At 37.3% G+C, this 144,179-nt stretch overlaps 5 protein-coding genes and 2 pseudogenes across 9 annotated transcripts in view; 2 read left to right on the top strand and 5 right to left on the bottom strand.

Annotated features, from left to right (window-relative positions):
• Positions 1 to 8,879: 8,879 nt before the first annotated feature.
• Positions 8,880 to 11,428, bottom strand: LOC129353101 (E3 ubiquitin-protein ligase TRIM47-like). Its single transcript, XM_055022298.1, has 2 exons — positions 10,454 to 11,428; positions 8,880 to 10,416 (listed from the first exon to the last, which is right to left on the bottom strand). The coding sequence occupies exons 1-2, from the start codon at positions 11,398 to 11,400 to the stop codon at positions 9,645 to 9,647; spliced, it is 1,719 nt and encodes a 572-aa protein (XP_054878273.1). The 5' UTR covers positions 11,401 to 11,428; the 3' UTR covers positions 8,880 to 9,644.
• A 2,343-nt stretch (positions 11,429 to 13,771) lies between these two features.
• Positions 13,772 to 16,400, bottom strand: LOC129353102 (E3 ubiquitin/ISG15 ligase TRIM25-like; annotated as a pseudogene).
• Positions 16,401 to 20,612: 4,212 nt separating this feature from the next.
• LOC129353109 (E3 ubiquitin/ISG15 ligase TRIM25-like) lies at positions 20,613 to 26,173 on the bottom strand (annotated as a pseudogene).
• An 11,439-nt stretch (positions 26,174 to 37,612) lies between these two features.
• vipr2 (vasoactive intestinal peptide receptor 2) lies at positions 37,613 to 74,886 on the bottom strand. Its single transcript, XM_055022358.1, has 13 exons — positions 74,680 to 74,886; positions 61,136 to 61,241; positions 56,434 to 56,547; positions 53,795 to 53,886; positions 46,482 to 46,579; positions 44,692 to 44,824; positions 42,136 to 42,286; positions 41,126 to 41,186; positions 40,887 to 40,956; positions 40,137 to 40,228; positions 38,931 to 39,054; positions 38,818 to 38,859; positions 37,613 to 38,146 (listed from the first exon to the last, which is right to left on the bottom strand). The coding sequence occupies exons 1-13, from the start codon at positions 74,728 to 74,730 to the stop codon at positions 37,973 to 37,975; spliced, it is 1,308 nt and encodes a 435-aa protein (XP_054878333.1). The 5' UTR covers positions 74,731 to 74,886; the 3' UTR covers positions 37,613 to 37,972.
• A 2,298-nt stretch (positions 74,887 to 77,184) lies between these two features.
• esyt2a (extended synaptotagmin-like protein 2a) lies at positions 77,185 to 117,833 on the top strand. 4 transcript variants are annotated; one of them, XM_055022352.1, is made up of 25 exons: positions 77,185 to 77,416; positions 80,142 to 80,532; positions 92,204 to 92,245; positions 93,149 to 93,283; positions 93,994 to 94,070; positions 94,433 to 94,505; positions 96,196 to 96,285; positions 102,273 to 102,328; positions 104,183 to 104,303; positions 104,998 to 105,174; positions 105,375 to 105,457; positions 105,741 to 105,789; positions 106,386 to 106,475; positions 107,363 to 107,458; positions 108,247 to 108,348; positions 110,605 to 110,667; positions 111,241 to 111,315; positions 111,638 to 111,724; positions 111,806 to 111,955; positions 112,059 to 112,489; positions 113,722 to 113,820; positions 113,910 to 114,041; positions 114,128 to 114,233; positions 114,367 to 114,416; positions 115,504 to 117,833. In XM_055022352.1, exons 2-25 carry the CDS (start codon positions 80,149 to 80,151, stop codon positions 115,538 to 115,540), a joined length of 2,805 nt encoding a protein of 934 aa, XP_054878327.1. In that variant the 5' UTR covers positions 77,185 to 77,416; positions 80,142 to 80,148; the 3' UTR covers positions 115,541 to 117,833. The 4 variants fall into 4 exon arrangements, with proteins under 4 accessions (XP_054878327.1, XP_054878329.1, XP_054878328.1 ...); XM_055022354.1 differs by lacking the exon at positions 108,247 to 108,348; XM_055022353.1 differs by lacking the exon at positions 110,605 to 110,667.
• Positions 117,834 to 118,109: 276 nt separating this feature from the next.
• On the bottom strand, positions 118,110 to 123,573 carry LOC129353131 (properdin-like). Its single transcript, XM_055022357.1, has 11 exons — positions 123,389 to 123,573; positions 122,414 to 122,552; positions 121,751 to 121,914; positions 121,492 to 121,659; positions 121,012 to 121,209; positions 120,745 to 120,912; positions 120,477 to 120,668; positions 119,810 to 119,983; positions 119,320 to 119,520; positions 118,744 to 118,855; positions 118,110 to 118,650 (listed from the first exon to the last, which is right to left on the bottom strand). Exons 1-11 carry the CDS (start codon positions 123,567 to 123,569, stop codon positions 118,524 to 118,526), a joined length of 1,824 nt encoding a protein of 607 aa, XP_054878332.1. The 5' UTR covers positions 123,570 to 123,573; the 3' UTR covers positions 118,110 to 118,523.
• A 3,142-nt stretch (positions 123,574 to 126,715) lies between these two features.
• Positions 126,716 to 144,179, top strand: part of LOC129353128 (receptor-type tyrosine-protein phosphatase N2-like) — a 155,235-nt gene continuing 137,771 nt past the window's right edge. For both annotated transcript variants that reach the window (XM_055022351.1, XM_055022350.1), the window contains exons 1-2: positions 126,716 to 126,987; positions 136,716 to 136,766. In XM_055022351.1, coding sequence (XP_054878326.1) covers positions 126,897 to 126,987; positions 136,716 to 136,766 — 142 coding nt within the window. In that variant the 5' untranslated portion in view covers positions 126,716 to 126,896. The remainder of the gene's footprint in view (positions 126,988 to 136,715; positions 136,767 to 144,179) is intronic.

Genomic DNA, 144,179 nt, shown 5'->3' with positions numbered 1-144,179 from the left:
CATGGCAACCTTAAGTACAATGACAATAACAGGACAACATTTTGTTTTTGTTCATCAGTTTGTTATTATATCACTCTTATGTGCTTTTCACTAACATATTAATCTACCTTTTTCAAATCATTATAAAGTGATCTTCACACGCTGATCCTCTTGAAGCCTGCAAAAAATATATTTTATTAGTGCAATATAACATTTAGACTTTTCAAAAAAATAAAAAAATTAAGGCAAAACAGCCTTTGTATAGATTAACTACTGAAGCCTTATATTGTAAACACTGAACAGTTTTGCAATTATCCTAATTTCTTTGTTAACGTGACAGGACTAAGACAGTAGTATTACTCTTAAGAGAAGTTTAGAAAATCACTATAAATGTAACTAATAAAGCCTAAAACATTGTACATATAAAAAATTAGAGCTACAATTAAATATAAGTACATTTCACATAACTGCTAGCTAAATATTGCAAAATATCAAAAAGAATTTCTTCATCTTTCAATATTTGTTTCAGGCTTGGCCACTGATTGACATGATGGGTTTCAATTTACGGACCCACATGCAGTAACCACACGTTGGATAGGGATGAGTGAGTGATTTATTTACAACAGGACAAAATAAAATCTATTTCCCGGACATCAGCGGAAGGGTGAGGACCACTCGACCAGGTTGGCCTGAAACGAGAACTTAGTTATGACGGGCTTAGAATGAGTGATCGGAGGGGAAACAGGAACAGGCTTACTTCGGTGCGGGTCTTTCGAGGCGTGGGTGTGAGATGCCAGGTTCCTGAGAGAGGGTGTGCAGCGGTTCCGAAGGTAAATGCGAGGTGGGAATGGAAGAGAGCTGGAAGCTCGAAGGGTGGAGTGGAGGCAGTGGAATCGGCGGAGCGAGCAGGCAGGTATTCACTGGTGAGTTCTCGAATGAGGTGACAAAACCCCTAGGATCGAACAAACACAGAGACCAGGTGACTTCTAGTAGACACAGAAACCTTCTCAGAAAACTGTTCACAACAGGAGAGGCCAGAGTGACTACCGGTGTATGCAACCATCTAGCATACACCAGTAGAATCTTCAGTCAATCTAGCGTAGACTGCTGCTCCTCCACCTGTGCCAAGCTCCACGGGCTCCTCACAAAGATCCTCGCTGAAATAAGATGCGACACTCACATACACACACTCTCACACAGGAACCCTGACACTGATGACTACTCTAGACCAACACAATAGCGGCAGATTGAAATAAACTCTGACATAACAAAACGCTTTAAAGTGTCACACAACAATTAAAAAAAGAATTTAAAAATATGAACTACAATGCCTTCATCCTAATTACAAAAAACCTTTTAGGCCCAATATACTGAAACCACATGGGCCCCATATAGTGTTCCCATTTCTGTCCCATGCCAGTTAGCCCACGTTAATGCTGAATTGGGCCCATACATTTAACCCAATTGAGCCAACAATATGAGTCCCATTTCGGTTAACCTTTTGAGCCTCACGCAGTTGGCCCAGATAAAACCCATGCCCTCTTATCATTACCTATATAGCCCAAGCTAAACGATTCAATGCAGTTTTATTGAAAAAAACGACAATAATAATCTTGCATGGGTCCCAGCCAAACCAGCCTGAATCCATACATGAGACCCACCCATGCATGCTGATGTGACTGTGAGAAAGATTATTAAAAGCCCAAGTACATAGAATGAAAGCACAATAGTTACTCTTTTTAAATCATACAAATGGTTTTATTGTGTCCAGACACTTTGTAACAACCTCTGCTAGCAACATAGATTCTTCAGTGAACCGATTTCATTCTGCCTCGTTGGCGCTCAAATGAACCAATGGCAGCTCAACAAATAGAATGGCGGCACTATTTGAAAATGGTTTGAAATCGCTCTGCACTAAAATCTGCTTATTGGTGTGTAGCTGTGTGTGTTAGCAATATCAGAAAAAGTATCACCCTAAAGAAAAGCAAAAATAACAATAACAATTAAGTCTCTTTTGGGGTACTGTCGTCCGATTTGTTACGAGCAACAATTTTTTAAAAAGCGATTTAAAATCTCTCCCTAAAATTTGGTACTAGGTAAAACAGAAGAAATGTACTTACAGATTCTTTCGTAGATCAGCCAACAGGCAGACTCCGCGCCAACGGACTGATGAAGAGAACAGGCTTGATTTTGAAACCGCATATCCATCCGCGGGTCATTTTACGTTTTCCAAGAAACACAAGATTAATTTTTGAGAGTGCTACATCGATTTAACAAATGTAAAACCGATGTAGCAAAAGTTCTCAATGTAAATAAATACATTTCGTTGTCCTCCTTATTCAAATATGTTTTGGAACTATTTTCTTCAGTGGATGTGTAAAGTGCCTACCGGTACTTCAATTCACCAACCTTTATTGGCAACGGTGCCTCAGAGCAAACAATGAACAAAAAGGTAATTGGAACCAAATGAATCATTAACAGAAATGTTACGTTTTTTTATTTTTTATTTTTATTTATACTGATGACTTGGAAAATGTTTGCAAATATATGAAAAAACATGCTCAAAATTTTACTCTTGTCTCTCACTTGCTAATGAGTTTTGTTTATTTTCTAAACATTTTGTGATATTTTTCACAATGGTCTGATCTGAACTATTTGTCCAAATAAAAATTTAAATCTTGCTGCGAACAGGCTGCAGTAAACTCTATGGATGTCTAAACATCCAATTGATAAAAAATAATAATAAAAATAAAATAAAAAGTTATTATTATTAAAAATAAAACAAGGACTAAAGCTCAACCATGACCACTCTGTGCTTAATTTTGAGTAAGCACCAGAATATGAGTTTACGTATATATTTCAAACAGATTATTTCAAAAAAATGTTTTAAGACATTCAGACTGCAATAATAAAATGAAAAAAAAGTTAGGGGTTCAAAGTGTAGCAAGAGCAATACTGAACTGGCTTTTGCTTGACATACAGTGAAAAATTTGAAAGTGACAGGGTAACCACATTGTCGATTAAAATGTTCTACAATTTTGTCCCATTTAGACCATGAAAAAAAGTACTAGGGGCTACATTTTCCTGCCCAGGTCCAACCCATGTATGGTTAGCCCATGCTCATGTCATGTTAGTTTAATGTGGACAGCCCACATTGGGCTTCTCATGTGGGGCCCATGATACTGAAACCACATGGGCCCCAAATAGTGTTGCCCATTTCTGTCCCATTTCCAGTTAGCCCACATTGTTGCTGAATAGGGCCCATTCATTTAGCCCAAATGGGCCAGCCCATAGGGGTCCCATTTTAGTTAACCATATGTGTCCCATGAGGTTTGCCCAGATAAAACCCATGACCACTCATTACCCATATGGCCTACTACAAACCCAAGGGGGGCCCACTCATGCGTACTGGCTTGGAGACTGGACTGGACTGTTCTAGCATAAAATAATAACATGAAAAAATGTTAAGGGTTCAAAGTGTGGCTAGAGCAATACTGAACTGGTTTAAAAAAATAAAGCATTGTAGAATTATTTTTAATGTTTTAATATCCTGGTCCTCTGGAAGCCTAGTGTTTGTAAATGAGCCAGGCATAGATATCACACAGTGAACATGTTTTAGGTTCAAACATTAGGAAGACATGGATGTTCTGTTCTATCAGCAAAATATATCCTTGGGTGATCTCCAAGACGAGGTCACCTTCGTCCTGGAGACCTCGACAATGGTCAAGGTCACCAACCTTTACTATCATCGAGGTTTCCTACAAGGAAAAAATTAAATTCTACAATTTACCTTACATCAACTCCATTAGAGGCCAGCTGAGTAACAATTGCCTTGGCAAAGACTATAAAGCTGACATCTCGGGTAATTCTTTCCAAGTTTTGAGAATCTTGCTCTTGCAGCTTTTGCTTTGACATACAGTCAAAATTTTGAAAGTGACAGGTTAACTACAGGGGTTGGACAATGAAACTGAAACACCTGGTTTTAGACCACAATAACTTATTAGCGTGGTGTAGGGCCTCCTTTTGAGGCCAATACAGCATCAATTCGTCTTGGACAAGTATGGGGCCAAGGGAATGCCATGATATGGCAGCCCACACCATCAATGATCCACCCCCATGCTTCACTCTGGCATACAACACTCTGGCTGGAATGCATCTTGGGGCTTCTCCACACCGTAACTCTCCCGGATGTGGGGAAAACAGTAAAGGTAGACTCATCAGAGAACAATACATGTTTCACATTGTCCACAGCACAAGATTTTCGCTCCTTGCACCATTGAAACCGACGTTTGGCATTGATACGAGTGACCAAAAGTTTGGCTATAGCAGCCCGGCTGTGTATATTGACCATGTGGAGCTCCCGACGGACAGTTTTGGTGGAAACAGGAGAGTTGAGGTGCACATTTAATTCTACCGTGATTTGGGCACCGTGGTTTTATGTTTTTGGGATACAATCCAGGTTAGCACCCAAACATCTCTTTAAGACAGCTTCATCTTGCATCCACAGTTAATCCTGTTAGATGTGGTTCGTCATTCTTGGTGGTATGCTGACATTACCCTGGATACTGTGGCTCTTGATAATCACAAAGACTTGCTGTCTTGGTGAACAATTTGCCCCCTTTTGAACTCCAGTATGTCCCAAATAATGTTATGTGCATTGCAATATTTTGAGCAAAACTGTGCTCTTACCCTGCTAATTGGACATTCACACTCTGCTCTTACTGTTGCAATGTGCAATTCATGAAGATTGGCCACCAGGCTAGTCCAATTCAGGCATGAAACCTCCCACACTAAAATGAGAGGTGTTTCAGTTTCATTGTCCAACCCCTGTACATTGTTCTACAATTTTGTCTCATTTAGCCCACTTAAAAAAGGACTGGGGTCTATAAAACACCCAGGTCCAGGGACTGACCACTGAACCCCACAGTGGGTTCAGGTCCCCCACATGGTCTCCCCATGTTCCCATGAGAGCACATGCTGATGTCATGTGGGTTCAGTGTGGTCAGCCCACATGGTCTCCCCATGTTGGGCCCATGATACTGAAACCACATGGGCCCCACATTTTTTTGCCCAGTTCTATCCCATTCCCAGTTAGCCCACTTAAAAAAGGACTGGGGCCTACATATCCACACCCAGGTCTAACCATATATGGTCAGCCCATGCTGATGTCATGTGGGTTCAATGTGGTCTGCCCACATGGGCTTCCCATGTTGGGCCCATGATACTGAAACCACATGGGCCCCATATACTGTTGCCCAGTACTATCCCATTCCCAGATAGCCCACTTAAAAAAGGACTGGGGCCTACATATCCACACCCAGGTCTAACCCATATATGGTCAGCCCATGCTGATGTCATGTGGGTTCAATGTGGTCTGCCCACATGGGCTTCCCATGTTGGGCCCATGATACTGAAACCACATGGGCCCCATATACTGTTGCCCAGTACTATCCCATTCCCAGATAGCCCACTTAAAAAAGGACTGGGGCCCACATATCCACACCCAGGTCTAACCCATATATGGTCAGCCCATGCTGATGTCATGTGGGTTCAATGTGGTCAGCCCACATGGTCTCCCCATGTTGGGCCCATGATACTGAAACCACATGGGCCCCATATACTATTGCCCAGTACTATCCCATTCCCAGATAGCCCACTTAAAAAAGGACTGGGGCCCACATATCCACACCCAGGTCTAACCCATATATGGTCAGCCCATGCTGATGTCATGTGGGTTCACTGTGGTCTGCCCACATGGGCTTCCCATGTTGGGCCCATGATACTGAAACCACATGGGCCCCATATACTGTTGCCCAGTACTATCCCATTCCCAGATAGCCCACTTAAAAAGGACTGGGGCCTACATATCCACACCCAGGTCTAACCCATATATGGTCAGCCCATGCTGATGTCATGTGGGTTCAATGTGGTCTGCCCACATGGTCTCCCCATGTTGGGCCCATGATACTGAAACCACATGGGCCCCACATAGTTTTGCCCAGTTCTATCCCATTCCAGTTAGCCCACTTAAAAAAGGACTGGGGCCTACATATCCACACCCAGGTCTAACCCATATATGGTCAGCCCATGCTGATGTCATGTGGGTTCAGTGTGGTCAGCCCACATGGTCTCCCCATGTTGGGCCCATGATACTGAAACCACATGGGCCCCACATAGTTTTGCCCAGTTCTATCCATTCCCAGTTAGCCCACTTAAAAAAGGACTGGGGCCTACATATCCACACCCAGGTCTAACCCATATATGGTCAGCCCATGCTGATGTCATGTGGGTTCAATGTGGTCTGCCCACATGGGCTTCCCATGTTGGGCCCATGATACTGAAACCACATGGGCCCCACATACTGTTACCCAGTACTATCCCATTCCCAGATAGCCCACTTAAAAAAGGACAGGGGCCCACATATCCACACCCAGGTCTAACCCATATATGGTCAGCCCATGTTGATGTCATGTGGGTTCAATGTGGTCAGCCCACATGGGCTTCCCATGTTGGGCCCATGATACTAGAACCACATGGGCCCCACATACTGTTGCCCAGTACTATCCCATTCCCAGAGAGCCCACTTAAAAAAGGACTGGGGCCCACATATCCACACCCAGGTCTAACCCATATATGGTCAGCCCATGCTGATGTCATGTGGGTTCAATGTGGTCTGCCCACATGGGCTTCCCATGTTGGGCCCATGATACTGAAACCACATGGGCCCCATATACTGTTGCCCAGTACTATCCCATTCCCAGATAGCCCACTTAAAAAAGGACTGGGGCCTACATATCCACACCCAGGTCTAACCCATATATGGTCAGCCCATGCTGATGTCATGTGGGTTCAATGTGGTCAGCCCACATGGGCTTCCCATGTTGGGCCCATGATACTAGAACCACATGGGCCCCACATACTGTTGCCCAGTACTATCCCATTCCCAGATAGCCCACTTAAAAAAGGACTGGGGCCCACATATCCACACCCAGGTCTAACCCATATATGGTCAGCCCATGCTGATGTCATGTGGGTTCAATGTGGTCAGCCCACATGGGCTTCCCATGTTGGGCCCATGATACTGAAACCACATGGGCCCCATATAGTGTTGCCCAGTACTATCCCATTCCCAGATAGCCCACCTAGTTGCTGAATAGGGCCCATGCATTTAGCCCATATGGGCCAGCCCATATGGGTCTCATTTTAGGTTAACCATATGTGTCCCATGCAGTTCGCCCAGATAAAACCCATGCCCACTCATTACCCATGTAGCCCACATCAAACACAAGTGGGGCCCACTCATGCGTGCTGGCTGGGACGTTTCACAACATTCATAACATCACAAGTAGATAAATGATAAACAAAAAACTTAAATCAATTATAAATTGACAGAAAATACCAAATAAATAATATGAATAAAAGCCAACACAGGCAGAGAACCAACTTTGTACATCACTCTGAACTCACCATCGCCGGTGCAGCATCACGCTTCTCTTCTTCAGAGCTGATGTGAAGATGGACAGAGCAAAGTTCATGAAAATGTTGGCAGAAAACAAGACTTGAGAATGGGGTGGAGCTCCAGCTTCCAGCAGAATAACATATTCATCTGTTAGAATGGTCTAGTCAAAGCCCAGACCTAAACTCAATATAAAATCTGTGGCAATATCTGGAAAAAATGGTTGAGCTCAGTCAGATTAGAAAAATGTCTGAATAATTTTTCTTCTGCTTCACAATCGTGCACCACTTTGTGTTTGTCTGTTGATTTAAATTCTAATGAAATATTTTATTGGTTGTGGTTGTAATGTGAGAAAATATGGAAAAGTTCAGAATATAAAAACTTTTGCATGCACATGACATCCGGTGAACATGTGACTGCAGGTAAAACAACTTCAACTCTTCTGGAAAGTTTTTTTTTTTAAAAATGTGTTGATCATTATTTCAGAAGTGCATCTGTGAGGTCAGACACTGATGTTGGACAAGAAGGCATGACGCACAGTTTCTGCTGTATTTCATCCCAAAACTGTTCTACCAAGTTGAAGTCTGGACTCTGTAACCTGATCAAGTTCCTCCTCATTAAACTCCTGAACTGGACAGTTTCTAAAATGTTCCCAGAACTCTGAGAAATAAACCTCATTTATTTGAACTTTGAACAGTTTTTAACACTTCTAACAATATAACACACAGCTTATTTGCTGAGCTTTGCACAGTTTTATAACTTTTTAATGAATGTTTGACCAAAGCGAGAGGCTTTTATCACCTGAAATGATCTGAATTAGATCCAGCAACTCATAGGACATGCCTTGACCTTTGTCTGCATCCCATAAATTTAAATATAAGAAACTGGTGCAGATGTTAAAATTTAACTAACTGAGATTAAAGAAGAAAACAAATAAATTATGAAACATGAGGAACAAAAAGCTTCAATCAAAACTTGGTTCAAACTTTACAACCACAGCAATGAGCAGTGGAGAAACAGGACAGCTATTAAATCATAAAATCCACAATAAAATAATATCTGTTCTCTCATGCCTGTCAGCACTCAAAAAATTAGTTTTAACAGGATCAGAGAACTGCTTTCACTTTTTTAAAGAGGAAAATCATTTATTATTTTATTAAACTCAATAAAATCTCCTGCAGAAACTGTCAGTAGTTTGAATTCCCATAAAACTGAAATTTATTTTCCAGGTTCACTGATTGTTTTTAGCAAAACTTCACATAAACCGAGGATGTTCAATGTTTGTAGATCTAGAAAACAACATGGTGGAGAGGTTTTTAAAATGGCCGCCATGAAGCAGGAAAATCTGTAAACTGAGATGAAGAAATTATTGAAGGAGTTGAAGATATTAGAATAAATTAAACCCCCAAATGAAGAAATTACACATAATATTTTTCTCCCCAACTTCCATGTTCACTCTTTATTTTGGTTCACATCTGTGCAAATTACAACAACATGGTGTCACACAGAGAACTGGTATCTGAAGAACAGAACAGTTATCAGAGATTATATGTCACAAAATGATTCATTTGGCAGAAGCTGCTCTATCGGTTTAAAGCTAAACAGTCAACTTATGATTTAAGAAACAAAAATACAAGTTAATCAAAATATCATCATCGCCTCAGTTTTCTAAGCTTGCAGAAAAAATCCAGTGAAAAGGAATCAAATATTTTATTAACACTTATTATTTAATTCTCAACAATTACTCAAACCAGTTATAAAATATTAAGGACAATGTAATTTTGATCTGAACAGCCTTAAATCAGACGTTGACAAACCAACTTAGTAAATGCTTAATATAAAAGAAGCAAACACTAGAGGCCACCCAGAGAACCACAGTCTGCTTTTGTGGAGAGAAGATATGAGATTATAATATAGAGTTGAAATACAATATATACATCATACAAATGTAGTTGAGTGTCTGTCGTACACAATACTCTGTTTTAGATAAAAACTAGACTGAGGCCCATCTGGAGGTTTTAATGCTTAGTAATTCTAACACCAGCAGTTGAATAAACCAGATAATAGAAGAACATTTATGAAAAATGCAAGAAATACAAACCATGACAGTGATGTGTCAAACTATGCATTTCTTCTTTGAGTTGCTGCAAAATAGGATATCATTTCTCTGCAGGTATCAGGCTTTCCTGATACATTAAAACTCAGGGAGCTATTTGAACCGATGTACGCTAGTGAGGCCAATGGTCCTCGTATGAGTCAGACTCATAAAAATGTTCCGTCTGAGTTGACAGAACTCAGCAGAGTCTCCAGTTTCATACAGTCGTATCCCAGCCAGCAGCGGCTGAGTGAATCTGGTCTGGACTCTGTGGATCAGAGTCATGGTTTCAGGGACGCTGTAAAAGGACAGAGTACCTGCTCTGTGATCCAAGAACACTCCTATTCTAGATGAACGAGGAGCCGAGATCAGAGTCATAGTTTTGTTGTGTCTGAATACATACATGAGTTTGCAGCAATCCAGAGCCCAGGAGTTTTCATTTTGTCCAAATTCATTTATTCTGCCTGCTCTCCACATATCTTTATATGCTACAGCCACTGTGAATCTACCAGAGCCCTGCACCTCCCAGTAAGAACATTGACTCAGAGAGCCTTTGCTCAACACTTGGAAGCAATCTTTAAACCAATCATTATCGTCTTTAAATTGTTCTGTATCCTTTTTTACTGCTCGGTTTCTTGTGACAGACAAATATTTGTTTGCTGTCTGTGAGTCCAGTGTTAGATCTTGTGAAAACTTCAGTAGTTTATTTCTGTCCACCAGCCCCTCTGTGGGAGTTGATGATGATGAAGCCTCTGAATTGATCTCCTTCAGGGAAATCTCCATCGACCTGTTGGTCACAATTTCCTTAACTATAGTCTCAGCCTCTGAGGCGGCTGCTTTTACATCATCGAGGAGCCATATTTTTGTGAAAAGCAGAAATTCTTCTGCAGTTTGAAAAAATAAGAGGCATATTTGGGACCAGTTGGAAGGAGCGTCTTGGTTCTGGGATGTAATTATTCAGAAACTGGATGTCGTCCTCTGTGTCTATGAGCTGCTTCAGTTCAGTGTTTGTCTTCTTCAGCTCAGTGATCTTCTGCTCCAACTCCTTCTGTATCTTTTCAGCTTCACGAACTTCAGTTTCCTGTTTTGACCTGATGTAATTCTCAACATCAGATACTTTTCTCTGGATCTGACAGATCAGATCGATAAAGATCTTCTCACATGCTTCAACTGATTTATCAGCAGAGCGATTAATGAACACAACTTTCTCCTTTTGCTCTTTCACATCTTTCTCTCTGTCCTGGATTCTCTGCTGGATGTTTCCTCGTCTCTCCTCCAGCTCTCTCTGCCTCTCAGTCCTTTCTGCTGCAGCTGACACTGTGTCGTGGCCTTTATGTTCATCCACAGAGCAGAGATAACAGATACATTTCTTATCCTTGCGGCAGAAGATATCAATCACCTTACCATGCTTAGAGCAGATGTTCTCATGGAGGTTCTTGTTCGGCTCCACCAGCTTGTGTTTCTTTAAAGGAGCCACATCATAATGAGGCTGAAGGTGTTTCTCACAGTAAGAGGCCAGACAGTCTAAACAGGACTTCATGGCTTTCAGTTTTCTCCCAGTGCAGAAATCACAGGCCACATCTTCAGGTCCAGCATAGCGGTGATCAGCAGGAGCAGCTTGGAGTCCAGTCTTCTTCAGCTGCTCCACTAAAGCTGCTAGCATGGTGCTCTTCTTTAAAACAGGCCTCGGTGTGAATGTCTCCCTACATTGAGGGCAGCTGTGGATTCCTCCCTGCTCACCTTCATCCCAGAAGCTTTTAATACAGTTCATGCAGTAACTGTGTCCACAGGGAATCGTCACCGGATCCTTCAGTAGATCCAAACAGATCGAACAGGAAAAAGTTTCTCGGTCCGGCTGATTCTGCTCCATTTCTGCTCTCAGTCACAGCGACTGTGTGAGTTTCATTTCCTGAAAACTGAAACTAGTTTCAGCTCTCGTGTACTTATCATGTCAGTGCAGAGAGGCTGCAGCCAATCAGCTTCAGTAAATATTGTCTCCACCTAGATTCAAAGATCAAATTTGATGGGGGGATAGGAAGTAGCTGCACTGTTTCAATGCAATAACCTGTTTTACTAAAGTTTAACAGAAAAGTCCTGTAGGAACAAGTAGCTGGGATTCACCAAACCTCAACAACACAACTTAGTTATTCAAACAAGAAGCCTGTTTGTAGAGGAGCAGTTAAATCAGGTCAGGTTAAAGCAATCCTTCCAAAGTTTCACCCAAAGTCCATCTTAAGATGATCACACTGAACAACTTATACTTGGTGAAAAAAGATGATGGATATGAATTAACTCTACAGTTCATGAGAAGTATACTGACTAAAGTAAAATGATTGCACAACAGTATTATCAAGGAGAAAGGTTGTATAATAACTTCTGTTGTAAAATATTTTAAATAACACTGAGGGTGTTTCAATCTGTGGAAGTGCATTCGTGGGGTCAGACAATGATTTTGGACGAGAAGGCCTGGCTTTCACGCTCTGCTGTAATTCATCCGAAGCTGTTCCATCATATTAAATCAGGACACTCTGCAACAACCTATAAAATGTGTTATGTGTAATTCATTTAGAGAGCAAATGTTTGTTTTTGTTTTTTATTCTTGTTTTTTGACATTTGGTTTAACATTATTCAGGCAGGGGAACTGTGGCTAAAAATGTCATTTTATTTTCTTAAATCTCTGTTGGTTAAATTCATGAGTTGAACAATTATATTGTTTCTGGAATGTGAACTTACCTTTCCAGGTGTGTTTCACCAACAGGATGCAGCAGCAAAGGATGAAAACAATTTCTGCTACAAATAAAAAATCAGGTGCTGATTAAAAGCTCCTGGAGTGAACCATGGCGATTAGGAGGGGTAACACTCTGAGGAGTTGAGATAGATTTATTTATTCTTTGATTGAATTTGTTGAATTGTGATGTTTTGCATGAATGTAAATATTTATTGGTATAATTTTTTGTTTTGGTGTTAGGTTTGTGTAAATAATGTTTATTTAATGTTATTTTTTTATTTCATCTTTTCTTGGTCTGTCCAGTGAAATTCCTCAGGGAGTAGTTCCCAGTAGTACCCAGTAGTCCCCAGTAGTTCCCAGTAGTTCCCAGTAGTTCCCAGTAGTTCCCAGTAGTACCCAGTAGTTCCCAGTAGTACCCAGTAGTACCCAGTAGTACCCAGTAGTACAAGGAGAACATCCAAACTCCATGTAGAAAGACCTGAACATCCTTCTTCCCTTCATCAATAAAACTTTAGATCTATATCTTTGTGGTTTGGTCCTTGCTAGTGAAATTATAAAGGTTGTTAAAATTGCAGTGAGCTGCATACGTTTCCACATCCCTTGACACATTATATAATGTCATGGACACAAATTTTAGTTTTTGTTGGGTTCAGGCAACAAAGTACAATATAATTATGAAGAGAAAGGAAAATGAATTATAGCTTTCAATTTCTGCTACCAATAAAACTCTGAAAAGTGTGGCGTACATTTCTAACCACCCTGTTTGTATTCACTCCTGCAGTTTATTGCTCTGAGAAGAAACTTTCTGACTAAAGAGAGTGAACCTGGTTGTTCTGTTTCTGGCCTCACAGGTTCGTTAGAGAAGATTAGAGAACAAACAGCATCATGAAGGAGCACAGCAGACGATCAGGGAGAAAACGGAGCAGAAGTTTAATGCAGGTTAAATTGTTTGACTTGCATTCAGTGAAGCTCCATGTTCATCTGGCTTCTCTTTCTCAGCAGAGACATTCTGCTGGAACTTTGGCATCCATCTTCACATTTCTCAGCTTCTCTTTTCAACTCTTTCTGAACTCAATTATGTCAAACACAAACTTTTACCAAGAAAAAAATGGTCTAGTTTATAAAGAAAGTGTCTTGATAAACTTAAAATGAGAGAAAACTAAGTTACAAATACATTTTCATAAATAGGAGCTTGTTTTAATGAAACAATTCCTCAAAATAGATGAAGAAGCTTTAGTTCCCCTGGCAGATTATTTCACTTATAATAGGGGGAAAATGTTTTGTTTTAAGTAAAATAATCTGCCAATGGAATTACAAAACGTTAAATATCAAAACTAGTCAAAATAAAATAAATTGAGATATTATGTTAATGTTTTTTTTTAACTGAGAAAGTATTATTACAGCAAAAAAATAATACAAAAATTAGAAGCTTATACTAAATATTTACACAGAAGACAATTTCAAATTTACAATGAACACAAATGCAAACATTATCACACTGATAAGAATTTTATTCAAAAGGGTTAAAACAACTTTATACAGTACAATGATTCAGCAAAGCTAATAATTATGAAAATGACAACAACTTCAGCAACAACTGACTAATTACCACAGCTGTCCTGTAGGGGGCAGCGTCCCATCACCAATAGGATAAACAGTGAAGCAACATGACAGTTTCTGCTCCTAAAAATCAACAAGACATGAAATCAGCTACAATGAGACAATATCTGTTCTCTTATGTGTGACTCAACAAAATGTGTTCAAACATCATCAAAGGATTAGTTTCACTTTTTCAACCTGAAGAATCTTTTGTCATTTTATTTAGTTTTTGCTGCTATGATAATTTAAAATAAATTTTCTTTTAAGAATATGCATTTAAGAAACTAATCAATTACTTTAATAAAATAAAACTGTGTTGCACACTATAATCATACACATTAAGGTCTTAGTTTATTCTATTTAAGTTGACAGAATTCAGCAGTGTCATCATACATGTGGAGGAAAACTCCAGCATGTAGCGGCTGAGTGAATCTGGTCTGGACTCTGTGGATCAGAGTCATGGTTTCAGAGACGCTGTAGAAGGACAGAATACCTGCTGTGTGATCCAGGTACACTCCTATTGTGGAAGAATCAGGGGCAAATATGGAAGTTTTACTATTGTTGTGCAAAAAATCATAATTGTCTATCTTCAATGAGCTTAAAGCCATGCTATTTTGGGAACACTCTAATGCCCAAGATCTGTCATTATGTCCAAATTTACACTGATTCCCACTCCCTACTCTTCTGATGGTCTTGTAAGCGACTGCTATAGTAGTATTTCTGTCTGTCCACTCCACCTCCCAGTAACAACGTCCAGTCAGACTCTCTTTACTCAGAACTTGTTGACATCCAGTAAATCTGTCTGGGTGACTAGGATAAGGCTGATATCTACAGGGTTTTGTCACTTTCCTTTTCCCCTTTGACAGAACCAGGCCTGTGTGAACTGTGTTTGGATCCAGAGTGATTTTACATGAATATCTCAAGAATCCAGCCCTTGTCGTTGGTTCTGGTCCTGGTTCTGGTTCTGACAGTAGAACATCCACCTCAGTGACCATCAGTGAGATGTTTGTCCATGAGTCTCTCAGGACGTCCTGTAGTTTGTCTCTGAGCTCTGACACAGCTGCTGCCACGTCCTCAAAGTGTCTCAGAGGACGGATGTTGATGCTGGATGAGTGTGTGGACTCACTGAGTGCTGGCAGTGAGGGGTAGTTGAGGAGAAACTGGATGTGATCCTCTGTGTGTGAGAGCTGCTCCAGCTCAGCGTCTTTCCTCTTCAGCTCAGTGATCTCCTGCTGCAGCTTCTCCTCAACATCTTTGACTCGACTCACTTCAGTTTCCTGCTGGGATCTGATCTGCTGCTTCACCTCAGAGCTTCTTTTCTGGAGGAGACGGATCAGCTCAGTGAAGATCTCCTCACTGTCCTCCACTGTTTTATCAGCAGAGTGATTGATGGCCTCCACCTCCTGTTGAAGCAGCTTCACATCTTTCTCTCTGTCCTGGATTCTCTGCTGGATGTTTCTTCGTCTCTCCTCCAGCTCTCTCTGCCTTTAAGCTCTTCCTGCTGCAGCTGACACTGTGTCATAACAAGACCAGATGTTCCCCTGGATATTTCTGGATGGCTCCACCAGCTGGTGATTCTTTAACTGAGCCACATCGTAATGAGGCTGAAGGTGTTCCTCACAATAAGAGGCCTGACAGAATAAACAGGACTTGATGGCTCTCTGTTTTCCAGTGCAGAAATCACAGGCCACATCTTCAGATCCAGTATAACAGTGATCAGCAGGAGCAGCTTGGAGTCCAGTCTTCTTCAGTTGCTCCATTAAAGATGTTAACACAATGTTCTTCTTTAATGCAGGCCGTGGAAAGAATGTCTCCCTGCACTGAGGGCAGCTGTGTGTTCCTCTCATATCCTCTTCATCCCAGTGAGTCATAATACAGTTCATACAGTAACTGTGCCCACAGGGAATCGTCACTGGATCCTTCAGTCGATCCAGGCAGATCGAACAGGAGAAATCTTTCTCTTGGTCTTGGATTCTCTCCTCCAGCTCTCTCTGCCTCTCAGTCCTTTCAGCTGCAGCCGACACTGTCTCATCATGAGACCAGATGTTCTCGGATATCTTGTGTTTCTTTAAAGGAGGATCATCAAAATGATAATGAACATGTGCGCTACAGTAAAATACCTCACAGGTGAAACAGAAGTTGATGGCTTTCAGTTTTCTTCCAGTGCACAAATCACAGGCCACATGTTCAGGGCCAGCATGGCAGGGATCATCTTTAGCAGCTTGGATGCTGATCTTCTTCAGCTGCTCCACTAAAGCTAGCGGTGCTGTAGTTTTCTCCGAGGCACCACTGGGGTTAAAGGTTTTCCGGCATAGAGGACAGCTGTTGGTTCCTCTCTCCTCCTCTTCATCCCAGTGAGTTTCAATGCAGTTAATGCAGAAGTTGTGTCCACAGGGAATCTTCACCGGAAAATTCATTAGATCAAAACAGAAATCACAGTAAAGGTCTCCGTCATCAATCCAAGCTCCTTGAGTTCTTTTCTGTGCCATTTCAAATGTCAAAACAAGAAGCTGTGAGGTTTATGGCTAAGAAACAAAAATCCGTCTGTGCTCACAAGTTCTGCAGGGACAACAGAGTCTGTCATTCTTAAATACTCTCAGAGTGGGCGGGAATATGGAAATACTTATGTCAACTTTCAGGTGAGTTAATCACACCTCATATTCGAACGCTTCGTGGTAACGCCCATTTCTCGTGTTTGACTTTGCATGAAAGAGAGAAATAAACATGAGACTTGAGGCCTGAGGGGATGAAAGAAGAGAGAGCAACATGATGCTATGGCAACATACAAAAACTTAACATGATGCAGGGTCTGGCTTTAAATGAAGGTCCAATAATAAAAAAAATAATAATCTAATCACACAACAAGTTGAGACTGTCTGCGTTAAGATGGCTGGACAATCAGAAGTTTACATTTGTTCATCACTGTTTTAATATAAATTGTTTGAATGTGGAGAAGCAGACTCTTACAGGCCAACTGTCAAGGATTGATGTGGTGGAGGTGGTGAGGCAGACACTGGAGGCCCAGGTAAAGTGAATAGTGTAATTTAATTTAAGAAATGTCCAGAAAACACAGTCAGCAAGCGTAGTCCGCGGCCAGGCAGCACGGCTGAGCAGAAGCCAGGGCTCACACCGGTACCAACTGGTCTAACAGGCAGAAAAACACAAACAAGCGACAACTTACGACTCAGGACACAGAAAACTCAAATAAACACAACAGAAACACACGAAACATGACACCAACATTTCTCTCAAAGCTATGGGATCATCATTTAGATATTCCCAGATTGTTTCAAACACGGCGGCCTTACTGCATGTTAATTTATGACTTAATAAAGTAGAATTATATAACTTTAATTTGACAGCAAATTGTAATAATTTTGTTATTTTTATGTTTTATTCTTGCTTTATTTATTGGTCTCTTTCTCTGCTCAAACTCATATTGTTTTGTCTTCATTTATTTATGAAACAAATAAATGACGTTCTCAAATTTAATAATTTAATTCTCAAATTATAAGAAGGATTTTTTTTTTACCTGATATCTTTACAAACCCCCAATATGACAGATTTAGAATGAACAAATTCCCATTTCTCTGCTGGTAGTTATGCATTTTATCACATTTTAAAAGTGACATGTTATGCAAAATTCATATTTGGCACGTTTTTGCACTTCCATTTGGATTTCTACTGGTTTTAAATACAGCCCCACCGCTTTAAAAAAATAAATAAATAAATTACCTGCTGTTATTTGAAAATCAGTTCAAGTTTTTGGTGTCTCAGAACAATCTGTTTAAAAATTTTGAAATGCCCCTCGGAGACATTTAAAGTTATTTGAATTTGAAACCTCCAGAATGTAATGTCACATTTGGTTTCTCATTTATTTATCTTTAGTTCTTGGTCTTTACTTCAATATAAATTTCTGTGCTGATTTTCATGTCATTAACTTCACATCCGGTGCAGTGTATGGTTCTGTCACGTTGGTGCAACATGGTTTGAATCTTTCAAGGAGTTTCAGTCTTCTCTCTATGCATGCATGGACTTGTGGCATATACTTCCTACAGCCCAAAAAACATGACTGTTAAGAAAACTGTTCCCTGGAATTGTCCTTCAGGGTGTGTCTGCGTGTGTCTGCTTGTTTGAGCTTGGTTTCTGTAGGTTGTTTTTAGATTAACTGGCAACCTGTGCAATTAATCTCCCAATCTCTCATTGGGCAACTGCTGGAAATATCCATCAGACCCTGCAGGCATTGAGACGATTGATAGATGAATGAGTTGTAGTGGTTTCATTCCTAAAATAGAAACTAGTTTAAGTTTCACTCATTTCTTTTTAAATTTGTGCAGAAATAATGACAACTGCCCTTCCTATGTTTTACTGTAGGCTGGCTACATCCATCTTGGACCTGCTGAACAGAAGGGGAACAAAGAAATATGTTTACAGAGTAAAGTTGTAGGAAGTCAGAAAAAAGAGAAAGTATTGTGAAGGTAAACTAGGTGAATATAAACATAATAAAACTGTACGAAATAAGTTTGTCTTCAGAGTTGTGAATTTTGTCTAAAGAAAATGTGGTTTCATAATTCACTTCATGAAAGCAAAAAACATATCAGGTTTGTTTCTAGAAACAGTTTCAGTTCATCAGAAGCGAAACTAGTTTTTGCCCAGGTGTGCAGATTACCTGATAGTGAAACATTTGTGGTAACGGCCATTTCTCATGTTTGACTTTGATCGCATGAAAGCGAGAGAAAACAGGATGAACTGGGAGAACTCATCTTCCTCCTGGGAACAGGACGGGACGTCAAGGAAACATTTTAAAACTGAACATGAAACATGATCTGTGTTTGATAAGAAATCTAATGAAAAACAGCAAACAGAACCAAACCATAAAACAAGCTGAAAATCACAAACATTACAGAACATGTTCATTTTATAAAGACTAAACAATCAGATGTTTAAATTTGCTCATAAATAAATCAATAAATGTAGATTAAGGAGACTCTCAAAGGCCAACATGTTCTCAGAAAGAATACAAAGGATCATCATTTGGATTTTCCTCGTTACTCCAAACATTATGATATTATGTCCATTTATGACTTAAAAACTAATAATAAATAATCTCAAATATTTCTGGCAGGTAATTCTTACTTTTGAGTTATTTTTGCATTTCTTTTTTTAGTTTTAAAATATAAAAAATAAAAATCTTAGTGTGATTTAATGTCAGATAATCATAAAAAATTAACTTTGTGGACCAAAGAACAGAGAATATAACAAATGTCTGATGATGGTGATATTATAGTTCTACTACTGCACGAAAGGAACAATGTGGCACTTACTGACATCTGGTGGTGAATTTGGAGATTGCAGTCATCTCGAACTTTGCCCAATAATTATTTATTTCCACTGTTTTGCTGTGATCTCGTTGAGCATTTTTTAAGCTCTTAAACAATACACTTACTGTTCTATAAATAAAACAGGCAATATTTATGCAAGGTTTGTTTCTAGAAACAATTTCAGTTCATCAGAAAAGAAACTTATTATTATTGACTGCTTTATCAACTATTTAATCATTATTAATTTAACGTTTTGATGTAAATTTATAATCTTGTAATCTCACCACTTTTTCAGAAGATGAGTGAATTTGTGATACATTTTCTACATTAATCTGACAACAACCTGAGGTCTTGCTGCAGCTAAAACATTTTATTCCTGTAAAAAATACGGGGCTGAAAACCATAATTGAAAAAATATTTTTTTTTATTAGTCATCCAATCTTCCTCTTATCTTACACTTTTTTCTTATTTTGAAATAAATTTGACCAGAAACTTAAATTTTTGCATCTCATCATGAGATTAAACAGATTGTAGAAATATTTCTTAGAGTGATTACAAGTCAGTTGATAAGTGATTGTTTCTTTTTCCTCTGTATTATATGTATTTTTTTTACAAATGAGGGGAAAAAATCATAAAATAAGAAGTACATATTTCTGTTGATATTTTTAACTCTAGAAATTTGTCAACCTTTCAAGATTGTACAAAATAAACAACTTAAGACGAACAAATGGACTTTTGAATCCACAAATTGAATCTTCTGTATGAATTTAACACAAAATATACAAATGTAAACATAATTAAACACCCAAGAATTTGATTTAAAGTGATGAAAACACTATATTCAAGCATATTCAATCTACATAACTACGTAACTTTGACCTGTAAACACAAACATCTCATGCAGTAAAACAACATTCCTGTAGGGGGCAGCGTCCAAGAGCCACTTTATTCTATTGATGCTTTAATATTTTATGATTTCCATCTGGGTATTGTTCTTATTATATTTTACCTGTCAAGGGACAACAGATGAAAATATTTTCTTTAACTGTTGTTGATGTTTATTATGCATGTTTGGTTCAAATAATAAAAAACCTTCAATCTTTCATGGTTACTTTTAAAATGTAGAGCTTATTGAGCAGCAGATTTAACAATATTACTCGTGTTATGACATGGATTGGTTCGGTTTAGTATATTTTGTCTGCTTCCATTGTAAAAGTAGCATAAACATCTGACTTTACCGCCTGTTCACTTCCTCCTCTGTGCTGAGCAATGATACTGCTGAGAGTCTTATTTTCTAACTGAAATGAATTAAATAAAACCCACTTCAAAATCTAAGTGATGGTTTGTTGAAAAAAACAAAACTTTAAAAAGTAGAGATGAGTAGAAAATGTGGAAACAGTAAAAGTACATAAAAAATGTTTTTTATTATTCAGAGCAAACTATTAAAAACTAATTATGAACAATGTTATTCAATTCATTCAGAATATGATGAACATATGATGTAACAACACAATTTTCCAGTAGGTGGCAGTGTAACCATCTGACTAGAGAATCATTAAGACAGACCAGAACAGGTTCGGTAAAAACACATTATAATGAGACATAACATTAAAATAGGTTTGGGTTCAAACTTTACAATCATCTCTAACAGAACCTATCAGTGAATCAACAGGACATTAAATCAACTCAAAGCAACAAGTCAGAAAAAACTGTTATTCTTTTTACCATCTGGAATTCCAGCAAATAATATTGACACATTAAATATCAACAACAAAAAAAGTGGTGAAAATTTGAAAGTAGATTTTTTTTGGGGGGTGGGGAGGCATAGACATAAATGAATGTTTTACCAAAAAAAATGCAAAAAGAGTGAAAGTAAATTAATTGAACTTTAACTGAATTTTGTTTATTTAAGTTTGGAAAACTCTGCAGAGTCCCCAGTTTTAGAGCTAATGCAAAACCCAGCATGTAGCGGCTGAGTGAATCTGGTCTGGACTCTGTGGATCAGAGTCATGGATCCAGAGACTCTGTAGAAGGACAGAATACCTGCTGTGTGATCCAGGTACACTCCCACTCTGGAGGACTTTGGACCTGAGATGGAGGTTGAGATGTTGTTATGCCAGAATGTATACTTGTTTTGGTCAAAGTCTAAAGCCCAAGATTTATCATTAATTCCAAACATACTGTCATCTCCTTCCCTGCTGATGTTCTTGTATGCAACAGCTACATAAACTCTCCCTCCTCTCTCCACCTCCCAGTAACAACGTCCAGTCAGACTCTCTCTGCTCAGGACCTGACAGTAATCAGTGAATCTGTCTGGATGACTTGGATAAGACTGATGTTCATCCGTCACAGTTGCCTTTCTATTTCCCTCTGATAGTAACAGATAATCATTAGCTGTATCTGGATCCAGTGTGATTTCACGTGAATATCTTAAGAAATCAGCTCTGCTCTTTGGTTCTGGTTCTGACAGCAGAACATCCACCTCAGTGACCATCAGTGAGATGTTTGTCCATGAGTCTCTCAGGACGTCCTGTAGTTTGTCTCTGAGCTCTGACACAGCTGCTGCCACGTCCTCAAAGTGTCTCAGAGGACGGATGTTGATGCTGGATGAGTGTGTGGACTCACTGAGTGCTGGCAGTGAGGGGTAGTTGAGGAGAAACTGGTTGTGATCCTCTGTGTGTGAGAGCTGCTCCAGCTCAGCGTCTTTCCTCTTCAGCTCAGTGATCTCCTGCTGCAGCTTCTCTCAACATCTTTGACTCGACTCACTTCAGTTTCCTGCTGGGATCTGATCTGCTGCTTCACATCAGAGCTTCTTTTCTGGAGGAGACGGATCAGCTGGGTGAAGATCTCCTCACTGTCCTCCACTGTTTTATCAGCAGAGTGATTGATGGCCTCCACCTCCTGTTGAAGCAGCTTCACATCTTTCTCTCTGTCCTGGATTCTCTGCTGGATGTTTCCTCTCTCTCCTCCAGCTCTCTCTGCCTCTCAGTCCTTTCTGCTGCAGCTGACACTGTGTCGTGGCCTTGATGTTCATCCACAGAGCAGATGTTCTCCTGCAGGTTCTTGTTCGGCTCCACCAGCTTGTGTTTCTTAAAAGTAGCTGAATCATAATGAGGCTGAATGTGTCTCTCACAGTAAGAGGCCAGACAGACTAAACAGGACTTGATGGCTTTCAGTTTCCTCCCAGTGCAGAAATCACAGGCCACATCTTCAGGTCCAGCATAACAGTGGTCAGCAGGAACAGCTTGGAGTCCAGTCTTCTTCAGCTGCTCCACTAAAGCTGCTAGAATGGTGTTTTTACACAGGTCAGGTCTTGGTTTAAAGGTCCTTCTGCACTGAGGGCAGCCATATATTCCTCTCTGAGCCTCTTGATCCCAGTGAGTCTTAATGCAGGTGAAACAGTAGCTGTGTCCACAGGAAGTTGTCACTGGATCCGTCAGTAGATCCAGGCAGATCGAACACGAGAATGTCTCCTGGTCCATAAGACATTGATCCATTTCTCCAGTCAAAGTGACTGTGAGTTTCACTTTGTGAGAATATATTCTAGGCTTTTGTTTTATTAAAGAATGTTGTCTGTCAGGTCTGGAACCTGCGCATTTGCTACCCCAGCTCTCAGTTCTAGGAAACGATGAATGTGGAATGACTGGTTCTGCCTGAAAGCAGGAAGAAAAAAGGTCTGAAAGAACAAATAGTGTAAAGGAAAAACTGATTTTCTATCTGTATTTTCTTCTACCATAAACTATTAATTAGGAAAAAGTGTTCATTTAATTTCAATTCATGACAGCTATTACTTGTGTGACGTGATGTTTGAGATCAGGATAAATGTGAAAAAAATATTCAACGGTTTGAAACTCAAAACTCCCAAAAGGTAAAAATTGGAACAAATAATTAAAATTCAACTGAAAGAACAGGGTAACCATGGAGGACTGACAAACAACTCAACAATCTGTCAAAGAACCGGGGATTGCTACAAGAGCGGTTAGAAAGTAAGAAATGATCCACCAGAACTATCAGGAGAAAATGGTTGAACAAAATAATATGAGCTAAACATTATTACAACACAAGAAAACACACTAAATACTCAGAATCACATAATAGCAGCACAATACTAAAACCAAAGTGTTAAAAAAAAAACCCAAACTGTTCCAACCGATGCCTCTAAACGGTCTCCAGAAAAATATATGAAACATGAAGGAAGTAATTACAGGTTATAAAACTTTTAGTGATCTTAACTTTTCTCTCCTATTCAGCTTCAACGAATTTTTATGATAAATTCCTTGTGATAAATATTTTAGAGATATGATGTCGTTCTTGTGGAAGATTTCCTTATTGATTCTCTCTTTGCAAAACGTCTGTAAGATGCATCATAAAACTCTCCGATAAAGAAGGTAGCAGCTTCGGAGTCTGGGAGGAAATTTAAGGTAATTCAGTTTATGAAAGCAGAACCTATGAAAAGTTAATACTAAAGATTTATTGTATCAGTTTAATGTTCATAGTAAATCTAATGCACCCACTGACATTTTCACAGTCATCTTCTGTTTACGTATTTGTTTTTCTTTCAGTCACATCATCAAAACAAATCCATTCTTCTTTTCCAGTCCTTTACTTTCGGTTTTGTCCAAACACACAGAGCTCAGCGGATATGGGGAAATATTTCTGCCATAATTTGAGAGCAAACATTTTCAGTCTGAAAGCAGGTCTGCGTTCAGACACTTTCATTTTGAAAGCAGGATTATACATCTTTCTTCTCAAAACTTGTAATGTTTGTACCCTATGGGGGAATTTTTATGCCATAATGCGAGAGCACAGATTTTCAGCCTGAAAAGTTCCCCATAGTGAGAGGAGGATTTTCTCCCTGTGCTGCGTTCATTTAAAACCAGTTCAACCAGAAGCCTGAAGCTGTTTACCTCAAATTAACTCAGAGAAATAAACTGGTTTATTTCAATAATATGTTACTGATGTTTTTATCAAATTGGAAATAAAAGTGACAACAAACTCATTGAAGCAGTAAAGATACGTAGAAATTTATTCTCAAGTTTTAGATTATAAAAATCAACAACATATGAAAACAACTCAACAGAATCTGATCAAAACAGGACCGACTCAAAGAGCTGCTTTCACTTATTCAACTACTTATAATGATGATAAACTATTTCAGCAAAAAAGGTCAAAGGTAAAAGATGAACCAGCAGGAATGAATAAAAAAGTCAGAAAATAAAGAGTCTGAATCTAGAGTTCATTCTTTCTGAGCCTGCAGAACTCAGCTCTGTGTCCACTGTAATAAAACCTAAAGCCAGCATGAAGCGGCTCAGTGAATCTGGTCTGGACTCTGTGGATCAGAGTCATGGTTTCAGAGACTCTGTAGAAGGACAGGATACCTGCTTTGTGATCCAGGTACACTCCCACTCTGGAGGAAACTGGACCTGAGATGAAGGTGTCTTTGTTGTTGTGCCAAAAGGTAAAACCATTTTGAGAACAATCTAAAGCCCAAGATCTGACATTACGTGCAAAATTACACTCACAGCCCTTTCCTGCCCTGATGATATTCTTGTATGAAACTGCGATGTAAACATGTGTATTGCTCCACTCCACCTCCCAGTAACAACGTCCAGTCAGACTCTCTCTGCTCAGGACCTGACAGTAATCAGTGAATCTTTCTGGATGACTTGGATAAGACTGAGACTCATCCATCACAGTCGCCTTCCTGTTGTTTTCTGATAGCATCAGGTATTGTTGTGCCGTGTTTGGATCCAGAGTGATTTTACATGAATATCTTAAGAAATCAGCTCTGCTCTTTGGTTCTGGTTCTGACAGTAGAACATCCACCTCAGTGACCATCAGTGAGATGTTTGTCCATGAGTCTCTCAGGACGTCCTGTAGTTTGTCTCTGAGCTCTGACACAGCTGCTGCCCGTCCTCAAAGTGTCTCAGAGGACGGATGTTGATGCTGGATGAGTGTGACTCACTGAGTGCTGGCAGTGAGGGGTAGTTGAGGAGAAACTGGTTGTGATCCTCTGTGTGTGAGAGCTGCTCCAGCTCAGCGTCTTTCCTCTTCAGCTCAGTGATCTCCTGCTGCAGCTCTCCTCAACATCTTTGACTCGACTCACTTCAGTTTCCTGCTGGGATCTGATCTGCTGCTTCACATCAGAGCTTCTTTCCTGGAGGAGACGGATCAGCTCAGTGAAGATCTCCTCACTGTCCTCCACTGTTTTATCAGCAGAGTGATTGATGGCCTCCACCTCCTGCTGAAGCAGCTTCACATCTTTCTCTCTGTCCTGGATTCTCTGCTGGATGTTTCCTCGTCTCTCCTCCAGCTCTCTCTGCCTCTCAGCTCTTCCTGCTGCAGCTGACACTGTGTCGTGGCCTTTATGTTCATCCAGTAAACAGAAAGCACAGATGCACTTCTGATCAGTGCGGCAGAACATCTTCATCACCTCATCATGCTTAGAGCAGATGTTCTCCTGGAGGTTCTTGTTCGGCTCCACCAGCTTGTGATTCTTTAGTCCAGGGACATCAAGGTGATATTGGAGGTGATTCTCACAATAAGAGGCCAGACAGACTAAACAGGACTTGATGGCTTTCAGTTTTCTTCCAGTGCAGAAATCACAGGCCACATCTTCAGGTCCAGCATAGCGGTGATCAGCAGGAGCAGCTTGGGGTCCAGTCTTCTTCAGCTGCTCCACTAAAGCTACCAACAAGATGTTCTTCCCAAGATCAGGTCTCGGTGTGAATGTCTTCCTGCACTGAGGGCAGCTGTAGATTCCTCTGTGATCCTCTTGGTCCCAGAGATTTTTGATGCAGTTCAGACAGTAGCTGTGTCCACAGGGAATCGTCACCGGATCCCTGAATAGATCCAGACAGATCGAACAGGAGAAGCTTTCTCTGCCCAGCTCAACTTTCTGCTCCATTTGATCTCTCAGTTATACTGACTATTTCAAAATCTCTTGTGCTTTTAGTCCTCAAGCTTCAAGGGGAAGTAATTAAATAAATATGAGAACAAAGAGCAGCTGCTGAGTTATCAAGGCTTTACAGTTTTCACCCATCGGAGTTTAACCTTTATTGCCTCATACAAGGAAAAGTCTGTTAAACATTAACGTGATTCCACATGAAAGCCTCAATTTATTCAGTCAGTTTTTTTATTTTTAGGGAAAAATTTATTCATGGAAAATTCTATGAATTATCGGAAATAAAATGTTCCTCAAAGTCCACCAAGAGTTCGTCTTGAACCCTAAAATTTAGTCCATTACAATCAAATAAAATATTAATAGTTTGTGTAAAGCAACCAATCTTTAATGGCTATTGCAATATTCAGGTTTAAACTTTAATCTGATAAGGAATTAAAGTTAAACAACAAAGTACAATAAAGGCGTTGTGTAATCAGAATGTGCAACTAATAGTGAAACCAAACATGTCATCTTAAGTTGAGACACTCCTGGTTTATTTAAACCTTTGGACTGAAGCTGTAACTCCTCTAAATACCTGTCTGGATCTTTCAGTCCGAATCTTCACTCTGTTTCATGATATACTGTTCAATCAGATGCTACTAAGAGCTGTACATAAAGATAGATTACTTTTTCTCTCTATTTGACAGTAAATAAGATTATTTAGGATTATCAAAATAATTTCTATTTGCTTAAACTTTTGGCCAAGATATGGAAATATTAAAAACAAACAAACTGCCTCTCATGTGACATCATGGAAAAATCTAAAGAAATCAATCAGGAGGAGAGTTTTGAGAGGAGAGTCAGGTTTGTCCTTTAGTATCGAATTCATCCGTTGTTTAAAGTGTCATAATTCTCCATATGTGGAGGTAATAGATTACAAACTTTACCGTTTCTCCTGTTTGTTCCAGGAGGAATCAGACAAAATCCCAGAAAACTGGGTAGAAAACCAAGAGTTAAAAAGTTTATTCTACCAAATAAATGTTGTGACTGCAAGAAATAATCTGAACTTATTCTGGTATCTACAGAAAATACATTATTTTGGTAAAAAAATATGATTTGAAGTCAGCCATTCTGAATCCCTTTAAAGCTGCAGATACAAAACTTATACATTTTTTGTGACATTTACATAAATATCTATTTATTCTCTCAAAGCCTATTGGTTTACCTGTAAACACACCTGACCGTTTTATTGAACCTGAGTGCAGAGTGATAACACACATTAACGGTGTGTGAGATGCAACATGAGTTCATTTACTCTTATGCAGGATTTTGGATTTATTTACTGGCAGCTTCCCTTGGTTATTGTCTTTTCTTAGGAGGTATTTCATTAATTCAGCTGTAATAAATATTTACCTGTGGATAGATTTGAGACCAAAGCCGTCTAGCTTTTCTTGACAAAGTTGAAAAAGTTTCATTATTGATGTAACTGCACAACTAAACAATTATTTTGTTTCTGCAAGATCTCATTCTCTCATGAAACAAGTTGAGAAAAGGTTGTTATTCACCGTGATGCCACCAGGTGGCGACAGAGCAACATAGAAATGAATCATCTCAGGTTTCTAATTGTTTCTTTATTCAAGGAGTAAAATAAATACATTTTCTTTATTATGATCGACTTGATGAAAGTTTTCCTTACATTCTGTAACACTCTTTTGTTTCAGATACAACATTCAAAGATTAAAAACATGGATTCATATTTTATAGTATTTTTCTAAAATAATTACCTAAGTCATGTTTATGGTAAAAAAAAAAAAAAAAAAAAAAAGATGATTTAGGCAAAAAGAAAAAAAAACTGACTTGGGCCTTTATTTTCATGAAGGTGGCTTTATTTGATATATTGTTGCTGAAATGTGCAAAAAAACAAACTGTAAGAAAATTATGTAAAACTATTGAACTCTTGAAGAGGCCAAAACAAAGTCTCACTGAAACTTACACCTGGTCAAACTCAAGGTCAAATACTGGATATTATATGTCCTTATTTATTTAGTTTAGCTTTGTGACCCTCCAACATTGCTGCACAATCTTCCCATCAGCAGGTCACACAAAGAGCCGCTGTTCATGACCTGCAACCTTTAATTAGCAAACGGGTCCGGTTCCCAGATCATGGCGGACCGGGTCAGCGACCTAAACGGTCCCAGTTTGTTCACCGATCAGTAAACATGAATAAAGTGACGACAGCGGAGTCAGGCTGCGACGCATCGTTAGCTCCAGCTCAACATGAGCTTCTGCTTTTTGACCCGGAAACATTTAACTCTTCATGTTTAAACGTTACATGAAGGTCCAGCAGCAGGAGGCAGAAAATAAAAACTAACAGCAGGAAATAATTTACCATTTCATTTTTTAACCTTATGAATTGGATTTCTAAGCTGATTAATTGTTGCATTAATGGTTCTGAAATCTTTCCACCAGAATTTCTCTTCAGAATTTGGTGAATTCAAAGTATTTACATATTTTCTGTTTGACTTGTCGCGTCTTCTTGAACTTGAACTGAGCAAAATAAACAAATATAAAGTCATAATATTTCTTATTGAAAATGTGTCTGGTTAAAATGTTTCACATGTTTTGGGGCAGACAGAAAAATAATAAAGTTTAATCAATTATTGCAAAAGGTGCCATTTTAAAACAAAAAAAACCTGTAAAATATTACTAATTATTAGGATATTAGTGAAGGTGAAATGTCTGCTTCTGTATAAGTGCAGTCGTTTCATAATATTATAGATTTTAGGTGACATCATCACTTTATGTCCCAGTTTTTAAAGCTCAGCAGTTCAGATGACTTGAAGGCAGAAGAGTCGCCTTATTACTGAATGTAACAGAAATGTTTTATTTCCAGGAGACAAGAGGAGATGAGAAGAAAATTATTTTATTTTTGGAAAAGCTCGGGGGAGGGACTCCCGGTTGGACTGTCATTCCACCGTTTCCTTCATGGTGTTCATGTTCAAACTGTAGGTCAGCAGAGAAATGTCTGCAAAGCAGAACGACCCAGAAGCCTTCACTCATTCACAAACTTATTAATCACAAATTCCTTCTTTATTGATTCTGAAGGAACCATAAATAAGAAGGAAAGTTCATTATTTCTGTGAAAAAAGACTTATGAGACAGAGAGGCGATTCTGTTTTGTTCTTAACTTCCTGACTCGAATCAGGAGAAGAAGAGATGATTTATTGTCTGGCAGCGACGGCGAAAGGCGGCGATATCCTGAGGACGACGGCGACTCTGAGCTCAACATTCAGGGACTTCTCTGCCATTACAAAGAGAATTTAATAACTAGATTTAATGACATTTGATGCTGTTTCTGCCCCCCAGCAGTTAAATGACAACTTTCAGAAATAATATCAACTTTTAAATGTCGCATATCTAATTTTAAGGGAGTCTCAAAATGCACTGAAGTTTATTATTCAGCACACATTGCAACTTTTAAATGAAAAGTTGTGAGCTGGAGTTGCAGAAATGTAAAAAGAAATTGGCAAAAACTTTGCAATAATGTCGATTGATCCTTACAAGTTTGCAAATTAGAATACATGCACTGCAAAAACTAAATATTTTTGATTGGTTTCTAGTGTAAATATCTTCGTAAACTTGAAATAAAACAAAATTAACCAAGTAGTAACTGTTCAGCAAGATATAGGAACTTGTTTTAAGTAAATTATTTCTTAATTCTGACAAAAAAGTATTTATTTCTATGATTATTTCACTTATAACATGAAAAAATGTCTCGCTATAAGTTAAACAATCTGCCAGAGGAGAAAGTACATTTTCATCAGTATTAAGTAATTATTTTCTTAGAACAAGCTCCTGTATTGTGCTGAACATTTAGTTAACTTTTTCCAAACGTACTAAGATATTTTTACTATAATCCAATCAAAAATATTTAGTGAGATTTTGTGTTTTTGCAGTTTGAAGTCACAGTAAGTCGATTAGTGAAGCTAGCTAACCTCGGCTAGCTAACCTCGGCTAGCTAACCTTGGCTTGCTAACCTCGGCTAGCTAACCTCGGCTAGCTAACCTCGGCTAGCTAACCTCAGCTAGCTAACCTCGGCTAGCTAACCTCGGCTAGCTAACCTCGGCTAGCTAACCTCGGCTAGCTAACCTCGGCTAGCTAACCTCGGCTAGCTAACCTCGGCTAGCTAACCTCAGCTAGCTAACCTTGGCTCAGAGGTTATTGTGGTAATAACATGATGTTTCCATGGTAACCACATTATTAATTATGCACTTACAGGATCTGATCTCTGTTTGTAACTTAAACTATTCCAAAGTTTTGGATGTATTTTCCGTTTGAGCATCGACATCTTTCGGTTGCGGAGCAGTGAATCTATTGAGCTCCATGTAAATTTGATTCGCTTTAAAAAGGCTGAGCTTCCCCGAAGGAAAGGAAGGAAGTTGCACTTTTGTTGGCAACTTAAGGTCAACGAGAGCTGAGAGGAATTCGATTTGACTCTCATTTGAATTGATTTTATTCTCAGCCCTCTCCAAGGTGACTAGGTAGCGCGTCGGCGCCGACCGCCTGCGACAGATTGATGGCTGCAGGTTCTGACGGCTGAACAGGACTGACAGATCCTGACATCCTCTGGGTGTTGATGCAAAGCCATGCTCTGCTGGTGACCTTTGAACTGCAGAACGCCCAGGACAGGATGTCCGTCCTACCAAACCCTGACAAGTCGCCTCAAAGTTCTCACTGAATGAATTTAAAGCACTTTTCATGTGTTCATTGTATGGATATTTTCTTTTATTTATTAAAATTTTGCAAAAACAAAATCTTACAAGGTGTTTTTGGTTTCTGGTGCAAATATGTTCCAAATGAGATAACTTATAAGTAACTTTTCAGTAAGAAATAGAAGCTTGTTTTAAATAAATAATTCCTGAATAGTTCTGGTTTTATTGCCACTAAAAACATGGACAGAATATTTTGTTATACTTGAACTAATCTGTCAATGGAAGTTGTTTTTTTTGTCAATTTTAAGAAATTATTAACTGAAAACAAACTTCTTACTGAAAAGATGCTTGTAAGTTACCTTGACTTATTAAACTGTACATTTTAGCTTTTTAAGTTTCAACTCCAGTTTGTCATTAATTCTGTATTTAATGGATCAACTGTGAACAACAGTTTAATTTCCTGACACCATTTGGAAAACAGACACTTTTTGAACTGATTAAGTCAAATAAGTCACTGATTCCTTTCAAACTAACAACCAAATTTAAAAACAAACCGTGTGACATTTAATGCAACACATTATGGAAACGTAGTGAAGTAAAAGTTTAAAGTACCAACAATTAAATCCATCAGAATGACGAAAGTGCAGATAAATGAAAAGTGTACTGAAGTTCTTTCTGCTCACAAATCACTGCAAACCCAGGAACCATCAGACCCAGAAAATTAAATAAATTTACTGTAAAACGAAGCAGAAACTTCTGGAAACGTCTCGATGTTCTTGTGTTTGTCCTGGTTATGAACCTGCAGCAGCTCTTTCCTCCAGACAATAACGGCTCTGAAAATGATTTATGACGTTTATTTATTTCACCATCATCAGAACCTTTAGGTGAACAGAGTGACTCAGATTTATGTCTCATTCAAACAGAGGCAACAACGAAGCAACAAGGAAAAATCCAAAGTACTTTAATTGCAGTTTATCAGTCAGATCAACTACATTTAATAATCAATCAGTTCTACCCATTGGGAACTAATAGGTTCTTAATTGCTTCACACAAACATAATCAAATCAATAGTTTCTACTGAAAGTTGAAGTTCTTAAAATGAATCAATTACATTAATTGCTACTTTATTGTAGTTTTGTTTAAGCATCATTAAATAAATCAATTGCAACTATTAGAAATGCCTGTCAAAATAATATGAGAATGAAATCATAACACTTTAATTCAAGACTAAAGTGTATGAGAATAAAGTATAAAATATAGTAGAATAAAGTTAGAACATGAGAATAAAGTTATATTACAAGATAATTGTAATTTTCTGACTTTATTCTCGTAAAATATTTTATTCTTCCAAGGCCCAAGCACTCCTCCATGTGATAATGTTATTCCTTTAATTAATAATAATTTATTTTTACTCACATTGTATGATTCTGACAAAAAAAAAAAAACTTTAGTGAAAAAAATCTGAAAATGACAAAAAAAAGTGTTTTCCTCTTTTTATTCTTTTCAGTTTATATTCAAACGAAGGCGTTTCGTTTTCTCCAAGTAATTTCTGGTAATTTCTGGGTTTGGACGATTCAAAGACGATTCTGCTGTTCATGAACAACCAATGACACAAAGCCAAAAGTTCAGACATCGCCTTTACGTGAACGCCGCTCTCCAGCACTTCCTCTCCTTCCCAATTAGCAGCGTCTTTGCCTGCAGTGTCTCTGTCAAGTCCAATCAAGGCAGCCGTCTTCCCGGAGATGACTGAGCATCCAGCGCGCCGCCTCCGGGCCCGGCTGCCAGGATGCAGGAGCGAGCGCAAACCAAGGACACCAAAGAGGTGGGAGACGGAGAAAATGGAGCGAAAATGAGAAACCAGAACAATTATCTCCAACTCTGCTGCGGAGAAGCTCAGAGAAAAAGATTTGAGGGAATTTTACGTTTTAAAGTTTGGGATGGAAAACTGAAGTTGATTTCAATGACAAGAAAAAGGCAGAAATATGTCATTAAATACAGAAAATGTGTAATTTTCATTAAAATATGTATATTTATTTACTTGGCTAATGGTTACTGTATTACTCTTTATTAAAGCCTGGCTCAAGGGCGTTTTAGCACTACTCCATCTCACTTTATTAATAAACTGTATTTATAGTGTAATGGATTTTAAATAAGTGAGTCATTGCCTTAAGGTTCAGCATGACGAGATGCAGAGTTGAGTTTTACTTCAGAGGAAAAAAGAAAAAGAGCTGAAATTTGGATAATTCAGTGCAGAAGTTTAGTAACTAAAATGTCAAGATATTTTCCACTAGTATTGTTTATTTGCACTCAGTGAATTCTTAGTTATTATCAGTGAAGGTTTGTGACATGGGGGATATGGGTGGTTGCTCAGGGCTACATTGGAAGAGGGGCGGATAAATCGTTTTTAAACCAAAACAAGCTTTATATTGCTTTCATGCATATGCAGTTAATAGGGATTTGGTATTATGTGTTATATTAACACAAATTTAACATCACAGTAATCTTGTGTATAAAAATAATACCTGGGAAGATGGGATAAAACTGCAAAAAAATTATTTTCTCACACAGATAAAGTTGTTGAAATGCTATTCTTTAATATGGATAATACAAAGAAATCAGTATAAACACCATTTCCAATAAACAAATAATAAGCTACTTAAGTTAAAATTTCCAAAATAACCCAAAAAAACATGAAAAAGCTACATTCACACAGTACATTGCTTAGAAAGACATCCGCTATCATATTTAGCATGACATTCAATGTGTCTCAATACAAGTACATTGGTTCAAAGTGGAGCCAACGATCAATAATATACATTAAATATTAACAAAGTGCATTCTACTTGGCAGTGTGTTTAACAACTTGTGGAAGAAACACAAAGTGAAACGTGAGATTTTTGGTAACACTTTTCTTAAGACATACAGCTTCATGTCGGAACAAGTCGATTTTTTTGTGTTTCCTTAAATCTGTGCAAAAACAAAATGTTTTTACACATGTGGTATGTTTTTTTATGTAAAAGAAAGCCTGAGCAAAAACATCTGAAAAAGTTAAAATACATAATTATTGAATATTAACAGTTGAAGTTAATCTGTTATGTAAGTTATTTGGGGTTCCACCAGGTTCTGTACTTGGCTGCTAGTTATTGTAAATGTGGCTGAAAGTAAAATATTCTCTGTTATATTTATAGCTATGTAGATAAAACTAAGTTCTATTTGTAAAATCAACTTTTTAAAACAATTTTAGGGAAAAGGATTTATGTTCAACTTTTTCCCGAATCAGCTGGGATGAGTTTGAGATTTCACTCCTGTGACGACTTTAAGGCACATTGAGATCTTGGACCAACTTATTATAAATGTTTTTTGTGTCTAATAAAGAACTAAATACAGAAAGAGCACTAATAAAAGTTATTGGCACTCACTTAAAACATTAAGCTCACAACAATAATATGAAATAAAAGAAATAATTCCAGAAAGCTGGTTGTCACTCTGTATGCCTTAAGCCAAGCGTCGGTTTTTGTTTATTTTATAGCAACAATGTAATGCAATACTTAATATAGCAAAAGCTGATTAATTTTCCTCTCATTTTGAAAATAAATATACAACAGAGTATTTAGCAATTCACAACAACAATTTAGTAGAAGCAAAAAAATGACGGTGGCAAATATTAAAAGTATCTGATAACAGCAGAGTGTTTAATAAACATTTTTCCACCTCAATTATGAGCTTTGAAGAGTTTCTAATAAATTTCAGGTTCAGGATTTACACACAGTTGAACCCAAAATTATACCAATTCCTGTCAGAATCAGGGTTGAACTTTAAAATGAAACAACAGGTTCCACTGGCAGATTATTTCCAAAAATGTTATAATGGAAGCAGAACTTTTTCACCAAAATTAAAAAAAATATTTAGTTGAAACCAGTTCTTGTATCTTGCTGAAAAGTTACTTGTTTGGTCCAGTTTCTGGTGCACCAGAAACTGGACCAAAACTAAACGGTAATATTTTGGGTTTTTGCAGTGAGACTGCAGATATTACCGTAGTTTCTGTTGTAGTGCCAAATGGTTTCCACTGAGCATTGTAATATATATTACGGTATCTTTGCTCTTGGACTCCTAACATGGTTTTCCTGCAGTCGTCAATCATCAGATCTCTGATCATTTCCACACACAGTGGGAGTCAGAAAAATAATTTTACATCTAAATCTGCCAAGAGTATGAATAATTTTAGGTTGTTTAATTTTAAAGTCTTGAAATCAGATTACAAAGAAAAATTTGTTGTTTTAAAATACTAAACACTGGAGAGAAATCATATTACTGTTATTTAAAAACCGTGAAACATCGACACTTTTAAGAAATAAGTCAAGCTAAAAGTGAAAATAATGAGTCTGTCGGAAGAAATATGAGCTTTTTTAGGCCAAATCAGTCATTTGAATCACAAAAACGTCTCAGAAACATTTGTTAAATTGAGATTTTTGTTGAAACGTCAATATGAAAATTAACGGGAAACTTAGAGATATTTCTGTTGCAGTTAGTAACACAGATATAAATCAGCAGAAAAATGTTCTGATAAATTCATTTCCTGAGACAAGAAGAACAAAACAACCTGCTGGATGAAAATAAAGTCATTTAATTGTTTTCATTTATTAAAGAAGTTTACTGTTAATAACTTACTGTTGTAGTTTCAAAATGTTTAAAGAAATGTGAATGTTTGCTTTCTAAAAGTCCTTTTATACAAGAAAAGGTGGCAGTGAGTGTGAATAAATATCTACAGAAAGATAAAGAACATTAAAACAATCTAGATTCACATGAAACTGTTCTTGGAGAGTTTTAGTTGAATTTCTCTCATGCAGTTTGCAGAAAATGTCTCAAGTTCATCTCTTCTGTGAGCAAAAACTGAAACAATGTGAAAAACCTGCAGTTTAACCGTGAGCACTGTGCTAAATATCAGTTATTACACGCTTTCATGAGCTCTCGCTCTATAATTAAAAACATGATCGCTGCTTCACCGCAGCAGCGAACACAAACCCAGAGCCGTCAAAGCAGAGAGCAAAGCGTTCAGAACATGCACAGCTTTTCAACAAAAGCAGCGTCAGAAAGGTACATTAAAATTATACCATTTTCCAGATTCTGAATTGGTACAAACTGCACTGTAATCATCAGTGCAACATGAAAAAGCTCAGACAACCTGAGCTGCAGAGCTGACCTGGGTCAAACGTGTGTTCATGACGACCTGCAGGACAGTTTACAGTTTACTGGGTTCAATTCAAAACTTTTAAAGATGCTGCTCATTTTCCTGCTCAAGTGAAAAAACAGATTTACTGAGTTCAGACAAAAACAAATTCATCTTTCCGTTAAAACTAATACTGCGCTGAAGGATTTGAACAAAAACACCTGAATTTTCCTCTTTTGCCTGTTTTCTAAAAGTTTCCTGATGTTTTTGAGGCATTTTGACATTTTTTGCAAATGTTTCTAGAGGGTAAAATGACCATTGTTTTGCATTTTGATGAGCTCAAAAGCATTTCAGCAGGAATCTACTTCACACCTTCAGTTTAATTTGGGTTTTATGTTTAACACAAACTTACAGAGAAACAAATTAAATACAAATATTGTTAACCTCATAGCATAATAATTTGAGATATGGGCATAAAATCCATCACTATACGCTGAAACATTATCATTCCTAATTCTCTGTGTCTTCTGGCTATCAGAATCAAAAAAATATAATTTTCCCATATTTTAACTTTTTTTTAAATGTCAAAATTATGATATGCTAACGATAAAACTCGAGTCAAATTCAAAATATTTGTATTTCCAAAATGCAGAAAGTGAAATAATCGGCTGATAAAACAAGGAGTTTTTCTCATTATTAAGAAATTATTGACTTACATCAAGCTCTTAAATCTTGCTGAACAGTTTCTTGTACATTAGTTTTTTTTCCAAGTGTACCAAAATATTTGCACTAGAAATACAGACAAAAAACAAACTTAAGGTTTTATGTTTTTGCAGCGTAACCTCTGAGGATCTCATGCAAAAATCGATACAAAAGAGATTAATAAGTCCATAAAAATGACATAATCTGCCCACAAAGCCTCTTAAAAGCAGCAAATAGAAAATGTAAGGACCAACCAGTTTGATTTCTGACTCATTAACCAAACATGCACCTTTAACATGCAGCTACATTCACTGCTTATACACATTATTTCCTAAGAGTCATGTTATGCTTGGTGCCTCTGATTTACAAAAGATATTCACTCTGGTCGCTAATGCTACCGTCTTGTTTTCTTCAGACGTTGCTATAATGATTGTTTTTGTTTTTTGATTTTGAGATTAGTGTCTAGAAACATACATCTAGACTCTAACTTTCCCTCTGCAGACCAAACAGCTTTTGTCTGAACAAAGTACCGACTTTGTTCAGCAAAACTGGTGGCTTCATGCACATTAAGATGACGAAAAGGTCAACCAAAAAAGCTGCTCAGGTGTATTTAATGAGAAACGTTCATTTGAAACCTCCAGCAGAATTAGTCGAAATGTAAAACTCTCACAGCTCAGACTGTCAGGAAACTCCTGCAGATATTTCTAAAGCTGAAACCAAAGCTTGCTAAAAATAAATTACAAAAATATGCAGGTTAATTCCATGCAAAATCTATTCAAAGATTTTACTCAAGTAAGAGCAAAAAGTAGCCGTCCAAGAAAATTACTCAAAAAAAAAAGTATTTGGTACAAAGTGCCGAGTAACCGATCAAATTATCATCATCAGACGGAGCAAAATATAAAGTTAAGTGGAAATTTTGATATTTTAAGAATGAGAATGACAATAATTCATATAAGTAACAAAAAATATCAAAATCAGGCAAAAGAAAATGTTTCCAAATCAGCTGCTTTTTAAAAAAACTTTAATAAAATCTGCAGGTGCATCTGGTGACTTTCTGGTTAAAACATGTTTTCCTTCAGTGGGCAGAAAATCCAGAAATGTTATTGTTTTTTTGGTAGTAAAAATAAAATTACTCAAGCAAAAGTAAAGTCTAGAGTATATTAATAAGTCAAAAAAGCTCCTCCAGTAAATGTAAGTGAGTAACTGTAACTGTAACTCTGCTGTGGTTCTTCCTGTCAGGGTGAATTTGTGAAACGGTTTGACCCAGGTCAACGCCGGGGCTGCGTATGTTTCTCTCTGTGCTGCTTTGCGTGAAACGCCCGGCCCGGACTCACAGGACCGTGGTCTCGGACTGCAGGATGGACTGGGCTCTGGAGCTGCGCTGGAACTGCATCATCTGCTCCGACCCGTTCCTGGAGGCGCAGTTGTTGTTGAAGTGACGAGCTCTGCTCAGGTGGCAGTTCAGACACATGCTGCGCCACTTCCTCTTCAGCTCCCCCTGAACCTGAGAGAAACACGAATTAAACTCCAAGGACTGCTGCTGCAAATGATCACAAAAATGTTGGTATGTTTCCACCAAATGCTCTAAAACTTGCAAAGTTCCAACATGGTGGGCGAGTTTGGTCCAAACTGGCCCAAACCAGAGGAGCAGCCAAAACACAGAGCATCACTACTTCAGCAAAACTCAAGTATACAGGAAAGGATTGGGCCACAAAAACTAAAACAAAACAGTAATTCTGACTTCAATCTGAGAATTTTGACTTTTTTCTAATATTTTTTGTTTTAATCTTATGAGAAAAAAAAAGTCAGAATACAGAGATTAAAATCAGAATCGGGAAAAAAAAGTTAAACTTGAGAAAAAAAAGAGTTAAAATTCTGATAGAACAAACTCAACATCAACAATAATAATTTAGTAAAACTCAAGTAATGAGTAATTGATCAAAACAGATCTAAAAAGTTACTGAAGTAAATGTAACTAGTTACTAAACTTCTCTGGTTCTGATCTCAACCCAGCTAAACTACAAACAGACAGAAGAAGAAGCTGCTATAGCTGCAAATATCAGGCCAACATTCATCCTACGGATAAATAGTGAGATGTTTGTAACAAGAGAACAACTTTTGGATTTAAAGGTTAAAACATTTCTGGCCTTTTCTTGGTGATTTATTAGAACTCACCTCACTGTTCAGGAAACAGTACAGGATGGCCACAACCAAACCCTGGAAGAACAACTGTATTCAGTAAAAAGATGCAAATTATTATAACTATTAATAGAAAGTAGCAAACACACCTGGAAGGACCCGAGAGCCAGGTCAAAGAATATCTTATAGTTTTCAGAGATGGATTCGTCGATGAAGACGACGTAGTGGATCCCGAACAGAGGGATGAGGAGCAGCGTGGATTTGGCCAGCCGCCTGGCAAAGAGGAAAAAAACATGATCATCTCACAATGTGTTCAAATCCCAGCCTGGGATTTTACTTTTGTTTACAGATTCCCACTGCTTGCATGAACTTTATGACTCCTCTGGTTTCTCCAAAATTACAAAAAAACATTCATGTTTGGTCAACTGACCACTCACTGCGTAGATTGTCTTAATAGATACGCTGCAAAACAGAAAATATTACCACATTTTTTTCGTTTTAGTGCAAAGGTCTTACTCCACTTAAAATAAAATAAAATAATCTAACAAGTAACTTTTCAGGAAGACATAGGACCATGTTTTAAAGTCCATAAATCCTTAATATTGATGAAAAAGATTTTTTTTCATTGAGAGACTGATACAGATTGTATGAAATTAATAATAAAAAAGAAATTTATTTTGTTCAAAAAGGAGAAGAATCAACATGATACAAAGATAACAGAAGATCTGACAATTATTAAAGAGAAAATGAGAGGTGAGTGATTATCCTGATAGCAGCTCAGCGAGAAAAGAACAAGAATAAACAGATGATGACATTTCATAAGCAAATAACTGATTACATATAACCACAAAGAGATAAAAACTTATTCAAAACATGAAACAAATAAGATTCCCACAGATTTGGTAAAGTTTCTCTAAGGTTTAGTCAGATTTTCAGGTCTAAATGAGGGATAATAATCAAGGTTTTTCCAGCTTTTTATCTTCTACCTTTTATTACTTTATCAGTTCAACAGATTTCAGGATGAAGGTGCTTGAAGATTCAAAACATCGTTTCTAGTTGGGAAGCTTCATCAGACGGTAGGAAAAGATCATCAGACGGTAGGAAAAGATGCAACTCAGCGAAAACAGAGATTTCATCCTGTTTTATAAAGGCTGCATCACGAGACGCTGCCTGGGTCAGTTAGTGTCAGGAAACACTCAGCTTTTCTGACAGCTGGAGAATCCAAAATGCACAACAAAACTCTGCTGATCTGTTTTTCAGCTGAATTCACTCCGACTGACTGACACATATTGTCAGCTCCGATCAGCGATTATTAGCATAAATCTACATAAAAGCAGACTCTCTGTGTGGGTTACCTGTACTGTGATTGGTCGTTGCCGCCGATGTCAGGACATCGCAGCTTCTGAACCAAGATCCGAATGATGTTGATGAACTGGAGGAAGTTGACCTGGAGGCAGAAGAAGAACATCAGGAAATAATAAACAACCTAAAGCAGAAATATGAAGTTTCTGAATGATTTAAGCAGAATTGGGGAGCAAGTTGTTACATTTACTCAGTTACATTTACTTGAGTAGTAAAATACTCCTAAAACTATTTTTAGGAGTATTTTTATTGGCTCTTCTTTTTACTTTTACTAGAGTAATTTCATTATAAAGTATCTCTGCTCTTACTTAAGTAAAATTTCTGGATTTTAAAATGCAAAACTGCATTAAACAGCTGCAGCATGTTTAATGGCTCCGTTTCTTCAGAGTAACTTCTCTCTGCAGAGACCTTTAAAGGTTGGGAGAGCTGCCTGTGGGACGCCGGTCAGCGGGAGGAAAACCAGCAGGAAGTCCGGTGATTTTAATGCCCACAGACGAGGATTTCTCAAACCTGAAACCACAGCTACTGCTGGAACATTGCTCACTGGTGCATGCTAATTGGACAGCTTTTTCAGGCTTAGCACTTATTTTTCTTTAATTCATACTTGGAAAAAACATTTGTTTATGTTTAAATTTCCAGAAAAAAAAAGAAACATTTGGACACCTCCAATAAGTTGTACATTTACGTCTAGCCTCATAAATTTACTAATTATTAAAATGAAGCGATAATAAACATCAGCCTACCAAAATGGAGACTACGATTGGGCCGTTGATCACCCAGTTGGGAATGGGGTTGTCGTTCCTTTCCCAGCATCTGAAAGGAACGTCAGTGGAAAACAAATCTTTTACGTGTGAAGTGATAAAAAGCCAAATTAAAATCTGGACTTTAATTTGTTCGAAATAGTAAATTTTAAATCTTTTCTTGCATCTTATGTTGGAGTGATGATGTGGTTTATGGAGCGATGGGTGAAAGAGGGACTCACCCCGTGTCTTCCAGGTAAATCCTGGTCATTACCCACACAGAGACGAACACAGTGGGGATCCCTGAATAAAAGACATTTCTATATAAACCACAAAGAACAACTGTGAAAATGAAAAATCAGAACTCTGCTACTTTACTTGTTTTCTCAAATATTCTTCTTATTATTGTTTCGTAGTCTTAAAGAATTTAAATTTATTTTTCATAATTTCATAGTGTCTCCTGAGACTCTCTTGTTTTGGACATATAATAAACTTTCTGATGCATGGAAAAGTGCAACAATTGATGCACCACTTAGTCCAAACTAAATATTGGAAAAGAAAATTGCCTTTTTTTGTAGCGATTTCCATAAGACAATAAAATATTCTGAGATTTCCCAAAACCTATAGATACTTTTGAACTATATAGTCTATTTTTCCAAATGATAACAACAAATTCAACCCTAGAAGTACAAATTAAATCAGATTTAATTCAAAAATATTTTATTTCTCCCAAGAATATGGGATTAAATATCAACAATGTCACATTTGGAAGAAAATGGAGAAGCTTATAAACATCTGGACTGTAAAAATAGAAATCATGAGAAAAGAACATTATGTGGACACAATCAGGGAAGTTAAAGTTTGGGTATGAATGGCTCTATCATGGGACCATGACCTGGAATATAGAGCCAAAGTTTTTACAACGAGGCTTACAGTAATCAGAGTGAATGTTTAGGAAAAGTGGTTACAAAGCCCTGATGTTAGTTTTATAGAAATTGTGCGGTTTGAGCTGAAAAACCTTAAGAAAAACATTTCTTAAAGTTCTGTCAGGAACAAGAAATCCCACAAATTATTGGGAGAAGCTCGTTGTACCAAACAGAAAGAAAACTTAAACGTAAAGTGAAATTATTATTCTGGAACAGAAGAACAACAGAAAAACTTTGATCTAATTTAATGTCAAATATTAAAAAATGCCTCTTTTGTTTTATTATGCAAATGATTTCTTAAATCTGCCATTCTTGGGGTTACCTACCCCAGCCGATAAACATGTAAATGATGAAGTGTTGGTTCTCAGAGAAGATGACCACCAGCAGCGTGTGCAGGTAGAGGCCCTCCACCAGCAGCCAGAAGAAGTTAGCCATGATGAAGTAATGGAAGAACACCAAACTGGCTTTACATCCCACCTGAAGGAAACACACGGATCAGCAAATCAACATTTCATTTGGTCTCTAATATGTGCAGAAACACACTCACTTCAAATGGTGGGACTGTTTATCTGAGATAGAAAAAAGGACTAAATTTCCACCAAAATATTCAAACATATTAAGAATAATTACAGAAAATTTCCAGAAAGAGGGAAATTTTCTGAGTTTCAAAAGTTGAAAATGTTCAACTTTTCTAAATTTCCAAAAGCCACAAATTCTTGACTTTCCAAATTCACACATTTACACATTCTTTCAAGAATGTGTAGTTTAGTTTAATCTCAGAAACTAATTTTCAAAATTTCTACTTTTTTCTAAAACATTTCTGACAAATTCCTAACAATTTTTTAAGTTTTTAATTCAAACATTGTCAAGTTTTTTCTAGAAAATTTCTGTTATTAATCTCAAAATTTCAACGTTTTTTGGCAGAACTTTTCTCTTTTTTTTCTACCTAAATGCCATAATACTGTGTCGTAATGGGGAGGTGGAGAAAAAGATTTCAAATGAAAATATGCTCATTTGCATCCAGCGCCTCTTAGTCTTTACTCTGTTGAAGCATCTTTTGTTAACATGAACTGCAGCGAAATCTTTTTGCAGAACTCCATAAAACTTATTTCCATTGTTGGTCTTTTTGAATCTCTTTCTAACCAGAACAACAGAATTAATTCATCTGTTTGTGATGCTCTTGGCTGCATTTAAAAATTGGGTCACTGGGAGGATAAACTTCATTTAGCAGCACAAAATGTCACAAGCAGTTTGAAGTTCAGAGTCCCTGCAGTTATAACAGAACATTTCCCCAATGTCAGATGCAAGGCAGGTAGAGGACAAACATGAGTAAAGTCAGATTGAGGGCAAAATAAAAGAAACTTTTATTGGTTTAGAGCTTCAGAAACTCTGAGGATTTACAATAAAATGCAATGAAGTTTCACAACATGAAGAGCAGTGATAAGAAATCCTGTTTGGTCTAAAGTTGTTTCTGAAAACTTGTTTAAATATTGAGTGAAATTACATAAATAAAATATAAATAGTCCAACACATTAGGAAAATAAATCTTTGAAACTCCAACAGTAAAACCTGGAAACATTTCATTGTTAAAAAAACTCAAAACCAATTCCTGAAATTATGTAAAGATGGAAAAATGTCAAATGTTTTGGCAGGTTATATTACATAAATAGCGTGTGCCTCATTAAAACAAAGAAATAAATGAATAAATACATAAAAGAATTCACTGAACATAATTTAATAAAATGTATTATTTCTTCTGGGCTGCAGTGTAATAAATAAAAGAATATATCACCATTTCTACTATCAGTAACATGAACTTAAACCTAATTATATCATTTAATCCTCATATTTTGTCATTTTATTCCAGCTTATTTCTGGATCAAACAGTCTCATAACCAACTGATTTGCATATAAGTTTATTTCTTTTAGTACTCAAGTATTCTCATAAATTGAAGGCTAAATAAACAAAATATTATTCATTTTGTACAACATTGTGGGAAAAAAGTTATTTCCAAGACTGTTCAGGTAGAAACTCTTGATTTAATAATAAAGATAAAATGATAAGAAGATACAAAAATATTTAAATATTTTAAGATTATAAGCAGAAAACAGTAACACTTCATTTGACTGACATAACATCTGTTATGAACATGAAAGAGTCTTCATTAATGTTTATGTCATGAAGAGTCACTTGGTAAATAAGTGCAAAGTTCACTTTTTTAAAGGACTTTTAAAGCAAGTTTGCTTTTTAAGTGGCATCACTTACCAAATAATGCAACACTTTTAATGCAATTTTTAATGTAACGTTTTGAAAACAAACAAAAAGAAGAAATTCTCCATATTAATCTAAGCTAGAAATATTCTCTAATTGAGTAAGAGCTTTACTGAATGTGGGTTGTTCTCCTCTCATTTGCATATGACCTTTTTTCCTGGGTCAAAGCAGAAGTTATTGACCCGGGTTTAAGTAATTGTGCATTCGGGCTGGACGTGACTGAACAGAAAGCGGCAGAAAATGAACCCAACAAACACGCAGACCACAGATTTATGCTCCCTTCACATTCAAACACTGGATGTTTGAGTTTCAGTTGGTTTGCAGCAGTTTCACCAGAACCACGATGGAGATGCAGCATTCAGCTTCTATGCACCGCTAATCTGGAACAAACTTCCAGAAAACTAAAAAGATGTCGAAACACTGAGTTTCTTTAAATCAAGACTAAAACTCCACCTATTTAGAGTTGCCTTTGATTAGTAGTAAATGATGACAAAATGTGATGTTTCATAACTGTACTATTGCTTATGGAGGAAAGCACTTTGAACTGCTTCTTTGCTGGTATAATTGGTGACTCGTGGTTTTTCTGGCTGAGGAGAAGTTGTGGCCTCACCAGGGACGGCTGGTTGGAGCACTGCGAGCTTCGGTTGAAGAGGATGGCGTCTTTGACGAGGACGGCCACGGCTCTCAGGATGAAGGAGATGAAGAGGTTGAGGTGGATGTAGTTCCTGGTGCAGTGGAGCCTCCTGTGCAGATGTTGCATATAATACAGATAAAAGAGGCAAATAAGTAAAATATTCATTCATTATTAATTATTTGTTTTGGGTATTTAAAATATCTTCTGGTTTCTGAATGTTTGCTAGAAATCAAAGTTATTGAGCTTGAAAATGGTTTCAAAATGTCTTCCAGGAGAATTTATCGTCCAGCAAAACGTGTTGTTTGAATTATTTTAAAGCATTAACAAAGATTGAAAACATTTGATCGATATACTTTCCAATTATAATCTTAGGAGGTGCAACATTTTTCTCTTAGTCGTAAAAAACTTGCTCTACCTTCTTTGCAATGGTGATTATTTTGTTTTCTCAAAAATGTCATTAATGCAATCAAAACTTTTGAGCTGAAATCAATCATTAGATTTTTCATGACCTGCAGAAACAAACACTTTTAACTTGAGAAATGAGAAAGCTGTGAAATGCAAATGTGATCCATTAGTCACAGAATCATCGCTTGCTAATTTAAATCCAATTAAACTCACTGGAAACTCTTCCTCAGGCTCTATTGATGTGTTCAGCTGAAGCACAGAGGGACAAAGAAATGCGCAAAGACTTTGGTGGCTTAAAATTAAATATTTCAAACATAAAATGTGGCTTCAGTGTTTGATGGCAATCAAAAACTTTCAAATGATTTTTAAAGCAAATTCAACCAAAGGAAAGAAAAAAAGGGAACAAAAACATTTAATTTTTATGACAAGTCCAAGACTTTGAATAAAACATAACAGATAAGAACTGAGACAGGAAATTATAACCTAAAAGCATTTAGAGGGAGCTGAATACAAAAGTGTCTGAATTATTCTGGGGTCCTGATTACGAGTTTGAAGATGCTTAGCATGAGGTAATTACTACAAGTTTGATCACCTGCTGTCTGTGCAACCTGGAGAAGTTCAACTAAAGTTTGAAGAACCATTTAAAAAAGTTAAAAAACAAGTGAAAAGGGTCAAATATTATTAATGTGTCGTCAGTTTTCCCAGCTGGAAAGTTTAAAAAACTTTTTATACTAAAACTAAAACTTTAGTGATTTGCAGTTTCTCATATTAAAGCTTCACCAAGTTTAAATCTGTACTGTGTGTTAAAATGTAAGTATTTATGGGAGGTTGCTCACTATTTTGTCATTTGTGAGGTCAAGTACTGATGTTGGATGAGATTATCCAACTCACAGTTTTCACTCTGACTCATTCAAAATGGTTTCTATCAGATTTAGGACAAGATTTTGTAGCAAGTCAGTGAAATTCTTCTAACTGACATGTAGAAGGAGAGCAAACCTGAGACAAACACAGTGTCATAATGGCAGCGGTAGTGAAACTCAATGAGTTGAGACATTTTTTGGGTCATTTTTGAGGCAAAGACGGCAGGAAAGAAAATTCCCCATTGAGTTATGCATCAGGTTTGTTGGGTGATTCGCCAGGAACAAAAGAGAAATCAGCATTAAAACCCAAGTCTTTAGCAGCCAGAAGAAGAACGAAGAGTCAACGCTGCGTCAGAAGCATTTGCACGTACAAAATGAGTGAATAAATACAATTTATGAAAATCAGCCTTCAAAGAAAATACTAAAAAATAAACATTAAATAGTGCAGTTACTGCAGCACATAGAGCAGCTGAATGTCTCTGTTGAAGTATTTGGTCTTACCGGAAGAGACAGAGGATGGCGCTGCCAGTCGTCAGGGCGATCAGAGACAAACTGTGACCCAGTGTGTACAACGTCTGAACGACCACATAGAAGACCAGCTGCAGGCAGAAAACACTTTAAATCATTTTCAAGCGGTTTCATGAGCTCTCCGCCCCGTAAGGAAGCTATGAAGCTTTTATCTGACATTGAATGTTTTATTTCTGAACAAGAACATTTTATTTACACCATGATGCTTTAATCAAAACAATGTAAAGTAGTTAAATTCAAGATAATCAAATATTATACGGAAACACAGAGACAGTGCTCTAAGTTAAAAATCACAGTATGTATTACACACATTGTGACAGTAAAAAATCAGTTTTCTGTGTTAGCTGGAGTTCACCAACTAGAAAAGGTGATTTAATAATATATATTCCCATCATTTGCTTCAAGTTACATAAACTGAACTTTAGCTTCAGATTTAACAGGATGCTGCCGGGTCAAACAATAAAGACAGAGTTATGAGGCCACTAATCGTTCGGTCATCCTGCTGGATCAACTGGTTTAAACCAAGAGCAGCAACAGAAGCTTAAAGTCTCACTGACAGCAGCGTTATTAGATCACAACTCCCTATTTCTGTTGAGCTGGCCTGCTCTCAGCTCGGTGATTTCAGCTAAAATTAAGAGAAGAGAGCAGGACAAGGTGACATGAAGTGAGAGAAAGAGAGAGAGAGGAGAGCACAATGGGCAATTCAGCCGTGCCATTTGTGACACAAAACGAGCAAACAGGAGGAAGCAAACAGGAGGACAACAACAAAAAAAAAAAGAGCAGAAAACCGGAGCAGAGCGGAGAGCAGAAGGTGGATTTCACGGCTGACATGAAAAAAAACAAAATATGATCACAAAGGCAGAAAAGTCAACATACACTTCCTCACAATTAATGACAAATTAAAGAGCTGGTGGTTATTTAAATATACAAACAATCAAAACATGGGAATAAAATGTGATATTTTAGCTAGTTTTAACTGAATCAAAACTCATTTTCTCATTAATCTAAAAACTTCACAGTCCAAAGGTTGATTTCTCTCCCAGTCCAGACAAACAAAAGTCAGGCTACAAATGTTACATGATTGGAAAATAGAAACACACTTCAGCATTTTTAAGAAAAATTCTCTGTAGGAAGAGAAAGAAAAACAAAATCCCTGTAACAGGATGGAGATCATTTTCTCCTATGTTAAAGTCTCAACAAAAAATCTGAAAGGGAAAATGGATCTAAAACACTATTAATGGCACTTTTAGTGTCGTTATGATGTTAATATTCAGTGCAATTATTCCACACAACCTGAATTCAAAAGAATTTGAATTCTGGTTTATTAGTCATATTATTAGTCATAGGAAACAAGTTATTTATATGGTTATTAGATGTGCAATCGAAGGTACATTTATACTTCCAAAAGTTACAAATTTCTTGAAGTTGGCCTCATATACACTTATAAAATAACTTACCACAAAACACATTACAGGAATAGATTTCAAACAGCTTTAAAAGATAGAAAACTATACTTATATTGTGTTATATCTGTGTGGTTTCCATATTACTTGTTGCTTAACATATTGAAGTGAAAGTCCTTTTGTAAAGTGTTTTTCATTATAATATAGTGAATTTTTATCTATTTTTAATTTATTTTTTGAAGTAATTTATTTTGTTATGTGATTTATGTATGTTACGTATCTTTAGCTTAAGCTGAATGTGTGAACCCCAGAAAAAGTAGATTTAGGGAACCTTAACTACCGAGGATCCAAATAACAGAAAGAAACATTTGGAAACAGCTCAACAACTCGATATCTTTCCGATAAAGATAGCTGGTTCTGTTCTAGAAACTCTGGAGACGATGGAGCAAAGAAGGATTCTTCATAAAAATATAGAAAAAAAACCTAACCCTGAGCACCGGCTTCATAAAACTGCTTTAGAACCACTGTAACACTGACTGCTACAGGAGATCCTTCCTGCCATCAGCATTTACAACAACTCCTTGAAGGAAATTGTATAATTATAGCAACAGTTAGTTAATTTTCCTCTGGGATCAATAAAGTATTTTTAAATTTAATTAGGAGCCACTGCAGAAGAGAAGCCTGTTGCAGACCGATCTAGAGTCTAAATTAGCATGAAAATCAATTTGAAACAGGGGATTATTTCTAATATAAATCTTTAAATCAGGTTCAGTTGGACTAATATGCGCCTGGACAACCCGGTATGTGTTTCCATTTGGTTTTCCTGTGACGGACGGTGGGCAGTGGACACCATGAAGACAGAAATAATCTCCTGACATCCCTGGTGATCCTCAAGGCGCCGCAGTGACAAACGTTATCCAGAGCAGCTGCCAATCCAGATGACAAACGGATCTCTGCATCCGCTGCGACAGCAGCAGAGTCACTTATTCAACAAAAACATGGGACGCAAATATTTAACACGTCTTAAATACCAAAACAAACAAGTAGAAATGTTTTTTAAAAAATCCTTCAGTTGGAAAATATTGACGTTCTGATGCTGAGTGAAGTTTTTTCCCTTATTTAACAAAATAGATCATATAAAATATACAAAAATAATAGAAATTACCATTTTCCAGACATTATATGTTAAATAGTAATCTAATAACACCTAAAATAGGAATATAAGTGAATGAACAGGGGAACAAAACTACAATAAAATAATTAAAACCAAAATAAAAATAAAACCTGGGTTTTATAGCAAATTAACCTCCTATTATTGAGAAAAGTTTGACTAACGGCTGTAAAAAGATTCACAAAATAATTATTTTAAATCCTTTCTCAATTGCAAACATTTTTGTTAAACATTTTTGAATTACTCAAATTTAATTGCATATTTAGGTAACAAAGCAGTTCAAAGTGTTTTGTCATAAAAACACAAAAATATAGTCATAAAAACACAAAAATATAGTCATAAAAAAACACCACCCAGTGAAAACCAGCAAGAAACATTTTGATGATGAGCGTCATAAAAACCATCAATACACATCAAATATTGCTCCTTATTGAAATGACAAATTTTCCAGATAAATAGTAAATTTGAAGAGACTTGGATTTCAACAAGCATTGCATTTCTTTACAATCTCACTTTAAAATCATTTTCTGATGATTTAAAATATAATAATAATTAATTGACATTCAGTGTGTAAAGAAATGTAAAATTGAAGCAGGAAGGGTTTCCTTTCAGTTCCTTATACCTTTCTCTGCATACATGTTTTTAATATCAGCCAGTATGAGCTGCACACACACATTCTGGCCCATTTAGTCACAAATTAACCCTAACAAGCATAAAACCAGGGAACTGGGAGACAAACCAGCAGCAATGCCCCCTGCTGAGGCATGAACTGGTTTTTCAAACATGTCCAAAGTCTCAGTAATAAAAACGACCCGTTTTCTCTTTTAAGTGATTTCCTTGAAGGTTTTATTGGATGTAAATGTTTGTCGCTGCAGCAGCTCTGTGCATCCTGTGAGCTGAAGAGCCTCATTAACTCGACTGTGTTGGAGGGTGAAAGGAAACTCGAAAAGAACGCCGATTACCATTCAGGCTTTGTTAGCGCTAAACGTTTTTATTCAAAACAGCCTCGGATTGGTACTAGAAACATCTTGATGTGAAAATGACTATCATACCTGCATGGAGAGAAAAAATACAGAAACAGTTGAGTGGAGCATGGAAGCCTCAATCTGCAACATTTAATCCGACATTTTTACTCTTCTTCTGTTAGAGGCGGAGCCAATGACGTCATCATCATCAGTTATGTTAGAAAAGACATCTGATTACCAGAGTTGGGCTTTTCTGGTGAAAATGTTCACTTACTAAGAAAATTACCATCAGAGGAAGAGCATATAGTGAGTTACAGGCAGTGATCCAATCGCCCAACAGCCACTCAAAACATGACCAATGGAAACATGACCAATGAAAACATGACCAATGAAAACATGACCAATGGAAACATGACCAATGAAAACATGACCAATGGAAACATGACCAATGAAAACATGACCAATGAAAACATGACCAATGAAAACATGACCAATGAAAACATGACCAATGGAAACATGACCAATGAAAACATGACCAATGAAAACATGACCAATGGAAACATGACCAATGGAAACATGACCAATGAAAACATGACCAATGGAAACATGACCAATGAAAACATGACCAATGAAAACATTACGTCTCCTTGGACAATATGACCATGACTGGCGTCTCCATCCATCCATCCATCCATCCATCCATCCATCCATCCATCCATCCATCCATCCATCCATCCATCCATCCATCCATCCATCCATCCATCCATCCATCCATCCATCCATCCATCCATCCATCCATCCATCCATCAGCCATTTAGTTATTAATCTATTCAACATCCATCCATTCATTCATCCAACTCTCCAGGCATCCATTTGTCTATCAATACTATTTATCAGCCTGTCATCCTTCCATCCATCCATTGGTTCATCATCATCATCATCATCATCATCATCATCATCATCATCATCTATCTGTTCTCTATTGATCTGTTCATCATCCATCTCAGATTCTGTATTTGACTCCTGAGTGGAATTTGTTTCTTCATTTTACTTTAGAAATGGACTTGAATCCAGTCTGTGATCAGAACATGATGAGAGAAACACACATTTCATATTCACTGTGTTTTGCAGTTTCTGTCCAGGAAAACCTGAACTGGACGGTTCTGGATGTTCAGAAAAATAAATCCTGACCATGTTTGTCCTGCTACTTTTCCTTTATGTTCAGTCATTTTCACACACAAAAGAAAACTCATATTTTGGCATTTTGAAAGCTTTTTCATATTTTCCTGTGGGATATTTATACATTCTGTGATTGTTGTCCTGTCTTCCTTTGTCCTGAGAGACGGTCCAATTCTCTCTGCCAGAAGCTTGTCATTGTTCAGCATGTTGTTGTGGCTGATTGGTTGAGTGTCAACAGTGAAGCTGAACCCAGAGAGACCGGCTGGAAGTTAGAGGAGCACAATGGACGATTCAGAGGGAGAATGAGACCCTGACTGAGCCAAACACAAGGAGGCCAAACACTGTTCATATCACAAATCCTGCTGAAGGGTCCAAACGTTTGAGAGGGGAAAAAATAGATCACGGAGCCACCTCAAAAACAAGTGGTTTTAAAAAAAGCTAGAGATGAAAACGCTTCCTGATCATTTCTATGTGCAATGTGCACAGATGGACACTAGGTGGTGCTACAGTACCTTCATCCCCTGAAGGAAAAAAGTGCCCTTTGAAAATACCTTCATAAAGGTTTATCATTTGTGCCCCAATAAACCATTTCTGGATTTAAGACACACAAAAAAAGAATCTGAAATTTGTAGAGGAAATAAAACAAAGTACAAAATTGTAAAAAAAAAAGTTAAAGTGTAAAATGAAGCACTGAGATCATATTTAAACTCTTTAAACTCGTATCTCTGAAGGAGTTATGGCTGCAACTAAAACTCTGACAAATTCAGCTACAACTCAATCCAAGATGGAGGAATTGAAGGAATCTACACCTGTTTGCACAAACAAGAAGCTTAACTTTGGTTCCTCAAGTTCACAGCATAAATTTATTACTAAATCTGAATTGAATTTTCAGTTGTAAAATGCACTGAGGTGACATTTATTTTGAATTGGCCTTAAATAAATAAACTGCAATGAACTAACTTGCATGTATTTTTGACTTGTCAGGTTATAAAACCTCCTCCACTGAATTCATTGAGGTTAAACTTTTATTTTTAGCCTTCATGTAGGTTGTGTCTCTTCGCCAGCCTTACTGAAGCAGATGAACACATCAGAACCCAATTTAAAAGGTTAAATATGTGATTATATGAGCAAGCACTTCCTTTGAACCAAATGAAATTGGACAAACTCAATTTATTTGAAATCTTGATAACAGCAGGTCCACCGCTGTCACAGCCTACACATTTAAACATCTGAACTGATCATGTCCAGTGTTTTACTGTGCTGATAAATGATCAGATGTTCCCTTTAATTCAGACACAGGTCCGAATTTCTGAAGATGGTGGGAGGAAGATGAAGTTTGAAAGCAGCACTGAAATGTCTGCAGAGCCTTAATTAGGAAGAAACATAAAAAGTCTGCAGCCGTTTTGATGGGAGGCTGTGAGAAATCTCTGAACGGTTAGCTGGAACAAAAACAACCAAAGATCCAAACAATAGAGACATTTTGATACCACAGGCGAAGAAAACTACAGCCTCTGTGGTGCTTTTGTTATTTTAATTTCATTTAAATTCATTTTGATGCAACTTTCAACTGTTTTTCTGATCTTATACACATGTTGGAGACAGATATGGTGTAAATAAAGATGAATAAAGCGCCACCTCCTTAACTCTGTGCTGCATTAAATATATAATTAAGGTTCAATCATTGTGAAGTACACTGTAAATTGCAACATTGTATTTATTTGAAAATAAATAGAATAAATATAACTTGATTTTGGTTGAAGTTAAACAAAGTCCAGCAAATTTAAAGAAGATTTAAACATTTATTCTACGCTCTTTAAATAAGTTGAAGGCCTTAGCTCAGTTTAGTTTATATGACCTGGAGATCGGCCAGGAACGTATCCCACAATTCATTGCTCCACCAGCAGATGCAATAACTAAACTACAATTTTTGTCAAAAAATAATTGTTTTAAGACATTTAAGGGTCAAAGAAAGAATGAGCTTCTTTCAGAGATGTGCAGCCCTTATTGGCTATTTTCTATTTTGCAGTGTTGTGTCAAATTTCTAAAGCATAGCATTATATAAGTTCTTTTTCTTGTTATTTTTCAAATCAGTAACTTTGTTATTTCTGAAGAAAATTTCAGAAAAGAATATAAAACAAGTTATAATAGGTTTTCTTTAAATGCAGACTCAATTAGTAAGAAACTACATTTCCCTCATTATTTACTACAATCTAATGCAGATTATTATAGATTATTAAAACAGTTCTGCTCCATCACCCTGTGAGTGTCTGACAGCATGAAATGAACAACTTATCAATTTGCTGCATGACTTAAAGCAAATGGTTTTATATACTGATGCAGAAACCAAACTCCACATCTCACTCAACGGTCGTGCATATTGACCTCTGAACGATCCGGCCTCCTGCCACTAACCGGTGCTAATTAACAGCCAAGCCTGCAGGCCTTGTCGATTTGAGGCCACTAATGGTCCAGACGATGCTGCAGCTTCCTGTCAGTATCACAGGCACGATCCGTCTGAGATTGGTGGGAATTTAAAAACAGAGTAAACCCAAAGGGAAGGGGCGCTACCTTCTCCTGGCGCGTGTCCAGCCCACACACGCTGCTGATGTTCGGGAAAACCTCCGACCAGCCGGCCGCTGTGCAGTTCCTGCTGATGTTACCTGGGCAGAAAAGATGGAAACAAATCACAACGAGTCCCCCAAAAATATTTCTACTAGCAGGAAAGACGATCTGGCTGCACAACTGCTTCAATGTAGAAAGAACGGGAAACTGAAGTGGTGCCTTCAGTGTGCAAAGGAAAGTGAGAGGTAAACATAATCTGCACTAAAAAACACAAAATCTGACCAAGTCTAGTTTCTAGTGTAAATATGCTTTAACACTTCAAATGAGAGAAAATTGTATTTATTCAGAAGTAACTTTATAGAAAAATAAAAAAGTTTATTTTAAGTCAATAATTTCTTCATATTGAAGTTTTAGTTCCACTAGCAGATTAATTCATTTATTAGATGGAAAAATGTCTTTATATAAGTAAAATAAACTGTCAGTGGAACCAGTACTTTATTATCAATCTTAAAACAAACTCCTATAACTTGCTGAAAAGTTTTAAGTTTTGTCTAAATTCAAGTGTATAGAAACTGGACAGAAATGCTTTGTTTGTTTTTGCAGTGTTGAGTTTATTATCTGACATCTTGACCCCCCGTCCCCAAAATCCTACGAATCATGAATGCTAGTGTTAGTTAGCATGACGTTTAAACGTTTGTGTACTGTTGAGTTTTTCTCTGCCATTCAAACCTTTAGCAGCGCGTTCATACAAGTCATTGACAGCGCTAAGCCCCTCCTCCTGCCTTTGACTGCATTTCTTCAGACGTCAATAGCAGCTCGGGGAAGATATGGAGGAGATGAATCTTTTCACAGATTATCTGTCTCATATGACACGGTGACGTAAAAAAACATTTTTTTTATAAAATTTTGGCAATTTTATGGTCAACTAAAAAAAAACTTCTAGGGTATCATTGTGACAAAATGTTGCAGAAAGCTCAAGATCAGCTTAAGATCAAATACCAAGAATGTAAATTTGTTATAATCCAGTTAGATATTAATGGTCATTGCGTTGAAGCTCAATGTACTGCGACTTTAATCTGGTGTGAATCAGGTCAGTGGAACGTTTAGTGATAAGAAGATTCAACATTTCCACCAAAAGTCTGGATTTTCTCTCCCAGTCTCTCACTAAAAACATGTTTTGTGAGATTTTTATGCAGCAGCATCACAGCAAACGGGAATCTGAGAAACTACAGGATAAAGAAATCCGACGATGACCTGGGGGCATGTAAAGCTTAGAAAAGAAACATTCTTTAACACTTTAATACTGCCAGAACAACTTCCCTGAGGCCAAGTATAAAGCACAGCGAATGTCTCAAGTTGTGGAAAATTACCGGTAACCATCCCGTCTTGTTGCTGCAGCAGATAAGCAGCTTAATTGCGTTTGTAAATAAGTGCCATGTTCAGTAAACTGTGAAGTGCTGAGGGACATTTTCACTGCCAAAATCAGTGCGGTGCACCGCGAGTTCAGCTCCCTTTAGAGATGCCCAGAATGCACTGCAAGAAGCTCAAAGCATCACTGGCTTGCCGAGTGGAAGCAAACACACGTCTGCCCTTACTGTGCCCCTAACAAACACTCTGCACCGTTATCCTGCAGGCTAAACCCAGCCCAAGCTCCCAGATTATGTCCGTGAGAGAAACGCTTGCAGAATATTGCAGTTCTCAGGAACCTCAGGGCAGGAGCAGGTCAGGAGTGATTAAAAAAAGTTTGGTTTGAAGTTCGGATGAATAGAGCAGGGAAATATAGAAAGATGCAAGGCAAAAGCTAAATTCTTGAATAAAAATTACCTACAAAATACAACACAGAATGAAAAAGGTCTGTAACTCCAGGGAGCCTCCTTTAGATATTAAGTGTTATTAAATGTTAGTGCAAGCATCAAACATTTCAATAAAGTAAAAACGCTGTGACTTTGACGGGGAGGAAATGTCCCACAGAGAGAAGTGTCGGTACGCCGCCGGGCGCTTAATAACGTTCAGTCATCAATTTGGAAATCGGAGCAGAAACCCAAACTGTCGTGCGGTCACCGGCAGGGAAATGTGCTGTGGAGTTAGGAGGGAACCCAGGAGCCGCAGAGTCACTCAGACGAGACGATAAGTGAGGGTGAATCTCGGGACATGAAGGACAGAACGTCTGCTGAACGAAAACCGTCTTCTGACTCGCTGTCTGCATTTAGAAATGCTCTAAACCAGATGCATTCATTAAATAAAAAGTCTCTGGAGGATTGCAGCAATCTAGACACAATTGCATCATGTTTTAAAGATGATACAAAATGTACTTTTTTGTTTTTATTTAATGTTTTTTTGCGCTCTTAGAATGTTATGTTACTTTGACAACTTACTTTTTCAGAAATGTATCACCATGTGAAACACACAGATGTTTGAAAGCCTTTATGTTTGTTAATTATGTCTTGTTTTTTTAAAAAGCCAGACATTTGAAATTAGGATATTTCATCATATCAATAAAAAAACATTTTAAAACCAGAAATGTGGGTTTAATGACATGTATGTTCAACACCTGCTTAAAGATTATTTCCAAAAGACAAAATAAAAGTAGAAAAAGGATCTATTATTTTTTTCACTAGTTAACGATTTGTTAAATTATTGCTCACCATTTCTGCTGAATAATAACTTGAGGGCTCGAGGACAGGGGATGGTGACTGTCTCTCCAAATTCAGCTCGGTCCCAACAGGCAATTTTGTCCCAGGCTCCTCTGCATCCCGACTCTGTCCAAAACAAACAGAACCCTTATGTAAAATATTCAACTCAACACAGTTTATTAACAGGAGCTGAATTGAAACACTATTTGCAAACCGTTTTCTTCCAGGTGTTGCAAACAGATGCAAAATTATTAAATTCTTCATCTTTGAAAAGAAATAGTAGAGCCTCCTGCACAACCAACAAGAATGGAGCAAGTGGTTTCTTTTTCAGTAGCCATTGCACAGCTCATACAGTGATAAAACCAGCTGACCAAATGTGCTGGAACTTCTTCTTGCTAGTTAGCAGTGTAGTGTGAATTTAAAGATATTTTCCAGACACCAAAAAATGTAAAACTTATTTGCTTAGAAGAAGATGAGACCCAAATGTAAGTACAAACATTTGCAAAATGTGAATTTTGCATAAAAGATTCCCAGTAATCGCTTCTAGTTAACACTGTATACTGCATTATGCAAAATTTGTCTCAAAAATTTCCACACAAGTGGAGAATCGGCTCAAATGGGCCAAAAATTGCACATTGTACGCCAAAACAAACAGACTGCAAGATGCTAAAATGAGTCTAAAAACCAAAATAAACAAATGAAAAAGGGAAACACAGTCATGCCTGAAGAATTAAAAAATAAGAAAAAGATTGCACAATTTTTATTTGTTGAAGAAAAGGTGAAACCATCTGTAAGACAAAATGAAAACTGGAGCGGAAGTGGACGACACAACATGACAAAGACCCAAATCATTCCAGTAAATCCAAAAACAACCGACTGAAAATCAACAAATAGAAAGATCTGGGAGCTCTGGCTAGTAGAAAGGTTTCAGTTTTTTAAGACCAACTTTTTCTGAAAAGTGTTTAGATAATTTTGTTTTATGCATTAAAACAACAACAATGTTGTTGAGAAAACTTTATCCATTTTTCTCTGGATAACATTTTCAGTAGCCATCTTTTTTAAGATGGCTACTTTTTAAAAATCTTTTTTAGAGATAAAATAAATGGACGTTTGCACATTTCTACATAAAAACTGAATAATTAAAAAGTGGCCCTATTTTTTTAACTCGACACTAAGACCAAAGAAGAAAATGTCTTTGTTCGCATTTGTCTGTGGATCTTTTTCAAGCTGACTAGTTCGAACAGAGAGAAACTTGACCCTGAGTAAACATGAGGGTAGCACCGACCCTGCAGAAAGACAACAAATAAACTCTGGACAGAAATAGCTCCTCCAGCTCTCAGTGTGAGTCCTAATGGGTGCAACGCTGCTGATGGCAAACAGTCAACTGGGCTTTTCACTGACAGATGAGCGGAGACAGAATGTGTCTCTGCTCTGCTCCACAACATCTCTGATAAAGATCCTTTGCAAAGAGCCGTAAAAATGCTACAAAACAAGCCCAAAATAGAGACAGAAGCAAAGTTGCAGCCCAAACGGGATGTGACATTTTCATGTTGCTCAGCTGAAGATCATATCTAAAATCCAAAGCATTGCTGTTTTGTCAGAAAATATTAAAGACACTGCCAGATCCTGTGCAGAGTACGGAGGTCAAAATGTGTAGCGTTGAAATCTAAACTAGTTCAGCAGATCTTTCCAGAGACATTTCTTTACAGCAAAACCTCTCAATTGTTTTCATTTAAGCTCAAGACCAAAATATGTTTATAAAAATCTTTCTGCTGATTTTTCTCCAAGTCTGATCAATCAACACATTTATCTGCTGCGATGATCCAAGAACTGCTTCTTCTACTCTGGTGATATATTTCCAGGCTTTATTGCCAGAAGGTCCGAATGTGTTTTCAGTGAAATATCAACTCCTGTCACATCCACAAAGTGTATCATTTATGATCTGCTCCTTTGCATAATATATTGTATTTATATTAGAAACAATCTGTCAATGCAGAGGATGTAGGTTTTCCTGGAGTCGCTGTCTGCATTTAAATTATCCTTAAAATTGTGCAAACTGGAATTACAAAAATTAATTCTCCTAATGGAAACATTTTGTGCTAGAAAAAATGTGGTTTTTCAGCCATATCAGAATTACTATGTTTTGCAACATAAGTGGAATATTGACAAAGTTTTCCTGATATTTGTAATCGAAACAAATGTTACATTATAATCTCAAGCAGAAGGTTCAAGTTCTTGAACAGAAAAAGGTTAAATAATTGATAGCCATATGAATCAGGAAGCTGAGTCACCTACTAACTGTGTCAGCCAAGTCGAGCATTCGGCATGCTGAGTTGGGTGAATCTTCATCAGATTATGGATTAAATAATGTTACAATGGGGTTACTGATGCAACATTTACATATTAGCACTTTCTATTAACATAATTTATGTTTTGGTGTTCAAAAGAAAATTAGTGCCTTAACTGAAGATGTGATTTTTATGTGTTTGATTTCACATGAAAATTACACACTATTGCAAAGACCGAGTGCAAGAAAACTTTTTTTTTACTATTTCATAAATTTAAACACAAGTATTTATGGCAAAAAGAAAGAAAATCCAACAGCTGAGATTAAAACCATGAGTGAGGCAAAGTCATTGCACTGACTTTATTTAATTTCGCAAAAATATTTATATCTGAGCCTTAAAAGTAGCTAAAGGAGAAGTTGCAACCTGGGAACTCACTCAACTTCTGATCTGAATGTTTCGGTGCTAGGAAAGGGTCAAAATGGCTGAAACTGGAAGAGTTTGAACCTCTGTGCTTGTTTGTCTAAACCTGAACAAAAACACAAAACTATTTGAGGTCACATTTCATTTCAGAGTTATTTACAGATTCAAGTTTTGATCCAGTCCAATTTGAAATAAGTCCATTTTCTGTATGTACTTTTATTTATTCTGAGAACATGACCGGCACGTCCATCTTCTGTTCTTTAACAAAGAAAACTTTAGTTGTACACTTTAAATGAAAAGATCAATTTAGGTGAAATAATATATTTATACATTTTCATTTAAGCTCACCAATCAAGCTGTAAACTCTGGTTTTTGTTGAAACTTTTTAACCAGCATTTAACTCCTTCCTTTTACACATTTTCAAATATTTACAGTAAGTTTATGTCTTTTCTCCTCTCTCTGTTTTCCCCATTCTGAATTTTCTCTCTGGCTGATTGGCTCTTATTTTGCTGTACAGATATTCCTCTATTCCTCCAGAGGTTTTAAGACACAGGGCTCATTTGTTCCAGCCTACCACTTCTGACCACACAACAGCTCCCTGCGGACATCTAATGCAGCAGCAGCAGCAGCAGCAGCAGCAGCAGCAGCAGCAGCAGCAGCAGCAGCAGCAGCAGCAGCAGCAGCAGCAGCAGCAGGCTATTCTCTCTGAGGCTGCAACAAATATAAATGTTTCATTAAGTGGAAAAAAAACAACTAAATTTAGATTCCATACTCTCCCAGAGTTTTTATAGCAGTGGATAAATGGGTAGAAAGAATGTGAAAGTAGAAGTGGAGAAGTGGAGGGTAAGAGAGGACAAAAGAGGGAGAGAGAGGAAAGAGTGTGAGCGTACTCGTCCCGGGGGCAAAACAGCTCCAACACCAATCCAAAATCATCGGTGCATGAAAAAAAAAACTCAGACTAAGTGATCCATCCTTTCAGACACACATCAGGGGCAAGACCCAAGGTTTTAAGGAACAACTCTTAAAAAAGCCAAATGTAAGAAGAAGTCACTTTAACAAGCTGAATCATACAACTGTACTCCCTAAACTTCCTTTAAATATGGATTTTTGCTGCAGGCAAACTTTGATCTATTTTTACCGCTAAGTCCAAGTGCTTCCGACATGTTGGTGAGGTGTGTGTCAATGAGAAACACTCCTCACACAGCAGAGTTAGCTGTACCTCCATCTGATAAAACTACCAGACAGGACGGGATGAAGCTCAGGAGCCACATCTTCCAGAGAAACCGAGAATCTAATCAGCTGCATCTATAGAAAATTCTTTCCTGCTCAATCTTTCTGAATCGTTTCCAAAATGTTTTCAAAATGTTATTTTTTCTACTTTGCAACTCTGGCTGCAGACATGCAAGGTCCAGAAGCAGGAGTTAATAAACAGCATTCACTGTGAAGAGGTGTGTCTGACTGCTATTCTTCAGATCTACTAATGTGGATTTTTCGCACACATCTTGGAACTAATGATCAATGCAAAACCACCCACCAAGAAGCATTTCATCTTTATTGCAAATGCCACCTTTTTTTTGCAAAACAGCAAAAAGAAACCCATCTCCATCACAGGGTTCTGTTCCGATAGAAACATAACAAGCGTTGCCATCATCCAAATTTGGGCAAACGTAGAGGAAATATCATGCATCCCTAATCCAGTTTAGTTCAGGTATGATTTGCTTGTAATCCATTTTTAGTCGATTAAATTGTTCAAAGAAGACCTGATCTGAACTTTTAGTTTGTTTATGTGTTCTGAATCTAGCAGGAAAGATAGAAAACCACCAGATTCAACAACATCTGAAAGAAAAAGCTCTAAATTTAAGACCAGATATTTTAAAGCAGCTTTGATGTTATTCCATGCAGATGCTCTGCTTGCACTGCTGAAGGAAACTCACTACAACATGTTGAGCATGTGCAAAGTCTGTAGCTCATTAACAAAGTGACTGATGTTTATAAAAGATGCTAACCTTTATCGTCGCCAGCAGCCTCCTCTTCCTGCAGCTTCCTCACACAGTCCAGCCGATCTTTTTCCACCTCCAGCAAGAAGTTACATGTTGGATTTCGGGCGACAACCTGAGTGGAATAAAAGAAGGATTCAGTAAATCAGCTCAAGCTGCCAAATCTCAAGTTTTACCTCAAAATAAAGCTGTGGATTTTATCAAGAGAAAGTGAGGATATCTGAAGAAGAACAAACATAACGACTGAGACCAGAAAAGACTGAAATAAAGTTTATTTATTTGTGTTATTTATTTGCATAGCACATTTCTGCAACAAGGGAGATCAAAGTTCTTTACATCATACAGTCATCAATTGTGAAATAAGCAGTAAACTTTACATTTTACCAAATGCCATCATCAAAATCTTCAATGCACATCAGCCCATTTTGGTCAAAAGCAACAAACCAGGTGCTCAATAAATAAAGTTTTATTAATTTTAGATTGATAAATCACACAAGTATAGAAAAAACACATTTGCAGTAAAGTAGAAACAATTTAAACCCAAAAAAGAGAGATTTATACATACTTCCAAAGAATAAGCTTCATCTTTTCTGTTTATCCTTTTGATTGTTTTAAACCACAGATTAGGCATAAATTATTTAGATGTAGAAAATATTAAACAATATTCTAGAAGCATCCAAAAATGGTAAATATGCCATCATTTTGTAAAACGTCCCGTTGTGATTCCAGCTGCACTCCAAACTCATGTAAAGGACACAGGTTTCCTGCAGGAGGAAATCTTCTTAAGTTTCTGGCAATGATAGGAGAAACAACCTGTAAGATTTAATCGCTCTCAGCTGGATTAATCCTTCTGGAAAAGGATTTATGTTTAAGCTCTCCAATCCCTGCAGCCTTTCCTTGAAGAGGAGGGCTACTGTCTCTTCTCATTAGTTGCTTGAAATGATCCAGAGTTAATCTGCTGACCAGATTTATTTACTGACCAAACTGGTCAGATTTGTGGACGTTGCGTTTAATTTGATATAAAAACTTCAAACAACCACTTGACCCTTAAAAAGTAGTTTTGTAAAATGGGTTCAAAGGTCAGTTTTGAGGGTTTCAAATTTGGGTTTATGTTGCATTTATTGATTAATAAGTTTAAATAAATTTATAAATGATGGAGAAAGTTTTGAGGATTTTTTTCAGACTTGCAGTAGCTGCACATCTTGAATGTTTTCTATGTTTTAACATGCTACGCCTTTAAAAGTTTAATCCCCATTATCACACATTGTGTAATAATTTAACATCTCCTTTATTTTAACACTCCTAAATAATATCCAGAACAACCAATTACTCTTTGTGATCACCTAATTAGTACTTAGAGTCCATCTGTGTGAAATTGAATCTGAGTATAAATCCAGATGTTCAGTGAAGGCCTCAGAGCTTCATTACAGAAGCAACATCGTTAACCTCCTCTTGTCTAATAAATGTTTTTATTTCTCTCTCAACTGAAATCAGAGAGTGAGAGAAATCTGTCGGCTGGAAACTTTGTTTACTGTCAAATTAAAATCATGAAGGGCAAGACAACCTATTTGCCTTTTAATAACCAAAGCTTGGTCTTATTTTTTATTATCATTTGACCATTTACTAAAAAGAAGTAAATGTATTTAATTACGTTATTGAACTTTGCTAAATGTTAGAGGTGTTCTCAAAGAGCGAGAGAGAAGGATAAAACTAAACAAATTCAGTTTGTTGTTACCAAAAGTAGCCAAAAAGGTATGAGGGCCACAACGTGTGACTTTATTACTAGAATAAAGTCATAAAATTACAACTTTATTCTGGTAATAAAGCATCCATTGAGCATCCAGCCAACATCCAGCCGCATCCATTCAGCATTCATTCAGCATCCAGTTAGCTTCCAATCAGCATCCAGCCAGCTTCCAATCAGCATCCAGCCAGCATCCAGTTAGCAACCAATCAGCATCCAGTCAGCTTTCCTTCAACATGTACATGTGGCAGCATCTGTTTGCACGAGATGGACGAACAGATTCTGATTCATCTTTTGAAAGATGAATCATCCAGCTTTCTCTCAAAGGTCCAGATCAGCCTCACATCGAACCAGAGCAGCTGAGCTGAAGGCGACTGAATGAGAAGATGACTGAAGCTAGATGATTAAAAGCTCCAAGTTACTCTTGATGCTGACAAACTGCCGTTCTGCTTTGTGTGGATGAAAAGTTGCATCCTTCTTCAGTTCAGTGCTCTCTGAGTCTTTCAGAGTTTGGCACTGACCAATGTTTTTCTGACCACCTGTCTGTTTGATCGTAACACTTTTATAGTTGGGCACTTCAATCTAGGACGGGTCTGCATCTTGTTTCACCTGGAAGAAAAGTTTCAGGATAAGTATTTTAGTTTCACAACATAATTTTTAGATTCAAAATTTCTGACTTTAAACTTAGAATTCTGACTTGTTTTTTTTTTTTTTTCAGAATCTGACTTTTCAATGTAATTGAACAAAAGAAATTATAATAATGACGTGAAGGCTTATGCAAAGTCCTGAAATTTGTGATGGAAAAAGATAAATGCTTTCATGGCAGTAGAACCTGATGACTTTATTTCTGAAGTCAGGTGCAGCTGTGTTCAGAGAAGCAGGACAAATTCAACAGATGTTCAGGATGTTGACGTCTTTATCTAACTTAACTTACCAACGTAAGGGAATATTACTGCTGAGCTGAACTTTTCTGCTGATATTCCTGCTGCGGCTCTCCGCTGTGACTTGCCTGCCCTGGATTTCTGAAAGGTCATCTGTCAATCAAACATGTAGGCAGCGTATCTTCTGCTTGTTTTGATTATAATGGACCTTTATTGTGCTGCTGCCCATCTGTTTCCTCACTAAACAGCAGATGAAGCAGAAGCTGCAAAGCACAACCAGACACACATTTCCAGCTGTGGATTGGCTCCTGGGAAACAAGCTGGATGAAAAGCAGACGGAATCAGAAGTTTGTGACAGAAGCCAAAAATCTGCTCTTCATTTAAAGGTGAGAGCAGAAGAAGACGACGCGGCTTGGATCTGATTCACTCAGAGGAAATCTGTTCAAGTCATTTGGCGTTTAGTGGCGTCTCCTGCCGACATGTCTCCCTCTCTCTCTTTCTCCTTTCAACTTTCTCTCATCTCAATATACTCTGCCCTGTTTTCAGATTTCCCTCGTTGAAGAGGGAAGCTTCTCCGGCTCCTCATTCCGACACCTGTGAGGAGACTGCATCGCTTCGGAGCAAAGTGTTTGTCACAGAATGCTTTTTTTGGCCAGGGACGACTCAGGAGGTGAAAAATACATCTTAATCTCAAAGGATGGATTCTCCAGACACAGTTTCTAAAAACATATAGTGAGCTTTATGCTGATAGAGCCACAAATATATGAACAAATGGACAAAAATCTATTAATATTTGGAGGTGATTCTAGTTTGTAAGTAATAACTGAGGGTACCAGAGGTTTACGGTGCTGTTATCAATTGATTTCTGATCTAGCTTTCATTGAAAATATTTTAATGTACTTTAAATAAGATAAATCTAGCTTACACATAATTTTTCAGCAAAATAAAAGAGCCTATTTTTAAGTCAATAACCCTTAATATGAATGGAAACATGCTGGTTCCAAAGACAGATTATAAGTGAAATAATCTTACAGTAGAACCAGTACTTTTTTTAAATCAGTAATGAGGGATTATTTACTTTAAACAAGCTCCTATGTCTTGCTCAAACATTATTTCTAAGCCAGTTTTGTCTTTAACTGAACCAAAGATTCTTGGTAAAGTTTTATGTTTGTGGTGAAGCCTTCCAACAAAGATCCTCTCTGAAAGAGAGCACACACTCCCACAAAAAGCACACATCAGAATCTTGACAATATGTCTGATTTGAATTGATTCCATTTAACTTAGTTAATTAAAATCGAAAAGGTTTGCTAAAGATAAACAATTATCAAATGTTAGATAATAATCTCATTACATTTATCTTTTCTTTTTGTATTTTAGATGTGTTTACTTACTTTAACCCTTTGTTCAATATTTACAGTAAATGTTATTTACTTTGGTTTCAGCTGCCAAACGGTGAACTGGATCAGGACACAGTTTATTTTCAAAAGGTTTGAGCTTTAAAATCTTTTGGACTGTATAAAAATAAGGAGCTTTTCAACAAATCAGTATTTTAATTTGAATGTTCAATAATAAAGTGGTTTTTTGCAACTTAACACCTGAAAATAGTTCAAATATTCTGTCAAAAAAGCAGAAAAACTCATTTACAATACAGAATATTTAGGAATAAATTAATCTACATCCCAAATTTTCCCCTACCAGCTTTACAAATGTTTTTTTTTCTTCTACTGCTTCAATCAACATTGATGCGCAACAATTCCTGGCATCCATCACACAAGTGCTGTTGGGTAAAAACTGGCAGAGCTCCTGTTGAACTGAAGAAGGGATTGCAGCAGAGCAACAAACAGGTCCAGGCAACAAAAGAAGAAGAAGAAGAAGAAGCGGGTCTGTAAAGCCTCCAAGGCGACATTCAGTGCATAAACCTTCAGGGTGAGTTACTGACTAATTACAAAACAAATGAAGTCTGAAGGTGGACCAAGAAGTAGCAACAGATGCACACCAGACTCCTGCTGGTTTCATCTTATTAAAGGAGCAGTCCCCAACTTTCTTCTAGAAAACCAAATAAAATGATCATCAAAAATCTTCTAAAGCCAAATTTCTTTCACTGGAAATTAATGAATATCAAAAAGCTGCAAGTTCAAATTGGTTTTAGTTCTACCAGCAGAAAAACTACAAAGGGGAATGAAAACAATCCTTCATGTTGTCAGGTTTTAATAAGCACTGAAAGCAGAAGTTAATGTCTGTTGTTATACCCAGAATGGCAGAAGGTTGATGATGTTCATCCAATCAAATGAACAACAAGTTGAGTTGGGAGGAATTTATTTCTGATACTTTCAAATTTACAGGCTGTGGTTTTTCTTCCATTGGAATATTAGAGCATCCTAAATGATGTGGTTATTCTTTTCATTGCTCTGCAGGACAAAATAAAGCAATTAAACAATGAATAATAAAAAGGGAAGATTTATGATGACTCTGGACAAGTAAATGTGGAGCAGCTTAACGACTTCATATTCTGATCAGGAGAAAGTGAAGTTTTTCTTCTCATATTAGTTCACTGGAGTATAATCTAAAGAAATCTGAAAAAACGCTTCTAATCGCATTAATAATAATGTTGAAATAATGTTTGCCACTCACGCTGATGCGTAGCGTAGCTTTTCGACTTAAACAAACCTTTTCAAATAGACATGAAAAATGTTAGTCTCTTGTATTTAAGCATTTTGAAATCAAATCCAGCTTTTAAGATGCTTTTTCTGGGTAAAAAAAAAAAGGTCAATTCTAACCAAATTTAAAAGGCATGAAAAACATTTCAATTTTTGCCACTATTTTAAAATATGTCTGGTTTTTGTTTTTTCTTTTCAAAAAAAGTGTTAGTGTTTTGTGATGTAAGGAGGGATCCAGAAAGTAAGAAGTAGGTTCAAGGCTTCACATTATCAGAGGAAACGCAACACTTGTTCCTATGGTGATGAAAAAGTTGCTCCATTAACTCCAACGAAAAGCCAACTTTGATCCTCTGTCTTCGAGGGATCACTAACAATCTCTCTCTTGTTTTTGTGAAGTGAATAAATCCTTCTTTTCATCCTGACTAAAACGCTATCCAAACAGCCTCAAGAGGCAGCGCTCCATACGACACGAATAAAAAAACTATTGTGTTTGAAGCCCTGAAGCAAGTCGACAGTTTTTATCAGCTGCGCTGTTTGAAGCCTGTTAGGAGGCAGAGCTCAGTGTTCCTGATTGCTCAGATAGTCCAGAGTCCCTTCGTCTCACAGCAGCCACAGGCACTGATGATTCAGATATGTTTGGTAGAGTTTAGATTAATAAGAAGTCAGTAAGAAGTCATTATCCTTCTCAGTGTGCAGCAGCCACTCTACACTGCAAAAACACAAAATATTACCAAGTACCTTTGTCTGGTTTCTGGTGCAATTATCTCAGTGAACTTGAAATAAGTAACTTTTTAGCAGGATATAGAAGATTGTTTTAAGTAAGTGAAATAATCTGCCGTTAAGTTTTTAGCAACATCAATTATTTACTGAAAACAAGCTCCTGTATCTCAGTGAAAGGTTACGTGTAAGTTAGCTTTGTCTCATTTGAAGTGCACTAAGATATTTGGACAAAAATCAAGAGAAAAATACTCTGTGTTTTTGCAGTGTGGGTCAAAGGTCATTGGTAGGGAAGACTGCTGCTCATTCGTTCCTCCAGCTGGTCCTTTCCGGAAACGGGCCAGAGTTCCTGACCCTCAGGCCAGAGTTGCCCCACATCTAAAATGATATAAATAAGCAAACGTCCACAGAAATGACTGTTGACCTCTGATGGGGCCCTGAAGCGTGACCCCTCCCTGAGTTCACCATCTGCTGCAGGGATGCACGTTACTCAGAGAATGCAGTCATCATCTTCATCACTGCAAAATTACACTTTTCCTCTTTTTCTGTTCTTTCTTCCTCTGCACGAAATGAATTTGGTCTGCATTTTATTGAATGACCTCAGAAACAGTTTATTTTGCATCAATTTAGTTCAACATAATCCAGTTAATCTCAATATCTGTTCATTGGAATTGGAGGTGAAATAAACATGCAACCAGATACAAAAAGATGCCTTGAACTTTTCTCCTCTAATTAAGTTGCAGTGTAGTTGTCTGCATCCCTCCACCTTCTTCAATTTGACATGATATTGGTGTCAATCAACTCTATACTATACTTGTGCAGATGCAGCTACTTTAGTTTTGAAGCTATTAGTGAACATTATTTTGTTTGATTTCATATATGAGGACATCTGAAAACATTTCTTACCTTTAAAATGATGCATTGTACTTCATTTTAAAGATAAAGTGGAAGAAACAAATACATGGCTGGTCAAACGTTAGTCATAAATCTTTCCAGATTGGAGGAAAGTGGCTGGGTTGATTCAAATCTGTACCAACTCAGTTTGTTGCTGATATATTTCCACAGCAGAGGAAGAAGCTGCAGTCTTTACATCTGAACCCCTGCAGTGAATCAGCGGTGACTCAGTCCAACGAACCGCCATCCAGCCCCACTTACCCATTTACACAAGCTGCAACAGAAACACACAACTCCAACACACACCTAGGATGGGACTTACTTCATGAGAATGGACAGATTCATTTTCTGAAAAAGCTGGTTTGGATGTCCACTTTTTAAATCTTCAACCTTTAAAAGTGCTTTTCATCTTGTTTTTATTTGCTGTAAACAGGAAATTAATATGCCAAAAGCTGCAGTATGTAACTTTTATGACAAAAAAGTTTCATACTTTTTTTTGTAAGACAGACAGTCTATGAAAAAAACAGAGCTCCTGTGCAAAACATGTAAAATTAGGTTTTTGTAAACGTTACATACTGCAGGTTTTATGGAAATGATTTTATCTTCGGCTCTTTAAGCATTTTTGTGGCTTTTTCTTTGAATTATTTCCTTAAAACCTGGGATAAAATTTAGATCAAGTTTTAAATACTTGTCCTTCACATTTATATGTGATTAACAGAAACAATACAAATAAAAAATGTTTTCTCATTGTTTTCTATATAAAAAAGTACAAGCAAAATATCAACCAAGAGTAAAACCCTGGCTAATCTAGCATTCAAAGCACGCTTCCTGTGACTGTACTGGGTCAGATCTACTTCCTGCCGTCCAGAGAAGGAAACTAAAACGGCGAGGTTGCTGGAAACATGTTCACACCTGAGTCCCTGCTGTCCTCCAGCACTCTGAGGATCCAGAGAAACGCCGAGCAGCAGATCATCATCTCTTCCAGAAGAAATCCCACCTGAGTCGCGTATGTGTTTTAATTGCAACTGATTGACTGTTCTGGGACACCAGCCTTTCCTTAAAAAAATAAAAACTAAGTCACTTTCTACTCGTACTTTTAGGATAACCTCAGCATCCATGAATTGATTGGAAAAAAGCCCATATCAAATAAGTTTTTCAATTAAATTTTCCATTACACCACAGAGTTTGGCATTTGCCTCCTGTGCTCATAATGAGATCTGTTGCCATTTCTCTTGTCAGACTTAGTTCTAGAGAAATGCCAACCCGGCTGTCGCAGTTAGACTTATGTGCTATATCAAATTTAAAGGGTAATGACTTCATTTTGCAGCAGATATTCAATCTGAAACAAATACTATCTGACAGTGAAATTCAGCTCTGCATTCTGTTGTAAATGGCACTTTAATTTACCTCAGAGATACTGCAACCCTAGAAAACCACCGTAGTACAACTGTTGGCCCATTATCTGTGTTTTTCTGCATGGTGTTCACACATTCATGCATGTCTCTTTCAGTTCTCTTCTGTTTTGTGTTTATTTTGTTTATTATAGTGAGAGGGAACAGTGCAAAACATTTCAGCTTGATTTAATGAAAGGTCTTACATGACTGGAAGGTGTGTGTGACTCCTAGTTTCATTCTAAAGGCAGAAGCACAAGTCACATTAATCAACTGACTGATTCCTCTGTTAATTGCATGCATTTGATCGTATTATCCAGACAAACTGCCAGGCAGAAAGTAAAATCAATCAGAGTGACTAATTATTTGGGATGCTGCTACGTCTCCAAGCGCCGGTATGTTTGTTTCTTACAGCTGTTGCCTTCTGCTCAACTCTTTCTCTTAATAAATATAATTTTCTTATCCAGACTAAACTGTCACTAGTACAGAGATGGTATCTGCCATTCAGGATGTGCTGCAAAGAAAATGCTGACATTTCAGCAGCATCTTTACTTCATTAAGTCCTGCGTTTTCCTGTGAGGTCAACACAGATACACCTCCTTCCCACCGAGATGATGCTTCCTCATGGTTTCTCTGTTTATTTGCTTTTGTTGGATTGACATGACTGCACTGATTCAGTTTTAGCCAAAAGCTCAATAAGAAACCTTTGACTGTTTTATAATCACACAACCCAATTAACAGTAAAATCTCTGTTTCTTTCTCTTTCCATTGCTTTTAAAGGTTTGAAATTTGGCCTTTGTCTCTTTAAAACTCCCTGGTCTTTCTGAAATTCCAACTTCAGCAACTCATCAAGCATAACTCCTCTATTAACCCTCTAACGACATTTTTACCAGCTTTGCACTGAGAAGTTCGTACAAGGGGCTCAGTAGATGTTTGCTAATTTCTGCTGGCTAGTCTGAAGGAGCTGTGCAGAGGGAGGGCTGGTCTGGTAAGTAGAAACTTGGAAACAGCAGCTCTGAGGAGGAGCTGTGCCTTGAAGGAGGGGCTATGTCCAACCAGGCGCTTTGCACAGCTGGATGGTTGCGATGGAGATTAAAGGATTTCTCAAACAGACAATAAAGGTTTGCAAAAAACCTCCAGGTTTGATTTTGATGAGAGAATAACACGACAACATCATTTAAAGCTAAAAAAAAAGTTCATTTTAAGTTGTTCAGAATCAGCAAATATTAAAATCCAAACAAGTTTGCACAAACACAATATTTTTGAATTACGGTAATTAACAATTAATTTGGTTTAATTTTCAGGTCTTAGGAAAAAGAAAAATGTAAAACATTTAAATGCAGAGGGGAAAAACCTTGTTCTCCAGTGGAATGAGCCCAATTAGTTCTTCAAATTACAAATGTGACTGAATGCAGCCTTTCCTCTTGTATTAATATAAGAAATAACACTCATTTTTCTTATAAATTACTAATAAATTACAAACGTTCTTAAGTTTCTGCAGTTTTACCAACTCTGAGGACTCAGAAGCTGATTTAAAGCAGCATCAAAGCCATAATTGTGTATGCACCTCAGACATGCTGGTGATGATGAAAATAAAAACGCAGTGCAGTTAAAGAGGATTACCATAGAAACAGCTGAGGGTGACTGCCTGGATCCTATTTCTGTCACAAGATCTGATGATATGTGGTTTAAATCAGACTTTGATTGGTGGTTGAGTTCGACATGAGTAAACAATCTGTGTTAAAGGAGCAGTATTGTACATTTTCCAGGCACATAGTGCAGATTTATGGCACAATCAAGTAATTATGTTACCTTCTTCGTTCTCGAGCGGCAGATAAATTAGACTAATTACTAAAACTTTGGTAAAAAACTAAATGTGGAAGATTAAACTCAATACTCATAATGTTTTCAGTTCTTTTCAGGTTAATAAAGTCTTCGCCCAGATCCACCTTTAGACTTTTTAAATAGTCTCCTGTGACATTTTCACATAGTTTCAGTTTGCTTCAATTTAAAATCTTATTAAAAACACACATCGAGCAACAAATCCTGACATTTAAGTGGCTTTTAGAAGTGAATATTTGGCATTTTGGGCTGATTCAATGAAAAAAGAAAAAAAGAAAGAAAGAATAGGCTGATGTAGGTGTGTAAAACATCAAGCAAAAGACATTTTGTGTGTCTGACATCAGTTTTATCCATGAGGACGATTGACTCAATTTCAACCGAAAATAGGAGATGTTTTTTTGAGTGTGGATAATCTCTATTATTCCTTTTACTTTTAAATTATTATTTTAAGTTATTTTAAGAAAACGTCCAGAAAGACATACACAGCTGAAGTTAACTGGAAATTTTTAAAACTTTTGTGTTTTCTTCTGCCAATCATGCAGACAACCATTGGTTGTAAGCTGATGGAAATGTTTATTCTTTGTCTTACTCACATTAGACCCGCCACTTCTTCACCTGATGCAATCTTTTGTGTCCCATCTGTGTGCAAGATGATTAATTTTCCCTGCAGGTTTACATGCCGCTCCTTAAATTTGTAAAACTGGAGTGGAAGCATAGCTATAATACAGTATAGCTATAGTTACTGCGAGTTGAGTCGAAGTGTTTTGGGATGATTGTAGAACCCAAACCTTAACCTTTTAAGGAGCTAAAACAGGAAAGGTTTATTCGGGTTTAATGTCAGACACACAAAAAAGTTCAACATCTTCCATACGGGGTATGTAAACATGTGGTTTAAACTGAGTCTAGCAACTTCAGACTTCAGATCTCTGGATTAAGTTATGTCTAAAACCTTAGCATTCCTTCCTACTTAGTGTGAGCTTTCATCAACAGCGGGTGAATATCTTAAAGATGAGGATTATCTAGAAATATTCAAACCTCACTGTAAATCAGCTGGTCTGTTTTAAAGATCTACACAGTTGTTTAAGCTGCACAAATGAATCTATAGATCATGGGACTTTTCCTGTCTGGGGCTGATGACAAAAAACTGACACTGCAGGAACAAGAAGCCTCCGCCGTCTGAGACAGCACATCATCGGTATTAAATACTGGGGGATCCGAGCACGAAAACACGGCAACTTCTCCTTCTGACTATCAAGTTAATCACAGCGTTATGCCTGGAAAAGGCATTCTGGGATCACTGAAGAGCTCCAGCTCAACGCACTTTAATCTTCTTAAGCTACATCTTCAAACAACTCAATTTTATAAGATTCTGTAATCACAATTGTAGTGTTGAAATTGGTTTATTTTGCAAAACTGCAGTGGAGACACTTTGTTCACATCACACGAGTCACGAGACCAACAACTGGATGTTGTTCCTGGCATAAACCATGAAGAAGACAGGAAGTATTCAGAGGATGATGGTGCAGCTTGACTTTAATGATTTATCAGACGAGCAAATTTATTCACATGGTGTTTTAATTGTGGTTCTTATTTAATGGAAACACTGCGATCGTAACATTTAGTTGTTGTTTTTTTCAACAATATTGACAAAGACTTATGCACATTTGCAATGGAAATGCGACCAGCCTCAAAATTTTTTACCGTTTCCATTAATAGTGTGATTTTGGACATGGCCACAAAAGCATCTCACGCCAACGTTTTATCAAAAAATATGATTTTTTATTTTTTTCAAAATTTCAGGGTTTATTTTTGAAAAATCAAATTGCAACTATTATATAGTCAATGTAAATGCAGCTAATGTATCTGGTTAATTTATAAGATTAAGGCAGAGAAATGTAGAACAGCCAAAAGCAAAATTTAAAGCTGCTAAATTAATTTCTTTGCCCTTGAGCATGATGAAAAATTGATCCGTTTAAACTACTAAATAAACAAAATAGTAATCGAGTAAGTAAGAAGATGAACCACAGAACAGTTTGTGTCTCGGCTGCCATTTCTTTGTGTGTTTGAGGTGGCAGAGTGCTGGGATTTACACGATCAAACACTCATTTGTTTGGGGTGACGAGAACATTTTACACCCCAGCCTGCATTTAAAGTGACGAGACCGGCGGGCAGACAGAAACCACTTCCACTGTTGGTCCTGCGAGGCGGATCAGTGCTCAGAGAGGGCTGATAACGTGTGACGTTCAGAAAAAAAATAACAAAAAATACTGGGGTTACAGCTGCAGGAGGCCTCAGAAAGAACAGCCAAACAGTGTGAGACTAATTCTACAAATTAACTCAATTAATCAAGACGCAGACGCCTCTGCTGCAGCAGCAAAAAAAACAGTAGTGCCTGCAGTAAATGAAAAACATGTAGGCTTTTTTTATTTATTAGTGGCTAAATTATTAAAATATAATTTTCTCTATAAATTAGTGACTTGATTATTAATCAAAATCAGAATGAAAAGATGTCACCTTACCTCATCTCACCTTATCTCATTTACAAAGTAAAAAGAATTTTGGAATTGTGAAATGAACTAGTAAGCGATCGTCACATTGATTTGTTTATTGATTTGTTTATCCTTACTAAATATTTAAGTATCTGTTGACCCCATTTATGTTGGAATACAGCAAAAATATGCTCTCAGGACCAACTATCTATAACATGTTATTAGTTCTATCTTAAATTAATTCAAAACAGTCAACTGGGTGTACCACAGGGTGCCATATTAAGTTCTTCTGATTGTGTATCAGAAAACTAAATTGAAGCAGCTGATATTAGTAAAAAGAGTTTTTTTCAGCCACTTTGTTCTGATAAGGTGATGACTGCCTATTTTCACTACTAAACTAGATGTATTTGCAGTAATTCTGTCTTACCTTTCCACCAGTAGAACAACTTGTTACTAAGCAAATCAGCTGGATTTAAAATGATGCTGTTGCACAAAACACCTGCATAAGATTTTTATGTTATAGTACATATTTATTTTATAAAACAGACCTTTAGATGTGTTAAAATATTTTTAACAACCCAGTTAAGGTTATTAAAATGTGTTTAAAACTGAAACTTAAATTCAGTAGTATTCAAATATCTGTTAGGAAAATGTCTATTTTATTTCATTGAAATTTTTTCTGGATGAACAGAAGGATCATCATTTTCCTTTTTGCTTAAATTAGTAATATAGTGTGCATTCAATTTGAAAATAATTTTATTGCACTGCAAATAAATGTATGTACACTATTTGGTTGATGTTTTATTCCAGATCCACAAACTGGACAATCAGGACTAACATATTTATTTGAGCTCATATTTAGGAAAATCCCACATTTTTTACCAACTTCCTTGCTGTGCAAGAGTTTCGAAGATGAAGTTTATTTTCAGAAAACTCACCATGAGCGGACACATCCAGAGAAAAAAGGTGAGGAGGCTCAAACTTCTCATGATCAGTCCTCAGGTAGACAGAAACCAGTCAGATGTCCTAACAGGAGAAATTCAGGCTTTGATCACTTCATTTGAACTCCATTGCAGAGCGTTTGTTAAATCATTGTTAATTCCAGAAATGGTGCAGAAGAGAAGCGCAAAAGCACAGGTTGTGATGTTCTGTATCCACACGAGTCGCTTCCACTGAGCTGAATGAGCAGAGAGATCACTAACCCACAGCTGACTCCTGCTGTCAAGCTGGCAGTACAGGATGCTCCATTTCTCCCTCTGACTTTCAAAATAAAAACCAAAGAGACATGATTAGTTGTGATATTGCGGAATATTTATTTTAGATCTAAAAACAATACAGTAAAAACACTGATGGCTGTTTAGTTTTTATACATTTTAATAAAATATTGCAACATTGTACAGTGAAATGTTAACATAAAGAGGAAAACAGGACAAAATAAAGAGGAGGAAATTATTATACCCAGATTATGTTTTGGTCATACAGTGTTAAATACGTCATTTACGATGAGAAAACATCCTACAGGAAACTGTGATTTTTGTTTTCAAGTAGACAGTGAAATTTTTTTTACTGTTTTGCTCTAAATCTGACAAAACTCTCCTTTCATGATAACATTTAAGTCCTGTGATGAATGCATTTAATGTCAACTTACAATTTTTAATGAATTTAAAAAGAATGTAACGCTTTTAAAAGATTTTTAAAAATGTTATCTCAACATATTGCTTTGTGGGTATGTACGGTCTGGATAGTGATGAAAAGTTTCCACAACTTCCTGCAGACTTTCTTCACAACTATCAAGAAGTTTCTGAAGATCTGGACAACCTTTCAAGAATTCCCAGTTACTCCCAGTAACGTTCCAGGATTTATTTTTTTAGTAGTTTCTTTTTCAGATTGCAGAATCAGGACAGGTTGTTTTCTGCCACTAGGTCCTCTCTATTTTATTTAAATCCTCACATAAATACTGTCCTCATAACGTAGCTACAGTGGTAAAGTCAACTGAGGATCCTGCGTTTTGTAGCAGGAAAGCTCACCAAATATACTTAGAGGTCAGTTTCAGTGTGAGCTGATAAAACATGCAGTGTGATCCCAAACACTTCAAGTTGGGGTGTCTGGAATTAGAAGAGAACAGAAATATACCCTTACAGGAACATCCCCCTCCTTCTCTGTAAATACTCTCTGTGTTCATGGTTTCCATCTGGACGCAGAGTGAGGACCAAGTGGCACAGATTCACACAAAGCCAGGCCGTCGCTGGCCCCGTTGCAACGACGGCTTGAAATACGCTGGCACAGGAATGCTAACCAGCCGTCAGTTGTCTCCTGGTGTTTATGGCTTGTGTATAAAACAGATTTAAACATCGCAGCTTCTTTAACAAAACGTACCATCCAGATTGAGACAGAGGAGGAAAAATGTCACCAGGTTGTTTTTGTCTGTCTTCTCATTTTTTTTTATTATCACCATCTAATTTCTTGCTTTAATCAACAATAAAAGCTTAAAAGTACAAATAACCTGATTAAGTGACAACTAAAGATAGATCTTTTATTATAACAATGACAGTAATAAAATGGATCTTAAGAGAGGTTCTTTATAAAGTGATTATGAAGCTGTGATATTGACTGCATTTTTACCACAGCTGAGCTGGCAGAGAGATTAGGCCACAGACAGAGAGGTTTCAGTATATAAGCACTTCTCTGACATCTAGTGGAAAATTATTTCTGTTCAAGCTCTGTTGACAATGATTGCATCTGTAAAAATAGAAGACACAATCAAACAATAAACTTTAGCAAAGGCCAGCGAAGTCCGATCAGGACTTTTATTTTTAATTAGTCTCTTTTAAAAGACACATTTTTATGCATTTATGCATTATGATTAGTTAAGAGTTGATATGCTTCAATGTTATTTCCATTTTATTTTGACTATTTTCAATGTCCTTGCTTTGTTTTACATTAATGTATTTTTTTATTAGCAGAACTTTGACAAACTTGTTGCTTTTATAAATTGATTTGGATTTTGGGATTTAATTAGGGAAGCATTACTGCCAACAAATGAAAATCTTCTAAACTTTTTTATGTACAATATTTGTCTTTAAAATAACTTGTGTGCATTAGCTTTAATTTCAAATTAAAGGACACTTTGCTTTCTGGCACCCAAATGCGCTTTTAATAGATTAATTACAATTAAATGTGGAATGATGATCAAAAAACATTTATTGGAGACCATGTTAGGTCTATACCCTTACAGGAATAGGCTTTTTCTCTTTTGATTACAATTTTTTACACAGTTTAATGTAAATTAGGGGAAACTAACCTTTATTTCAGACTTAGAATTGTGTTTCTGTATGCTGTTTTTACGCCTGCCTCGCTGAACTGAACGTTCCACCATGAACGGATGAAAATGAGCCGAGTCGCTGGGATATAGTGACCGTTATTTCCCGCCACAAGATGGCGCCAGGGTCTGTTGCAGCTGGGTCTGTTTGAAGCTCCCTCCTGGTCGGTGACCTGTTTTCTCGCGATGACAGCTTCCTGCGGATTTGCTGAGACGGACGGCTCTCCTTAACAGACTGGAGGATGAACAGAGGAGGCGAGAGGGCTGTCGGAGTTTAACATGCAGAGGAAGCAGCTGCTCGATTGAATTTTCTCTGTTTTTGTTTCGGCTAGAACGAGTGCTGCTAGAGGATATAGGTAAGTGCGCTGTTTGCTCAGTTTTAGCCGTTGAGGAACAAGTTGTTTTTTTTTACTGTACGTAACACCGGTGAAGTGCCTTCATACGTGTCACTGTGTCGTCAACCGGACTCGGTTCAAAAACTGCCCCATTTAAGATGCGTCATATCAAACATCAAATATAGATGCACCAAAAGTGGTTTGTTGATAAAAAATGATTAATTGTTATATTTTATTTGATTCGGCTTTGACATACCCTAAAAAAACATTAAGTATGTAGGTTAAATCTCTGCTTTCATAACAGATTTCAGTATTCATTGCAGTGAGTCATGGCAGAGGAATGAAGTGAGAGACTTTTCAAAGCTAAAATATTAAACAAACCAAAAGAGTTGGGAATTTATTATTGAAACCGAATTTGACCGAATGGCCTGAGTAGCTTTCCTGCAAGTAATTGCACTATTAATATTCTTTTTAATACTTTTTAGATGGCATGACAGCAGGTGAAGTTGACTTTTAATGAAAACATACTGTGGAATAATTAATTAGCTAAGCACAAGATTGTTTTTATTTATTTATAGTAGCATTTGTTAAAGGATGGTACCAAGTGATATAGTTTCTTTCTGTTCAATGACAGTGAAATGCCATGCAGGATTGCAGGACTTCACAAAATATGTCTCCTTTTAAGTGCACTGAAAAGATGCAGATTTTTATATATGTATATATATAAATAAATCTGTAGATGACATCACACAAGGAATAAGAATCCAGCAGATCATCTGGTGTTTGAAAGCTGAAAGCATTTGAATTGCAAAGACTCCACCTTTTAAGATTTAGGCAGAGTCTGGACTCATTTTAGCTCCATTTGTCTGTCTCTGGTCGTTTTCCACTGAAGTAATGGGTGGAGTGGAAGATCTGCAGGAAATATCATTGAAACTTGTAAATCACCTTTGTGGGATGTACTAGCTAGTGCATTTGACTTTTATAGCTGACTGGCTCAAAGTAGTTGATGAAGTCAGCCCTGTTCTTCTTTAGAACTATATCCATGTGTGCTATTGTTGCTAAAATATTTATTTTACAAGTAAACACTATGTGGGAGACATTTAGTGAAAACATGTAACAACAAAAAAGTTACAATTGGGCATACTCAAAAGAACTGTGATCAATTTCCTTATACCTAATGTGGCGTCGCCACAGGCATGTGCAAAAGAAAGCTTGTTTTAATAACAATTTACTACAAAATAGCAAAACAGCATTTTATGGGCATCAAACTGTATTTAAAGAAAGTTTGATTTTAAAGAAAAGTCTGGATAATTGCTTCAAATGAGTTGAAGTAGTTGACAATTTTAGGATGTAGAGTTTCTAGATGGCAATTGCTGCCATAGATTTACAGCAGTGGTATTTATAAGGCTTTTTAATTTATACATAGCAAAGGTGACTTTTCACATTCCAACCTTTTATGACAGTGCTATTAATCTAAATCTCAACAAGCTATATTCATCAAGGTTTGGCATATAAAAACAATGTTTGAATTCATTGTCGCATCTGATGTTTATTTTTATTTAACCGGATTATCACCATGTAACTCTTTAGGTCAAACCTATTAAAAACACAAAAACCTGAACAGCAAATTTATGTGTTGAACATGTGAGACGGTTTGTTTCAATGCTGTGAATGTAGATAACTGGGCCATTAGCAGATCTCTGTGGAGCCTGACTGCATGCTGGACGTAAATCAGGTTTGTTTTAGGTGTGTTGGACAGAGACGCAGCGAAATGTTGAAAGATGTACAAAAGTTGTAATTGTCCCAGTCCTGCAGTTTTGCAGTTAACGTAATAATCTAAAGTGATTGTGATTGATCTATACTTTCTTTGCCATTAAATAATTTTTATCATTAATTTAAAGAAGCAATAAAACAGATAAATGTTAATTTTAAAATAAAACATTACATTTGTTTAGTATAATAACTACACTTCAGAGGGAGGAAGCTTGTTGCTTATTTTTTTGAAATCCATGCGATTATTTAATTACTTTCATCCATACTGTTTTTTTTATTTTTTTTAAATCAGTTATGAGCCACAGTGGCAAAACTTTAAACTGCTGCAGTGCAAGATGCTCAACATGTTGTTGCTGGGTAACCAAAGAGTGAGTGTCAGTTGAAGCCACCAATCGAGCTCAGCTGGCTGTAAGAGGTTGTCTTTCCTCTGCCTACATCGCCCAGGATGCTGTGCGGTTCAGTGAATTTCTTAATTATTCTCTCAGATGTTTTATCTACTGGTATTCATCTATTGCCATATCTATTATATTTGATTTACTTTCCAGCTCTACCCATCAGTAGAAAATACCTTTCCAGTTATTTTTGAAGCAGCTTAAAAAATCTTCTTGACTGTTGACAGTTGAGCTTTGTACCTGCTGCAATAACAATGTCTGGTCTCACACTTATTCCCTTGTTTACATTGTTTTAATTGTTTTCTGAGCCCTGAAATCCTCCTCTAATGTTCAAATCAAAGTCATAACCTTCTTCTTTCACTTCTAACTCCAGCCAGTTTATTTAGCGCTATGTTTAGCCTGCTGGCTGCCAGTGTTGCAGCTTTTCACCGGCCCATGCCAGCTCTGTCTGTCTGCCTCTGCGGCGTGCCAACGCGCTGTCACCACCCTATAAGAGCGCACTGTCCGAGGACGACTCCATATCCTTGTGATAATACTGTGAAAGGCACTCCTATAAGTCATTGCCAAAATTGTCTTTACAGTAAGGAAATGAGCAACAGGATGGAGGGTACAGCAGGACCAGGCACCAGGGCGAATGGGCCGGTCCCGGCGCCCAACGGGAACCAGGTACCGCCGCCGCCGAGTCCGACTCTGGCCAAGGAGGAGCTGGAAGAAGAGCAACCGTCTTCACTGACCGACGTCTCTCAAATGTGGATTAAATTTGCCAAAACATTTGCTGTCATATTCCCCATCTACGTGCTGGGATACTTTGAGTTCAGCTTCAGCTGGGTTCTGATTGGACTCGCCATCCTTTTTTACTGGAGGAAGAACCATGGCAGCAAGGACTACAGGATAAACCGGGCTTTGGCATTCCTGGATCACAAGGATACGGCCGCGAGGCAGAGTCTGCCAGCAACGGAGCTGCCACCCTGGGTGAGTCCTGATTTGATTCTATCAACGTTTTGTTGCCTTTACTTAGGAATGTGGCAACGAATCAAACGTCTTGGATCAGGGGCAGAATCTCAGGCATGATTAACAGACTCATTTTTACCTTCTTACTCCAGATTGGATGTGGTATTAAGTAGCTCTTTCAGTCTGTTAAAAATAAGACGTCCTAGTTCAATCACTGATTTGTCCAACACAAAAGAAGGATAATATCAGAAATCTGTTATTTCTTTGTGAGAAAGTCACTATTTTTTCTTGTTTTTAAAGCAAATCTGAGTCAATCTACCTCTTGATCTGTTAATAAACAGGAAATTCTTTCTTTCTTTTTCCTTTAAAAAATAAAATAAAATCTGATCTGTGGGCACTTCAAATTTCTTAAATTCATGATAAAGTCACTAAATATAAATATATATCAGTCTAAATCTTCAAGGTGACGCTACCTTTAGTTTATTATGAAGCAGTTCATAATAAATCATCATTTTGTTGTTGCTTTTGTTTTCTGCATGATTTTCCACCCAGAGGGTTTTTTAGTCATAATCTGTCCAGACTAGTAATTCCATAGTCTCCTTAATTAATCAATTATTCACTAGATGAATTAAAATGAACCCAATAATTTTCATTTGATGATTAATATTTTTTGAAGGGCAGAGACTTCCTAATTTTTCTTACATAGATGTTTGGTTTTTATTTCTGTTTTATTTATCGTTTTTGGTTGCTGGAAATTTAAGCTATCTTCCAGTTCCTAGCAAAATTAAAGTTTATTGGTTTTTGATAGGGGAAATTTACATTATTGTCCCATTATCAATATATTGCTTGAAAATGGTCTTAAAACAACAATAATTTCATATCACAATCATTTCTGGATTGGTTTATTGTCCAGGAAAATTTGTTATTGTGACAGGCTTAATTCAGAAGTTTTGTTGCTTTTGAAAACAAAACTAGCAATATAAGCTAAAAAGTAGGCAAGTTTGCATTTTTCTTTGTTTATTCATTCCATACATGCTAAAACCATAAGGGGCATTTTAGGCTTTATTGACATTTCATCTGACATTTTACCCGATCATATGTTGCAGTAAAATTAGTCTGGTGAAATCTAGGAGCAAAAGCAGAAAAACAAATCAGCAACATCTGATTTTTCTGTCAGGAAATTCAGTCATTAATGCTTGCTGGCCTGACTCTGACAATTAGCTGCTTTATTTTTTTTTCTCTCGTTAGAAATGCAATTAGAAGCCAGTGAACTGTTGAAGTTGTCCTTCAGGACTCAGTCTACTGTAATTCCTGCCATTCTTGTCATAGTTGCATGTCGGTGTGTAGTGAAGCTTGAGAAATGGACGAGGAGGAGGCCGACTGGACGCACATCTTCCACATTGCTGTCATTTTTTACTTGGCAATGACAAACTGCATGCTGTACGAGACATTACCAGTTCCTTGCATGCTGAGAATGCAGGAATGTATTTGAAGTGGGCGTGTGCATAAAGGATCAGATATGTTGGAGTGGAAAATTTTGCTCGAAGGAATCGATTCATTAGGATTTTATTTTCTCGCGTTACTAGCTCTTTTAGATGGTATTATTAGGGCTGCACTGATTACATATTAATATCTGTATTGATCACAATTTTAAAAATAGTTTAGAGCGGATATCAGTGTCAATGTGCCCAATCCATAAGGGCAGATCTAGCCAGGCTAATTCTGTTTTGTCGTCTGAGTGAAATCATGCGTCATCATTTATTTTTCATTATATTTAAAATTTCTTTTTGCACTTTCTGAACCATTCGACAAAACATTTGTTGCAGTTTATTTTAAGTCAACCTATTTATCAGTTTCAGTTTCTTTGACTGAACAAATGAAAGTTTAATCAACTTGTGAAGCGACTGGTGTATTTAAGAGTGCTGAATTCATGGAGTCATCAAATACTGTTGTAATTTAGTAGACTTATGTCTGTTTTTAAAATAAGCGCTGATCCTCAGATATCGAATCAGAAGTGAAAAAAGTGGATCGCTTCATCCTGAGGCGTTACATCTGTCTGATTTCTTAAGAGGAAAATAAGTTTTCTATAAGTGCAGTGAAAGAAAAATGATAAAATGAGTCTTTTAAATGAAGTTTCTCTATCAGCGCATCAGATTGAATGATGCCATCATTATGTTATATTTGTGCTGCTTATTTCTGAGCAGCACAAATATGAAGGTCATCAATAACATCCATAACAGAAGAGAGAAAACTGCTGACGGCTGCGTTTCACTAGATGTAGTTCGCAGAGGTGTTAACCTGCTGCAGCGTTTCTAATGAAATCAGACGGAGCTGCTTGTCAGCTCAGTGTTTCCCTAATTTCCTGAGTTGATTCGTCTAACATGAGGTGAATCTGTGACAAACAGCAGTGAACTTTAGCCCTGAATGTTACTCAGCCTTTGCCACTCGCAGAAGATACTATATCTGGTTGGCCTCTGTCACACTGACCTCAGAGCTCCCCAGTCCACTTTCACACAGTTTGCTCACATCTGCGCTCTGAAATGTCGGAATCAAGAGGGAATTTATCTATCCTGATTGTAAAATTACACACATTTAATATTTGAGAAAATCATCTTATTAGTTAAGTAAACTTTATTATCCCCTGGGGGAAATTTGTTGTATAAACAGCAGCGAAGACACAAAAAACCAAAATACATACAAAAATAGAGACACGTCCATATTAGTTCTTATGATGCTGGAAAAACTGTTCATAATAATAATAATCTGGCATTCTGTATCTCTGCCCAGAATGTAAATGCTTCTTTGTGTGTCTTTATTCGTGTTAAGGTTAATAAGTTGATAAGTGGAAATCTCTGAAAGGGCTGTCAGATGTTTTATTTCTAGATGTCAAATTTTCTAAAGGTAGCTCAAGGTTTTGTAATTGAGTAATTAATTAATCTAATTTTTGTTCAGTCTTCCTCAGTAGGAGTTTATCTGTATCCCACAGTTTGACCTGAACGCAGTTATGAGATTACACCAAGGTCACTGCAGATGAACAGCTCAAAACTGAAGGCAATCATTTCATTTTTTAAATTGTTTTTCTTTATGGAGTAAACATTATTTATCTGGTTGATGTGCACATCTCTGTTCAGTTGAGTATTATTTAAACCAAATGGAAATTGAAGGCAATTGAATATGTTATTATTCTTTAAAAACTGACAAACCTCAATTTATTTGATGAGAAACTCTTGCATGGAATCAGTTGCACAGCAAATGATGGACTGACATAATAATAATAATGAACCCAGTGGTTTAAGAATGAGACATAGACAGTGTGGTAGCATAGACGTGTAATATTGAATAAACACACTCTTGGTGGTAAGGAGAGCAGTGAAGCAGTTCTGATGATCTTTCAGTGGCCTCGTTCTCTCCTGGACTTTATCTTGTCTCCCTGCAAATATTCCTGGAATGAGATTTGATCTGCAGTGTGGGCAGCAGCTCAGAGTCTGAGGTAATGACACACATTGATTACTAAGAAAGTAAGTTCACAGTCAACGACTCTTTCATGTTTTGTTGTAGTAGAAACAAAGGGTGACTCAGTTTTCATTGTTCTGGGTCGTTGGTCTTGATTTGCAGCTTTTCAAGTTGGCTTTCAATTGTCCTCCAAAGTCTTAAACCAACTCTGACATGAAGAATATAGAGTTAGATTCACAGTCAAGCTTTAGAAAGTAGTTCAGTTTCAGCTGTTCTTCATAATTACTTGATTAACCAGAAGGCTGGAAAACCAGAGGAGCATAACAGGAATGTTGTTGAAGCTGTTCATGTGATCATTGAGGGAAACAAGCTGGTTATCGCTAATAATCGAAACATATAAAAACCTTTTGATGCTCAGATGTGGTTCATTTCATTAGACATGTTGATGACTAAACTTTATAGTAGAAAATGAAGAAGCTATCTGGTCAGTGTTCATCATAAGTGTGAATTATCTGTTTCTGAAGGAACAAAGTCTGACTATTTCATTTTGACTAGTCAGAACCAATACAATGTTTTCTGTTACCATGACGCATCCAAACACAACTCAGACTGAACAAATTAGCATATTTATGAAACCTTGAGCGAACTTTGCCTCAATTATTCCTTTTCCTCCAAAAAAGCATTGCTGTGGTGGAATTTGAAGCAAAAATGAAGTTTGTAAAAGCAAAGCTCTGTATTCACTGAACTGTTTGTTAGCTCTGATATTTCTGTGCAGGTTTTTTATTCCATTTTGAATTAGATGAGAGCGCATTCCGGGTTGGAGATGTAAACAAACAACCTGCAAATCATCGACTCTATGCAACTGTCTGTGAAAAAACAAACACACTTTTAAAGTAATTTGAAAATAAACTGAACTTGACATAATCCATTAGGAATTTCTGTGTTTGACAGGTTTAAATAAACAGAATTTAATTCAATACAGATATTGTGGAAGGAAAACCACCTAAAATTAAAGAACGTAAGTTGGTTATTTTGGGTGGTTTAATTTAAGATTTGTTGATAAAGTAGGTTTAAATGAAATGTGCTCTGATGGCTATAGTTATGCTGAAGATAAAAATTAAATTAAAAATGTTGAAAAATGGCTAAATTAAATCAGACATCTAAGGGTTAAATTGGTTCAGTGTCCTAAATAATGCTGTTCTCTTAAAGTTACAGAGGCAAGTCTGAGTCAGAGCAGTTTGGTTGGGTTATTATTGGGCGTGACTGAGTAGAAAAGTTTTGGTGAAACCCCTTTTTGTTCACCTCTCCGTTGGTGTTAACCTTAAAGGAAACAGTCAGCCTGTTCATCTGTTTTTCACAACCAGCAGCAGTGAAGTAGTGGAGCGGTTTTCTTCATCCTCCTCCTCCCACTCTTCACACGGCCTGGGTGGAGGTCTCACGTTCTGAAGTGCCAAAGGGCCGGGCCGCTCTCTTCTCCACTCTGCAGGAGGAATGGAAACAATGTCAAAGGAACAGAAAAGCCTCTCCTTCACTATAACCTACAAGTGTTTAATCTGCACATTTTTGTCGCCATTGTTTGAATTTGTAGAAGGAATATTTGTCTCTTTTTTAAATGAAACAAAATCTAAGCCACACCTGAACTGTTTTTGTCCTTTAGCACCTCCCATGTTGTAGTGCATCTAAAATATTAATGTTTGAGAAGTAGTAAATCTACTGAGCAATCGGCTCCTTGTTGAAACAGATGGCCTGTTGTATTGGGATACAGTGCGCCGCTGTTCATCCCTGGAGCCAAATAGGCTTAATAATCCTTACTGAGAACTGGTTTCCATTTAAATCCATTCAAACTACCTTTAGTCTCAGGTGGAGAATCAGCCGGTCGGAAACAACCAGTATGACTAGAAGTGGGAGAGATGATGATCTTGGATGACAAGTGATTGAAAAATGTCGATGAGCTGGATGAGCTGAAAGATTGAAATTGTTCTCTATTCTTTGCATTATATTTGATGTTTAAGTTGAGTTTTTTTTCCTTTTCCTTTAACTAAACTTGAAATGTGTGTTTCAATGAAGTAGTTAAGCCTCAGACTTCAGTCTGATGTAATAGTCTTCACCCTTTTTTAGAAACCAGTCGCCATTTTAGTAGTTTTTGTTTATTTATTTTGAATACTTAAAATGTCTTCCAGTTCCAGTGTTAAATGTTTGTTAGACATTAGAGTTTATGGATCATTGGGAGGGCAAACTTTAATTATTATGTCTTTATCAGCATATTATTTGAAAATGGTCTCAAAACAACAATATTATTGTTTATGAACTTCCAAGTATTAGCATGAAAGTACTTAGAGTATTTGCTCTGCTTTGCACTCTGTATTCAGATTAATCATGTAATCGTTTAATACAGCAGCCTTGAGTAAGATAAAAATTAAATGATATTCATACCAATAATAATGGTAACACTAATGCTAAAGTAAAACTTATTTCACACTATTAACATGATATAAATGTTTTTGTACTGTAAAGAAAGTGGAAATATGATATTATTGCATTAATTAGACATGGTTTAGATTTATTTTTGATCTTGTTTCATACATACTGAGCTGGAGTGAGAAACTCTTTTTGAGGTTTTTGTACAGATCCAACTAAACTTCACTCGACCTCTTAAAGTTGCGCTTTCATCTTGAATTGATTTGCTGCTTTCTGATGATCTTATGCAGATTTATTTTTAGATGAAAGATGCTGTCAAAGAAAACCAAACTTAAGCCAGATTGTATTCTGCTGCAGATGGATTGAAACACAAGCCCTTTTTCAAAGATTGCAACATATTTAACGGGTTTGAATGTTAATTTTATACCTGAGAGATTTCTGGCTCATGGTTTTGTAAATTGGGTGTCGACCTGGCTGCAGGAGTCCTCAGGTTTAGGAGTTGCTATTGCATTATCATGCAGTAGCTCAGATGGCTTATGTTGCATCTTTATTGCTCATGTTGAAATGAGGGTGTGTGCCATATTAAATTATTGCGGACTGCCTTCAATGCAATTGTTTACTCAGTGTTTTTACTGTGTAGGAATACTTTGATTTATCCCAATAAAAAGTGCAGATAATTGTGGCCAAACCCCAGTAGCCTGTTTGTCTTGTGTCTCACAAAGTATTATTGCCTCTTGAACTTTCTTCAGTTGGTACAGCAGACACGTGGACGTGATGCAGTCAGTTGAAAGGACAGATGAAGTGGTTCAGATTCAGGTATATGCATGTTAGAATATTCTAGTTCTGAATCTGAGTCAAAACCTTAAACTGATCTTCATGAATATTCTCCATCCAATCTGACCTGCGTTGAGGTATTTTGCAAAGAGGAATGGACGATGATGTCAGTCTCCAGACTGCAAAATATAAAATGCTTTCAATTGCATTTGCCAAAGACTAAACAATATTTTACATTTTCATAAAAAAAAAGAAAGAAAAAGAAAAGTCTTTTCTAATTTCTTCCCACTTTACAGTGATGCGCTACGTTATCTTTTAAAATCCCAATACACTGAAGGGTGTGGCTGGCATGCAGCAAATTTCAAAGGGTGTGAAAACTTTTGCAAAGTGCTGACACCATGTCTTCATTAAGATATACTTATGTAAGTTTCACTGACTTTTGCAGCTTTAGGATGAAAACCTCCTTGATTTTTGACCCGTTATTCCCTTCTGACAATCATAAGAAAGCCCCAAATTATTGGGAATAAGGTAATCCTAATTTATGTTGTGTGTTAAGATCCAGTCCACTTGGAAGGACATCTGGACCACTCCGATCAAAAATAGGGAATAATCAACATGTTGGATAGACTGCCCGATATTGCAGTGTGTTTTATTTCTGAGGACAAACAAGAACGCAGCCAGCTGAATGTGATCTTTAACCAATCAGAAAGCGAGGCGAAGGAAACATGGAGGGAAATTTAAAAATAAAAGGACAAAGTAACTGTCATGAAGGCCCAGAAAGTCCGGTGATCGTCGTAGACACATTTGTAACCTTATTTCTGTCAAAGATAGAGAAAAACTGTTCTTCCCAGTCGGCCATGTTTGTTCACCCTGAAGTCACGTTTGGTCCCGAGAGGTTTGGAGAGAGTCTGGCATCTGAATGTTGGCGAAGGAAATCGATTTGTGTGACTCAACATCACACAAATTCCTGGGACAAACAAAGATATTGTTATTGTTTTGTGTAATCTCTTAGTTTTTGAAAATTGCCAGACAGTTTTAAAATTCGTGTGAACCAGATGTAAGCAGCTTGTTCTGCTGTCGCTGTGTTGGGAAGAGGGGATTTTTGTTTCAGTTTACATTTTTACTCGTCTCCCCCTTTCCTCTTGCTCTCAGTATTTGAGCTGGAGGTGTGGCTGAAATAAAGTGTAGGATTTCAGCCGGTGCATAGCTGAAGCATGACTCTCATTAGAAGCACAAATAGAGATGCTTCAGCTTGCTGCTGATTGGCTGTCTTAGCAGTCAGTCTTCAGTGAGTCATGGTTTTGCCTGAAGTCTGATCCTGTTTTTTTAAATTGAGGTTGGATAGAAAACAGCTCTGCGAATCAGAACCTGTGGAGGTCTGCGCTGCTGTTGCTGCAGGCATGAAACATGATCCAGCAATGCGTGTTTGTGCACTGCATCAACAAGTTTAATGATGTAAGGACACTACAGATTATCCATCTAACATTAAATCTGAAAAGTCAGAATATAACTTATCACACAAACTGGAAGATTTACTAGTTAAATCAATGATTCGTTTTGCATTTTTTTATGTAAGCTTCACTTTTAGTCATAAAATGCAGGAGAAAAATAAACACATTTACATGTTGTTACCTGTTAAAACCTGAAGAACGAAGCACGTGTTGAATCAAGCTGTATGGACTTCATCTAACTCGTCTTTTATTTTCACATAAAGCTTCTTTATTCAAGATGACAACACAACAACGTTTAGCAGTAAAACTTCCCAGACGTTATTTCTTCTGCTCCGTCAGAGATTATACAGACAAGTTGGTTGGGTCAAACTTCACCTGTCACATAGATCGCCTCTAGATCAAGAATACTTCGATATGCAGTTATCAAAGGTGATTATTATTGAGACATTTTGAGATTTTTACCACCATGCTTCACGATTGGAGAAGATATTGTGGGAGTTAGTATCACAAAAACACATTTCCTAGCAGTTTTGTAGAAAAGTAGCAATAAGCCTATGATTGTGATTTATTGTGAAAAATCTGAGGGGTTTGTTTATTTTACATAAATTTCTGTGATTGCTGGACTGTGAAAACATGGAGAGACTGTTAAATAATTCTCACCTATAAATACATGTGTGGGAAATGGTCATCAGCCCTTTCTCACATTGGTTGGCCACAGCAGTTGCTGCATAAAGACTATTGCTGATATCCTTCCTCTTTGGCATTGTGTTAATACCAATGGAGCTAAATTCCTGCTTTTGTCGTCTTCTGCTCCATATTTCCATCTTGAATCATCCAGAAACAGCAAATGATGATCACGTTTCCACATGACTTTATTTACAGTCAGGGAAAATCATTTCTGCACGTCTGTATTTGAAGTTCTTACATCTGAATTTTCCTCTTAAACCTGAATCATTTAGTCTTGTGTGCACCTAAAATAAGCCGTTTACTTTATGCCACTGCTTGTCAGTTGTTGTTTCAGCTTTACTTTTTTGCTGTCTCATCTAACATTTTAGTCATGTACCTGAAATATGTCTGTTGATCTCAGAGACAGCTTGCTTGACAGATGGCTGAACTAACATTCTGCAGCAGCTTCACCTCATGTTTAACCTTTAATAAACCTCCAGGAACACACGCTGTAACAACACACAAGGATTTGTGTTTCATTTGCATATTTAGCTGCATTTTACCTCATGTTTGACTTCCCTGTACTCCTGGAGTCAGTTGGATTTAATGAGAACTAATTCTTTTCTTCTTCTTTTAGCTTTGTATATTCAGGTCTGTTTGGCTTTTTGTAAAACATTCAGCGGTTTAGTGAGTTTTTCATTCGAGTAAATACCAAAGTACCAGCAGTTAAATCTAGATTATTTTTTTGTTGTAACTTTCCAGGTGTTTTTCTTTACAAGTTCAACAGACTTGTATTATTTCTGATTCTATACCACATGAATAGATTATTTACAATTACACTGTTTCTATGCTTTCTTTGTATACACCACAATAAACAAGACAGGCTAGTATGTAATTTCTGAAAAAAATCACCATGTGATGATGATGTCGTCAGTGTGAGGTTGTTTAAGTTTGGATGCGTGACTTTGTGCATGTGAGTCACACTGTATGTACTTCCTGACTGACCTCGTGTGTCGCTCTGGGTCTGTTAGCCTGACACAGCTGCAGAGACGATTCATGCTGCAGATTGTTTTATTCATGTATTTATATTTAAAGTTATTAAAGTTCAGGCAGTATACTTTTAGCCCAATTAACAGTTTTAAGTAGGTAAAAAAAACAGCAGATGACTAACTTTGTCTTTAGGAATATTAATCTAAATTTATGTTTTTAAGTCACTTTTCATAAACATCTTCTGTTCATTATCAAAGGTGATTTTGATTGAGACACTTTGTTATTTTTACTTGTGACTACACTTTCTACCTCAGAAAAAAAATACAGTCACAAAATAATTAGGGCTGAATCAATTAATCAGAATGAATTGATTGTTGAAATAATCATTAACTAATTAAGCCAAAACTATATAAATATATATATATATATATATATATATATATATATATTATATATATATATATATATATATATATATATATATATATATATATCTGTATGTGTGTTTGTGTGTGTGTATATAGCAGATTCTCTAAAGATGTGCTATTTTATTTCAGTTTAGGCAATAAATTATTCATTTTCTTCCTTTAAAAAAGGGATTGAATTATTTGTTTATATGCATCTTTTTATGCATTCATAATGTTGTGTAAAAAAGAATTACAAATCTGTAGACTGTGCCATTTTTTAAAAATCCAATATCTATCATCATCAGGAATGATGGATTACTAATATAATCATTAGTATCAGCTTTAAGAACAATTATCCTTAATAATTTCTGTTGAAAATTCCAGAAATAGAAACCAGCTGCAAGATAGAAATAGCTATCGGTTATTGATATAAAACATGGCAAACATCGGCTGATATGTCGTCTGTCTCTGATGAATGCTGAAGTGAGGAAAGAAAAGGCCAGTTGCATCTCAGACTAACGTGTGGGGATGTTGGGCGGGGTGTTTTAAATAAATTACTTTTTTTTTAACATTTTTCTTCTCGCTTATAAACATAAATTTGTGAGGGTTCCTGTCAGTGTGTGCGTTATGTAACAGCCGTGTCGCTCCTGGCTGTCTACTGCAGCTCTGCCGCTGCTGCACAAGCAGCTTGTCAGACTCTGGAAGTGTGATCAGCCTGTCACAGATATCCCACAAGCCCCGGCGCTGAACCGCAGTGTTTTTTTTGGGAGAGTTCTATGATTAGGCTGGCTGTCAACTGAGCATCATGACTCTACATATCACAAGGATTTGGATTTTACTTTTAAATTCTAGAGAAAGGAGATAATTTTTTTTCTAGAATAGTTAAATCAGCAACGAGTAAGATGCTGCATAATTCTGGATTTTTGCAGTTCACCTTATCAATGCAAGAGGTCAGTCGCTGCCTAACAAAAGATTTATTGTTAGTCATCACAGCAAAGACTTTTTGCCTTTGGATGAAGTTCAAAATAAAGTCTTCATTGGATGACATTTCTTACTTTAGTTGAAAACAATGACCTGCATGGTTTTAAATGGTGTTGAAGGGGCAGGACATAAATCATATTGGTAAATATCGGCCATAACAGCAATAATAAGTATCAGCTTAGATTTTTATGTTGGTACATCCCTGCTTTGTTATTCAAGCATCACCATAATGTTTCTTCTTGAAACAGACGGGATTTTCTTTGAATGATTGTTTAAAATCTTTTTATATTACAAAATCACAGATTTCACATTAACCATCTGAAGATATGCTGAACTGATATCCATTAGATCAGTAGCAGGAGGGAAACCGTCCTCCAAATGTGTCAGATTGTCTGGAACAGATGATGCTGCCAGATGTGAACAGAGTCACTGTGTCTTGGAACTCAGATGAGTTCAAGACAAACAAATATTGACAGAGACTTTGAAGAGTTGAGGTCCAGGAAGGACCAGCAGTTTATTGATTCTAACTTTAACCTTTGTGTTTCCTTCCAGGTTCACTATCCAGATGTGGAGCGAGTGGAGTGGCTCAATAAGGTACCGATAGAAACTTTTTTTTTTTTTTTGATGTTTCCAGCACACACAGACATCCACCAATTACTCCTCATTGTCTCTTATTAGCAAGCCAAAGAGGTAAAATAGGGTTTCAAAAGGGATCTGAACCCGGAGCCCTGAGGGACCTCATCCCAGTTACAGACATGAGAATCTGATCAGTTCCTGGAAGAGATTCGCTGACGTAACTGTTTCTTTCCAGAATATTCCATGTTGACCACCCAAACACTCAAATTGATGGTGATGCTAAATTATACATGTTGTGTAATTTAAGCACTCAGAGGAGATTTCCAGAATCTCCTTAAATTACACCATCAGCAGAACTTACTTGAGATGTTCCTGCAGGATGACAGAGTGTGGAATGATTTAGTTGTTTTTCTTCTTCCACCCAATAAGTGCAGACATGCTATCGAACCTTAAGCATTAAAACTTTCTATCAATAACATTATTGGACTCTGTACTTGTTATTAAAAGTTTAGGTGCAAACTGCACGATGAAAGGTATTAAAACAAATTAAACTTGAGAACTTATTTTATAAATGCCAAAGTAAAGAAATCATCAAGGCATTTACAAAGATGCAAAGTTTTGCTAAAGTATTCACACTGCTTGCAGTTTTCCACATTTTGTCATGTTAAATCTGAAGGCTTTGATCTATTTGATTAGGATTTTATGTAACAGACCAAAACAATATTGAGCATAAATGCAAAAGAAGATGATGACACATTAAGAAGCTACTGTAGCAGGCATATTACATAGTGTCTGCTACTTACTGTGCAGCCTCTCTTCGTAAAAGAAAATGAACATATGACTGAAGATCCTTGGGGTTGACTCTTTATCCTGAAGAAAAGTTTTCCAGTGAATTTTCCATTTCCCTCTGCTTTGCTTCAGACGGTGAAGCAGATGTGGCCGTTCATCTGCCAGTTTGTGGACAAACTGTTCAGGGAGACCATCGAGCCGGCTGTGAAGGGGGCCAACCCCCATCTCAGCTCCTTCTGCTTCACCAAGATCGACATGGGAGACAAGGTAGGGAGAAAACGGTCAGGCTTCGAAACATCGGACTCACCACTCAGCTCACTGATTCCAGTTAATATCACCCTGAAGCGACAGCCTTGATTCTTCTGGGGGTTTTGTGGAGTTCATGTCAGTCGTCAGTATCTTATTTGCAGCAGAATAAAGGTCTAGAATGAGCAGACCAGCAGTAACATGGATCATACCTTCAGATTCTTTTGATTTTTACTAATTATATTCAGCAGAAAACACAAACTGCACATTTATATTTATGGTACATGTCTATGTAATACAGTGAGCTGCTTCTATGTTTTTCTTATGTTTTGGAAGTTTGTGAAAAGATTAACTTCATATAGAGCCGAATTATTCTGTGCTCTAATCTGCAGAACCACAGATCTTATTTTTCTTCTGACTTTCTTGATTTTTTTTTTTCATCAAAACATCAGATAAGATTAAAGACATTCCAGCGGTCTGCAAGATTTGAATTGTTTCATATTTTAAAATAAATAGTAATTGTTTCATATCTTCAGTAGCTGTTTAATCTTTCTGTTGTTGCATTTCTATTTTTATTTGTTTTGTGCTCCTGGACATCAGAAGCTTCCAGAAACAAACTCTCTTAAGAAAAGCTGCTGGAAACTATTCCTCACATCTGAGAAATAATTTTCTCACTTTCACCTTTTGTTTTCTCTTTGTGTGTGCGTGCGTGTGTGTGTGTGTGTTTGCAGCCGCTCAGAGTGAATGGGGTGAAGGTTTACACAGAAAATGTGGACAAAAGGCAGGTCATCATGGACCTGCAGATCAGGTAGGCCTCCCTCCTACTCTCACAAACTCACCACGATGCTGCAGACACAAGATTTCATTTTGCTTTTGTAGTTTTAACAGCAGGATGCTACCTGCAGATCCTTACAATCAGCCAGCAGCAGAGTAAAGCTAAACAGAAGATCAATCCCTATAAATTTAGATTAAAGTCTGCTTGGTGTAGAATTAAAGGCCAGTAACGCTTTAATTATATGACATGAAATGCAAGTGAGGGCAACACTTCTTTCACAAATAACAACTATTTTTGCTTTTTGATAACTCTGTTAAGAATATCTATTTCCCTTAGCTCCGTCTTGTCTATTAACAGGTTTAATTTGCTTATTTTCCTCCCATTTTTACTTTTAGTTTTGTTGGTAACACAGAAATTGACATCGACATCAAGAAGTTCTACTGCAGGGCTGGAATCAAAAGCATACAGGTATGACTGATTTGTTTTTAAAAGTTTGCATTAAAATTTCCCCAAAGTCTCTATAAATAACTTCAGGCACAGAAACAGTTCACATCAAGGAAAGGTTAATTGTGAAACGTAAAACATATTTAAGAGAAAAGGTTCCTGCACAGTCTGGAAACATCTGGAAATATAACGAATCTTAAACATAGAAGTAGAAAACAAACTGGTAAATATTAATAAATTCAGTCAACATGATAAATATTTGTATTTCTACAGATAGAAAAGATTCTCTTAAGTAATTTTTTCCCTTGACTATAATGTGTTAATTTTGATTAAATTATTACATAGGTTTTAACTCATTCAAAATATATGCAGTTAATTGCTTTTTTGTTGTTGTTTTGTTTCTGGTATGCCCATAAATCTGACGCACAAGCAACATCCGCAAACAACAGCAGTGGATGACAAAGCACTTTCCACCAATATGAATAATAGATTAAAAACAATAAACATCTTTGTTGTTGATCTCATTTGCACATTTATTTAATAATTTAGCAAAAAAAAGGGTTTTTGAATTGAAAATAATTGCTTATTTTGTCAAGTTTTGTTTTTGATCCAAATTGAGTCCCACTATTAAATTTTAACTTTAAAATTAAAACAATGTTCTGCCTTGTGGCTGTGCAGTCTGTTGTCCCACGTTATTCATGTTGTCAGTCAGACAGGACTGTGCTCTGCTTCGCTCCTTTAGCTGTGACCCCTGCAATAATCCGTGAACCCTCAGAGAGAATTTCACATAATGTGTTGACTCGTGTCTGATAAAGCAGACGTTATTCATTCGGCTGTTGGCATCCGATCATGCCATGTTTGCTGTTCAGAGATCAGCAGGGAGAAGAGAAACTGCTGCTTCTCAGCAGCTCAGTCAACGTTTGCCTCTTATGTTCATTTTGCAGCTGCAATAAAAGTTTCTACGGATGCTTTTCATCGCCTGTCAAACTTGACTAGATTATTCTCAGCAATAATCCATGAGTCATTATTTTCTTCACTTGTGTCGCATCTTTTATTTATAGACTTCTCCGTCCCGGTGGGATTGCATTATAGGCACATTATTTATAAAGCGCCCTCTTTGAGGCAGCAGTGGGCTGCAGAAGGAAACGGACATAAACAAAACTAATGCCCATCTTCAATCTTTTTCACCAGACTGATTTTGATGAGCAAAGTGCTCTGTGAGCAAGAAGCTATGTCCAAATTTGGTGCTGCAGACATGCAGTCTACATGTCTGAGGTTTGACTCACAGCAGCACAAAGAAAAAATGCCTCTCAATGCCCCTGATTTGGCTTCTTGCGCTCAGACTTTGGGGGTTAATAAATTGTTGCAATAAATATGTGAATTATCTGAGGAATGGATGCCAATGAAGCTGCAGAGAAAGTACAAAAAAAGGGGATCCAGTTGTTTTGTATTTCCAGCTTCATAAAGAATTATGTGTGTTGCTGCAGTTTTGGGGAAAATAAATATTAACATCTGAACCAGCAAAAGCAATTCAGATGCAACACTTCTTTCTCTAAAATCTGCTCTAATAAATCCTCTACAAGGAAAATGGCAAGAAGTGGAGACCTAATTCAGACCCAGTTATTGTAAATAGGACTCATGTTCTCCAGAAGTCAACAATATTATGTGATAAATCCCAGGCAGAAACAGTTTGATGATGTTTTGTTGTCTGCAGCTTCATGGCATGCTGAGGGTGGTGATGGAGCCTCTGCTGGGGGACATGCCTCTGATCGGAGCCCTGTCTGTCTTTTTCCTCAAAAAACCTGTGAGTACTTTGATTCCTCCTCTCAGACTTTGATAACTTTCACTTTATCAGAGTTTAAATAACATTGTGATGCTCCTTCCCTCAGGTTGAAAGAAATTAACATATTGTTTGACCACTTCAGGAATGCAAACCTGCTTTCCAGACACAAATTGTCCAAAAAAAGATGATTTTTCCTTTGACATTTTCTGTCTTTTTGGAGAAGTCTGAACTCAGTTTTCAACTTGAGTCTCTTCCTTTCTTTATCTGTGCCCTCACTTCCTGACTGCAGTCTTCCTCCCTGTAGTCCAGAATGGCTTATCTTCCTGATCCAGGCTTTGATAGAAGCACCCAGAGGAAAAGAAGCATCATCAAGATACTCTAAACACAAACAGGAAATTATCCCATCATCCAACAGCAGAAACTTCAACTTAGGAGCCGCTTGGAGATTTTGTCCTTCTTTTATGAAATTGAACTTACATTTTATCTCTTTTTTTGTTTGTTTTATTTTGGTGGGTGCTAAATGTTTTTGCGATAATCAGAATATAATTACACATGATTCACACATATAGTTGCTCATATGAAGTTTTCTGCTAAAATCAAACATTTTTTCTCATTCTGCTCAAAATTGTGCACCAGCGTAGTCCTATTTAATATTCTGTCACTGGACTCATATTTGAGTCTTTTCTAAACTTGCAGCGAAGCCACAAAACTGCAGTTTTAGACTTAAACAGTAAGGATGCAAGAACAGTTTCATTGCAGATGATGACTATAAAGCCTCAATGAATGCAATAGTTTATTTATTTATTCATTGCCCTTTTCTTTGTTTCTGAAGAAATATTACTCAAACCCTTGTATCTTTGGTTTAAAAACAACCGATAACTGATGTTCCATCATCAGTCTGAAACACAAGCCGTCAGCCACAGTGCAGTGTTGCTGGTTTGTGGTTGTTTGGTCGTTGGTGTTGTTTCTTCCTCCCTGTGAGCCTGGTGAGTTGTGACAGGATGCTGAGCTTTCAGTATTACAGTTGTGGTGTGACAGCCGACTCACCAGTAAGCCAACCGTCTCGTTGGTTTATCTAGTTTATCTCTCTCTGGGCTCCTCCTGCTGTTGTTGTACCAACGTATATCAAATTAAATTGTCAGACTTGACCCTAGTTCTAAAAAAACAGTGTAACATAGGGCTTATGGAGAAACTAACATCTGTCAAATGCAAATGTTCCGTCTTAACTTGAGAGGTTTCTGCACCTTCATCGCCACTTTGCCATTCTGTAAAAAAAAAAAAAAAAAAAAAAAAAAAAAAAATATATATATATATATATATATATATATATATATATAATATATATATATATATATATATATATATAGATTTTTTATATATTATATATATATATATATATATATACCCAAGTGGGTATATATATATATATATATATATATATATATATATATATATATATATATATATATATATATATATATTTTATATATTATATATATATATATATATATATACCCAAGTGGGTATATATATATATATATAGATATATATATATATATATAGATATATATATATATATATATATATATATATATATAGATATATATATATATATATAGAGATATATATATATATATATATATCTATATATATATATATATATATATATATATATATATCTATATATATATATATATATATCTATATATATATATATAAATATAAAATTCCCTTCTCACCCACCGCGGGTGGTTCTTATCCTCTGAGCTCAGGTCCTCTACCAGAGGCCTGGGAGCTTGAGGGTCCTGCAGTATCTTGGCTGTGCCAAGGACTGCACATTTCTGGACTGAGATGTCTGATGTTGTTCCTGGGATCTGTTGTAGCCACTGCTCCAGTTTGGGGGTTACTGCCCCGAGGGCCCCGATGACCACAGGCACCACTGTGGTCTTCACCTTCCAGGCCCTCTCCAGTTCCTCCCTGAGGCCCTGGTATTTCTCCAGTTTCTCGTGCTCCTTTTTCCTGATGTTGCAATCACTTGGTATTGCTACATCTACCACAACGGCTTTCCTCTGATGTTTATCCACTACAACAATGTCTGGTTGGTTCGCCATTACCATTTTGTCTGTCTGGATCTGGAAGTCCCACAGGATCTTAGCTCTGGCGTTCTCCACCACCTTTGGGGGTGTTTCCCACTTTGATCTCGGGGTTTCCAGTCCATATTCTGCACAGATGTTTCTGTACACTATGCCTGCCACTTGGTTATGTCGCTCCATGTACGCTTTCCCTGCCAGTATCTTGCACCCTGCTGTGATGTGCTGGACTGTCTCAGGGGCCTCCTTGCACAACCTACACCTTGGGTCTTGTCTGGTGTGGTAGATCTGGGCCTCTATTGCTCTGGTGTTTAGGGCCTGTTCCTGGGCTGCCAGGATGAGGCCTCTGTGCTGTCCTTGAGTCCAGCTTTTTCCAGCCATTGGTAGGATTTACTGATATCAGCCACTTGGGTTATTTGCTGGTGGTACATCCCATGTAGGGGCTTGTCCTCCCATGATGGTATCTCTGGCACCTCAACCTCCGTTCCCTGTTGTCTGAGACATTCGCTGAGCACATTGTCTGTTGAGGCTTTGTCCCTGATGTATTTATGGAACTTAGTTGTTTCATCCTGGACAGTGGTTCTCACACTCACTAGTCCTCTGCCTCCTTCCTTGTGGCTCGTGTACAGTCTCAGGGTGCTGGATTTGGGTGGAACCCTCCATGCATGGTTAGTAGCTTCCTAGTCTTAATATCTGTGGCTTTTATCTCCTCCTTTGGCCAGCTAATTATTGCAGATGATTAACATATATAAAAAAAAATTCCCTTCTCACCCACCGCGGTGGTTCTTATCCTCTGAGCTCAGGTCCTCTACCAGAGGCCTGGGAGCTTGAGGGTTCTGCGCAGTATCTTGGCTGTGCCAAGGACTGCACATTTCTGGACTGAGATGTCTGATGTTGTTACTGGGATCTGTTGTAGCCATTGATCCAGTTTGGGGGTTACTGCCCCGAGAGCCCCGATGACCACAGGCACCACTGTGGTCTTCACCTTCCAGGCCCTCTCCAGTTCTTCCTGAGGCCCTGGTATTTCTCCAGTTTGTCCTTTTTCCTGATGTTGCAATCACTTGGTATTGCTACATCTACCACAACGGCTTTCCTCTGATGTTTATCCACTACGACACTGAGCAAAAACCTTCCTTCTTAGTGGCATCATGTTTTAGCAGTCGTAGGACTTCTCTTTTGTTTTTAGCCAAAAACCATGAGCCGTTTCTAGCGATAGCGTTAGACTCGTGTGTTTGTTTGGGTTGTATTTACCCAGAATGCTGTGCGTTGTAGTCTGCTTCCTGTTTTTGAAGTGCTCTCCGGTCTAATTTGGTGTGTTTCTGTCTACTGGTTTAGAACGAATCAATTGAGCAACACAAAGATAATTTCACCAGATTGTGACTCCAAACTTTGCTGTAATAGGTCAAATGTAGAAAAACTAGCAGAAAAATGAAGAGTTCTCTCCCACAACCTGTTGGTCTCGTGCCTCTGGTAAGACGCAGACAGTGAATATTGAGTTTTGCAACTTCTGAAGCTATTCAGCTGATGTGTTTTGACATTGGTGGAAAGACAGCGACTGGCCTCTGCTTTCACTCTTGAAGTGAAGCCTGCTGCAGTTTTAATATGGCCTGGAAAAATCCAGTCCCACTGTCCTGCAGAATCCACCCATGGCTCTGGTTGTATTTGACTGTGACTGCGTGTCTGGGCCTGACGGGAACAGGTGGCTCGCTGTAGTATTTTCTCTGTCGTTCTGTGGAATCCCCCATCTGTTTTCTCCTCTTCCTTACCCAGTCTGTGTTTGCTGCTCTGTGGTGAAGCTGGCCTACTTCTAAAACCACAGATTCATGCCAGTTAGGGTAATTTTTCTCTAAAGCATGATAGAAACAAACATTGGCAGACTTTTACACTTTTACATTTTTTTATAATTTCATTGCCTGCTTTGAAAGTAACATCTTTCAGTTTTTTATAACCTTCTAAAGCTTCACAGTCTCTTCTTATCGCTGAACAAACTGACACACATTCAGACTTCTCACTCTTATCTTTCACAACATAATCTGACCTTTGATAAAGCAGTGAGGTTCTGTATTATTAGGTGTCTCAACAGAAATGCCAACAATGTCACCTGACTCTCACTCCTGTTATGGTCGGTTCACTGGTTCTGAATTGAGCCAGGAACCAGTGAACTGAAACACTGCAGGGCTGCTCTGGAGTTTGCTTTTCAAATTTGAAAAAATAAAAATGGAAAATAGGAATCAGTATGGGTAATGGTTCAGCTTCCTCTGTGTGATTCCACTGCAGGTTTGCAAAATATATTCCTTTTGATACTTCTGAAAAAACACCTCAGGCTGCCACAAAAACTTTTTATTGAAAATGGGAATTCTTTTTAGAAATTGTTTCTAAAGAGCAGATACATTTTTGTTATTCCAATATTGCACAGTCATATGGTCAATGAAAACTCAGATGCTATTTAGTTTGAACCTGCAGTTCTAATGTTTTTGTGTTTTTTGCTGAACCACACCTGAAAACTAAAACAGGAAGGTTTTGTTACCTTCCTGTTTTAGATTTTTTTTCTCTGACGTTTCTTAACTGAAATAATATCTGCATTGTTCCAAACTGTGTCTTGATGAGTTTGCAGCCTCTGGATGCCAGCGTGTCAGGAATGTCTGCGGTAATTTGTCTCTTTCACTGCCAGGGTTCCCTGGGAAGGCGATCACTTTTCTCTGAACTCGTCACTCAAATTACCAAGAGCAGCTAATGAAACCTGGAAAAGGTGGAGCAGAGAAAGAACTTATTGTTTGCTGTTAATCTTTTTTTTTCCTTCAAACAGGTCACTTTCCCCCTGCAGGATTTCATCCAGTCCTCCTCCCAGATGGCCCAGTTTATGTTCCTAAAAAGGCCCAGTAACTGGGTTAGAGAAGCAGGTTAATAAGCTCCTGCTCTGAACAAGATGGCAGACGTTTAAACACCTTTAGTTTGTGCAGAGTGTGAGGGACCTCGTTCCAGCTTTTCAGCGTTTGGTTTCATCATCAGAGACAATTGACAACTTGTGATGCAAACGAGAACAAGCTGGAGCAGCACCTAAGTTAAAGTTCTGTCTGTTTGCAGAGTTAAACCCAGTTTTTCTCTGCAGCTGTTAAGGTGTGTCTGGACTTTATAGACAGGATTTATGGAGCTGGATGAATTTTGGGGGGTTTTCAACTTGCTGAAGAGAAGTAAAGCTCCAGCTGAACTTGGTGAAGATTTTTATTTTCTGTTTGAGGCATCCACAGATGAAGACCCACCTGATGACAGGAGTTATGATTGACTGAACCTTTCAGAAGAAATGACATTATTGTTATGCTGATCATAGTTTGAATAATTTCTAAAGACAGAGTTGTATGTAGCCTTCATCATGTGCTTCCCGTCTGTGAACCTGAGCTGCCCTCCTGTATTGATTAGCACATCGATCGAATTAAAAGCTTGGCTCCTGAGCTGCTGTTTGCTGGCTCACTGCAGGCAGGGAGGAGCTGAGGAGAAATCGCCCTCAAATCAACTTTCACTCTTGATCAAATAATGTCCCAGTTTATACATGCAGCTCTGTTTGGTTTTTACAGGCACTCAAGTTTAAAGAGTAAAAGCTTGTTAAACCTCTAATAAAAATCAAGTTGCCAGATATTTCTGTCCTCAAGTCTGCAGAACTTTGATACAATTTTAAATCTAGTACAAAGTAACATCACATATTGTATTTATTATGGTTTTAGTGTCTTTTCTTGTGCTTTATGTGGAGCTGAATGTGTGAATCATTAATCCTGACCACAAATTAACCAGCGCAAACTATTATAGATGCATTTAATTATTGTTATATACTAAAAAAAAGTTTCCTCTGTATCTCTTTCTGATTTTGTAGCCATTATTATTCATTTTATCAAATTAAACTGATGCGGACTTTCTGTCTTCCAGATGTTGGACATTAACTGGACGGGTCTCACGAACATGTTGGATATTCCAGGTGTGAAGTAAGTAAACATCGGTCCTACCAGTCATCCTGCTGTTTGACCAAAGGGGGCAGCACTTCGCTAGTTTTAGGCAAAATAATGCAAAACTAAACAAAATTGTCTACAATAATAGAACCCTAAATATCTATTTCGACTGTTTATCAGCTAAAAAAGGTTCTTTGGGGTTTAGTTGTAGTTAAACTAAACTGATAAGATCGGTTGCCTAATAAACGGTTGACTACCTTCGTCAAACATGTAAAAATAAACCGCAACAAATCTTTCAAATGGTTCAGAAAGAGCCGTTACAAACCCTAAATATAGTGTAAAATAAATAATAAAGTGTGATGTACCTCAAGCACACAATTAGACTGAATAGATCTAATTAGATTGGGAACATTGCTGCGGATTCCTGATCTACAATTATTTTCGATTTTGGGGCCGATATAGATGTTAATATCAGATCAGTGCATGTGTAGTTAAATCATAGGTACTGTTTTAGTTGATGAACAACTCACTTTATGAAATTATAAATGTTAAAACACCCCAGTTATTACTCAAAAGCAGTAGGGAAAGCAACTCTGTAGCTTATCTTAAGGAAATGTATCTTTACAACTTATTGTCTTTATGTCCCGATTGTCCAGTAATAAATGAACTCTAAAACCTCCACAATGAGAGGCTACTTTTAGCTTTCTATTCTTTGTGAGTAAATAACATTTAAGGATTTAAAAAACTGAGGGTTTGCCCTGATTATGCCGAACACATTAACTAAAGCCTCTTTTCATTCACACGTAATCACACGTCTTAGTCTCTCACACCTCCTGATGTATATTGGGTCAAACTGAAACCCGATCATCTGGCTGCTCTGCTGGACATGCAAGCTGTGGGAAAAAAACAAGTATTCAGGAGTGGTTCACCCACTCACACCGAGAGGCTGGCAGGTATGAGGCAACGCTCAAAACCAGGAAATTATATGATAGCTGCATCAACTTGTGGTTGGGAAATGAAAGGACGTATTACGGCCCTTTCATATTAAATATCCAAATTTGTGGATGCATGGCTGACATCCATGCTGCATAATGCGAGGTTCTGTCGTAGTTCATGCAAACCGGTAAAACCTTTCATGCAAACCTGAAAAATGACCGGTGGGCAGTTTGTTTCCGTATTTTCCTCCAAAATTTGAGAAGAATTAATTTAACCTGAAAGCAACTGAAGGTTGCTATGAGTGAGTCGTCGCCCCTGCGTAGAACTGTATCTGTTTCCTCTGTTTACTGTTTGTTTTCAGGCAGAGATTCGCTCTGAAAGACTCCACCCAGCGAAATGTTGCTTTCCTCGTTGAACTAGTTTGAAGGAAGTCACTCGCTGCGTGTTTATTTGTGTGTGTGTTACACTGCGTGCTTTGATCAGCCCTTGCCCCACCCTCCTATTCCTCTGCATGAGTGTGTGAGGCCATGTTCATTTTATCCCCAAAAGATTAAAAATGTGATCTTCATGTATATAATGGAGAAAACAATGAGATGTTTGAAAATATCAATGTTTATAAATGCATGGAGAGGACACAGAATTTCAGGTGTCTGAAAATATTTAGTCATTCTCTTAATAATCATATTGGTGTGATACTTTTTTAAAAAATTATATTTGTATTTTATTTTTGGCACAAACTGACCCAGAAATTAATTAAAACTTTAGGTGATCAGAGGCAGGATTCTGCTGCCACCTTGAGGAAAACTGATGAAATGTCAGGAGGTGGTTTGAGAAATACACAACGTTGTTGTTGTTGTTAAATGAAGGAGATTCTGTTTATTTTCTTTTGCAAAAGCTGATTTATTTATTTTGTTGAAATCTTACTTTATTTTCTGTTTCTTTCTGTGCCTTCAGTGGTTTGTGCGACGGCCTCATCCAGGACATCATCTACAGCTACTTGGTGCTGCCGAACCGTCTCAACATCCCTCTGGTGGGAGCGGCTGAGCTGGCCAGAATCCGCTTCCCCATTCCAGAGGTATCACACACTCTAAACAAGGAAAACTCTCCTGGCACAGGAGATTCCATGTGAGACAGACACACACATAAGGATGCAAGTCATAGACTGAAGAGTTAATCGAAAGTTTATATTTTTGCTTAAAAATCTGAGTTTTTTTTGTATCAAGAGTGCCAGCTGTTTTTCTAACCCTTTGTTCATACAAAGTACTGTCTGTGGTTGCTCATCAGGATTTTCTGGTAAAACTTTAAGGAGCTTAAGTGGTTGTATTTCACAACAAAGCCACATGAAGTTGATTTTGCACCCCAAATCGGATCCTGTTTGAACTGTTTGTTTTTTTCCCATTCTGCTTTGCCCCCGCCATCTTTATTTCTGAAACAACTGGCTCCACTTAGGGATGATCAGCAAGTCCCTCTGCTGGACAGAAGCCAAACTGCAACACTAAAAGACGATTAATGCAGACATTATTTGTCTGTCTACTGGAACTAATTTCAATCAAATAAAACATTACTCGATTGTTACCAGACAGCAAGATGTAGAGGCAAAGATTGACCTCTGACCTCTTTGGAACTACCCACAGTCACAATGTCAGAGGACAATGTGGAAACTGAAAGCAAATTATGTAAAGATTTAGTCGTTAAACAGCGGGTTACATGCATTCAGCATTTGAGAACCACTTTTCATCTACTTTTCTTCCATTTTTTTCATTGTTAAGGCCTTGGTAAGAATCCACTTTATTAAAGCCCAGGACCTACTGGGCAAGGACAAGTTCCTGGGAGGACTAATCAAGGGCAAGTCCGACCCATATGGAGTCATCCGGCTCGGCACACAGGAAGTCAAGAGCAAAGTCATCAAAGAGACCGTCAATCCCATCTGGAACGAGGTCCATGAGGTGAGCTGGACTTCCTGCCTTCCTCTTGGAGGATTTGCTCTTAGTTATGCCGTAAACTGAAGATGTTTATGTAGGATGTACATATGGATTGTTGTTGATTTTCAGTGGGTTTTTTCATGTTACCAGTCCCCAGGTATTTCAGGACGTTTGTCGCAGACATTAAAGGAAGTATTAATGTTTGTTTATGTGTTGCTCTTCAGTTCTTGATGTACGATAACACGGCAAAAGCGATGGAAATTGAACTGTTTGATGAAGACCCAGACGAAGATGACAAACTGGGAACGTAGGTTCTTGTTGTTTCACTGAAAGTAACATTGAGTTGCCTTTCTTTAACTATTCCTCTGTGTGCACAATTATTAGGTCAGTGAGGATTTTGACCACGTCATTTTTAGTGATATTTTCTAACAGTGCAGAATATGACAAAATTAACACTTTAGACTATTTTATTTAATGATAATTGAAGTATATCATAATATGATATCATAAATAATTTTACACATGGTGCAGACAAGCTAAAAAAAAGCATTTGTTCTTCTGTAAACCTTTTGAGCTGATTTGTGTTTCAGTGTGATGATCGACATGGCAGAACTCAAGAAGGAACAAATTGTGGAGGAGGTGATTATTTTTTTCATTGTTTTTAGTAATAATTGTTGAATTTGCAAAGCGTTTTTGCAAGGAAAAAATCTTCTTCCTTTCACTTTTCTGTTAAAATTGTAATACCTCGATGGATGCAAAGATCTTAAACTCAACAATATTTGGTGTCAAATATTTAGATTCTTCTAGTTTTATATGTTATCTTAAAAAGTTGCCCATCATTTTTGTAGGACAAACACACAAAAATGCTGTGTAACAAAGTTAATAAGCAAGTGTGTTAATTATGACTTTTTCAATGTGAAACAAAAAACAGTGAAGAGCGAAAAGGTGTTAAACTAAACTTGCTGAGATGTGAAGAAATATAATACAAAAATATAAAATATAGGTTGAAATAAAAAAGTATTTTTCTTTTTATGTTACTGAATTTGCTTTTTTAATGCATCCAGTTACAAGCTTTAACCATTTTTATTGATTTGAAAAATGTGCTTTTGAATAAGGTTTTTGTAACCTGAATAAGAAACTTTAAGATTTCTTTAAGAAATGTGCTGGATACTCCCAGACTGAGCTGGGAAATTATACAATCAGGTATTGATTATTGATTACTTTTCCCTCCTTAGTGGTTTGATCTGGAAGATGTTCCCAAAGGAAAGCTGCACCTGAAGATGGAGTGGTTGTGTCTGCTGCCCTCACCTGAGAAACTGGACCAGGTATAACTGCACATATTTACTTTCAAACAGAACCAGTCTCTGTTCAGTTCTAGACTCTGTTCAGAACCAGTCTCTGTTCAGAACCAGACTCTGTTCACAACCAGTCTCTGTTCAGAACCAGACTCTGTTCAGAACCAGTCTCTGTTCAGAACCAGTCTCTGTTCAGAACCAGTCTCTGTTCAGAACCAGACTCTGTTCAGAACCAGTCTCTGTTCAGAACCAGACTCTGTTCACAACCAGTCTCTGTTCAGAACCAGACTCTGTTCAGAACCAGTCTCTGTTCAGAACCAGTCTCTGTTCAGAACCAGTCTCTGTTCAGTTCTAGTCTCTGTTCAGAACCAGTCTCTGTTCAGAACCAGACTCTGTTCACAACCAGTCTCTGTTCAGAACCAGACTCTGTTCAGAACCAGACTCTGTTCACAACCAGTCTCTGTTCAGTTCTAGTCTCTGTTCAGAACCAGTCTCTGTTCAGTTCTAGTCTCTGTTCAGAACCAGACTCTGTTCAGAACCAGTCTCTGTTCAGAACCAGACTCTGTTCAGAACCAGTCTCTGTTCAGAACCAGTCTCTGTTCAGAACCAGTCTCTGTTCAGAACCAGTCTCTGTTCAGAACCAGACTCTGTTCAGAACCAGACTCTGTTCAGAACCAGTCTCTGTTCAGAACCAGACTCTGTTCACAACCAGTCTCTGTTCAGAACCAGACTCTGTTCACAACCAGTCTCTGTTCAGAACCAGACTCTGTTCAGAACCAGTCTCTGTTCAGATCTAGTCTCTGTTCAGAACCAGTCTCTGTTCAGAACCAGACTCTGTTCACAACCAGTCTCTGTTCAGAACCAGACTCTGTTCAGAACCAGTCTCTGTTCAGTTCTAGTCTCTTGTTCCCTCACAGGCGCTGATGCAGATCAAGGCGACCGGCTCCAGCGCCATCGATGGGCTGTCGTCTGCGGTGCTCGTAGTCTTCCTGGATTCAGCCAGAAACCTGCCGGTGAGTCAATCTGGTTTATAATCCATGGAGCTGATTTTAGGATTTACAGGCTTTAAGTGGAACTAAGAAATCAGTTTTTAAGGGTTGGATTGGACTCATTTGCTAGGAATATCGTGAAACTTCAATGGTTACAGCAGTCTTGATTTCTCTTTTTGTTTGTTCAAATTACCTTTATTTTGAGTTAAAAGTTATAGATAAACATAATTTCTCTTATCTACTTTCTTGCTTTTCTTTCACTCTATTTTCCAAGCAGTTGCAAATCTAACATATTCTTTTAAATTAATTGGTTTTATTCTGTTAATATGATTGGTTGCTTCAACTAAACTTGCAAAACTGTTGTGGACATTTTTTCTGTGAATGCAGTAAGTAAACAAATATAAATACAGCAATACAGTAAGTGAAGCCTAACTCATGTTAGCCATCGGTGTGTCTATAATATTAATACTCCTACTTGTTTTGTGACTTTATTTTCTACAGTAGAAGAAATGATCCCTTATGTATTTCTATTTGTATTATGCTGTCTGATGTGCAGCTTTTTAAACTGATCACATTCAACAAATTCTTGAATTATTTACAAAAGATTTAAACTTGTAAAATTACAGAACCTTATCTGTGTTTGAGATTAGTTTGAGTTTAGTTTGAGAGTAAAAACAGGAACTCTGTTGTATTAGCAAGCACACATTTGTCTGTAAAGGTTCAGATCAAGCACAGGCTTCAGTTTTCTCCTCTCAGCCTCCTTTGCTTTTTCTTCCTCTTCTTCTCCTCCGTGCCTCCTGGCTGCTCTGAAGAGCGTCTTCGAGGGGAACTTGGGTTCAGGCTACTTAAAAGAGAGGCGCTCGGCGGGCCTCGTGTTTTGTGAAAACACGTCTTCTCTCTATAGGACCTTGTTTGTGAGTCCACAAGCTGATCTCTGCATCTTAGAGCAGTATGAGGAATGCTGAAGAGTGATTCTTCCCCATTTTGCCTGAACAGCATGAAACCTCTCCAGTGCATGGGTTTGAATCCTTGTCTTGCCATTATACTTTAGTAAAGTTTCTGTTGGGGTTTCCAAAAGCGAAAGAAAAGGACAGGACATAAAATACATCCAAAAATCTACACAAAAACAGAGAAAACTTTATATTTTAGGACAATTAGTGACAGTCTTCCTGCTAAAGCTCTTGCATGCACATCCTCATTAAATAACCTTAACTTTCAATATGTGAGGTCGGTTTTTCTTCTTACTTTGCAAGAAAAACTCAACATTAGCGATGAAGTCAATATGTCTCTTTTAAGAGAAAATTACAACCAGTTAGTTTTCTAATCAACAGAAGCTTGGCTGCAGGTCATCAATTTGTACTAATTACCTTTCAAAATAAAATTAAACAAACGGCAAAATGTTTTCACATTTTGTCACATTACAGCTGTAAAGTTGAATGTTATATTTTGAAGAAAAAAAAAATCTCAGATATGTAATGTATTTTATAGGGCAACATGCAATATGATGTAATATTTGTGAATGCGGCTTAAGTGTTGCTGTATTCTGCTTTAGATTTATGGCAAACATTGATAGCAAAAATATGTTTTTTAAAAAAAAACATTTAAAAAAAATCATAATATTGATCTCTAGCACTCATTTCATGTAAAAAGTTGTTTCTGTTTGGCTTCTTCAATAAAACAACTAAGCTGCAGTTTATAATTGACTTAAGCACCTCTTTGAATTCCCTAATTTTTTTTGCATAATTTTATTTGTATAAAATGTTGAAACCCACATATTCTTTTCCATCTATTTTACATTAATGTGTTGAATTATCTCACAAAATCTCAAATAACTATTGATGTTTGGGTTTGTAGCGTGGCAAAATTTCATGTTCACGGCCTATAAATTGTAAAGCTCAGTGTTAGGTATTTAAACTAATTAGGAAGGAGTCATTCATTTTTAGTTTGTGGGGTTATTCAGAGCAGTGAAGGCAAATTGTGTTTTTTGGATTGCTTCCCTTCATCATCCCTGGTTTTCCTTAAACTGTTTGTACAGTAAAAGATGGAGAAGTTCAGCTTTTCAGTCGTTGCAACGTTGATCTCAGTCCAGGTCTCTGAGGTTAAACACCCAGGTAAAAAAAGAGCAGTGAGACCAACGTTTGCAGCTGAAGCTGTTGGGCCCAGCTGGTGATCAGAGGAAATGCTGATTTTAACCAGATGGGTTCTGTCCATCTTTTATATGCAGTTTATGGTTTGAAGTCATTGTGTGTTCAGTTTTTTCCTCTTTCCTTGACGAGTTCCTCTGAAACTCGGGTATCTTACTCTGCTCATGTGACTCACAGCATCCCATATGTACGATGCTGGTAAAAATATGGCTAAGTGTGAAATGGGAAGCTCAACACTAGCAGAGTTCACACTGTTCCAGTGGATCTTATGTTACCACTAGTCCAGTTTCATTTCCTCAGAGGTTTATTTATCTTTATTGTTCTTAAGGTGAGTAAGAGTTTATTCACACCAAACAGCACAACAAAGACATCAGAATACAACATAGTGATCCTAAAAACTGCTTGGATTGTCAGGAGAGTTAGCTTTACTGTTTTTTCCACTTTTTGTTCAATGAAAATATCAATAATTATCAAAAAAAATCACAGTTACTCTGAGCAGTTTTTAATACCCTCCTGAATAAGTGTATTACTGCACAAGCTGTTTTTGGTGCAGTCACAGTTACCTAAAAAAGAAGCAATAAATATTACTTACTGTCTCTTTTATCTTCATCACAATAGTACAGCAAAATATCACAATAAAACATTTATTCCATGTCGGCCACCCTTACTGTAGATGATCTAATGTCAGTATTTTGTTCTGAGTATCACTAGAGGAAGCTCTTTCACCAGTTTGTTTCCAAATAAATGTTGAATAATCTTATTTCCTGTGTCAATTTTCTGTCTGAATGTTGTTAATTCAGCTTCATTAAGTGGGGAATGACATTAACCATGTGATCATTCATGTTGTCTCTGTCTGTCTCACTCTGGGTGCATCCCAATCCTTTGGTGATGCTGACGGTGGTGGTGTGTTTCATCAACTTCTCCTCCTTCTCTTCCTCCCCGCATGCTCCCCCTCCCCTAATTAACCTCCCGGTGTGTCTGTGTGTTACTCTCTCCTGCCTTCACTTCACTGGGGGAAAATCAAAGCGCAATCCGTTAGAGTTCAACCAGACGGGGCTGAGGAAGGCCTCGATCAGTAAGGCCATCAAGGTAACAGCAACAGAGAACACAACTCCGGCTCAGACACTGAAGGGAAACGTAGAGGAAACACGAAGACGACTCCACAAACACACACAGCTTCAGCAGGAGTTTTATTTTAATCCACTCAGAGCTTTTTTCATTTACTGACCCTCGTGTCGCCCGACTAAAGCTGTGTCTAACAGTGTGTGTTGCATATAACAGCATTACTGCCTGAGCTACATTCATGCCTTACAATTTAATTTCTTCTTCAAATTGAATCTGGTGATTTTTTTTTCTGGACTTTGTGGGTCATGGGACTTTTACCTGCTCTTTCCCAAAGTTTCTATTCTAAATCTTCTATAATTACAGCTCAAAATTAATACTTGATGAGCTCAACTTATTTCTTTTTACATTTATGAAACTCTTATGTGTTTGCAGTTGGATTATTTTGAGAAAAAAGAAGCCATTTTGAACATTGAGCTCATTGTTATGAAAACATAATTGGCTGCATTGCTGTTCAGGTTGTGTTAGGAAAACCTTTGTTTTGATCAAAGCTTCTCATTTTTCCTGTTTGTTCGTTGAAACCTGTTTGTTTTTCTGCAGTCTGGTAAAAAGGTGACCAGTGATCCCAGTCCAATGGTCCAGTTCAGAGTGGGACGCCAGTCCTTTAACAGCAAGGTGAGGATTTTCAGTTTGTTCAACTATTAATAATATGAATAAAATCATTTCAAGGAATAAATATGTACTTTGTTGATGTAAAGTCAAAGCAGTCTGGTTCTGAATATTGCTCGTTCAGACTAAAGCTATGACTTAACTAATAAAAGCGCTCATTTTTTTTAAACCACAAGTTTTTGTGCTCATTTATTTTCTCAAAAAAAAAACAGAAAATATTTTTAATGAGAGGCTTTTATTTCAATCGTCCTTCCTGTGAGTTTTACGACAAAAACCAGGCTATGAGAACTTCTATTTGAAGTTGTGTTTCATCCGCATCTTTTTCCAGACCAAATATAAAACCAATGAACCAGTGTGGGAGGAAAACTTCGTATTCCTCATCCACAACCCAAAAAAGCAAGAGCTGCAGGTGGAGGTGAGGATGTCTCCATCTGTTTTGTGACCCAGAGTGTTTCCCTCGTCGCTCCGCTGAGCGTTTTAACCCCGGCTGTTTCAGGTGAAGGATGCAAAGCATGAGTGTTCGTTGGGGGTGCTGGCTCTGCCCCTGACCCGTCTCCTAGAGGCAGAGGACATGACTCTGAGCCAACGCTTCCCCCTCAAAAACTCCGGACCCAGCTGCACCCTCAAGATGAAGATAGCTCTGCGGGTGAAACACCTTGGATATCAGACACTTTTTACTCTAAACTTTTATGTCTTTGTTGAGCTTCTAATCGTTTTTTGTTTTGTTCTATTCTTATTATTTCCATCAGGTGTTGTCTCTTGAAAAGATATCAACCTCACCTTCAAACTCCACCCCGTCATCCGTCCAGGTCCGCAAGTCCAGCTCTGCTACCCCCACCCCACAACCCTCCCTTTCCTCAGAGGCCAGCATGCCTCCGCCCTCCATCTCAGACGTGCCCCGCTCCTCCACCGCCTCCGTCCAGGACCTGTCCAACAGGCGGAAGGAGTTGGATCCCCCAGTGAAATCCCTGGGGAGCGTGGACTTGGAACAGGCTGGTGTTGGAGGAAGAACTGGAGGTCAGAGCCTCGCAGAAACTGGGAAGAGCACTTCCTACCTGGCTATCGCTGGTTCCCAGCAGTTCCTGAACGGGGGCAAGGAGCCAACGCCCAGCATCGCTTCGGATATTTCCAACCCCTACGCTGCTCAGGAGCTGCATCAGAGACTCCAGCAGCTGCCCAAGTGAGTGTAGTTAAAGTTGCAGGATGCAACTTTCAAAAAAATAAGTTTTACTTATCTGTCATGTTGTGACAGTTTCTTATGGGAGATATAATCTGCGAAGAAATGTAGACCCTGTGCCTTCTGCCAAAGCGAACTACAACCAACCAATCCGATGCAGGTCTTAGCGCTGTTAATCACCCTCTTCACCCTGCTACCTTACCAGAGTGTAGTTAGCATGTGGTAACTACACTGATGACGATGGATAACAGGTCTTTCTGTAATATTGAGCTGTTTCTCCGCCATTAGCATAGTGAGAACACGAGCTGGTGATTGACAGCACTAAGCTCCGCCTTCTGGCTCTGATTTATTTATTTTTTGTTTGGAAGGGTTGCATTTCTTAGTCGCTACTAGGTAAAAGTATTTCTAAAACATGTATGAAGAACTCAAAACATCACATCAGGAGTGATTATGATGAAGCAAGAACATTATAACATCATATAAACCTGAAAGATGTGAATCTATGAAAGATTTAGGTCATACTGATCAATTATTATCAGACTTTAGAGCCCAACGCTTTTCAGAAATTGTTTGTTGTGAGTTATAAGTAACATTATTTTTCTTATTAATGTTAATGGGAGTATAGTTGTTACTAAACAACAGCATAAAAAAGTGAAGGAAAGTCAAGTCATATCTTACAGAACTTTAAAGCAAAAGTTTAAAAATTGTTACGATGTAAAAACGAGTCTGCATTAAGTGGCTTACAGACACCGACAGGTTGTGATGTCATCAAGTCCAGATCAGAGAAGGAGTTGTTAAAAAATATATATATTAAAAATAACATTTGTAATATGTCAGCCAACAATTATTGTGCTCCAAACAGCGATATGATTACTGCACACTGTGATATCACAGTGGTAATATTCTCATCATTTGTTGTCCAGTTTTAGCTGAATGCATTCAGAGTCAAAAAGCTCATTAAATTTTAAAATATCAGAAAAAGACATTTTGACATGAATTTAAATAAATAGTTCATCACAGCGCCCTCAGGGTCCTAAATATTACATTTAATTAGTAAAAATAGTTGAATAACAAGTTTTTACAGCTCAATCTATTGACAATAACAGGCTTTGTCTTGACCACATGTGTGTAATATGTAAAAGATTTATTGACTTTACACTGGAACTGATCAGCTTTTAGTTCTAAATCAGAAACTGAGAGAAATGCTGGGTGTGTTGTGTTTTTTGTGTGTGAAGTGGTTCAGAGTCCAGTCACAGCCCTCTGGGCAGCATCCAGCTGACCATCCGGTACAGCACGCAGAGGAACAGGCTCATCGTGGTCGTTCACTCCTGCAGGTAGACGGCTGTCTGAATCATCACAGCAACACCTTCACTTTTTGTAAGAAAGCTATTTTTTGAGAATCTCTTTTTGTTGACTCCTGCAGAAACCTGATCGCTTTCACGGATCACGGCTCAAACCCGTACGCTCGTCTCTACCTGCTTCCTGACAAAAGGAGGTCGGGACGGAGGAAAACTCACACACACAAGAAAACACAGAATCCGAAATTTGACGAAACGTAAGTCAAACTGTTAAAACTCATTTTGTTTTTGTGCCTGGCTGCGTTGTAACTGATGTAAAGCTGCGTTTCTCCTCCCTGGCCAGGTTTGAGTTCTCCGTTACCTGGATCGAGCTCAGTAGTCGCAATCTGGATGTTGCAGTGAAAAACAGTGGAGGTTTGCTCTCCAAACATAAAGGTCTTCTTGGAAAGGTACTTTCTAATTAGAATTTTTATTATATACTTGCTTGAAGAGGTGTTAAAATACAAGAATTGGTTTCCTGGCTGTTTGCATATTTGTTGGTTTGAAATCTTTCTTAATCAAATCTTTTTTATTTCACTTCAGGTCTTGGTGGATTTAAATCATGACGATATAACCAAAGGTTGGACACAATGGTACGTTTTTTCTAATGCTTGGCAGGGATACCATTTTAAAAACTTTTATTTCATCTCCTACTAGAAGCCTACTTTGTATTTTTTACACAACTCTGTCTATGGTTTTCATGCTAGTTTTATTTTGCCTTGAAAATTAAATTCAGCTACTGCTGGAGATGGGAAGCCTCAAAAACAAATTACGCAAATTTACATATGTTGAAATCTTAAGTTTTATGTTCAGAGAGATTATTTTTAAACTGCCTTTAATTTGGTTTGAATTGAATGCAATATGATGCATATTCCATCAATAAGTGAAATTGATAATCTGTATTGCCTAAGCGAGATGCAACTATTGGCGACGTGCCGGATGGTTGAAATACACTCTAAGGCAGCATTTACAGTCCAATACAGAAAAATAACAAATGGTTATTGCTTTATTTAATAACACATTTTGCATTTTCACAGAAAGCATTAAAAAATAAATAAATAACCACAAAACACTTTAACCGTTTCAAACAGAAACTTTTTACAAACTTTTCCAGCTTAGACAGATTGGTGGAAAGTAAAAGCGCTCATTTTTGTTACCCAAAAAATTCAATTGACATTAAAGCCTTACACTGTTCTCCTTTTTTCTAAACCCTTTTTCTAAAACTATGTATAATGGTCAGTTTGACCATTAAAGGCTCAGAAAAGGGATCTTGTTTATTTTTTTAAAGCCAGCAGAAAGGTTGATCAAATTATACAAAATATTAGCATTTCTTTGGGCAGTATTACAGATTAGCATGAGTTTAGTATAAATAATGCTTGAATGCTCTTGCCTTTCTTGTTGTTTAGATTGATTTTAGTGTTGCACAAAACAACATACATGTTGAACTTTTACACTGATATTTCTGTCCGTTTTTCTGCTTGAATAATGGACGGTTGCATGTAATTTTGTAGTAAGATAAAAATAATACAAAATCTTCACTAATAGAAATCTCTGCAAAGGCCTCCCAGTAGTCCAGTTCCCTCATATTTTCATGTTTTTAAAAATTAAACAATTAGCTCTAAATGAAGTAAAATTCAAAATGTTCACCTCTAAACTTCACTGAATGTCTTTTTTCTGCAGGTATGACCTGACTGTCAACGGCCAAATTCAACCATAAGAAGTCTTCATCATCACCACACTTCCACTTATGTCCACAGTACATTTTTTTATTACCCTCACGCCTTCCTTTTGAATGTGTAAAGACTAAGAGAAAAGCAGTTTTAGACACTCATTAATCGCATCAGTCGCAAGGCAAGGCTTCCCTTTAAAAAGTGAGTAAAGAACTACAGGAATGTTAAAAGAGTATACACAAGTTAATGTGCCAAGATGGAAGTTTTATCCCATATTTATAAAAGCTAGAACGGTTTATTTTCTGTTGCCACATACACTATATATGTATGTTTGTATATATTGTAAAATGATGTCAGACAAACTAAAAGACGGTTTATATTCTGCACATGTTAGAGAGGCTGGTGTGTTAATGGCCAAAGGATTGTTTGTAATTTAATCTGATTTTCTTCTATTTTTTTATTTTCATCCAGACATTCTTGATGGTTGTTGAAGGGAAGTGTGTGTGTGTGTGTGTGTGTGTGTGTGTGTGTGTGAGGGGGCAGTTGAACCAAAGAGATGAGAAGTATTTTATTGCTCTAGTTCAGATGACACAACTACACGCTGGCTTTTTAGCACTGTTATAAAAAAAATTAACAAGCACCGGTGAAAGAACCAAAGAAGAAGAAATTCACTCACTGAGTTGTTAATGGGGTTTGTTTGCTGTGCAGAAACTCTTGTTAAAATTAAAAAAGACCATTACCAAGTGTTACCTTTCTGTAATTGAATGTGACTCTTTGCACATGAATATTTTAAAACCTGATAACAATCATTAGTATTGAGTGTCAACATTACATCTTGAGAAGTGGATGGAAAAGCCATAAAATCGTTACACTTCAGAGATGATTGTTTTTACAGGGAAATCTTTCCATTGAGATCAAGCCTGTTAAAATTGGACGTTGCAGCAAAAAGACAGTCAGTCCATCCTGACTGTTTCAAACAGGGAAATCTAGGAAAAGTATCTAATTTTGAAATGAAAAATTTGAAGGAATCCTGTGATTTAATGGAAATTAAAAAATGGTTTGTTGATTTTAATTAAGAACTGGTCCAGATTAAAATTGAGTTTTTTCAAATTTCATTTTGAAAAAGTTATATATTAACACAGCATCACTTTGTTTTGATCTACATGAAAACACCTGGCTCATTCAAAACACCGTAATAACCACTGCATGCCACGCCTGCAGGTGGCGCTGTAACGCTGTGAATGTTAATGCACCAAAAACCACCACTCATAAAGATGCACCTGGGATTAAAGGGTTAATTTAGGCTTATGGCCGCTCCCGTTTCATGTTTTTGCATTTAAACACAGGTGAAAAAACTCAACTCATAATTCTCCATTTTATTTATTTTATTGCCGTGTTGCTTTTTTCATCCGTCTGACCTGCAGTGCGCAGCAGCATGTTGCCCATGAGGTTCATGCTGCTCTGACCTCCGATTCTGTTCCACTCCTGCTTTCAGAGCAAAACCAGTTAATTTGGACTGAAAACATGATGGAGACTTTTTGGAAGATTTACTTGACGTTTTCATTCCTGACTAAATCTACACATAGTGGCTTTAAAAACATAAAATGTCTAAATTTGGAACCATTTTAACATTTATAACACTCACAGCAGGCCTGGTTGTCACTTACTTTACCATAAGCACTGTTGTCAGTAGTTTGATTTGTTCACTTTCTGTCTATAGAAACATTCAGTCTTAACTTTTTATGTTTCACGTATTTAAAAGGATTTAATTATTATTTTTTCTAAGATAATATACCTTATATTGAGCAGTGCTTTTATTTTACCGCTCTGCTTCATAAGGGAATAGTATGAGCAGCAGCATAATGTCGGTTTTGGTATGAAACGCTTTAGATAAATCCGCTGCTGCTGCTGCTGCTGTTTGACACTACAGAAGCAGCGGCTTTCTGTTGACAACCAGGGTGTGAGGTTGACCTTTGACCTTCTGAACACCTAAAACTTGTCGTTTTCTGCATGTTGCGTTTACATCAAGCATTGAGAAAGTATTTTAAATGTGTATATGAATAGTTTTGTGTCTTTTCCATCTGTTTCACCTTTGTTCTGTTCTCTTTTGTAAGAAGCGTTACGTTCTCCTCGAGGCCTCTGAGGCTGATGTTGTCTTCTAAAGGTGGTCCTTCTCCTCCATCTTTTTAATTTATCTTGTGCCTTACGAAACACGTGACCCAGAGATGATACTGTATGCATACGTGTTGGGAAAGAGGCAGCCGGATGCTACATGTGTCTGAATGTCTCTTTGACGTCTTTCAAACTGAATAAAGAGCTTTAAGCTGACAGAAGCACACAGCTGGTATGTCTGTTGTGTTTTTTTAATATTTGTTTCAGAAGTGATTGTGTAAAAGTTCAGTTTGTAAAGCACCAATGAGTTTAGTTTGATTTTCTTATCTTTTTCTCCCTGTTCTTTTTCTGTGTTGCTTGCTATGTCTTTATTTTGTTTATTTATAAATAGCCCTGTTCTTCACCTTCTTATGCACTTTGTTCTTGTTTTTTTTTAAAGCAATTGGAGCTGATGGAGATGGACTTTGTAATTCTTTTAGGAATCAAATTGCCAAAAAAACGATATTAAATGAATGTTTTTTCCTTTTTATTAGCCAGGTTTGTTTATTTTGTTTTGTTTTCATTAGAATATCATAGTATGTAGGGCCACAAACAACTGAGGACTTTGACCCAAAACTTTAAGAAACTGTGAAAGAAAAAGCAGAATTACTATTTCAGAAGCAGAAGAAACAGCATGTTTTACAGTCAAATTCATACTCATTTCCTTTTTATTCTAATTCTTTTAAAGCTATTACAATAATACAGAATCTGATTTGGGTGTGTAAAGATAAAAATCACAAAAAGCGAGGCAACAAATTTACCCATCTTGCGGAGTAAAAAGTTTTAGTAGAAAACAACAAATTTTAAAATGCAGTTTCTGCAGATATGTCACCAATAAAGCAAGCTTTGACATTATTGAAGTTGACGGCTAAGGCGTTGTTAGGAGCATGGAGGGACATGAAGGCAGTCTTGACTTTCATCCTTCTTCTCTCCGTCAAGAAGCACACAGAGGGCCCTTGGCTTTCCATGGAAATGTGCTATTCCATTCTGATTACCAATTGTTTCACTGAAAACACATTTTTTACTTTTTAGTAAAACCTGTTTACAAGGAATCTAGACTTCTAATGTATTAATATTGGCTTGTGGATTTAAAACATACCTGTACCCGGTGTAGTCAGGTTTACAGATTCTTAACCTCGTACGTTTAGACGAGGGTCCGCAGGCCGGCTTACATAAACTCCAAGGCTCCCAGCCCTCCCAGGTTCCTTTTACTGTAGCACACAATGTTAGTTTGTAAAGCTGTTCCAGAAACTTAAAGGGACAGTGTTATGTATGTTCCAGACATATAGTGCCATTATATAGCACAGTCAAGTAAATGGTAAGTTCAGTTCTTAAATAAATGCTGTGGATTTCAAATGTGACTTTTAATTTAATGCTTTGAAATTGAGACTCTGTCGCTTTAAAAACTCCAGCTCTTTCTGAACCCCCACCTTCAGGAGGTCATTACAACATTGCTTCCTTTGAAAGACTTCATCTTTTAACTTTTTATTATTATTTTTTTCAACCAGCATTATGAACTTTTCTGCAGCGCAGTCTCACCAGGGTATGATAATTACTGCTGGCTAGTCTGAAGGAGCTAAGTGGGGAGTTGTGGAAACTTAAACACTGCAGTTCCGAAGAGGAGCTGCGTCTACTAGGAAAAGGCAGGAAAGGGTTGAAAGACGTCTGCACTCACCGAAGCAGCTTTGGACGTTGTAGCAGACCTGAATGTCTGTCAACTTTCCGTCGGTGCAGATGGAGCCGTTGTGAGCTCGATGTAGGCACCTGCGGTTTCGAGTCTGCTTGCCACCTTCTTTCTTGCACCGGATGTCTCTTTCTTTTCCCCATGCAGACATACAGTCACTCCAGGCGGACCACTCGGCCCACACGCCATCCACTGTAAACCAACACAATTTTATACTGATAATTGATATTTTAATTTTTTTTCAATATTTGGTGTCGTGATGTGTTTGGATGTTGAGTCCTGAACAGGCCAGCCTTGAGGCACTACTCTTTAAAATTCTCAGAGATTTATATTTGTTCAGGTCAATTTGAAGAGAAAAACATCAAAAGTCAAGCAATTATTAATCTGCTTAATTTCAGACGGATCATGAGTGACACCAGAAATGTGAGAAACAATCTAGATAAACAACAAAATGAATCTGCAGTCCTTGAACCTGCTGTACCTGGGCAGTGGACTTGTGTTGAGCAAAGTTTGGTTCGCTTATTGATTCCAGGACATGGACGGCCACCATGATTGGGAGCAGGGTTGTTGCATCTCCTCTCCGAGACCTGAAGAGCCACACCACATGTAACAGGGCATGGAGTGAAGGCTGACCAGGGACCCCAGTTGCCATGCACTGAAAAAAGAGAGATTTATAAATGGGAATCATATATTCTTAATTGTCTCTGTGTGGACCAATGAGGGCTCTGGAGTTTAATTTAAAACCTCAGTGCTATAAACATCCTATTCATCCATTTGTTACAGGGTCATTGGGAGACTGGTGTTTATTTTCAGTTGGCTTTGGACAAAACCCTAAAGAAGTTCAATCAATCAGTTGATTGATTGATTAAAGAAGTTGCCTGTTAAATGGCAGCTTGGGGACATGCATGGATTAAATGTCCATCCATGCATGCAGAAACTCCATTTAGAGGGACTATTTAACATAAAAAGTATTTTTGATCTGAGGCTGGCTGGCCGTGAGAAACCTATGAGTGCGCCAGATGAACACTCAAGTTCCAGGTAGGGAACTTTTTGGTTGATCAACTGGCGGTTGGGATGAGCTCTGTCAGTTCACCTGTGGATGTTGGGTACATTTTAGAGGTTGTATTTATAGAGGCGTGCAGGAATACCTTGGCAACGAGGTAGGTGGTTGCAAGGTTCTGTTTGGGAGTTGTCACCCTGGCATCCATTACCAGGTGGGTTTAACGATGGGGCGGGGTTAGAACAAGATCGATGGCGAGTCCTCAATGAAGCTCTGTCAGGTGGGATACAGGAAGATGAACATTTACCCCAGATTGACCAACCAGACCAGACTCCATGGACTGAAAGACAATGATATTCACGTCAGGTTTGCATTTGAGTGCTATAGATTTAATAGAGTGCATGTTTGTGGCTTACCAGGACAGGGACTATTGCAGACACTGCTCCGGGTGCTTGGCCCCTCACAATATTTGCCACCATATTTAGGGCTTGGGTTGTCACACCGCCTCAATGACAGCTGCAGACCCTCTCCACAAGAGACAGAGCACGGGACAGGTGGAAACCAGGACCCCCAGTTGCCATCCACTGAAGAAAAAGTCAATCTTAGCTTACTGCTTCCTAGGAGTCCCTAGTTCTCCTATTGCTATGTAAGAGGTCAGGTCATCAGTGAGCTTCCCTTCTTACCTGGACAATTAGGGATCTCACTGCAGTCCTGCGTCTCAACAGCATCGCCGGGACAGTTGTTGCCTGGTGGTACCGTGTCAGTAGAGGGGGCTGGGTTGGAGCAGGTGCGCCGTCGTTCTCTGGTGGGCATGTTTTGGTCAGTGATACATGAGCCAGAGCACTGTGACCAAGCTCCCCAACTCGACCAACTTCCATGGACTGAACCATAAAAAAGAACACAGAGACTGTGATGACATTTAATTAACTTAAAAGGTAGAATAAATCCTGATCTTGTTGCATAAACTCTTTGGATCCATTGTTACCGACCCTAGTTCTCCAGTTTGTGTAGCAGTGAAATCACGTAGGACCTGGAGGACCAGGATTGGGGTCCATTGATATAGATATCTGGGTTGGGTTTCCTGGACCTTTCACGTTTTAATTTATCTGAACATTACAACAAGCCTGGCATTGTCTTAGAGCTGAAAATAGAGCCAACCTCACCTGGACACTTGTTGCTGGCCTCACATGACTCTTTCTCTTCTTCAGGGCCAGTGCATGCCAAGCGACATTCAGGAGGACTGGAGCAGACTCTCTTTCTTGTTCGGGTTCCTGTTCCTCCACAGGTGACTGAGCATGGAGTCCAGGGGGTCCACAAGCCCCAGCCCTTATCTAACTCAAAAGACATGATAAATAGTGCATTAAGGAATCAAGGCGTAGTGTCTTTAAGTATTTCTCATCTAACGTTTGAGCATTTATATACCGTTGCAGCAGCTGCCGCTGCACACTTCTGTCTGCAGTGTGTCCTGAGGGTTGTCACACTCTGGTTCTCCAATGCCATGACACTTCCTGCTTCTCTGTCTCACGCCCTCTCCACACAGAACATTGCAGAATGACCAAGACGTCCAGGGAGACCATGTGGCTGGACTGGAACCACAATTTTAAAAAAATTTTTAAACAAGTGTTTGGTTTCAGGATAAGTGCAGTTTTATGGAAGTTTGATCCAGATTTGTGATACATAGAAACGAATGCTGCTTCTCCAGGTTTGGTCCTGGTTCTGGGAGTGCAGAATCTTTAATGTATTGTAGTGCTAAGCCGTTCAGTGATTTCTAAACTAATGACAGCATTTTACAGTCTGTTCTCTGAGCTACAGGATTTTAGTTCTTTAATCCTGGAACTGTTCATCAGGTGACAGAAAGCCGACTTTAACTGTACTACAGAATAATACAGACAGTTTTTCTTTCAGTCTTTCCTCAGACTGACGGTTCACATCTGAGGAAAGATCCCTAGAGCACCAGTTCTGGGCTTTCTTCAGCTGTAGATCCATCAGTCAATCGTTCAGTACGGTTGGGGTGGAGCTACTGGAGTTGCCTGTTCCAACCCGCTCAGTGGAAACGAGGTAGATGGACTCTGTGCGTACGCTTACCCACAGGAGCGACATGATCCGCCTTCTGCTTTGTAGCCGTATTGGGAGTTCTGACAGCAATCATCATGGTCCACTTCGCCCAAATCTTCACTACACTCACCAGTGGTCAGGTCAAAAACACCGAAACACCGCACACTCTCTGCACACACACACACAGAAACATATTTATTCATTGAAAGAAGACTGGGACAAAACATTTTATTATTAATGGTCACATACTCTCTTCAACGTAACATTTGTTGACTCAAAGTTTCTGATCCATCAGTATAATTCTGCAGAGTCAGTTTCTGCAGAATTTTGAGTCTTTACTTTCAGGCCTGTTTTTGTCATGACATGTCCATCAGAGGAGAACCCAGGATTTCAACACGGGAGAAACTTTGTCAAGCTCCCTCTGAAACATTACGTAATTTTTATGCAAACCTTTGAACGAGCAAACATGAATCTGTGGAAGTTTGCTTTTATTTGATACCTAACAGCAAAACAGCTGTTTTCTTGTATAACACTATTACAATTGGCGTTTACAATATAATCTTATTGATTATAAAATATAGCATTTGCGTTTCATTAAATCAAATATCAGAGGATAGAAACATAAGAAAACTAGGAGTGCATTTTTATTGTGGTTCTTCACTCAGATTGTAGGTTATAGAAAGCAATATGTTACTATTACTTTAATTGTATTTTTATGTACATGTTACTGTTAATTTAAAATTTTCTTTGTATGTTTTGTATTCACAAGATGAATTTTTGTGAGCTCTTTTGTGTGTAACCTTTAACAACACTCAACAGATTTCACTCTTTCTGTGGCTGTTCTGTCTAAAATCATTTTTACTCAGCAGCAGAAAAACAAACTCGGAGGAGAAAGTTTTGCACAGTTTTGAAAAGTTATTGAGCTCCACAGATTTCTTCATCCGTTTTGTCTTTTTGTCATGCTAAGCTGAAACTCTGGCTGAATGCATTTCTATTTGGACTTACCTGAGCGCTCCACAGAAACCAGCAGTGGAACCAAAACCACCAGAAGCCTGAATGTTTTCTTCATCCTGGAGGTCCTGGACAGAATTAAAGCTTTACTGTCTTTTCCCCTGAAACTGGTTCTGGTTCTGGTCCGCCCCTTCTGCTGATCCAAAATCTGTTTGGATGAGTCACTGATCAACATCGGCCCTCATTTCTGCAAAGTGCATTTCTGATAAGTGGAGTCAGGAGGTTGTCAGGGCGTGGGCAGCAGTGAAAGTCCAGTGTATTCATTTTTTTTAATGGAAGCGTTATATTCTTATTTTTATTAAATTTTTTTATTCTTCTTAGAATCTTTGTACAAATTGTGCATTTGAGGCTTCCTGATAGATTGACAGAATTAAAGTTGTTAGTCTAAAAGGCATTTTATTTAATGAAGTATATAAGCATAATTTTGCAGCAAATATTTATCAACTGTGCTCTTACAAAGTTACATTCATCCATATTCAGATGCGATTCCAGGATTTTGAGTTGATTTCTGTTCCTGTTTCTGCAGAAACGTTGCTCAATATTTAAGCAACAAGGAAACCGTTTCCTCCCATTGAGCTGATCTTCACTTTCCTTGACATTTCTTCACACATTGCAACATAATGTGTGTCATCTTCAAAGTGTTTTTCATTTTGAAATATGAACAGCTACATTGAGGCAAGACCAGTTTAATTTTTAACATCATATGTACAAAGCTATTTTAATCAGGAAAAACAGGTTTTTACATTCAAAATGGAAAAAGACAGTAAATCTGGTTCATCTTTTTCCTGTAAAAGGACAAAAGTTAATTCTATTTGTTAAAGGATAGTTTAATTAAAGAGGGATAATTTTTTTTCACTATTTTTATTCCCTCTGCCAGTCAGTCCAGTCTGCATAATATCAAGACTTTGCAAAATTCTGTGTATTTTGCAAAACCTGTGATAACTGGAGGTGCACCTTTGGATGAAAAACATTTAAAACTCACCGGTTAAATTTGTGACATCATGAAAGAAATTTTACAAAAATCATCTAAAATTTTAAGGTTGTGTCCTTGATGTTTTAGGTGTTATTCTGCTTCAACGCAACTGAATTTAATGAGGTTTTAGAAACAGTATATCAGTCACTGCACTGTAACAAATTGCCCTGTATTTTTACAGTAAAATGCTGGCAGCAGGGTTGCCAGCATTATACTGTTAATTATACATTACCCTTACTGTAATCAACTTTACAGTATATTACTGTCACAAAAGAAATCTTTTGATTACAGCACATTGCTGTTTTTATCAGATTTACAGTAGACTACTGGCAGCTGTGTTGCCAGTATATTACCGTTTTTCTATGGTACCATTACTGTTGAATTCACATACAGCTTACTACTGTAAATTTCCAATATAAAATAGAAACATGAAAAAAAAAACACTTAGAAAATGTAAGTTCCATCATGTCAAACATTTATTTGGGAAAAAAAAGAACTCAAACATTGGTCCAAAGGTCAAAACAACTCAAACATTGACTCATACAGTCTTTAGTGGACCACATAATAAAGACGAAGGTTTTGAAACGACAACGTATGTGTGCCTTAAACCTAAACCTTTTCTACAAGAATGTTGAGGGTAAACTGTCCAAAGTAAGTTGTATTTGAATAAAGCATGAATTGTGGCCTTTTGATTAGTCTGAAATAAAATAAGTATGAAATAAATTATGGAAATAATGCATTGTACAACTCAGCACACTACTTTTTCAATACAAAATATGACTTTGTGTGGAAGTGAGGAACAATATGATGCAACATAAAACAAATGAAACATTTAACTTTCAATCTAAAGCACAGAAAAAAATGGCAAATTTTAGTTTGATAAAAATTTAAATGAAACATTTAGACTTGAATTTCCTTTAGGTCAAAATCAGAGCTCCAACTTCAAAATATAAAACAGTGAAACAATATTAAACAACACACTGCCAAGATAAGTTGAACATGGTGCCTGTACAGTCAAAATTACATCTGAAGAACAGAAAGTGGAAGCCTCAACAAAATGTATGCTCTTAATTAAAAGAGATGTCTTAAGATTATGCTGACCTTTCAACCAAAAAAATCTCTCAAGATCACTCCTGTTCAGGGATAAGTTGCCTTCATGCCTGTATAGTTTTTGTTTGTTTGTTTTTGCGTGGAGGGGCAACAAATATCTATAGCTTGGTTAGAAAGTTCTCACTATGAAATTCCACTCAAAGTCCATGAGGTTTTTCAGCAGAGTTGAAACACGGGGGATGACAGTGACCGACTTCTTTTGAAAAGTTTTCCCTGTCCTCTTGGAGATGATCTTGCTACAGCTGGCCTTGGTCCGGGTAATTTCTAATTAGCATATGATGCTTAAGGAGTCAGGGTTTAATGTGTGCTAGATGAAGACAAAACTGAATTAAGAGTTAATAAAGAGACACCAGCATAACATTTAAACAGTTTTCTGCCAAGTCAACTCTGTGAAACTCCAAATTCCCAGTTGATATCCATTCACCAATTTCACTTTAGCAGCTAATCATAGCAATTCAAGTCAAGTTACACAAAAGAAAGAGAAAGAGCTTCCAAACATGTCATATTTGTAAATATGAATAATCAAAAATAACTTACCTTAGGATTGGATAGTCCTTGTAAAGAAAGTTCTAGAGGTTGTTTTCACATGTCACAACATGTCTTCTTCAGAAATACAGTAGCGTTCTGTTTAAAGACAGCCTCCTTACCGTTGAATCTAAAATCATTCCCAAAATGCAATGCTACTCAGTATTTTATTAAAAACAGTAATAATTGCCCAGAATGCATTGTTTTTCACGGTGCAGTACCCTTTTCAATAGAAACAGTATGATACTGTTCAGTTGTGGCCGTTTTTTTACAGCAATTTGTTACAGTGTGGGTTTAGATGTGTTGGAGACTTGAATGCAGGAAGGATTGACACCCACAAACCGGATTACAACTGATCTCACATCAGCTTTAAATCCTCACTATCCCAGTCAAAAGGAGCATATGATGCAATGCTTCTTGAGTTATGATTTGCTTAGAAATGTGCAAATGAAATATATGCAAGCCATATGTCCAATAAATCTGCCATGAGTTTTTGAATAAAGAACTGAAAAGAAACAATGAATAATCAAGTTTTGTTTTTTTTTCCAATTCATGCATCGATGTTTGGAAACAAAGTCTACAGAAACGATTTAAAAGTCTCATCATTCTTCTTTTTAAACTATTAGAAAATACACTTGTTATGGAGCAGAACATTCTAGGAGCGGGAGGTTTATTGTGAAAGGTTCCAGCCGGAAGCGCGTCCGTGATGATGATGCTGTGAGCGGCCGAGTCTCCAGCAGCAGAAACGCCCTGCATCCTCTCTGCTCTCCCCCAGCATCCATCCGCCTCCTCCAGCCGGGGAGGCGCCGCTCTGGACGGCAGGAGAGACGCAGCAGACCCCGCTGAAACCTGATGGCCTTTTAATAAACCGGAGAAAACTAAACCAGCCGAGAAATGGATTCCCTGCCTTCCTCCATCCTCCTTCTCCTCCTCCTCATCGCTTCCCCGCTCTGCTCCCCTGCTGCTGCTGCTGACAGGAGAATCGGTGAGTTTTAAATTAAAATATGATTATGAAAGACAAGCAGAGCTCAGCTGCAGAGGTTTTCATGACTGAACCTGACAAATCCAGACGTGTTTGTGCTGGAGATGAGAGATCTGTGTCAACACTGGATCAGGAAGCGACGGGCTTCACCTGAGCCGGAGGAAAACAAACACAGTGGATCTGTAATTCATTCCGCGACAATAATCCTCCGCAGATCACAACCTGGCAGGAAAACCAGGAACCCTGAGCAGAGGAGCCGGAGGGGAGGGAAATGTGCAAACATATGAGCCTTCAACACTGTCAGTAATAGATCATATTACACTTTTTAAAACGTGGAAAAATATCATTTAAGCAACAATTTAAAAGCATCAAAAACGTAAAATGCTTTCCCCCCAGGTTTATTGTAGTAAGTTGGATAAATGAAAAAAATATATACTTTAATGATATCAATTTTATATATTTAAACAAGCAAACACTTAAACAAGTAAATATTTGAATGAAAAGCAACAATCTGAATCTATAATGAGCAACAATAATGTTAAATAATAAATGAACACACACACCTCTGTATGTGTATGAATGTGTGTTTGGGGGATAGCAGGAATAATTGCTAGAAACATTAACACTTAAGTTAAATGAGATGTGCAAAAAATGTAAATAAAAAAAAAATCTGCACAGGTTAACTATCAAGATTTATTTATATAGAAATCTAAATAACTAATAATGGAAGGTAGAAATTTAATGCATAATTTTTATTTTTTATCAGCCTGCTGAGGAGACCAGACACTAAAGTCATACAGTCAAGATCTGTAGGTCATGGGAATAAAACTGCGCGCAGAGATTTAGAACTGCAGCTACTTTTCCAAATGTTCCTGTCTGTCTCAAGCTGGTGGTCCGCGGGCGCCCCTTAGTGGTCCGCGAGGTACTGCACGTAAACAATCGTGACGTTGAGTTAGCACAAAGTGCGACGCTGAGAAGAATTGGACAGGAATGGAGTCTTTGAGGAATTTTGTGAACTGAAGGAAACATAGAAGATATATATAGTGTTACTTATTAATTTATCTTCATCATTAAAAATTTAAAAATAGAATTTAATGGGTGGGAAGTCGTGTTTCTCCATAGTACAACAGGTGGCATTATGTACCTGGCGGTCCGCCATTAAAGAAAAGAAGAAGAAGAGGGAGCACCAAGTACCGCTAACGCTATTGTTAGCTTACCAGAGAATTGTGTTTGAAAATAACAACTAAAAAGAAAGCCTGAAGATACCGGTTGAGAATTTCTCAGGGGTGAGTTGCAAAACTTTTGTTTTTGAACAATATTACAATACACGGGGATTCAGAAAGCTGCATGCAGGTTGAGGCGGGGAGCAGAACTCCGCCCCTACTGGCTGACAGCTAACATAACTTTATTTATGCTTCTAAATTACAAATAGCCATAAATCTTATTAGTAAACACAACACCTGTAGTGAAAAGAGCCTTTTTGATTTTCCTCTCATTTGAAAGCTTAGAATCCACATTTTGAGAATTTGTAAATAACTGAAAACGCCTTTAATAGAGTTGTTCATAGTTTTATCCAGGTCAGTCACATTTACAAAGAGCTTAAACAAAAACAATGAGTTATGACATTCATATTTTAATTTCAGGTTGTATATATTAAGATGTTGTGGTATTGCAGGGCAGTTTCAAGTTAGGTGGTCCTTGAATGTTTGTCAAATGGGGGTAAGTGGTCCTTGGCCTGATCTAGATCTACATTGACCTAGTTTATAATGCAAACGTCTCAGCACACTTGAGTTAAGACACTAACTTACAAGTAACTTTTCAGCAACTTATAGGAGCTTGCATTAACTCAGAAATGTATTTCAAAAAGTACTAGTTCCACTGGCAGATAAACATGGAAAAAAAATATCATGTCAGAGAGGCAATCTGCCAATGGAGCTCGTTATTTTTTATATCAATGATATTAAGTAATTACTGACCTAAAGCAGTGGTTCCCAAAGTGTGGGGTGCGCGGGAAGCAGTACGGATGAAAAAACAAAAACAAAAAACAGTTAAACAAAAGTGTTTCACTTGTAAAGATGGTTTATAGTTTGTTTTTTTGCGACCTGAAATGTCAAATGAACTTCAGTAGAGTTTTAAATGTGTGTATAGGTTTATGTCTGGTTGAATAATGTATGTGTCTAGTTGATTTTTTTCTTTATTTATTTTTTTTTTTTTTTATTGAGTAGGGGGTTGCAATCCATATGGGGTCCTAGAAATCTTTGGGAACCACTGACCTAGTTTCTCTATCTTATTAAAAAAGTTATTTCAAAGCTAGTTTTGTCAAACTAAACAATACTTGGTAATATTTTGTGTTTTCGCAGTGTACATTTGTAACAAGTAATTCACTCAGCTTGACCACTTTCTTTGCAGCTGCAGGTCAGAGGACAGATGTTGCTCTTTCATATCAAAACAAGCCAGACATTTGAGCAGGATGAATGCATGCATGTGTGGAAAAGTGGACGGATGGATGAATAAATGAAGTTTGGATGGATGCTTAGAAAGATAGATGTGCTGCAAACTTAGTTATGCAGAAAAAATCAGAATGATAGTTTTTAAATTCACTGTAATTATACTAAAATGCGGAAAAATTAAGTAGGTCAGCAGAAGCTCTGCGATAGAGTGATTCTCTTCTATTCAAGAGTAAAAAAAACAGGGAGAGTACAAAATTAAATCAGTTCTCTTTTGGGTGTTTCACATAGATGCATTGATATAAGCATAAAAATAAACGTTATCATTACATTCATAAAATCAACATAATTTGAGGAAGTTTTTAAAATCTACCTCACAAAAAGATCCAAAACTTAAGCATTTCATTAACATTAAAAGTAAGTGGGTCACGTTGTCCCCAGTGGGTTGTGTATATTGGTTTTTAATCAAATATGACTCACAGTGACCTTGTGAAAATAATATTCAAACACTATTTTAAAGTGGAATAATTTGGCTTCAGGGAGCCACAGTGGTGAGAATATCATGACCTCGCAGTTTCCCTGCTTTCCTCGTCTTCTGTACAACGTAACGCTCCAATAACTGAGTCAGAGTCATTTAGAAATCCATGCAGGGGTTTATTGTGATCTTACTGTAACAGTTTTTATGTGGATGCTTTCTTCAGAATGGATCAAAATAAACTTTGATTTGCAAGGTATTTTTACAAATGGATGCATAGTGGGAGCTTTCTAATGATTGGAAATGGTGAAACTAAACAGAAATAAAATGATAGTGCTCTGTAGTCACCTGCTGAACAGAGACTGTAAAATCAGCCAGCTCGGCCTCATGAATGACGATGTTAAGATTTTTTTCCATTACTGCTGCATAGAATGACTTTCAGTGGTTGTTTTTTAAATAATTTCCCTTTCTAAATAAAGAAAACCTTCAGATGTGGATGATTTGTTTTTGTTTTTAGGCTTCACTTACCAATACTCCTTTTTGCATTAATATGTAATTTGTGGTGCGGTCCTGACCGATCAGATGGTGTTTGTTCGGTAAACACCGTCCCAGCCGCTGACTCAGTTTCCTTCTGGACTGAAAGATGGGGACAGGCTCAGCTGTGGGACTTCTTAATCATTAACTTGGACCTAAATAAGGATGACGCTGCTTGATCTGGTGTGACCGTCACCTAGGCAGCGCTGATTACCATTTCATATGTAATGATTTGCTGGCCGGCTCGGTGGAAAGCTGCAGAGTTGCTGAATGAGTATCTGATTTATCTGGCCTGACCCTAGGAGATGATTTCAGAAAATATAGTTATATGAAAAGTAAACTAAAGGTGAACAGCAGATGTACGTGAAGACAGAAGCAAATCAAAAGCAGAAATGATCAAAAAACCTCAAGACGGGATGATATTCTGAAATTCATGTTTGTTTTTTGCATAACACATAAAGTTCTGATTGATTTGAAGAGCAGTTTTGAACAGAAATATTGAATTCTTAATAAAGATCTGGGTTTGGATTAGGCCACTTTAACACACACATTCCCCTCTCTACTAAAGCATTTACCTGTAGCTGTGACTCTTTGTTTAGGATCATCTGACTTGACAGCAAACTTCCACCTCTAAAAGATTTTCTTCTTGGATTGCTACCCTTAAATAAAGAAGCATAGGGTAATTCTGCCATCACCATGTCTCAAATGAGGAGAATTTCACACTTAGCATTCAGGCTGCAAAGCTTAGTTTTGTCTCATCTGACCAGAGGAACTTATGTCATTGTGTCTCCTACTTAGCTTGTAGCTACAAGCTACAGGGCCTTTGTCCGTCTTCTTGGCTCTGGCCTATAAAAGGAAGGTTTTGTAGATCGCTTGCTGTCCCGTTGATGGACAACAAGCTGTCGTACTCAACAAGCTTCTATAATTAATGCTCTTCTTGCCCTGTTGGTCAGGTTAGGTTTGCTGTTGTGGCATTGGAGTAGTAGAAGTTTAAGTGATTTTACATTTTTATACAAACTTCTGTGAAATGTTTTTGATTTGTCTTTAGTGCCAACAAGACTATGGTTTTCTAAACTTGTTAGCTTCCAGGGATAATGTGTTTATCTTTAAAAATTGTTGCACATAGATATAACTTAACATTTAGCTGCTGTTCCATATATGGTTTGGTGTAATAGTTACTTGCCTCAACAGTTTATTGGTGTTGAAGCAGATGGTTTTAGAGGAAAACCTGTCACTCAGATGAGTTCTTGCCTGCTGCAAGCTGCTTTTCTGACTGTGTTGACTGAAAGCTCTTGTGTTCTGGTTTCCAGTCAAAGCTCCAGCAAACATGCACCCTGCAGGGTTTGCTCCTGCTTTTCTGCGATACTTGGATTTACTGGTAACTCCTGGAAGTTTACACTTTAAAATAACAGAGATGTGCTGAATTTGTTTTTCAGATGCACTTTTTTTGTGCAAAGTTTTTACTTTGCATGCATGAAAGTAAGTTTTTATCTTAACCTTGTTGAGATCAGAAGATTCCAATACGAGCAATTCCGAAAACAAAGCCTAAAGCCTGGTATAGCAATAAAGAAAGAAAGGATCACAAGAAATGAATGTGAGAGGGCGTGACGGATGAATATTTTGTTGCTTTTGAAAGACAGAAATCTGCCAATTTAAGCAGTCTAGATGAGCAACATCTTATACAGAAATGGATTTTTCTGCAAAATTGAGAAGTGCAGCTTTTTCTGCTAACTGCTTCACTTTTTTATGCTTGCCTTAATGTTCTGGTTGCATGTTGTTCTGATTGATCGTTTCTGCCGGAGCTGCCATCCAAGATAATTGGACACGTTTAAAAGGAGGCCAGCCTATTCTTTGTGCAGTAACACGGACATGGACGACATGCAGTTGGCCGGTTTTATCAGGGAAATGCTTTGATAGTTCATTAGAAAAGCTGAAAATGAAACTACCACATTGGTAAAAGCTTCTTAATGACTGGCATCTCTGGTTTCTTATCTTCTAGCCAGAAACATAAACACAGAGGAAACAATGTGTTTTCAGGAGAAATCAGAAAATAGGAAGGAATCAATCAAGAAGTTCTGAAGGAGTTTCACACCAAATATATTTGGCTGAGTGTTTTTCTCTGAGTTCTCTTCCTCTTGGCAAATAAACTTACGCGACTGCCCCCTGTGGTGGTAGCTGTGCATTACAGCCAGTTGCCTTGAGAATCAAGATGTCTGTTTCTAATTGAACTTGAGAAAACTTTGGAGTGACTGACTCAATGGGTAGAGGACTTTTCTTCCAATTGGAAAGGTCCAATTCCAGGTTTCACATGTTGTTGTGACCCTGGACAAGTACTTTGGATGGAAATATGACGAGCAAAAGCGGTATATAAGGTCAGTCCATTGCTTACATATACGTACATCGTATAAAGAGATGTTTGATGTCTGCATTTTCCATAGGATTAACTAAAGACAGAAAGTGTTTTCTTCAAGTCTAAAATATGCACATTTATTGATAAATTTATGCAATCTAAGTATATATCACTGCTGCCACCAACTGTTTTGGAGGGGAACTGCAGGCGTTGCCGTCCACTGGCTCTGACCCCAGACTAAACTTTGGTTGTTCTAAATCACTTAAAATGACTTCAATTATTTCAAATTGCTGAATTAAAAAACGAAGAAAAAAAGAATGAGACTTTTAAAAATATATTTATAAACAATTTTTTCTGTAGATATTTTTCCTTTCAAATTCAGCATTAGTACAATATTAAAAGGCAATTCTACCAAATACTTTCATTATTCAGACATTAATCTAATCATAATGTATTAGTCAAACTAACATCAAAAAGAAAAATGACAGTGAAGGGAAAATAGATTATGTTTCTATCACTTCTACCAGAAATATTTATTTTTTCATATATTTTATAAATGTTAGTCATTACAGGTTCTTGCATGTTCTTTAAAAAGGTTAAGAACTGTCAAGTCTTTTGGACAAAATGGAAAATATTTTTAATTATCTGCTTCACAAGACGTAAAACTAATATATTCAAGGTGACCACTCTCAGTCTGACTGTCAGATTTCTCCCCCAGGTGAAGCAGGTGTTTGACACAAGTCGACAGACGGCACTGTGGGAAATGTAGTGCTTGTAAAGGCCTTGCCAGGAGGCTGTGGCCTGAACGCCGCCGTTTCCTCACAGAGTGAAGCTGATTGAAACGTGGCCGTCCTGGCAGCGGTCCACTACACAAAACTGGCCGCAGAGACAGGATGAAAAACCAAAGCAGGAACTCTGAGTGGAGAAAATAATGGAGCTTCACCTGGGTGCAGAAATGCTCAGATTTAAGATGAAATATGGAAAATAATCTTTTTGCATCACAAAAAGCAGGTCACATTAGCAGCAGTGCTATTCTATTTTATGGAACATCTTTATTGTTCTGCATAATTATGAATCAGCTTGTTTGTGGTTTAAAAGCACTTTCTGAGCTCAAACATGCGGTCCAAAGTGTGGCCCGGGGGCCATTTGTGGCCCTTGAAATACTTTAGTTCAGCCGCTACAGTAGTAAAAGTTTGGACAACCATATTGTCCTAATTTAAAATGTGTTGCTCAGTCATACAAAAACTAGTATCTCCTAAAAAAATCATATTTGAATGCATCCCCTTCACTTATCTTTGTCTTAACCCAGTTCTTGGACTGGGATATAAATGTAGACTGTAATTATTACATTTTTCTGCTGGTAAATATTCCGATGGAACTCAGAAGACATTCCTTCTGCCAAAATAGGCTTACAGCGTTCCTCTTTCCAATATTATAATTCCTTTTTATTCTGGGTAAGCCACCTTGGATTCCTTTCCCATCTCATGTATTTTTGCTCTTTTAATTCTGATCTGGAGGAATTAATCCAAACACTACACCAGAGGCTCAATGCTTTCCTAATGAAAGTCAGATTTCAGCTTTCAGTGAAGGATGAACATGTTTATTTATAGTGATGTCCACAAATAAAACAAGCTGTTTTTCATTTCAACAACATGAAAAAGCTTATTGTAAATGATTTTCATAAATACATCTTTACGGGAGAAAGAAGCTGTCACAAACTAATTCTTGTTCGCTTTAATTTGTCATGTAGCTTCATGCAACAGAGTAGTTCCTGGATTCATATGTTGATTGCTTTAGAGGATTATTTTATAGAAATAATTTGATTTTCTATATTTACATGAAGCAATTGTTTGTCATAACCTTAACTTGAATGGAGATTGATTTACCAGAATGGTTGAAAAGAACAGCTTTTTTAAGAGCTTATTGCAAAAACTTGGATTTAACTTTCAGACTTATTGGTGACAGAATAATTTATATTTTTAAAAACATTTTCCCTCTTAATATCCAATGACCTGTGCCTATTAATGTTTCAACATTTTTAGATTTTTTTGTGGAATGCGACGGTGTTGTAAAAATAAAAACAGCTTTTTCTCTGAGTTCATTCTTTGGTGCTTGCAAAGTTTTAGCAAAGTGAGTTCTTGTTTGAGACTGAAATGCAAGGATTTTCTGTTTGTTTTTACTGAAGTTGAGATCGGTGCGTCCTGCAGCCGTTTGCAGGCTCTCAGGTGTGAACATGTGCAGCTGTTTGATAGTGAAACCAGGAGCCTGGCGGTCGCCGGCGCTCTTTGATCCCTGAAAAGACGGAGAGTTTTTTTTTTTCTGAGAGCAGCAGGTGTAGCCATGGTTACAGCATCTCTGTTGATTCGCTTGTTCATCTTGTGGCAGCCGCTTTTTCTTTTGCATAAATGTTTAACCTTCATGGCCTTCGTTTCTATCATCAGACGGATTGATTTCTGGAAGCTTTTTTGTTTTAGGTTGCTATTCACATCTTTTCAAGTCGATAATCACTTTGAATAAAAAGTGACAATGTAAACACTTTAATTTAGATGTTTGCTTAATAGTTACAGAAGCTTTTTCCAGAGCATAATAAACTTTAAACAGACAACACACACACTCCAGGTGGACTTTATTCATTTGATTGGATTTTACTCAGGAGTATCAGAGTAAAGGGGTAGAAATACATATTCATTTTTTTAGCTTTGTATTGTAACGAAAGTTTAAAATCAGGTTTTAAAAGGTCAGTATTATATGCTTTCTAGGCACATGTAGCCATTTTATAGCATAATCAAGTAACTATGTTGCCTTTAATTGTTATAAAAATACTGAATATATCAAATATGTCTTTCTGAAACTCCACCTTCAGGAAGTGATCGCAACATGGCTCCTCTGTTAAACCTTTAGGAATGATTTAAACAGCGTTTCACTGAGAAGTAGCTCCTATAATGAGCTCAGCAGTTCTACCACGAGTTTGCTAATTGCTGCTAGCTAGTCTGAAGGAGCTAAGTAGGGGAGTCACGGAGAAGAACTGCTTTGTGATGATGCAGCGTTCCAAAAAGTCAATTTTACATAACACGATCCCTTAATTTTCTTTTAGCATATTGTATTTTTTTTTTTTTTTAATTAATTAAAACTCCATCTTAGTTTCAGTTTAGTGTGAGGTTCAGTTTCAGCTCAGTGTATTCCCAAAATATACTAATGTCCAATTCTGTCCAATAACATCTAAAACAATCAAACTGAAAGACTGAAATATTGAGAGATTGAAATAAATCAATATTTATTTGAACTACATCATTATAAGTATGAAACCGTGTGCATTGCATTCTAGAGATTTTTCAGAAATAAGTCCAGATCCAGAAATATTTCAGTTTTCTTTATGGAAGCAGATGAAACCTCAGCGATCGTGTTCTGCTCTCTGCCAGGTCTCCTGTAAGCGGAGCAGAATAAATATGGCCGACTCTTCTTCTCTCCCCAGAGAGCTCTGAAGGAGCTGGACTGATGCATCATCCTGTTCTTCCTCACCCCAGAGTTAATTTAGGATAACTGCAAGCATTTACTGCCCACAGCTGACGAATGTAGCAATAAGAAGCTGCAGCTGAAAACAGAGATGGTGTCTTAGTAAGTCATTAACTCTCATATTGCTGTCTTGAAATGAAAAAAATAATAATAAAAAAAACAATCTGAAATTGGGTTAGAAAGTTTTGGAAATGGATTCTTTTATGGAAAACCTAAAGAGCAGGTTTAGCTGACAAGCTGTGTCTCATTTCAGACATACAGGTTTAATAAAATACATCAAGTTATTGTTTTTTATGCATCACTGTATATAAATCTTTTATTTGGGCTCCTAATATTCTGCTACAAATAATATTGTTGGTATAAGTTTAGTAAACTGACCCGTTTGTATCTTATTCTTCTGTTTCTCTGACAGGTTGCCTGTTTGAGAACGAGTTGTGTTCTTCATATGAGATCTGTGTCAACGGTAAGAAACCACATCTTCAAATGTTTTCAAAAAGTTTCCAAGAAGCTTGTTGCTCTTCATTGTGGGAAATACTTGAATGTCAGTATTTAAGTCAAATTTGTTTGTATAGAAGATTTCAGAAACAGTCATGAAACAAGAAATAGACACATGTTCTGGAAATTCATTTTTTTCTGAGATAAAGTGATTGTACAGCAAAATATACTCAGAGTAAAAGAATGAATTCTGTATCAAAACCTTTTTCTTTCTTTTTTTAATTTCTCACTCTTTATAGTAATTTTGGTCCATTTTTCTTTCCATTGTTTCAGTTTTTTGACGTTTGCAGCTTCCTTACCATCATAGAGGTTTGATCATTCAGTACTTTGACTAGGCCATTGTAGAACCCCTATTAGTTTCTTTTTTAGCCATTTTGTTGGAGATTTACAGATGGCCTCATATCCAGAATCCAGTGAATACCTCAAATCATCGCTTTTTTATTTATGGTAAGCTTTTTGTTTTAAATCAGTGCTGATTATCATTGTCCAGCTGTTGAACTCGTAAACACAGCAGAGCACAATTCTTATCAGGATGTGAGCCAACAGAGATAACCGAACATCGCAGTCTGTTGTCTGTTATTGGTGGAGAAGCCTGGATCCAGCTGTACATTTGCTGTAAGTTCATTAGCTCTCTCATTTCCCGTGTTGATGGCGTTCTTTTTAGATGCACCCATAATCTTATTCCAGTGAAGTCGGAGCGGAGAGAGAAGGATGCAGGTCGTTTCATGTGGTGATGAAATCATTGTCTCCAATGGGGAGTTTTATTTTTAGCGGAGCTAACGGCTAGCTCTCTGTCTGTGGATGCTTTGGGTGACCTTTTTATGCCACCCACACATCTTTAGCCTTAAATATTTTATCACACACAGCTTGTCTGCAATGAGACAAGCTATGTCTCATTCAAGCAGCAATTTGGTATAGCTTGTTTTAGGTGAAAAGCCAAAAGTAGCATATTTGTTTCCATTACAAATGTGCAGAAATCTTTGATATTTTGCGAATGTCAAAAAAATAACTATTTCAAAATTGCAATTAAAATCCCGGGCTCACACCAATAAATCGGTAAAAAATGCAGATCCGTCATCTTTGTATTTTCCGCAACATCCAGTTGTTGATATATTGAGTCGTGCGCTGAGAAAAAAAAACTAAATATTTCTGTTCAACCAACTGTAAAAATGTTTCATTGAAAAATGAGAATTACTGTCTCCATTAAGCAAATTTATTTCCGTAACTGCAATTCACACAGTTATACTTTTGTCATAACAGTCAGGCATAACTCTTTCATAAGTTATGTATTTATTGTAATTTGACATTCTTCACTCTTGGTGCTTTTTCACCTAGATTTTAATCTTTTGTGATCAAATTCTCCTTTGTTTCTGTGTTTCCTCTCCCTTCCCATCCCGTCTCGTCACGGTGGGATAAGAAAGCGTCTGAGAGTTTCAGACCATTAATTCACTAGATTATGTTTTAAACATCAACAGCATCCAGGCACAGAATCACCTGTGCTTTATAGTTTATCCTTTTGCAGCACTTTCAGTTCGCTGTAGGGTTTTAAAAAGAATAAAATCCCTCCTGGTCTCAAAAGCTGAAGAACACATTTAATTTGAGTCTTGCAAACATTGTTTGTTCAAGGATTTTGGCCATAGAACAAACTTTAATCAGCTTTACAGTGCAAATACTGTTTTTATGTTTTTCCACATAGAAGTGCATAGAAAACTTAACCTGAAAATATGTTTTGATTACTGAAATCTTAGGGGATTTCAGCTGATTTTTAGCTTTTAATTTAGTGTTTTTCAGTTTTTCTGTATTATAACCTCTCTTTCTCTGCACATCATTCAGTAAGGGTTAGCAGTAAGGGCAGCAGAATTTCAGTTTTTAACTCCTGATTCTCATAAAATGGGAGGATTGTAGTAATTCAGTGGTGAGCTTTACTAAGCTTTAATTCAGCTTCACTGGCAAATATTTATGACTTCTGTTTTCAAACTCACAGCATGAAGCTGTAAAATATAAAAATATAAACTTCATTCAAAGAAAATATTCTTTCCGGTAAAAACAAACATTTTTTTTTATTTTGCCTGGTGGGGCTTCATTTAGAGATTGCAGATGGAAATGTTTACATCTAATTTATCTGATAAAACAGCCTTCAACTCACGGCAGTATGAGCGTGGGAGAACATATTTGTAAAAGCATGTAATAACTGTAAAATGCATTTTGATTGAAATCTTCAAAGTTGTGCAGCAGTAACGCTGGCAGATGAGTTTATCCACAAAAATTAGAAATCGGCTTTAGGGAAAAATAAAATAACGGTTTGTGTTGTAAAATATTTGTAGTGGCCTTCGATTAAAAAAAGGAGGAATAAACTTTGAAAACCAGCAGCTCTGCTTATGGCGGCCACATTTGAGCAAACACCGCTTCACACACTGCAGAGATATCTGTCTCAGTGCAGAAACACATTCACCGCCTTCATCTGATCCAATTACACAGACTGACTGGATTATTAATCCAGATTTAATCTCTTTGTGAAGAGACTTGCTTGGTTCTGGGTCGTTTGGAGGTGGTTTTAATGGCCAAGTCCAGATCAGAAACACAAACATTTTTTTATGATAATCAAATGATAGTAAAGTAGTGGCTTAATTGGCTTTCTTCAATAATCCACTGTATTTATAGGTTCTTGTGTAATTCCAACCCTTCCTGCCATCTTTAACATCCAGGCTTGAAAATGTCGAGCTGCGCATCAGTCAGAGGCTCCTCACCTTTTCTCCTTCTGTATCCGCTCACACTGAGTCTTTAAATGGGAAAAAGCCAGAGGTCACAGGGGTCAACTCGACATTATAAACACTGGCTACTACATTATGAACTATATTTATTTATTGGACTATTCCATTAATCTCAAAATGTCAGCTTCCCCTTCTTGGATCCTGCAGGCAGAACATGTTGTCCATTTTGACTTCTCCATTTTCTGTTGCTTTATTTAGAAACAATTCATGTATTTAAATCTTTTTTTTTTTTGATGGAGATCCTGCTCCGCTTTACAAAGAGTTCAGACATTTTCCAGCTTTTGTCGCATTGAAGAGACAAAAGCTCTTCAACACTATTTATCATTAGCTTATGGGATCACCTGACAGGAAGTAGTTGCTTATTTTTGAAGTGGATACAAATAGTCAAATTATGAAAAGTATCATTTGCATTTGTATTCTTCCCTCTTTCACTCCGATATCCTGAAATAAAATACAGTGCCATCTGAAGTCACCTATTTTCATTAAGATAGTCAGGATTTCATACAAACTCTGCATAAAAATTAGGGCCAGGACTTTAATGTGTAGCTTTCAGTTAATTAGATTTTACTGCTGAGATTTTTTCACAGCGAATTGTGTTTTTAAATATATGTATAGAAAAGCTGCATTCACAACATTTTGTATAATACAGATATGAATGCAATTAATTTCAATTAGTTGATTGCAATCATTGCAATTCACTCAATTAAAAATTTTAGTCAAGTCCAACCACTAATAAAAACTTTTTTTTTAGTCAATGCACATAACTGCATTTAATATTTTAATCACCATTTGATTCTTATTTGAAATGGAGAAGATTATTGAGGAATCAGTCTGCTGGCTTTGAACCTTGTGAAAAGAACCACGATACCTGTAATAAATAGAAAGTTTATATTTATCATACATCATTCAACCAGATTTGACATATTTATAGCAATAACAATATATCACCACTTTTCCCTATTTCCCAGAACTTTAGTGATTCTCCAGAACCATGTATGATCTTGTTAGGTGAGCATTAGAGGCTGTGTTTCTATAGAAATCCTCAGAGCTGTTAGCTTGTCCTTCATGAACCAGATGAACTTGAATTAGGCTCTTTGTTAGAAGATAATCCTGTTATCAGGACTTGATTGCCCTTCTCACACATCATTTGTCCCTAAACCGCCCAAACATGACGTTTGAATGCAAGAGTAAAAAGTTTCCCTAAATCAGTAAAAAGACAGTGACCGAGTCATCTGATTGTGCATTTTCTTATTGCACATTTTATTTTGTCAGACATGACTGATGAATCAAGCTTTGATCAGTCAAAGGTACATTTCTGATTTTCAAATCATCATCAGCAGCAGCAGCTTCTGTTTACGAGGGAAATGGTCGCTCAGCATCACCGATTCCAGAATCTGATGACCAAAATCACATCATCAGATTCTGATTCTCAATGGGTTTTGTCATTAAATACTAAAATAGAGTGAATACACACAATGCAGTGCAAAAACTCAAAATCTTACCAAGTATTTTTAATCGAGTCTTTAGAGAAAATATCTTAGGACACTTGAAATAAGAGAAATTTAACTCACAAATAAAATAGGAACTTGTTTAAGGTCAATAATTCCTTAATATTGATTTAAAAAGTACCTGAACAGACTTCTGCTTAGTTGGGTATTTATTGTATTGTTTATCATTTATTGTAAGAAATCTCTTATAAGAATTTTGATTTATCTTTGTCACAATGACTAAACTAAACTAAAAAAACCCTAATTTGTTCTTATTTTCAAGATTATTTTTTGTATTTTTTCCAGCGTGTTCAACAGGAGTATCAATAAATATCTATTTTCATGTTTTTCCAGAGCAGTGTTTGTGTTTGTGGGGCTGTGGCTACAGTTACCTAAAAAAGATGCAATAAATAGTTCTTATCGCCACAAAATGCAGTTATAAAACTTCAAGGCGGTGTCGTCCACCCACAGCTAAACCGGCTGATTATTCCACATATTTCTGTGTCGAACACATTTTAAATCAAATTGTGCACTGAGGCTGTAACCGGGTGAGATGTTAGTTGCGATCCACGCTAGGAGACGGTTTGGAGACAAACGGCGCTCCGATCCTCCTCGCCTCGTCTGGGCTGCCTCGATTAGCTGTGAGAGACCAGGAGCCCTGCAGCGATGTGAGAGGCTCTCATCACCCACCTGCGACCCGTTGCATGTTGTCTCTGAACCGCAAACAGAACCAGCCTCAGTGCGTCACGCAAATGGAAGTGGCTGCTGCGACCATCAGGTTTCTGTCTGCAGCTTTCAAGCATCTCGGGTTTATTATCTTTGCGTTTGCAGTTGGACAGTCCAACTGCAAACGCAGTTTTTTTTACAATATGTTTTTTACATATTTTAACAAATATGTAAAAAACTTAAAAAAAAAATTAAGATACTGCAGCTTTAGTTTGAGAGCAGCTTGAGTCTCTCATAAAGATGCATTTTGGAGCTTTCAGAATCCAAAAATTTATTTTCACCCAAAGACCTGATAAATAACTCATTTAGAGCTCCAAATAACATATAACCTTTTGAAAAGTTATGTTTGCCCAAAGATGGATTGTCAGGTTTCCTTCTGTGGAATGTTAAAATATATCATTTTTGTGGGAATTCAATGCAGTTATTCCACAAAAAACTGAAATGTCTCAAAAGGTGCATTTATCTAATCGATAAAAATAAAATTATTCGGGTCTTTACCATTTTCAGCCAAAGTTAAGAGTAATAGTCTCAGGTTCAAAGAAGCTGTTGTCGCTTCAGAGCTGTTGAGTTTTTCTGTTTCTTTCCTTTGAACTAAAATATAAAAATAAGAAGCAGCAGTTACAGAAATGACATTCCCATCTTTCTGGAAGCGTTTCTTCAGTTTGCAGCAGATACTTAAAGGGCAGCTGACACAGAATGACAAACTGACCCTCTGTGTGTTCAGCAGGCTGATGGGTTATTGATTTTGACCTTTGCTTTGATGTGTTGTCATCAAATTACCATCTTACACATGTGAATGAAATGTTTGCGCACTCCATCAATCTCCATTTGAGTCCACTAGAACTAAAGCGATTTTTCTGCAGGCGGGATCGCAGAGGATAAATGGTTTGGGAAGGAAAACGGTCCTGGATTCAGTCATGGCTTTTTGCATCCTGAGCCAGCCTTTTATGCTGTTTTAGAAAAACTGATTATTTTATTAGTTCAAACTCCAAATGCACCTTAACAGTCCTTCCAGTTCTTTCAATTCAACAATCATGAAAATTCAGGCAAAAATAATAGATCCTCTGATTTTTTTTTTGAGAGTTTATTGCAAATTTCATAAACATGGACCACATTGATAGACCCTGTCTGTGTCTGTTGACATTGAGATATTTAAGTTCTTTAAAGGATAAAAATGTTTGTTTTCAATCTGTATGCATTTTATTTTTCTGCCATCTTGATTCCTCTATGTTTAGATTTTTGGAAAGGTTTTAAAGATGCAAAAATATCGCAAATTTCCAAAAATCAGCTATTTTGATTTAAAATAATGAGATTCTGTGTTTGCTTTACAAACCCATTATTATCACAGTGGAAACCATTTTAGCATTACCACAGAAGCTAACATCTACAGCCAATCAGTGCAAAGGAAAGTAAATGGCACTCCACGATTGGCTGCTTTTCAAACATCAGCCAATAGCATTGGGCCTCAGCATTTCAGCTACATTTTCTTAATATTTTAGATCCTCTTTATGAAAAGATTAACACATAATTTGAAGTTGCCTTCTACAAAAAAATACCTGAACAGATGAATCCTCGAATACTGAACCATAATTTTATAAGTTAAGGATTTACAGTGTTTCTATTATTTTTTTTAAATATACCAAGTGTTTTTGAAACCTAAGAATGAAGATGTTTTAGAATAAAGATGTTAATTTATAACAAAAAAAAGTCAAACTCGCTGGTAAGCTGTAGTTCAACGCTTCCTTTAAATATAAAACTTAAATAGACTGCTTTATCTTTTTAACTTTTCATCCATTTTAAGATAAAGCTTCACCAACCAGCATGTAGTGCAGACTGAATGATCAGGCCTGGATAGACTGGAGAAAAGGGAGTTTTCACTGACGATCTGCATCCTTCGCAGGTTATATTTAACCTGGAGCCGCCGCATTCGGTTCATGATTCCTGGTCTGTCTCCTTTATCCTAACAGGGCCTGTGCTTCTGAGAATAGCCTTGTGAATCTTTTATCTGCTCTAATCGGCACCATGAATCACCAGAAGACGGGCATAGCTCTGAGTTACGGCAAAGCAGGATAAACGGAGTCGACTCGAAGTCTGCGAGAGTTATTCAATCACGACTAAAACCGTGTGGTTGAGGTTTCGTCTCATCTGATGGAAGAAAAAATAAATCATATTTACTTTTAAAACTTGTAACATAAATTCTACTTTTGGATCATTTGTTCTGCAGGTTTTTGTGAGAATATCAGACAGATTAATGTTTATTCTACACATGAGGCTAAATGGACTGATTAGAAACGAGTTCCTGTCTGTTGTGGATCATTTCCTCTCATCAGTGTGATATTTTGTTCTGCAACCAACTGGACTTTCCTGAACGCGTTTCTGCCCCTGTGTTTGAGGGAC

The sequence above is a fragment of the Poeciliopsis prolifica genome, unplaced genomic scaffold, assembly GCF_027474105.1.
Source record: "Poeciliopsis prolifica strain line A6 unplaced genomic scaffold, Auburn_PproV2 SCAFFOLD084, whole genome shotgun sequence".
In the NCBI taxonomy this organism is placed as follows: Eukaryota; Metazoa; Chordata; class Actinopteri; order Cyprinodontiformes; family Poeciliidae; genus Poeciliopsis; species Poeciliopsis prolifica.
The sequence above is the reverse complement of the archived record's forward strand: the minus strand, read 5'-3'. Positions and strand labels throughout refer to the sequence as shown.

Coding starts and splice junctions, on each gene's coding strand:
- esyt2a (XM_055022352.1), top strand. CDS start 80,149: ATGAGCAACAGGATGGAGGGTACAGCAGGACCAGGCACCAGGGCGAAT. Junction 93,284..93,993: donor AGATCGACATGGGAGACAAG/GTAGGGAGAAAA, acceptor GTGTGTTTGCAG/CCGCTCAGAGTGAATGGGGT. Junction 102,329..104,182: donor TTGGATATTCCAGGTGTGAA/GTAAGTAAACAT, acceptor CTGTGCCTTCAG/TGGTTTGTGCGACGGCCTCA.
- LOC129353131 (XM_055022357.1), bottom strand. CDS start 123,569: ATGTTGATCAGTGACTCATCCAAACAGATTTTGGATCAGCAGAAGGGG. Junction 121,210..121,491: donor GGCCAGCAACAAGTGTCCAG/GTGAGGTTGGCT, acceptor TTTATGGTTCAG/TCCATGGAAGTTGGTCGAGT. Junction 119,521..119,809: donor AACACAAGTCCACTGCCCAG/GTACAGCAGGTT, acceptor GTTGGTTTACAG/TGGATGGCGTGTGGGCCGAG.
- LOC129353101 (XM_055022298.1), bottom strand. CDS start 11,400: ATGGAGCAGAATCAGCCGGACCGAGAAACTTTTTCCTGTTCGATCTGT. Junction 10,417..10,453: donor GAACCAAGACGCTCCTTCCA/ACTGGTCCCAAA, acceptor TTTTCAAACTGC/AGAAGAATTTCTGCTTTTCA.
- vipr2 (XM_055022358.1), bottom strand. CDS start 74,730: ATGAGAAGTTTGAGCCTCCTCACCTTTTTTCTCTGGATGTGTCCGCTC. Junction 61,242..74,679: donor TCTGGATGTGTCCGCTCATG/GTGAGTTTTCTG, acceptor TATTCCACTCAG/GTTGTCGCCCGAAATCCAAC. Junction 39,055..40,136: donor AACGACCAATCACAGTACAG/GTAACCCACACA, acceptor CCTCTTTGCCAG/GCGGCTGGCCAAATCCACGC.